This window comes from Adiantum capillus-veneris, chromosome 25, assembly GCF_014529385.1.
Source record: "Adiantum capillus-veneris isolate H3 chromosome 25, ASM1452938v2, whole genome shotgun sequence".
NCBI classification, from domain to species: Eukaryota; Viridiplantae; Streptophyta; class Polypodiopsida; order Polypodiales; family Pteridaceae; genus Adiantum; species Adiantum capillus-veneris.
This window is the reverse complement of record NC_140955.1, coordinates 35,975,055-36,119,233: the sequence shown is the minus strand read 5'-3', so window position 1 is coordinate 36,119,233 and position 144,179 is coordinate 35,975,055. Positions and strand designations below refer to the sequence as shown.

The 144,179-nt window shown below is 43.0% G+C and overlaps 2 protein-coding genes across 10 annotated transcripts; one reads left to right on the top strand and one right to left on the bottom strand.

Moving 5' to 3' along the window:
* Nucleotides 1-23,351: 23,351 nt before the first annotated feature.
* Nucleotides 23,352-95,682, top strand: LOC147424712 (SWI/SNF complex subunit SWI3A-like). Of its 3 annotated transcripts, XM_086499743.1 has the most exons (7): nt 23,352-23,666; nt 56,464-57,437; nt 57,532-57,713; nt 57,791-57,840; nt 93,096-93,253; nt 93,346-93,525; nt 94,736-95,682. In XM_086499743.1, the coding sequence occupies exons 1-6, from the start codon at nt 23,459-23,461 to the stop codon at nt 93,493-93,495; spliced, it is 1,722 nt and encodes a 573-aa protein (XP_086355869.1). In that variant the 5' UTR covers nt 23,352-23,458; the 3' UTR covers nt 93,496-93,525; nt 94,736-95,682. The 3 variants fall into 3 exon arrangements, with proteins under 3 accessions (XP_086355869.1, XP_086355870.1, XP_086355868.1); XM_086499744.1 differs by lacking the exon at nt 94,736-95,682 and having other exon boundaries at nt 56,722-57,437; nt 93,346-93,958; XM_086499742.1 differs by lacking the exon at nt 94,736-95,682 and having other exon boundaries at nt 93,346-93,958.
* Nucleotides 95,683-103,068: 7,386 nt separating this feature from the next.
* On the bottom strand, nt 103,069-127,085 carry GCT (RNA polymerase II transcription mediator). 7 transcript variants are annotated; one of them, XM_086500871.1, is made up of 22 exons: nt 126,813-127,085; nt 113,026-113,156; nt 112,490-112,557; nt 112,220-112,326; nt 112,040-112,126; nt 111,514-111,601; nt 111,345-111,428; nt 111,187-111,264; nt 111,014-111,102; nt 110,706-110,784; nt 109,797-110,099; nt 109,644-109,712; nt 109,287-109,563; nt 109,072-109,144; nt 108,794-108,960; nt 107,295-108,683; nt 106,749-107,206; nt 106,588-106,675; nt 106,435-106,513; nt 105,960-106,261; nt 104,714-105,776; nt 103,069-104,629 (listed from the first exon to the last, which is right to left on the bottom strand). In XM_086500871.1, the coding sequence occupies exons 2-22, from the start codon at nt 113,047-113,049 to the stop codon at nt 103,557-103,559; spliced, it is 6,045 nt and encodes a 2,014-aa protein (XP_086356997.1). In that variant the 5' UTR covers nt 113,050-113,156; nt 126,813-127,085; the 3' UTR covers nt 103,069-103,556. The 7 variants fall into 7 exon arrangements, with proteins under 7 accessions (XP_086356997.1, XP_086356998.1, XP_086356993.1 ...); XM_086500872.1 differs by having other exon boundaries at nt 109,072-109,141; nt 126,813-127,084; XM_086500867.1 differs by having other exon boundaries at nt 108,794-109,144.
* Between the last annotated feature and the right edge of the window lie 17,094 nt (nt 127,086-144,179).

The window sequence follows — 144,179 nt, the reverse complement described above, 5'->3', positions numbered from 1 at the left end:
TGTAATCTGCCTATCCCCTTGGAGAACTGACAGAACTGACAACATTGAGATGTTTTTCCCCATGGTTTACAGACAGTCTTCCCCGATGATGACTGGTAAACAGGGATCACAATATTGTACGACATTAGTGAGGAATCAACAATGTCCTAAATAACCATCTCGGTTAACTGGAAAGATCCACAAGCACCCAAACTGAGCCATGACCTCTATTGGTGATTGGTAGATCCAAACATAATCTTGGAGAGAAACTGCACATAGAGTGCAAAATGATTCATAGCACTAATGTGATGAATATGCATGCCACTCCAAATCAGCCGTTGCTAAACACTAGGGCCCATAACACCTAGTGTGCATGCATTTAGCAAAATAAGATTCGAGCATGTATATCCATGATCATACTTGCCAATATTGATGGCGAATGGGATTCTCCTAGGACACATTAAAGAGGAATGTAAATAGTTATAAAAGGAAACTAAATAATTTCTACTGCAATCATTTGCAAACGTTGCCGAAACGTTTGAACCATAATAGAAGGTGAAACATTAATCACTTCTAAGTACAAACAATGAAACTTTTTTATGAACAACTCATAGCCTTGCTATATGTATAAACAACCATTTGTTAATGTTGTTTAACAACATTTGTACGTTTAGGGTTCATAAATTGTCGGATACTCAGAATGACTTGTTAAACGTACAACTCAGTAATGGCAAGGTGCTTGCTTGTCCATTAAAATTGATGGGTCCTCAATAGGATAGAATTGTTCGATCTTGTAAGCAATCACTTATGGATTACAAAAAGATGGCTCTTAGCCTTTCCAAAATAGGTAGATGTTACCATATACATGTGGTAGTGATGTGTGTGAACACACTAGGACCGCAGGGGCATTTTTTCCCTCTTTAGGAGGTTTCTTCCCCCATGCATTGTATATACACCCATCATTCTAGGGCTATCTATCTTTCTATTGCACACTAAGTAAGACACTCTCTATTGTGTGCCTTGAGCTTCCTTCGTCTTCTCCAAGCTGTGTGCATTTCTCTGCAACCCTAATTCCAACAATTGGTATCAGAGCGGGTTGCATCCTCCCGGGCTTAGTCGCCAGCTGCTCCAGCACACGCCTGCTCACTTTCTCCGATTACAATGAGGTTTGGCGAGCGTTTGCAGATCGACAAATATTTCGGGCTCATTTTGGCCTCCGTTTCCACTACAAGCAGTGCTGCACAGGCTATTTCGTCATTTTGTGCAAAATTTCTGTCAGTGTCGTTTTCTGCATAATAGGTGCCTTACAGTCTTCTACGATTTGTGCTATATAGCACATGTTGTTTCTCCTCCATTTCTCCTATTTTTGGGCAGTTTTCACATCAGGTGCAACATTTACCATGGCTGACAACAACGACACACATGTGTTCAAGATGTTTGCTGTTGAGGACAGGTTGGATGGGGACAATTACCCTATGTGGGCTTATATGATGCAACATGTTCTTGTGTCAAAGGGGGTCTCGAACATTGTGCAGGGCATTGATGTACATCCCAGTTTTGAGGATGTAGGCGATGTTGAGGATGTTGCAGGTCTTGCTGCAAGGATTTCTGCTATTAGAGTTGTTTTGCCCACGGTAGAACAAGCTCGTTGGGATGTAAAGGATGCGCAGGCTCATGCATTGATTGCATTATCTGTGAAGCGCACCATTGTTCCTCACATTCGTTCAGCAAAATCTGCAAAACAGGCTTGGAATATATTGGCTGGTCTTTATGCAAGTCGCAATGAGGCTAAAATTGCTTTGCTGCGTAAAGAGCTGGAGTCGAAGATTATGCATGAGGAAGATGATATGGACACTTTCCTTGCTAGTGTTAAGGATATCAATGAGCAACTTATTTCTGCAGGTGAATTCATTTCAGACAGTTCCCTTGTGCAGACTGTTCTTGATGCCTTACCCGATTCTTACCAGACTTTTGCTAGTACTTGGAGACTTATGACCCAAGGAAATCCAAAAGTTGTCAAGTTTGATGCATTATGCACATTGCTATTGCAAGAGCCACTTTCCAGAAAAAACAGAACTAGACATCGTGCAATTGAACAGGTTTTTATTGCTTCTCAAAGAAAGGGTGGTAACAGCAATGCAACCACTTCTTATGGTTCTCCTCCGCGTAGCAAAACTTCTGTTCTCAATGTTTCTCGTGGCAGCACTTCGTCTGGCAATTCTGGTGATAAGGGAAAAAAGAAGATGCGTTGCCATTATTGTAAAGCTAATGATCACTTGATCAAGCAGTGTCCTAAGTTGAAGGCAAAAGAGGCTAAGAAGAAAGAGGGTGGTTCCACTGCAAATGCTGGTTCCACTACAAATGCAGCCATTGTTAAGTCTTCTATAAAGGAGACTGTAATGCTGATGTTGATGCAGAATGGGCTTTTAGTGCAGAGTGCACTTACAATCCTATTGTCCATGATGCATGCTTGTCAGTTTGCTGCAGATTTACATGTGTGGTATTTTGATAGTGGTGCTGCAAAGCACATTACCTCACATCGTGAATTGTTCACCTCTCTTGAGTTTGTCCCTCATGGGAATTTAGTCACTTGTGCCAATGATGCCTCTTATCCTGTTGAGGGAGTTGAAAAGATTGTGCTTACTGCTACTAATGGCAGTTCTTTCACACTTGTTGATGCACTTTACGTAGCTGGGATCAAGGAGAATCTCTTGTCTGTATCCGCACTTGCTAGACTTGGACTTGTAGTCAAGTTTGTGGATGACAGATGTATAGTTCATGATCTCAATTTTGGTGATGAAATTGTTGCATCTGGTCTTTTGTGCCGTGGGCTGTATAAGCTCACTTTGTATAACAAATGTGGACAAAATGTTGCAAATGCTGTTGCAAATTCAAGGGCTATTTCAAATGCAAAACTTTGGCATGCACGTTTTGGTCATCTGGATTTTGCCAGTTTGCTGTGTTTGCAGAAATCTGATATGGTTGATTCTTTGCCGCCTCTTGAAGCACCTGTCAAATATGTTTGTGAAGGCTCTATTTTGGGTAAGATGCAACGTTCTAGATTTCCGAAGGATGGTTCAGTTCGGGCCACATGCAAGTTGCAGCTTGTGCATAGTGATGTTTGTGGGCCCATGCAAACTCCGTCCTTGGGAAATTACCTTTACTTCGTGACTTTCAATGATGATTACTCCAGGCATGCATGGGTATTTCCGCTTAAAGCGAAGTTCAAAGTTTTTATGTGCTTCAAACAATTTCTGGCTATGGCTGAAAATGTCTCGAAATGTACTATGGGCACCCTCCGTTCCGATCGAGGGGGGGAGTATATGTCTCATGAATTTAATGCATTTCTGGCTAGTTGTGGGATAAAACACCAATGTACAGTGCCTTATACACCTCAGCAAAATGGTGTTGCTGAGAGGAAAAACAAGTCACTTACGGAAATGGCACGATGTATGGTCAAAAGTCAAGCTTTGCCGCATTCTTTTTGGCTTGAGGCCATCATGTGTGCCACTTATGTACTAAACAGGTGTCCTAAGAAAGCTTTACAGTCTATTACTCCATAGGAAGCATGGTATGATAGAAAGCCTTCTATCATGCATGTTTTTGGCTGTTTGGCATATGCTTTGGTGCCACAAACACAACGGAGAAAATGCAGAAAATGGGATGATAAGGCTGTCAAATGTATTTTTGTTGGTTAGAGTGCTGAAATCAAAGGTTACAGGTTGTATCATCCGCAAACAAAACGTATTCTTGTTTCACGGGATGTAGTGTTTGTGGAAGATTCTGTTCAGCCCTTGCTGTCATGTACTAGAGACAGTAATGTAAGCTCACATGACATTTATGACACTTTGTTGCCTCTTTTCAGTGGTGGAAATACAAATGTAAGTTCTAATGAGGCAAATGTACAACCTATGGGGGTTTCTGAAAAATGTTATAGATCAGCCTATTACTGATGCAGATGTACATGATGTACTTGATGAGGACAGGGCTGAAAATGAGCAGGCTAGAGGTATGCCAAAATGGCTGGTGCACACTTTGTGTGACAGTAAATTGGATGCACCTTTGTCTAGTCGTACTCGTTCAAGCTCTCACATGTATCTTATGCATCAGATTGTTATGCTTTGGCTGTGTCTAGCTTACGTGATGTTAAGGAGCCTCTATCTTTTGATGAAGCACAGAATTCAAAAAATTGGATGGCTGCCATGCAATCAGAATATGATGCACTTATAGAAAATGACACATGGACTTTATGTGATTTGCATCCTGGCAAAAAGGCCATTGGTACGAAGTGGGTTTACAAGTTGAAACGCAAGCCAGATGGTGAGATCGATTGCCATAAGGCTCAACTTGTTGCAAAGGGTTATGCACAGCAAAAAGACATAGATTATGAAGAGACCTTTTCTCCCACTTGTCGTATGACTACTGTGCATTTTCTATGTGCATTGGCACCTCATTTTGGTTGGGATGTACATCAATCAGACATTGTTACTGCTTTCTTGAATGGTGACATATTTGAGGAAGTTTATGTAACGCAGCCTCGCAGTTTTGTCATAAAAGGACAAGAGGACAAAGTGTGCAAATGTCAGAAGGCTTTGTATGGGTTGAAGCAATCTCCTCGTGCTTGGTATGAGAAAGCTGACACTCATTTGGTCAAACGAGGCTTTCGCAACAGTCCAACAGAAAGCACATTGTATGTAAAGCGTGAGGGTGATGTACTTCTCATTGTGGTTCTTTATGTCAATGATTTGCTAATCACTGGACCAAATGAGAGACATATTTCTGAATTTAAGGCTGATTTGAATGCTACTTTCAAGATGAAAGATTTGGGGCTGTTGCATCATTACTTGGGTATACAGTTTAAGCAGTGTGATGGTGGTATTTCCTTGTGTCAGAAAAGTTACATAGAGACATTGCTATGTAAGTTTGGACTTGAGGATTGCAAACCTATTGCCACTCCCATGGAAACATGTTTGAAGTTGAGTCTACATGATGATGGCGATCCTACTGATGTCACTCTTTACCAAACTGTTGTTGGCTGCCTCATTTATGTATGCAACACGAGGCAGATATTCAGTTTGCAGTCTCACAAGTCAGGAGATTTATGCATAGCCCAGGGTCTAAGCATTGGCAGGCTGTCAAGAGGATTTTTCGCTACCTTAGTGGCACTTTACATCTTGGCTTGTTCTATCCCAAGGGGGGATCATTGCCGCCAGACTTACATGCTTTTTCGGACTCAGATTGGGCTGGTTGTTTTGACACGCGGGTGTCCACAAGTGGTTTTTGTTTCATGCTTGGCAGTTCATGTATATCATGGTTGAGCAAGAAGCAACCTACTATGGCCACTTCGAGTTGTGAGGCTGAGTACAGGGTAGTCTTCACAGCTACGGTTGAGTGTGTATGGCTCAGACGTCTTATGACTGATTTGGGTGTTGGACAGGCCACTGCCAACACTATCCACACTGACAGTCAAAGCGCATTGGCAGTTGCGACGAACCCAGTTTTTCATGCTCGTACAAAGCACATTGAGGTGCATTACCACTATGTCAGGGAGAGGCTCTTAGCAAGAGAGACCAGCTTGGCTTATGTGCCAACACAGGACAAACTTGCAGATCTTTTCACAAAGGCATTGTCTCATGAGAAGCTTCAAGCTTTCCACAAAGCTTTGGGCTTACTCCCCTTTGTGGATTGAGCATGTCCTCAGGGCATGGCACTTCCCTTTACTCATGTTCCAACTCTCGTTCACCGCATCACTCCAAGGCGGATTTGTTACCATATACATGTGTTAGTGATGTGTGTGAACACACTAGGACTGCCGAGGCATTTTTTCCCTCTTTGGGAGGTTTTTCCCCCCGTGCATTGTATATATGCCCATCATTCTAGGGCTATCTCTCTTTCCATTGCACACTAAGTAAGACACTCTCTATTGTGTGCCTTGAGCATCCTTCGTTCTCTCCAAGCTCTATGCCTTTCTCTGCAACCCTAATTCCAACAATAGATGGCTCTTAGCCGTTCTTGTTTTACCGTCTTGACGTAGAAAGATTTCAAGAAAAGCATGCCTAGTTTCACGTTTCCCACATAGGAGCTGGAAAGAGAGAGAGATGGATAGGGAGAATGCTGGGCTGAGGAAAACCCCTTATTCGAATGTGTGGTAGGCCCCTTGCATATATTCCAATGCAGGCCATGTTGATGTCATAGCTTATTGTATAAGCGTACAAGAATGTACGTCTACCACATCCTCGTAGAGAGAGGTACCATAAGTCACACATTTCCCCCCAGACCTTGTATGTGATCAAGACTGTACCATGGTGACTTTAAATACGACATCAGTCACTTACCTTGTCCTTAATATAGTAGTTAGTGTTATAGCGTATGCAATGATGGCTGTTGTACGGCCATCGTACTAGTATGCCATGCATACAAAGCAAAAAACAGAATAATAAGCCCATGGATTCAATGATAGCCTCAACCATGTGAGCCGTTGGTATACGTGCCGTGCACCATTACATTGGAATGGATACATCACAGTGTAGCATTGCCTGTGAGCTTATATCCACGGAGTGCTATAGATGTGTGCCATTATTGTTGATCTAAAGTCAATCGCTAATACCCGGGCACATAAGAGAAGCCTTGCTTCACATGAAATTTGGCAAAACACTTTGCTTTATGCAGCACTTTTGTATAAAGTTTACCCAAGCACTTTGCTTTGTAGAGCAGAGAGATCTTATGTAATGTAAATGAGATTGTTGGAAATTTGCTCAAATCTGGCTCATAGCCATATGTACTGCTCGAGTGAGTTTGCGTATGTAGCATATACACCCTCGTGGGATGTAAAAACATGCAAACATCTTGGCAAGTCTTCCCAAGTTCGTATGCTATGAGCATATTCCAAACTTTGGAAAACGCTATGCCAAGTGCTGAAAGGGAAGCCTTGCTTCACATAAGTATTCATGGAGTTCTATTGATAGCTAACAGATACGCTTGCCAATGAACAATGGCAAAGCAAAAGAAAGTCGATTGTATCGAACATTCACAGATAATTGACCTTGTTGAATTGAACAAAAAAAATACTTGCAAGTGATGTACCTCGTACCTGCTTGGCTTGCTTATTGTATTCCCAAAGATTTTGTACATGGAGCCGTGCTCCCGTGATATCTTAGAAAACTCTTTGGATCATGCATGCCGACAATGAATGGATCATATTCGCGTCTGAGTGCATCATGGACAGACAACTCGCCTAGAAGTCAAGCTCTAGCAACTTGTTGAACAACTTCTTGGAATTGTATTAATGGTCGGCCTTGCCAAGTACTTGTGCCTCCTTCAACAAGGCAAGCAACAGACCGTGCCGATCGCCATGCGATTCTCAAGCACTACCATGCTTTGACCTTTGCCAGGCATGGGAAAGAGTCGTGTTTTTAAACGAGATCATTTATCACTCAAGCCTTGCTTGACGCTTTACGTGCTCTTGCTGACTAGCCTTGCCGTTGTAATAATACATCTACTGTTTGTGAAGAGATGTCCTACTTCCTGATGTCGAAGGCCCTGTCCGATACAAATCTATAGCAAGATATACTATGTTTGAAACAAAAACGAAGTACCTCATAGAGAGTTCCACTTCCGGAAGCGTAGAAGGTTGCCTCCCTTGTTTTTATCAAAGCTTACAAAATTTCCAACTCTAATTGTGGCTGTACTTCTACCTTGAACACATTGAAGCTTTTACTTTGGCCACGATGAAATCCACCTTGCATGACGTGCATGCATAATGTGATTGTATGCTGAATCTTGGCTTCAACCGATGCATGAAAACTCTGCCGATCATGCTCGTGTGCATGGTTGTGTTCCTTGGTCATCTTGAAGCTTGCAATGAAGGTAGAAAAAGTTGTAGACTCAATTTGTAGTCGCACCTTGCCAAATCTTCCATGCCACCCACCGAGCCGTGTGCGGCCTCTGGAAACCTCCCATGTTAACCAACCAACCTGCAAAGCCTTCCCGTGGATAACGGCCCTTAGTTGGGATTGCCCAAAGTTAGGGTGCCCTCTTGAAAAGTGAAATATAGAACCTGTAACAAAACGACGATGGCAGCCGTATGCAGGATGGTTTCTTGCCCATAGTGCTCTATAGAGAGCTCGGGAGCCGACGATGCAGAAACGAGCCAAGCTTCTACTCTCCGCACTCCCAACAAGCTCATTCTCGCCCAATTCCATGCCGAGCTCGTCTCCTCCTTGTGCATGCAAGGGTAGGTTCCCACTGTCCTCATTGGCCGATTTCGCACTATGTAACGAAGGGGCCATGCCCATAGCGCCCGTGCTTTCATGTCAACCTTGACCTTTGTTTGCAACTGAGCATGCATGGCATGCAAGCACGCTCTTCCTCCTCCTTCTAGGCAAGAGAGAGAGAGAGAGAGAGAGAGAGAGAGAGAGAGAGAGAGAGAGAGATGCACAAAGCCATGCAAGGACATATCTCCCCCCTCCTCCATAGCTTCCTCCCCTGAGCTCTGATACCAGTGAAAGGCCATAGGGAAGATAGACATGCAAATAACCACCCAGCATGCTTATATATAGGCCCCTGGCCCTCTGGCTCTTAGCTACATATAACCCTGTACCGCATGTGTATCCGGAGTTGACTTTTGGCCTTGGCCCATCCTACCTTAGGCGTGACATTACTCCCCCCTTGAAGAAGCGTTTTTGTCCTTGAAAACAAGAGTGGTGATACACTAATGTTTTCCACACTTTCATCCTTCATCGATCCAGCTGGTTGCTTCACTAGAACACGGTTCAATAAAAGGTCCAATGAAACCAAGAGTACCATCTTGATTTTCCACATTGTTGTCCATTTATAACATGCCTATATATAGGCCCCTGGCCCTCTGGCTCCTAGCTACATATAGCCCCTGTACCGCATGTGTATCTGGAGTTGACCCTTGGCCTTGGCCCATCTACCTTAGGCTTGACAGAATGTTCCTCACCTTTCTGCACGAACCCTTTAGGTTGCCGCATATAAATCTCCTCATCGAGAAAATCATGTAAGAAAGTTGTTATTACATCCATTTGAACTAGATCTAGGTCCTCTGTAGCAAGTAATCCAAGCAGCAACCTTAGTGTCACCATTTTGACCACTGGAGAAAAGATTTCATCAAAATCTTTGCCATGCTCTTGCTTGAATCCCTCAGCTACTAATGAGTTTTGTATTTCCCAATATTAGATGCAAATTTTGTTTATAGACTCGTTTGCAAGGCAATGCTTTCTTACCTTTTGGCAATGGAACCAAATATCATGTTTTGTTCTTTTTGATGCTAGACAACTCACTTTTCATTGCAAGTTCCCAGTGAGTCTAATCCTTGGCTAGCATGGCCTCTTTGTAACAGGGAGGCTCAACACTATCTATTGGAAACACAAAATCCTCGCTAGGAATGAACCACTTTGGCGGATTCAAGGCTCTCTGATATCACCTTAACTGACTAGTACTAGCCTACTCAAAAGCTATATCATCTGGAGTGTTCACTTGCATAACAATAGGCTCTTGAGTTGTCTACACAGAAGTTGATACATCAAAGAATGTGAGTTTTCAAAATTCAACCTCTTTTACTTGTTGTCTGTGCATCTTAGTCTCATTGAAGACAACATCACTACTACAAATAATGGATCGGCTCTCTGGATCCCACAAATGATAGCCGAATTGACCGTCCAGTCCATAGCTAATAAAGATGAATTTTTGAGATTTTGGATCTAGCTTAGCATGAAGCTCATAAGTTTCATAGCCAAATATCCTAGGTCTATGATACAACAACTTATCTCTTGATCATAACTCCTTAGGCACACAAATTTGCAATGATGCATGCGATGATCTATTGATCAAATAAACCAATGTGTAAAGTGCTTCTACCCAAAAAGCTTGTTTTAGGCTTTCTTGTGATAGCATAGACACGATTCTCTCTTGAATCATCCTCTTCATTCTCTCATCAACATTGTTTTGAGCTAAGGTATATTTAGCAACAATGAACTCATGCTTATTTTCCCTTCTTGTGCAAAAGTCAAAAAATGCATTGGAGATGTTTTCTCCGCCATTGTCTGAATGTAAGGCCTCTAACTTCTTACTAGATTGTGTTTCAACATTTGAGAAGAATTTTTTAAAGTAAGATAATGTCTCATTCTTTGACTTTAATGCATAAACCAAAACTTTATGTGCTGCATCGTCTAAGAACGTCACAAAATAAGATGCACCACCAAGAGTGTGAGTTGGCATGGGGCCGCATATATCATTATATACAAGCTCTAAGGCCATTTCTCTTTCTCAAATGAAACATAACAAGAAGCACCTGTTTGATTCACATACCGAAAATGCTCACAGAAACAAAATTTAGAAAAAGTAAAGCAGACAAATAACCCAAACAAGAAAGAATTTATATTCCTTTCTTGGACATATGTCCCAATCAGCTATGCCACAACAAAATTTGGCAGCTCGGTTACCAAAAGAATATTGTTTTTGTTAGAGAATACAAAGACCCAACTTTAGAACCCCTAGAAAGAAAAAATTACCTTTGGATACATGTCAAGATTGATGATAGAAAGTGACTTTATAAACCAAGTCATCAAGGATGCCAACTGAAGTCTGATTATGAGTCAAACATGGCACATGACGAACATTGTGAATGAAAAATCTTACGCCATTCAACCAAACTATAGTAATGCCACTAATGCCAACTATGTCATAAGCATAAATGTCATCCAATGTGACAAAACCAATAGTCTGTTCATAACAAATAAACCGCTCCCTATGTGGTGGTTCACATGAAGAGATGCATCTAACTTCTAGAACCACATATGTGAAACTTTACCACCACTGACTAAAAAATTGGATGACAACAAACTTTGTAAACATAGAGTCTCTTGTGCATCGTAGAACACAACCATAAACTTTGTCCAGCAAATTAACGTCCTATGCATCGTCATAATCAATGACCAAATTGATCTTTTAGATCTTTAATAAAATTTTACTATTTTCCTCTTTTGCATCATTGTCGCTGCTTTTGCTTTTTCCTTTTTCACGTTTCCATTCATGATCGCCTTTCTTCATATGACCATAATTCTCACAGAAATACCACTAAATTCCCTTTCTACTGTGAGACTTTGATCTATCACAAGATGTATCTCTATTGCCATCTTTTCCATATTCATGTTGCCAAGAACAATCTTTCCTTTGTTTGCTTTCTTTCTACACATAGTGGGGTTTGCCATGAAGCGAGCTACCCATAGTCTTATGACACACTTCTTCTAAAACAAGAGAACTAGTGATATCATTGTACACTACCATTTGGTGGAGAATTACTAAGAACAATACAAATTGTATCCCAGGATGGTAGCAATGAGTAAAGCAAGTGAATAGCTTTCATGTCATCATCTATCTTCATCTACGGGGCACAAATCTAGGCAAACAAAGAGACAAACTCATTGATATGGCTAGCAACACTAACCAAATATTTCACATAGCTTTCACATCAAGAACACCTTGTTACTATAGCAGTTTTTTTTCATATGTGCTGCATAACTTCAACCATACTTGATGCATCATAGGACACTTCAAAATAGCGAAATAAATTGACTCAGCAAGATGCAATCTAATCATAGATCTACAAAGTGCATCTAACTCTTCCCATTGAAACCGATTCATGTTATCTCATCAGTCCTTGTAGCATATGAAATGGGAAGTTTATCCTTCTTTTGTGCACTTTCCAAGGTGCAAAGTTTGCCCCATTAAACTTCTTGATGTCATAAACATACCTTTTCTTGTAGGAGCAATGTTAAAAAATAATTTATAAATGAATGTGCAAGAATATTTTTTGAAGGATAAAGCTAGTAGATATGTCCGCAAGCCCAAGTCTCACTAGCATGGAACCCTCTTTTATCCCATCAAGCACCAAAACCACATCATGGATGTACCTATTAAGAGCTTCCTTAGTATAATTTGTTTTGGCTTTCGGATGCACACTTCCCCCTCTTAGGTCTAAGTGCCTATATAGTTGGAGATTTCATTTGCCATTGAAATTGACTTTATGAAGTGCAAAGGCTACCTTTATTTCATTAGCCAATAGTACATGCACTTGTAGTATTATGTCCTAAGATTTTAATGTAGACCACAAACATGTGCTCTCTTTTGACCTTGATGTGTTTAATAATGTTGTTGTCTAGACAACCCTTGAAAAATGTATCAATCACATCACCCTCTACCTTTTTCTGTACACAGTGCCATTGTAGAACTGTCATTTGGTACAAGTATTACTATCTGATAAAATTATATCGTTGCAAAAAAAAGTGCCTCTAGACACTACCATGCATGATTTCTTTCAATATTGCACTCTAAATATACCCAAAAAGAAACACGTAAATGTTGTAGCACAACTTGAAAGCAACTTTCAAGCCATAAAGGGCATGTACTATATCTCTAATGTTGACAAAGCAGCCAATTACCCTATCTTCATTTGTAGGGCCTTAGTTCTACAAGAGGCAACTAGAAGGATTGACAAAAATTACTTTCAAGTCACTCTCAACCCCCACATCAACGATACTCTAGACATAGCTCTAGCAGAGTTTTTAATTAAAAACATGGTTGAATCTAGTTTAAGGCCATGGCTAATGAATTCTAAGCATGTTTACAAGTATTTTGATGACATCCTATGGTTTGATATACCTAGCCCTAGACATGTCATTGAGTACACTCTTATCTACCCCCCAAGCCTCACGATCAATGATATTGGTACAAGCCCACAACATGACTCTGTTCTTCACACCAAGTTTTTTAATATGGATCTACTTATTACTCAAGGCACCTTGAGAGGAGGCTTCATTAAAAGCAAAATCTTCTTCCCACCAATGTGCTAGAATACATCCATAGAAGCAGTAACAAGCCAATGTCAATAAAAACCATACTCTTTTATAACTCTAACCCCCTCCTAGTAGGAAAGGATATAAGACTCCTAGTAGATTTTGTTTTTCAAAATGGTGTTGTGAGACTTAGACTCTAGAGGATCACTATAAAAGGCAGAGATCTTGCCACTTCTCCATAATCTCGCATGCACTGCATACACTTTGTGGTGGGCCACCATGAAACCATACACAGTCTACTATATAAAAGTGGTTACCCTACAAGAGGACCTGCGGGTAGGAGAGGATTTGCTTGGACCTTTCATCTTCATCAATCAAGATCAAGGGCAAAGCATGAACAATGAGGTGGTAGGTTTTGGATTTTTGTTGATGCCAATAACAAGTGTTGTGCTCTTTTGACACTTGCAATCCACAATTGTGCTAATCTTGATAATTTTTTTTTGCTTTGTGATGGTTGTAGGTAACATGAGCAAGCTTGCAAAAGCACTCTCTCCATATCTCCTATGGTATTTTGCTTTTGGGTGGTGTAATAGTACAGGTTATCCAACTTTCAAATACATGGTCTTGATGTTGTCTTGCTTGAGTAGCATATTGTTTTTCCTTATTATGAAACATGTCTTAACTTACACACATGTTAACATATATGGGCATAGAAATCAAGCAGATACTTGAACATATAATCATATCAATGCATGTGCACGCATATAAAGATAAAGACATATGCATATAAACCATCAATCCAACTTTAAACATAATATGTGTCCATAAGGTATGCTTAAGATAGACTAATGAATAAGTACTATAAGGCAATCAAAACATAGAGATGACAATTCCCAATTATATGATTGAAAAATTCAAACAAATCAACAATCTGCATATAAATGGAGTAGCGATCATATAGATGCATGTGCATGCATCACCTAGATCCACACTCAATTACATATGTATTGATAAAATAATAAGAGAGACAATTGACAATAATTGAGGGCTGAATTTTCAGGGGTGACCCCCCTCCAAAAGGATTTATTGCCTCTCTCTAAAGAGGGCCATTTGATCTATATAACTTTGTCATACACGCCCTTTTGGGGGGTCATTTAATAATTATGTGATAGTGGTTATTAAGTTTCTTTTTTAATTACATTTTCATATGCAAAAGTGTGCCATATAATGGAATTGGGAAAAGAAATTACAAATTGAATATGAAAAAGGTGTTATATAGTCGGTCAAAAATTTACAAATAAAGAGTTTTAAGAATAGTCCTTGAACGCATACGATATACACAATTTATACATAGTGACCACACACCATAAACTTTTGGAATTGAAAAGAGTGTAAGTTATGATCCTTCAACATAGCATGTGTTCCATATCACATTAAAACACATTAGGGGCCTCAATCTCAAGCCCTTAAAACACTCAGTGAGCCAAGAGATTTGTGGGGCGAGAGATAGAGATCAAGAGGAAGAAGAAGTATGTATCAATATAAGACAAAGTACTTGTCTTGATGATGTATATTAGTATAGTGTGATGAAGCATAAAAGCTCTAGAGATTTTAGAGAGAGAGAGAGAGAGAGAGAGAGTAAATTGTTTGAGAGCAAGTAGCTTTGCTTTGCAGCTTGCACATTGACCCTTTCTGTAGCAAAAATCTACGTTTTTGGGTTCGTTCCACTCCTTCAATAGGAAAACATTGAAAAAAAAATTCAACGCAAAACTTGTAGATCCTGTCATTTGCAATAAGTTTTGCAATCCAATTCTAGAGATCGCATCATTTTTTTGAGTTATTAAAAAAATGGTCTCACTAGGTTTAAGTAGTTCAACCCATTTTAAACCTTTATGTTAACTCTCTACTCCTTCTTCTCCCATGCTGAAGCTCCATCTCTCCTTTCTAAGAGTGGTGTGTGTGTGTGTGTGTGTGTGTGGATAAGCAAGGGTTCTCAAGCCACATTGAATATAGTCCTAATCCCATTTTGTATGCATTATTGCATGTTTGCATATGCATTTGGGACATGTTTCTAACCCCTTTATATCTCACAAAAACACATTTGATTCCCATGGGAATTCCCTTCACACTTCTAACGGTTGCATCTCCTTTTAACACTCTTACCTCCTTAGACACACCTTATATCCATCTTGTAACATTGGCCCTTCCACTCTTCTTTTTTTCTCTAGTTAGAATGACCAATTCTAAAGAGTAAAATTCATTTTTATGACACTACCTTGCCCTTGAAATCATAGTCTTCCTCGACTATGCTTATTACAAGGAGGGATTACCTAGGTCCACTATCATTTACCTGTTCATTGTAATTATTGTACCTATTACCATATATGTGGTAGTGATGTGTGTGTACACACTTAGGACCATCGGGCCACTTTTTTCGTCACTAGGAGGTTTCCCCCCCGTACATTGTAGGTATGCCCATCACTCTAGGGCTCACTTATCTTTCTTTTTCTTTCAATGAGAAATACACTCTCTCTTGTGTGCCTTGAGCTTCTTCATCTTCTCCATGTTGGGTGTGCATCCTTGCAACCCTAATTTCAACAATTGGTATCAGAGCAAGTTGTGTCTTCTTGAGCATAGTCCCCAGTGTCGCTAGTAGCCCCCGCTCACTTTGTTTGATTTGGATGAGCTTTGGTGAGCATTAGTAGGTCAAGTAATACTTCAACATAGCTCGTAGATCTAGATGTGCTCAAAATTTTGTTTTGGGCTCATTTCAGTCTCCGTTTTCACTACAGGCAATATTGCATAGACAATTATCTCTTTTTGTGCAAATTTTCTATGAATACAATTTTTTGCAAACCAAGTCTTTTGAGTCCTCTTTGGGTTGTGCAACATAGTACATGCTAGTCCTACTTTTATGTAATTTTCACATTAGATGCAGTCACTCACCATGGTCGACAACAACATAGATGTTTTGAAGATGTTTACTGCTGCTGAGGACAAATTGAATGGGGATAACTATGCAATGTGCGCTTACATGATGATGCATGTTCTTATGTCAAAGGACTTTTGGAATGCTATGCAGGGCACTGATATACGTTTGTCTTCTGAGGATACAAGCTCTATTGAGGATGTTGTAGGCTCTAACATGTCTATTGCTGCTAGAGTCGTTTTGCCTACAACTGAGCAGTCTTGTTGGGATGTTAGAGATGTGCAAGCTCATACATTGATCGCATTATTTATGAAGCACAATATTACTCCTCATATTTGCTTAGCAAAATAGGCTTGGGATACTCTGGCTGGTCTTTATGCCAATCGCAATGAGGCTAAAATTGCATTGCTGCATAAAGAGCCTGAGTTAAAGATTATGCAAGAGAAAGATGACACCCCAAGACCTACAAGAATCTTTTCAAAAGATTAAGGATGCTATCTCTATCTCATAGCAAAGGCAAAAGGCTGCTGCTGACAAGCACAGAAGAGCCCAAGCCTTTAAAGAAAATGATTGGGTCTTGTTAAAGTTTCCCAAGGCTCGATTAAGGCACACGACGGGCAAGAATCCTACGGGCCACCAAAAGTACTATGCTAAACTAGCAAAAAGGTACTATGGTCCCTTCCAGATTCTTAGGCCAATCAATGAGATGGCCTATCAACTCAAGTTGCCCAATCATTGGCTCATACACAATGCTTTCCACGTGAGCCTATTAAAGCCTTACAAAGGAGAGCCACCTCAAGAACCAACTATTGAAGACCCACCGGAGATCGAGGACCAAGAGGAGGTGCTGCAGCCCGAGTCCATTCTCCGACATGAAGACAAGGTATTAAGAGGTGGTAAGACTATCTGACGATATCTTATTAAGTTTAAGAATTATTCTTTTGAAGATGCTAGATGGATGCAAGGCATACAATTAAAGGATAACCTAAACCTTGTCAATGCTTACAATGCTTCCCAAGAGTAAGCAAATGTACAAAATGTTAAAAATGAACAAAGTTTTTTTGTCTTATAAGACTCTCTTTTTCTTTATTGTGCACAAAAATGAAGTAGTATGCATGCTTAGATCAAGTTTGCGGAGACGACGTCTCCTAAACACCAAGTAGAGCTTGTCACTCTACTATGGAAGACTGATAGGACTAATGTGCAGACATGCTTGCGGCAGCCTCAGGCTCTCAAGCGCCAAATGGACTAGTCATCCATTGTGGAATGATGTCGTAGGGTAACATAGGGATCCTCTACCCGCTAAGAAAAGGACTCATGAATATGCTTTATCTTCTCTACACCATAGTCGAGGACGACTATGATTTCAAGAGAGAGGTAATGTCATAATAATCAATATCTAATTCTCCTAAATGATTTTATCATATTAAACTGATCATTTAATGTGGGGAAGTGCCAGGGGAGAAAAAGCTAGAATATTGGTTAAGCTAGCAGACCGGCCACAGTAGGGATCCAAAGGAGGGAAAATAGGGATCCAAAGGGGGGGCCATATGCAAAAGAGCCATGTGCAACAATGGGCTAAAAAGACCCTAAGGTTCAGCCCATTAAGACTTCCAAAATGCTAAGGTTCCAAAATTCAAAGGTTGTGTCCTAAGGTCAACCCTAGGGGAAATTGGATGCTTTGTGTGTAACTAAAAAGTCTTTGCATATCCCTACATGGGAGGGGGCGAGCCCTTCTTCTAGGGGATGAGAGAGAAAGTCACACACACACACAGGCTCCCTTTACACAAAGGGAATTAGGGACACATGTCAGCTCCCTAGCCCAGATGCCCACAAGGTGTGCCCAATTCCTATTGGATGGCCTTGGAGGTGGACCAATGAGAATTAGGCTAGAGTAAATCTAGTTTAATTAATTTAAAAACACTTAATAAAAGAACCAATGAGAATTAAGTCTCCTAGAAGACTATTGGACAGTCTCCCAAGGGGTCCAATGAGCATTCAAGAACCCATTGGCTTGCCTGATTCCTATTGGCCAGGAGGCAAAGGGGTCCAATGAGAGTTTAGTTTAATTATTAAATTACCTAAAGCTCTCACAAAAGGGGAAAGGGGGACACATGTCAGAAGGCTATCACTTATGCTGCTTAACAGCCATTGGCTTGACTTGGGGAGGTCCAATGGGGAGCCTGCAAGAGCAAATAGCAAGAGGGCTCGCCCAAGAGAGAGAGGGGGGCTGATTTTTGCAAGGCATTATCACACACACACTCACACAATCTCATGTGTGAAGAAAGAGAAGACTATCTCTTTCCAAGCTTTAATGGAGAGCTCATCACCTACTCCAAGCTTGTGAGATAGAAGCCTACATCGACACACTCTTGGCTTGTGGATGCAAATCCAACCAAGATCCAAGCTTCAATGCATGCTCATCTCCTCTACCAAGCTAATTACTAAGCTAAAGCTATGCTAATATGAGTGATTATGTGAGGAGATGTACATCTTTCTCGTAAGATACTCCTTCTTCCTCTCAATCTACTCTCATACCCTGCTAGCTCTCACCATCTTCGAAGGTGTGTGAGGTCTTGGGTCTGAGAACGGGGATAATTAAAGTTGTGTTCACTAAGTGTTTTGCTTAGTGCATGAACTTTCATCTTCATTGCACTAGCTAGTCTTGAAGGAACACAAAGAATTGTATTGTACAATGTCTCTCTTGATGGGAGAAACCATAATACAAAGCCTTTTGGAGGGGGGACCGGCTCCATGCAAATCCGGTCCTCAACTGTTGTCAATAGCTTAATTTCTCTCTCTTTTGAAAGTATTGTTGATGCTATCTAACTGGGTGTTGTGCTTTTTCTTGCTCTCTCCACCCAAGCACTCTTGTAATTCTCATTAGGAATCTATTCTAATGAAATTCCCACTATGTTCATGCTAATTTCCGCTACACATAAGTTTTTAGACCATTAAATGTTACAGTTGAGCACCCCTGATTCGTCACATCCATTTTCTCTAGTCCTGATGGTGTAGGAATTGCACATAGTGCAGAGGCGGTTGACAGGGATAAGTTAACCGAGGTTGCATGGATTTTGTCAGCATTCAGGGACACTCATGTGTGACCTTTTGAGGTTGAGACCTAAGATAGCATCTACAGTGGGAGAATTTGCAGTTGGTCTCCTAGTGACTGACACTAGCATGATGCATCGTGGAGCTTTGCATAACATACAAAGTTGTCTACGTGATTTACATGCAGGCTCTAGCGTGTATACGCATACTCGCCTATCACTAGAGCCGATAGAACTGCATGCAGATCGACTGAGGGAGCCAGTGGGCATAGGTTGAGAGAGACTCTCAACTATTTTTCTTGTACATACTAGTAGTTTAGCTAGTAGCACCCTTGGCACATTCGCCTTTAAGTGGGAGATTGTTGGGGTAAAGGTGCTATGTGCCTTGCCGTCCGCCCAGGCTATGGGTGACCGCCCACTTTTGTACATTCATATACTTAGAGTGCATAGGGGGTTGTTCACTCTTGGAGTCTCCCCACCCCATATCTCTGTGTTCTTGTGTGTCTTCTTCCTCACCGCAACGCACATACGCACTCACATGCTCCGTACTGTGGACTCACAATAACAAAAATGATAAAAGATGGGGTATGTCATTTATCCACAAATGCATTTTCATAAAGAACACAACTAGGCTTAATTCAAAAGAGCCTCATCCCTTAATAATGTTTACCTACGACTCAAAAAGGCTGACTAGCACACAATCTCTCTACCTCTCTTTCTAGTTTTGTTTGGAAATTACTCAAAACATGAGAAGCAAACTATCAATACAAAGAAACCTTCAGAATCCTTCACAAGATTCAATAACCATTTAAACCAACAAAAAGGGATGGCACTCTTTAGTTTCGATAAAATAAGTCAAAACTTTTTCATTTTCAATGCACCTACAACCTTGGTATAGGATGGCACCTTTGAAGCGATGGAGAGGTGAGAGACATGCTTCTCTTCTTCTATGGGGTGATATTTTGGAAGTCTTTGAATTTTGGTAGCCCCTTACTTTGCTTCTTGCATGGAGCCAGGCATACATGTTTGAAGGTATAAACACCAATCCTAGGCAGCAAATACACAATGATGAGTCACTAGACTAGCCCTCTTTGGACTCCTCCTCCCTCAGACTTCTTAGTGTGAGTAAGAGCGGCAAATGTTGCTCCCCTTCTTTCGTCACCACAAAGGTTTAGTACAAATCACTTTCAAGATTGTGCCATGACTGCGAGTCAAGTGCTTTTCCACCTTGCACCTAACTTCAAGATTGCAAGACTATAAAGTTGTCGTCAGCTTTGAAAGATGTACCTGCAAGCTAGCTCCCATCTCTGTCACAGTCACCGCAACCATTTTCATATGAGCATACTGTGCCTACGAAGAATGTTGATAAAATTTTGCATACTGTGAAGTCGACTTTTCACTGCTGCCATGCTACAAGCCTCTTGGACTACACTTGGCTATGCAATGCATGTAGCCTTACATGGTGTGGTGTAGGAGCTTTCTAAATTATCTTTGTGTGTAGGCTCGAAAGGGCTTGATAAAGCAAACAAAAGCTGGCCAACATTTATGTTTGCTTTCTTCAACTAGAAGCAGGCTTAAAGGCTAGAAACAAACCTTTCTTCTTCCACACCCATGAAGACAGGAAGCACTTGGCGCACAAAGCCATGGAATTAGGAAGCACCATGGCATAAAATGGTAGGCATATTGTTCACATGCCCCCTTCTCTTGCAGGCAAAAATCCTCTCTCTCTCTCTCTCTCTCTCTCTCTCTCTCTCTCTCTCTCTCTCTCTCTCTCTCTCTCTCTCTCTCTCTCAAAACACGAGTATTAGACCCCTCTAGCCTCCAAAACCACATGGAGCCATTCGTTTGCCTATGGTGAACCGCGCAAACGAGCACCTTCTTGTGCACACATAAGTTGATCGCTCTCCTCAACAACCGATGACAAGCGACAACTTTTCATAGTGGGCTACGATGAGGTTACAGAAGAGGGCCGACCATTGCTCTTCTCTCCTGCCACATAAAATTTTTAAGTTTGGAATGACAAGTGGGGCATGAACCCGTTCTTAAGCAGGTGAAAGCCTCTTTGTCTTTTGAGAAAACATAGACAAAAGCCTCTCTCTCTCTCTCTCAAAACTCATCCAAAGGTACTCAAGTTGTTGAGGAGAAAATGGGATGACCTAACAAACCCTAGAAAGCAATTTTCAATAGATTGAATGAAAGACCTCTCTCTCTCTCTCTCTCTCTCTCTCTCCCCCCTAAACAGATTTCTAAGATCTCATTCAAAAAGATTTGCATTCTTGATGGATGCTCTTACAAATCATAGAAGACATGAGCAAGTGCGACCAATGGGAGCTGAGATATCGTGTTACTAGGAGTTTCCCTCTCTCTCTCGGCTAGATCTGTAAGGTCTCTTGGGATAGTTTCCTATGATGTTAAAACTCTCTCTCTCTCTCTCTCTCTCTCTCTCATAAAATCTAATATCTAACCAACCCAATTGATTTTCTCATATTAAATTGATCATTTAATGTGGGAGAATAAATGAGAACAAGGGTTAGAATATAGACATGTGCTTACAGATCTATCTCAACACGGGGCCAATGATAAAGGGGTCCAAATGACAGATGGTCTGTCAAAGAGCAAGGCTAACCAATGGAGCTTAAAAGACCTTAGGGTTAGCTTCTGAAGACCTCCAAAGGTTAGTGTTAAAAGTCCTTTGACCTTAGGTAAGCTAGGGTTGTTCTTGAGGTGGGAACCCGGCCCAAGCTTGAGATGCTTATCGTGCCTGATGACTGAGATGCTTGAAGTGCTTGATGATTGAGATGCTTGTCGTGCTTGAGATGCTAGGGTTGTACTTGATGTGGGGACCCAACCCAAGCTTGAGGGGCTTAAGGGCCAAACTTGCGGTGAGAACTGGGCCCAAGGTTGAGGGGCTTGAGGTGTCACAAAAGTCAATGCAGATCCCTACAAGGAGGGGGCGAGCCATGCAAGTAGGGGGGGTGGTTGCTTGACCACTCTCACTCCAAAAGGGCACCCCTTGCTCAAGAGGCAAGTAGGACACATGTCAAGGCCCTAGCTAGGTTACCCTCAAGGAGTGCCCAAGGCCTATTGGTTGGCCTCTTAAGGCGTCCAATGATAATTAAGTAGATTTAATTTTTTTTTTTTTGCATTTATCAAGTCCTCTCTCTCAAAGGGAAAATGGGGACACTTGTCCCAAGACTTGTAATGCATCATGCATGTGATTGGCCAGAATTGCAGGGGTCTAATGAGCTTCAAGCTTGAGCTACAAGGAGGGGTTGACTAAAGTAAGAAGGGGGCTAGCTTGGGGGTATACTCTCCCCCACACACTCAAACACACTCTCATTGTGTGAAGTGAAAAGTGCAAGAGCTCCATCTCCTTCTCCAAGCTAGTAGAGAAGTTGAGAGCCTACACTAACACTCTTGGCTATGGAATGCAAATCCAACCAAGAGCCATGCTTCAATGCTTAAGCTTGCCATCTTCTCCATCTTCATTACTATGCTATTATGTATGCTAGCAAGAAGAGTGATGATAAGTGAGGAACTAATTCTTTCTCCTATGAAATGTTTCTTCTTCCTCTTCCCTACCCTCATTCCCCGCTAGCTTGGGATAGTTAATGCTTTCCACAAAGTTTATGTTATGCTCGTGATGCATGAAGCTTCCATCTTCATTGCATCACCTAGATCACAAGGAACACAAAGATTGTATTAAACCCAGTCTCTCTTGATGGGAGAAACTATAATACAAATGCCTATTGGAGGGGGGACTTGCTCCACATAAATCCGTTCCTCAACTGTTGTCATGTTCTCTAAACTCTCTCTCTTGCAAAAGTATTGTTCATACCAAGTTAACTAAATGCTGTGTTTAAGTTGCTACCATCAATTAAGTTCACCCTCTATGCTCACAAAGTAATTCTACAAAAGTACTTTCTCTAATTTCCGCTACTCTCAAAGTTAATAGGCCATTTCCATTACACACACTCTCTCTCTCAGGCGTGCCATTTCCGTGCCTAGCCTCACAAGACATACCATATGTGTTGGGAGATGGCACAACCTCTAATAAAGGTCCCTTGGCGAGATGATATGCTAGTTTCTTGAGGACCACCTTAATATCAAGAACTTTGGATTCCCCATTCATAATTATCTACCTACCTCACCATCCCATCTTCCCTTATCATGCACGAGTTCGTACCACCTACCCTCATGTCGTGTGATGGCAAAGTGTCCTCTCCAAGAAAATTAGATGGAAAATGACCCTCCAATCCCCCCTTATACCTGTACTAGTTGTCACCACCTACCATCCATGTGGTGGCAAAATTTCTGCTCCGAGAAAACGATATGAAAAACAATGCTTGAATTTTAGCCATGCCAAAAAGAACTCTACAAGATTAAGGCCTTGCCCATTAGGAAGGCCAAAAAATTGGACAGCAATTGACCAATATCATTTTACGATATGTTGAGAAGATAAATAGGCCAACATTGATCTCAAAATTTAGTCAAGAACACTTAACACCATTGGCCAGAGTAAGGCCTGCCAAGCAATTTATCTTGAGAATATATATACGAGGGATCTCAAAATTCAACATTGGGAATGCAATCAAAGGAAAAAAAAAAAACACAGTCGTGCCGCCTTTGCAAACTTTCAAGTTGCCTAGGCCGAATTGTCTGGTGTTGCTCAGGGTCGAAGTATGGCGTCTGAAGAGGGAGGTGGCACCAGCCTGCCGGCGGAGGTAAAATCTGAGCCAGTTGATGGTCCCCTTGAACAAGCTCCGGATGCCCCGCCATCGGTTCCTTCAGAGATCCCATCTTTGGCAGGCCTCTCTGTCAAGATTTCCGAATCGTTAAAGCCCCGTGAAGCTTTTAACAGAGAGATGTACCGCATTCCCAGCTATGCAGGTACCCATTTCTTCATTTTTCTTTCTGTTTTAGGGAGGCGGAGCATGTACTCGGCCTTCCTGTTAGCGTACGTGATTTGCTCTTTTGGTCTTCTTGGAAACAACCATGGGGCCTTTTTGGTTTGCCCTAGTCTGCAATGATATGTTCTTTAACTCCATTTATGCACATAGTTTCCATTTCATAGCTGTCGACTCTCTCTTCCGATTGCATTTCAAACATGGCTTCAGATACCTATAAACTCAAAGCGTTTGACTGAAAACTGCTTACTAGGAGAATGTTAGACTTATAGCAGCTTACAGGTTTTAAAACTGGAGGAACGAGAGAAAAATGCTACCCAAGTGCATTTGCAAGAAGGTGAAATATCCCTCACCTCTACAATATTCTACAGTGCCAAATAATGTACAAGCGGAGATTAATGCTGAAATTGGATTATATATACGTGATACAACATGCGAGGACCCCTCTATGTGGTCTTGGTTAAAACATGGAGTGAAGTAATCTCTATTATGGAAGTCCATAAAAAGAAGCTGATACGGTGATCCTCAATACAGCCCCAAACAAAGTGGTATTCAATCTCGAAATGTAGTGGAAGGGATGGAGGCATGAGAGACTACTTGCTGCGTGCTCCCTGTCAGCCCTCTAATCAGCAGCCACTCTTTCAATGAGTGCTCTCTACCCCATTGCTGCCTACCTGACACCTGTGCCTCATCAGCCCGTTGCTCACCCGACAACCCACTGCTTGTCGCCCTTATCCATTCACGTTGTCTGCAATTGCACAACCGCTGGTTGCAGCATACCATTCTCCACATTTACCTTAGTCTTATCGGCTACCCTTTAGCCTTATTCTCCTTTTTTCATCACTCAGTGCCACCTACTGTGGCCCGTGGGGCCAAGTGCATTCGGCCGCTGCACTCTAGGTGTTGGGGTTGCAGGCCATGTGGTTGACCCAATAATCCTAACCCATCCGCTACCCCTAATCTTATTGTTTACCCTAATAGAATAAGGGGGTCTCTCGGTGAGATTCACTCACCCACTATTGACTCCACCAAGAGAGCTCATGTCACGATTGTGACTATGTTACAGTATTCCATCTACTCCTAGTTGCAGATACGCAAAGTGCCATCCCAAGGAGGACCCCTACGCTTGGATGGTCACGACCCTTCGGTCAAGAGACATGCCTCTTTGCCAAAAGCCACACTCCTTCGACGATTGGTCACACCCCTTCGCTTTACGGTTGCGACTCTTCCTCCAATGGTTGCAGCTCTTCACCGAAAGGATTTGTCTTTACGTCTAAAGTCATGTGTCTTCACCATGAGATGTGTCTTTTCATTGTGCCTCTTCGTCTCTTTAAGGAGCCTATTGTACTCAGTTTTCAGGCATTCATTCAATCAATCAAACACACATTCAGTCTCTTAACTTTTAAGTCTCAGTTCGATCTTAAGTATGAAGTTTTAAGTCTTAATTATAGGATTATCACCACTAATCCTCACAGTGATATCAAAGCAAAATTTTTTCTGGGACCCGAAGATTGTGAGCCTCTACCCTCGCCGCTACACACTATCCCCTCTCCCGGTATGGAAGCAGCAGAATGCTGGTATACATGCAAACGAGCATGAGGTAACTTATATTTATTCTGCTCCAATTATATAAATAAAAGATAGCAATATGGCTGTGTGTGTGGCGTAATCGATGAGAGAAAGCTATAGCCGAAGTCAGCAGCATCAATCTCAGATTAGACAGCAAGCAATGGAGCCTTATTCAACTTCAAGGTTCTATTCTCAAGATCGACAATTTCAAAGCAGATCTTCTTCAAATACTCCACTTGATCGTGGTAAAGGACGTGATTTTTCTCAAGATCGGCATTCCAATAGTCAGCAAGGCTCTTCGTCAAATGCTTCTTTGACTTCAAAGAAGGATGGTTTATGTACAATTTGCGGAGGTGACCAGAGATGGTATCAATGTCCAAAGAGACCAAATCAGTCTAATTCGAAAAGAAATTCTAACGCAAAAACATTATCGAATTCTGAACAACCAGCTTCTGCTAAAGATAAAGGAAAATTTGTGGTCAATACAATTCATGTCTCGGCGGAGACGACTATTCTTATGAAGCATGCTCAATGTGGCTCTTCACTTTTGGAGCCTCTCTCAAAGCAAGTTTTGAGCCTTCTTGGAACTCTCAATGGTTGATCCATCAATATTTTAGTGGACAGATGCTCTAATAATTTCGTTAGCACTCAAATAGTTCGACAACTTGGCTTACCAACTCAGAAGCCATCTCACTTATATGATGTGGAATTAGCGGATGGATCAATATTAACTTGTGATGAGACAGTTCGACAGTTGCAATTCGATATTTAAAATTATGCAGATTAACCGGATTTCGAAGTCATGCCTTTATTTTACTACGACATGATTCTTGGTCAGCATTGGTTATTTCAGTATGATCTAGCTATTAGCTTTCGAGGACACACTATCAATTTGTTCAAAGATGGACATGAAATGGTTTTACGCGGACTTTATCATGCGGAACGAGTGATTCAAGCCTCACGTGTACAAGTCAAACAACATGATACAATGGAGTATGAAGCGAATATGATTTTCGATGCGGATACAGAAATATTTATTGATGAATTTTTGAGTTCATTAACTTCTCCTGAACCAATTGATGATAGCGAGCAAGAAGTTTTGCCAAGTGATACTTCATTTGCCAAACAAAGATAAGGACATAGTTGCAGATTCAGACTCAGAAGACGATTATGATTTCTTTGATTCTTTGTTGGATGATGATATGCCAATTGTAAATCATGAAGTGACATTATCTGATGATGATTCTTAAGAATTTTGGGATTCATTATTAGAAGATGAATACAATCTTAAGCCAAAATACTCTCTAGTGATTATTAAAGTTGAAGTTACTCCATCCGAAGAATGCCTTGAGAAGATTTCCTCTCCACCAAATATTTCACAATTATTAGAAGATTTTGAACGAGAAGTCTTATATCACACGAAGGATTTTGAAGATCAATCTCTTGTTTGTTACCATATACATGTGGTAGTGATGTGTGTGAACACACTTAGGACCGCTGGCCCTCGGGGCATTTTTTCCTCTTTAGGAGGTTTTTTCCCCGGTGCATTGTATATACGCCCATCACTCTACGGCTATCTATCTTTCCATTGCACATTAAGTTATACACTCTGTTGTGTGCCTTGAGCTTCCTTCGTCTTCTCCAAGTTGTGTGTGTTTTCCTGCAACCCTAATTGCAACAATTGGTATCAAAGTAGGTTACGTCCTTTCGGGCTTAAGTCGCCAGCTGCTCCAACACATGTCTGCTCACTTTCTCCGATTTCAGTGAGCTTTGGCGAGCGTTTTCAGGTCGACAAAAATTTCGGGTGAGCTAGCACGTGTTGGTCTCACTCAGTTTCTCCTCATTTCGAGTAGTTTTCACATTAGGTGCAGGCATTTTCCATGGCTGACAACAACACAGATATGTTCAAGATGTTTGCTGCTAAGGACAGATTGGATGGGGACAATTACCCTATGTGGGCTTACATGATGCAACATGTTCTTGTGTCAAAGGGCGTCTGGAATATTGTGAAGGGCATTGATGTACGTCTTGGTCCTAAGGATGTAGGCGATGTTGAGGATGTGGTAGGTCTTGCTGCAAGGATTACTGCTGTTAGAGTTGTTTTGCCTACGACAGAACAAGCTCGTTGGGATGTAAAGGATGCGCAGGCTCATGCGTAGATTGCATTGTTTCTAAGGCGCACCATTACTCCTCATTCGTTCCAAGGTTGTAAGCAAGGTTGTCCACGTTCGACGTACGGGACGTTCCGTACTGTACCGTACGACTCGTACGTTCCGTACATGAGTCGTCCATTTTTATTTATTTATTAATTAATTATTATTATTATTATTATTTTTTTTGCGGGGGCGATTTTTGGTGTGGGAATGTTTTGCATCTCGACTGCATTTGAACAAGAGCCCAATGGCTTTGGCTCAAACAACCATAACCTATGTGCGACGAGGCTCGGGTAGCGGATCTACTATGGCCGCCACCACTTTGGAGATCATGATTCTTCTTTCTTCGGACATTGCCGTTTCCAATGTCCATGGACAGATCTTTCATGTTCCAACTTGTAAGACTTAAGTTACAAGTATTTAGTACTAACTTCTAAGTACTAAGGTCAATGTCATGACTCATATGATCTATCATGTGTAAGATGCATGATTTTTTTTTGCATCGTACGTTAGGTCACCGTACATCTAATTTTTTTAGTTCGATTAGTACCGCACGTCTTCGTACGTGTACCCGTCGTACGTGACCGTACGTGTCAACTATGGTTGTAAGGTACGTAGTATTCGGTATGTATTGTACGTTGTACCGTATGGATTGGGCCATAAGGTACGTAAAATTCGTAGTATATTTTTTAAAAGCTAAAAATACAAAGAATTTCAAATTTATATACACCTATCTAGTTTAAAAACACTTCACAATACTTAAACATAGCCACAACTTTCAAAAAACACTTAAAATCACACCACAAGTTAAGTAACCGCTAGAATCGAGTCCAGACCACATGGCATAGTGTAAGTCAAAAGTACATAACTGAATGTTGAATCCTGATACAAAAATAACATAGTCACTCAATAAAAAGCCTTGGTGGCTCAAGCAACAAAATAAAAAGCATAAATGAGTCATGACAAATGTCCAAGTCCCAAGACCCAAAGCATTGGGCAATCACTACTACTCAAAATCATCATCAGTCTCCATCTGTCAAGACATTGCCCTCATCATCATAATCGGGCTCTCTCTCCTTTGGCACAGATGCTAGGGGTGCATCACCCTCATCTGGATCATCAGCCTCTGAACTCTTGGTGTGGATGAGTCGAATAGCCTCATTGGCTCGTCTACGAGCAGGCCGAACGGGTAACTTTCCTCTGCGAATGCTCTCTCTATGTGCAACCTCTGGATCTGCAGCAGCAATGCGAAGAGGAATACTGTAAGCTCGAGAGCGAGATCTAGTGACCCGGCGATCCACGCTCTCTAGCTCCCTATGCAACTCTCGAAGGATCTCCTCCTGCTCATCTCTAATCCGTGCATCGACCTCCTCCGCAGTAGGATCTGCCACCATCTTCAACTCTGTGGGATCCACCTACAATGACAAGACAAAACATAGTCCATGATTCAACACTGTCTTTTGATCATTGACTTGTTTTTATAAATGTGCATGTAAATCTCACCTGCTTGGGTGTCTCCAAGGCATGAAAGCTGTCACCAGCGTGTGACTACTATCTATCCTTTTTGTTGATTTCTTTCTTATTATCTATTTACTTTCACTTTTTGGAAACACCCCTCGGGAAATCTAACTGCCCTGTATTGCATAGCTAGTGTGGAACTGTCCAGAGGGAGTCCAGGCCTGAGGGCAAGAGAGCACTAAGGTTGGACAAGGACTATGGTTAGCCAAGTGGGGTCATTGACTAGCCAAAGTGGAATCCTTTGCTACAGAGGCTACATTTCAGTTTTGGATGTGGCCGCAGTGTACAAAGAGGGTCGGATGACCTAGAAAGATACAATGGCAGCATCTCCTAAAATTTAGGGAACTGCTATTTTGGGACCTGAAAATGTCTTCGCGTCATTACGTGCAGTTTGACATGGGGATCATTTTGTTACTCTGTGGCCAAGTCAACAGAGGCTGCAGGTGAGATATTTTTAGACCCGAGGGTCTAAAGCGGGAAAATGCACAAATGAGTGACACTTGGCACTCTGAGGCCAGTTTACTACTTATAGAGAAGGCAAAAACGTGATTTATAGCTGGGAGGCTCATTTTGCAAGTCTCTGTCACAGGTTAAGAGCTATGGAGTGCTTGCTTTCCCTCTTATGCACAGTGCGGTGCCAGGAGTGATGCCCTGCACGCTACGCACTGCCCTCTCTCTCCCCTTTGGCAGTATGTTATGCCCCTCTAGTGGGCTCTTCATTTGACCAATGTACAGTTGTGTGGGTTCATGCGCGATTGCCGAGGCAAGAGCCTCTTGCACAGGTACTGGATTAGCTAGCGGCTAATCCCCCCGCAGGTACAGGTGAATTCGGAGAGGTTTCACGCCAGAAATCTCGTCCAATTCAAAGGGCAAGTAGCCCTACAGGTGCGGGAGCTCGAGGACTTGCTAGGGATGCGACCGGCACGCGAAACGGAGCCCGAAACAGTGAATTACAGCCTGCTGTGTATTTTTGCAGGTTTAGGGTTTTGGCCCTAAACGGACCCTAATACCCCCAGGAGGTTCGGGGACGCAAGGGGACCGCTGTACAGGTGATCTGGCGCATTTTCAGGGCTGAAAACAGAGAATTCAGCGTGCTGCAGATTCTCGCCAGGTTTTGCAAAGTGCCCGTAGGCGTCGGGAAAGTCAGTCAATGCGTGGGAATACTGACCGTGAAGGGTTCTAGTACAGTTATGCTGCCGAAATCGGGCTGGAACAGTGGAAATTCAGCCGAGTTTGTGCGGGGCAGCTTGTAAGAACCACAGCGTTTATTCCCTCTTTTGAACAATAAAGAAATACCGAAAGGGGCGCCTAAGTTAGGGGCCAATCTGGTGTCCGTCTACTCATACAGGTGCAATCTAGCAGCCTGTATCCCTCTCCCCTTTGTTGTGTCTTGAAAGTACAGGTAAAATAGACGACTAATAATGGGTGAAAGCTAAATCAAGGTTTAAAGTAAAGTCTACCGCCCTTTTTGGATTGAACAGGCCGGTTTCATGGTTCCATCGACGGGATTAAATCACTTTTTCCCATAGAAGTGAGCCTTGGGCAGTTTTCGGCTTGAAGACACAGGGGATCATAGACTAGACACAGGGAATTGCAATTATGGCTGACAGACCAGATGATGTGACTGAAGAGGTTTCCTCTTCACAGGGTCAACAGACACATGAAGTGGGTGAGTCCTCAAGACCACCACAGACTGATGATGATATATTCAGGACCCAGTTGGTTACTGCTGTGGCTATGTTCACACAAGTAATGCAGAATCCGAGGTTTTTAGCCTTTCTGCAACCTCCTGTTCCGTCTCAGCAAGTTGGGTCACTGGATCATATTCAAAAGCCTGTTAAGGCTCGAGCACAGGTGATTCATACCGCACAGTCAATGGAAACACCTGTACACTTGACGGAGAACATGCAGTCTCCACAACGTATGCCTAAGGTGCAAGAACAGGTGGCTGAGATGCCAGTTTTTCAAGCTGTACCAATTCAGCCCGCCACCTTTCAACAGCCTATAGCTGGTTCTAATGGGCAGGGAAGCAACTTACAGGCTATGCAACAGGTCTTCCCACCACCTTCAGTACACCCTGGCTATTTTGGAGGTGGATCCGTATTCCAAAGCATGGCTGGTCATGCACCTGGAAATCAGTTTTATACGCCAGGAACAGTGTTTGCGGGTGCTCAAACGATGATGCCTAACCCCATGTACAGTGTCATGGGTATGCAACCAGGGTTTCAAAGCACTCAGGGACAATTTGGGATGCCACAAGCAAATTTTGGTATGGCTGGAATTACAAATCAGCAGCCAAATATGGCATTTCCAGGTCAAGTTAATAGCGGCCAAGGAACACAGATGAACCCTAATAGTGTTCCCATGTTTCAGTCACTTCCATATGACAATTTAACGCCGCTGGAGAGGCCAACTCCGTACAAAGAAGGTGGCAAAGGAGTGTCATTCACGACCTTTACAGGGTTTGATGACAGGAAGAAGGCTCTTTCATTCCTCCAGCAGTTTGATAAGGCCTATGCAGGGGGAAACTTTACAGAGGCTTCAAAGGTCCGCAAGGCAGCCACTTTCTTGACAGGGAATGCGGGACAATGGTGGACAACTTTATTGCTTCAAGGGCAAGCTCCGTCCACATGGATTTACTTCAAGCAGATTTTTGCAGCAGCTTGGTTATCTGATGATTTCGAAGCAGATGTCATGACAGAATGGCACCAGCTTAATGCTGCCACTTGCAGAAATCTGGATGATTACAATCGGAAGTTTTGGAAAGCTCTACTTCCAGTAACTTCCTATAGGTTTGTGCCATTGACAGAACAGATTGAAAAATACTGTTGTGGCCTACCTAAAGGATTGAGAAAGTACTGTACGAAGACAAAAGTCACTACTTTGACGCAGCTCATCGAGGTAGCAAACACTGGCAATGGTTTGCTCAAGGGAGAAGATTGTGAATTTAACACTGGCGTCAAGGCAGGATCAGGCAAGAAAAATTCAGCCAAGAAGCACGTTCCCAATGAGGCTCCTAAAGGGACTCAGGAGTCAGCCAACGCAGGGAAAGACAAAGCTACGGCTGAATCAGAAAAAGGACCAGCAAAGAAATGGAAAAGACGTTTTCCTCGCAAGTCAGAAGACCAAAAGAAGGTCCTGAGGACAGAGAACAAATGCTTTATATGTGAGCAGCCTGGCCACATTGCTTACAATTGTCCTACAAAGAAAAGGCCAGCTGATTCTGATGACAAGGAAGACAGGAAAGGAAAGAAGCCCATGGCTGGTCTAGTGCCAGATATGGTGGGCGACAAGCCAAATTCAGATGCAACTGAGCTTTGCAGAGCATGGGGAAAGGTTAGGGATCAAACAGTGCTTATCTTCTTTGATCCAGGTGCCAAAGCCAACTTCATTTCCCCAGAATTGGCTTCAAAGTTGGGAATCAGACCTGAAGAGATGGGGTATACAGCAGAGGCAGGTTTGGCATGTCCTGGCCATACAGAGGCTGTGACACCCATCATTGGAAAGTTGCGTCTACATATCCAGTCCTATGTAGATGCTGAAGAATTTTACATCATGCCACTGGACGGATGTGATGTGTTGTTAGGTATTCCTTGGTTGTTTCGTGTACAGGGAATCATGGATGCCTACAACAAAAAGATCACTGTACAGAGCAGGGGAAAGACTCACATTCTGGATGTAAAGCTTAAAGGGGAGTCTATTCCTACTGTATCAGCTTCTGCTATTACTTCTGTAATGAAAAAGCATCTTTCTGCGTACTTGGTTTTTGCACGTGAAGTGTCAGATTGTGATGAATCAAATTTATCTGTGCTAGATAAAGAAAGGTCAATGTTTTTACAACAGTATAGTGACTGTTTTTCCGATTCATTACCGTCTCAATTACCGCCAGAGAGACCCGAGGACCATGCGATAGATTTGGTGCCAGGCAGTAGTCCACCAAATAAGCCTCCGTACAGGGTTAGTGCGGCTCAGCAGAAAGAGATAATGGGCCAAGTACAGGAGCTGTTAGAAAAAGGGCTGATTCAGCCCAGTTCATCTCCATTTTGTTCTCCAGTGTCGTTGGTGCAGAAAAAGGATGGCTCATGGCGTATGTGCATCGACTACCGTGCACTGAACAAGAATACCATCAAGAATAGGTTCCCTATACCTAGAATTGATGATATTATGGACAAATTAGAAGGAGCAGCTATGTTTAGCAGGATAGATCTAAAGAGTGGGTATCATCAGATCCGCATTAGATCAGAGGATGTGCACAAGACTGCTTTTAGAACAACGTTTGGCCTTTACGAATTTTTAGTGATGCCCTTTGGTCTCACAAATGCTCCTGCTACGTTCAATAGGATGATGGACAGAATTTTCCGTCCACACCAGCAGTTTGTTGGTACATTCTTTGATGACATGATAGTCTACTCAAAGAATGAAGAGGAGCATAGGCATCACTTGGCCATTGTGTTCAAAGAGCTACGCAGTCATAGGTTGCTCATCAATGCAAAGAAAAGTGAGTTTTTTCTGGAAGAGATTCACTTTCTGGGACACATTGTCTCAAAGGACGGTGTCAGAATGGATCCTGCAAAAGTTGAAGCGATCAAGTCATGGCCAAATTTGAAGACGGTGCATGATGTCCGAAGCTTTTTGGGACTATGCTCCTATTACAGAAGGTTTATCCGAAATTTCGCTGAGATTGCTTCACCTTTACATGCTCTTCAAAAGAAGGCAGTCACCTTTAGATGGACACAGAAAGAGATTTCAGCTTTTAATCTCTTAAAGGAAAAGATGACTTCAGATCCAGTCATTGTGTTGCCAGATCTTAGGAAGTCATTTGTAGTCCAGTGTGACGCCTGCGGTAGTAGCATTGGTGCTGTGCTAATGCAAGATGGCAGGGTAGTAGCCTATGAGAGCAGAATTTTGCAAGGGCCAGAGATGACCATGCAGGTCTATGAGAAAGAGTTACTGGCTGTGATTCATGCGCTCTTAAGTTGGAAACACTACCTGCTAGGTGTAGACTTTGTTGTCCAAACGGACCATCAGACCTTGCGATACTTCTTGACACAGACAAAGTTATCTGAGAAGCATATGCGATGGGCAAATATCTTGTCCATGTTCCATTTTCAGATTGTGCATGTGGAAGGCAAGAAGAACGTTGTGGCTGATGCCTTGTCAAGGAAGCCACAAATTTCAGCTGTGTCGATTCCTTATCATCATGAACTTGATGATATGAGAGAACAGTATGCAAATGATGAAGATTTTGCAAGGGTCTTCGAGCAACTAATGGATGGACAACGTCATGAACACTATCTTCTTAAAGATGGGTTCATGATGATGCATGGCAGATTGTGTGTCACAAAGCCATTGCGACGCAAAGTTATGGAAGAGAGTCATGTCCCACCGTATGCAGGGCATCGTGGTATCGATGCTACAGTTAAAGCGGTTGAGACATTCTTCTATTGGCCTACATTGAGAAGGGATGTGGATGCCTTTGTGCGAGAATGCCTAATATGCCAAAAGGTCAAGTTTGACAGGCAAAAGGCACCAGGGTTATTGCAACCACTACCTATTCCAGATAAACCATGGGAAAGTATTGCTATGGATTTTATCTTTGATCTTCCAAGAACGCAGACAGGAAATGATGGTATTTGGACCATTATTTGCAGATTCAGCAAACAGGCTCATTTTATTCCTGTCAGGAAGAAGATAAAGCCAGATCAGATGGCACGCTTGTTTATGAGCAATATTTTCAAGTATCATGGCATGCCACAGTCGATTATTAGCGACCGTGATCCACGCATGACTAGTTTGTTCTGGAGAGGCTTGTTTGAGAATATGGGCACCACGCTCAAATTCTCTTCGTCATTTCATCCTCAAACAGATGGGCAGTCAGAAGAGGCAAATTCTACTGTCCTAGATCTGCTGAAGTGCTATGTGTCAGAGCATAAAGGAAAGTGGGAGCAGTATTTGCCATTGGTGGAGTATGCATACAATAATACAGTGCATTCATCAACTGGCAAGGCACCTTTTGAGATAGTTGAAGGTGGCAAGAAAGTTCCTCCCATACTGCATACAAAGGACAAGATATTTGAAGCAGATAAGTATGTTCAAGACATGGATGAAATGTACAAGAAGGTCAAAGTGGCCTTAGAAAGGACTCAGGCAAAGCAAAAGAAAGCAGCTGATCGTCACCGTCGTGAAGTGGTATATTCACTTGGTGATTGGGTGCTTTTACGCTTTGAAAAGGCAAGGTTAAAGAAGATGAAGGGCAAGGAAAGAGTGTTTCCAAAGCTCAGCATGCGTTACTATGGGCCTTTTCAAGTATGCGACATAATCAGTGATGTTGCATATAGGCTGAAATTGCCTGACAGTTGGAAGATTCACAATGCGTTTCATGTGAGTCTTCTCAGACCCTATGTGGGTGATGTGCCAGAAGCTATTCCAGCTGAAGATCAGCCGGAAGTCGAGGAACTTGACGAGATCTTGGTCCCTGAACAGATTTTGGCACACAAAGAAAGGAAAGTGAAAGGCAAGGTTGCTAGGCGTTACTTGGTAAAGTTCAGAAACTATCCACCAATGGATGCTAAGTGGATGGAAGAAGGTGAACTTGCAGAGTCACCAACTGTGTTATCACTTTACCTGGAAGCCTTCGATTTGCAACCTACCTTGACCCCTTGAGTTTCAAAGCTAAATGGATTGTCAGTGTGACAATGGCTTTTGAAACAAATGATGTACATGGTATTTAAAGTGAGCTCAAATCAAATACCTGTTACATGAATGTTAGAGCTGTACAGATTGTCAGTTTGGCAATTGCTCTTATGGAATGTCCAAAATTTTGGTTAGTGCTATAGAAGTGAGTATTTCTTGTCAGTTTGTCAAGGATACAGTGATTGCTTCTATTGAAGAGTACATGTGTAACTGCATTCTTAAACTGTCGGTTTGGGTATGCTCGAAAGTGTTACGGGATCCAACGTGTACTATAAGACAGTGGCAAAATGTGCAGCTACCATTTTGTCATTGGAAAGTTAGTGACTCAAAGCAATGGCAGAGTGCGAAGCTACCACTATGTCATTGGGACAGGGTTCACACGCAGGCAATACATGAGTCGACGAGGTGTTGAATACACCAGGGTTGACAATGAGCATGTATGTGTCGTATATGTGTCGACAGGTGTTGAATACATCAGTGTTGACAGTAAGCATGGACGACATAGATGCAAACGAGGACGTTTGAGATTTCAGGAGGGGGGTATGTCACCAGCGTGTGACTACTATCTATCCTTTTTGTTGATTTCTTTCTTATTATCTATTTACTTTCACTTTTTGGAAACACCCCTCGGGAAATCTAACTGCCCTGTATTGCATAGCTAGTGTGGAACTGTCCAGAGGGAGTCCAGGCCTGAGGGCAAGAGAGCACTAAGGTTGGACAAGGACTATGGTTAGCCAAGTGGGGTCATTGACTAGCCAAAGTGGAATCCTTTGCTACAGAGGCTACATTTCAGTTTTGGATGTGGCCGCAGTGTACAAAGAGGGTCGGATGACCTAGAAAGATACAATGGCAGCATCTCCTAAAATTTAGGGAACTGCTATTTTGGGACCTGAAAATGTCTTCGCGTCATTACGTGCAGTTTGACATGGGGATCATTTTGTTACTCTGTGGCCAAGTCAACAGAGGCTGCAGGTGAGATATTTTTAGACCCGAGGGTCTAAAGCGGGAAAATGCACAAATGAGTGACACTTGGCACTCTGAGGCCAGTTTACTACTTATAGAGAAGGCAAAAACGTGATTTATAGCTGGGAGGCTCATTTTGCAAGTCTCTGTCACAGGTTAAGAGCTATGGAGTGCTTGCTTTCCCTCTTATGCACAGTGCGGTGCCAGGAGTGATGCCCTGCACGCTACGCACTGCCCTCTCTCTCCCCTTTGGCAGTATGTTATGCCCCTCTAGTGGGCTCTTCATTTGACCAATGTACAGTTGTGTGGGTTCATGCGCGATTGCCGAGGCAAGAGCCTCTTGCACAGGTACTGGATTAGCTAGCGGCTAATCCCCCCGCAGGTACAGGTGAATTCGGAGAGGTTTCACGCCAGAAATCTCGTCCAATTCAAAGGGCAAGTAGCCCTACAGGTGCGGGAGCTCGAGGACTTGCTAGGGATGCGACCGGCACGCGAAACGGAGCCCGAAACAGTGAATTACAGCCTGCTGTGTATTTTTGCAGGTTTAGGGTTTTGGCCCTAAACGGACCCTAATACCCCCAGGAGGTTCGGGGACGCAAGGGGACCGCTGTACAGGTGATCTGGCGCATTTTCAGGGCTGAAAACAGAGAATTCAGCGTGCTGCAGATTCTCGCCAGGTTTTGCAAAGTGCCCGTAGGCGTCGGGAAAGTCAGTCAATGCGTGGGAATACTGACCGTGAAGGGTTCTAGTACAGTTATGCTGCCGAAATCGGGCTGGAACAGTGGAAATTCAGCCGAGTTTGTGCGGGGCAGCTTGTAAGAACCACAGCGTTTATTCCCTCTTTTGAACAATAAAGAAATACCGAAAGGGGCGCCTAAGTTAGGGGCCAATCTGGTGTCCGTCTACTCATACAGGTGCAATCTAGCAGCCTGTATCCCTCTCCCCTTTGTTGTGTCTTGAAAGTACAGGTAAAATAGACGACTAATAATGGGTGAAAGCTAAATCAAGGTTTAAAGTAAAGTCTACCGCCCTTTTTGGATTGAACAGGCCGGTTTCAAAAGCTGCGCACAAGCCGCATGCTAGCACGGCAATAAACCAGTCTCTCTAATTGCTTGGTGCTAAGACGATTGCGGATCTTCGTGTGAATAAGAGAGTATGCACTCCAGTTGCGCTCGCATGCCCCAACTGAGCAATCCTATAGCAATTCAAATAGCGAACACTCATGGGTGACAAGTGTCACGTGTGACAATATAGATTCATCATTCAATAATTATAAATTATAATTCAGACTTCAGTATTCACCTGAGAAAGGATGTGCAATGCAAGGTGGCACAACTTGGGAAGGCCGTGGCGTCCATAGTTCTGCCACCATGTTAAAGGAAGCTTGGTAGCTTCCTTTCTCAATGCTACGGACCGCACAAAGGTGGGTCCTAAACTGTTCATGTAGCTACTCATCTCTGAATCGAGAATCAATTGCTCATCCTCATCATATATAATGTTTAGATATTCAGAGCGTAGTGTGAGCAATGAAGCCTCCTCAAACAATTCTTGGCTCTTGTAGAGAGGATGGAGAATTGCAGCCATCCCATGGATGGGACGACGCATGAACTGCCATCGAGTCTCTACAATAGCCAAAAATATCATCACGACCGCAAACAAAATAGTCACAGTAAGTATGTGTTTTGAAAAATTATAAATAGACATGTCACATGAGGACATTAGAGCACTTTGTAGTTTGTACTTACCGATCCTGTGTCAATGAGGTACATCCAGAAATGTGTGTCTTCATCTGAATAAACAGATGATACACCAACCCAAGTGTAGAGCCCTCCATGTCTGTGACCCGTAGTAGTACATACAATGGCTGTAGAGCCACTGCCAAGGATTGCACCTGTGTCCAGAAGGTCTCATCAAGAACCTTTCTTTGAATGTACTTGGTTGCCTCTGACTGAGCGTGGTGTCACAAAGTGATGACGTGGCTACGGGCAGCTGAATCCTAATTTCAGGCTGAAACCCTGAAATCCTTGCAAACCCTAAAAACTGCAAGAAACCCTAATTTTTGGCTGAAACCCTAATTTCAGCAAACCCTAAAATCTACCGGGATGCTGACGTGGTAGCTGGTATGGAATTCCGGAAATTGTGCCGCAATTTGCGTTGACAGCTTTTGGGCGTTGCTTTTTTGAACTCCATGCCATGAGAAAGAGATAGAACTTGCTTTAAAAAAAAAAAAAAGACTCTCTAAGAGAGAGAGAGAGCTGATGCTTTTGATTTTAAAGCTTTTTGGGGCTCTGCTTTTGGGCATCCCTTGTACTTTTAAATACGTGGAGAGGGCTTCACTTCTCAAAGCATCTGGACGCATAGTCTGAGAGTGAAACCTGACCCACTCTCTTGTACTTTGAACTGATTAATATAAAAAGAAATATCGAAAGGGGCGCCAGTCTTTGGGGCCAATATCTCTAGGCACAGAACTCCGCCGGGCCAGTGCAAATCTATTGTGATTTGTGAATTATTTGAAGTGGTTATTTTGTGTTGTCGCGATTGATTATTGACTTGGAGTGTCCAAGTCTGTTACAGTGGTATCAGAGCACGGCCGATTTCTCTTCTACGGGAAATTCGATCCCCGATTTTTTTTTTCCCGCGGCACCTATGGCTTCAGGCAATGATCAATCGACTCCCTCTGCATCTGGAGATGCGGGCAGGGATCACAACGAAGATTCCGGCACGGAGTATCGCCCGCCTAGGCCTACTCAGGCGGAGCAGCGAGGGATGGAGCGTCGTCAATTGATTGATGATGCAACAAAGATGATGCTCAATTTTGCCAGGGACCCAAAGATGGCAAAATATATGAACCAGACCTCTTTGGAAGAGGTACAGACGGAGTGGCAGAGAACCACAACACCACTCCCGAAACCCGCTCTCAAGAAACCTTCTGCCTCCAAGAAATATACGGAGAAGGAACTGGAGAACGTGGTTGATGCACGGATTGCTCAACTTTTCGACGTGCAAAAGAAAGACAAAAAGCACGGCAAAAAAAGCAGAAGAAAGGCACTGACTTCCCGGGATATTTGGGTCGTCGGTCGACCTTCGATAAGGCAAAGAAACTGAAGAAGCGCGTCAAGTTTGAAGGCTTACCCAGTTCTTCTTCGTCTTCTTATGACAGTTCTTCTAGCTCTTCAGACTCGAGCGAAGAAGACAGAAAAAGCAAAAAGCGAAGCAAGAAACAACGCTTCGGAAAGGGCAAGAAAAAGGCAAAGAAGTCTAAGTCTCGCCCAATGAGTGACACTTCTACAGAGGACTCATCTACGCACAGTTCAGACTCTGACAACGGAAACTTTTATGCGAACAAGAAGAATTTTTACAAAGCCAACCAGTATGACTTTCTCGAAGATGAAAGAAGTCCGAGAGTTTAAGGAAGGTGGCCAAGCACTTAAGTTTGATACTTTTTCGGGATATTCCGATGCTTCGAAAGCTTTGTCTTTTATAGCAGTTTGACATCGCTTTCGCGGGAGGACGCTATTCAGAGCAATCTAAGATTCGGAGAGCTGTCTCTTATTTTAAGGGGAATGCTCGCACTTGGTGGTCCACGCTTCTATTAAGCAAGACTGTGCCAGTTACATGGCTGAAATTCAAGAGGCTTTTTATTTCTTCTTGGTTGACTCAAGAGTTTGAGCGAGATATACGAGCTGCTTGGAACCATCTTCGGATGACCAAGAGCGATACAATGAATTCTTATTGTGAAAGATTGTGGAGCTCTTTTCTACCCGCCTCTTCATTCAAGAAGATCTCGTTCAGAGAACAGATTGAGCGGTTTACCTTGGGTCTACCTACAGAGATCCGAGACCACTGCTTGGAACAGAAGTCAGCTTCTATTCAGGAGTTGATGAGTCATGCAAAGCGCGGCTTTGCAATTCACTCTGGCAGTCTGACCTACCCACAGATGAGGTCACGACACAACGAACCGGACAGACTTCTGGGAATGAAAGTAGAAAAAGAAAGAGCAACCTAGAGAGAAAGGATGCACGACCCAAGCTTACTCCTCAGGAGAGAGCTCGCTTCATCAGGGAGGGGAAGTGCTTTGGATGCGGGAAACTTGGACATATCTCCGCGAAGTGCCCTAAAAAGGCACATAAAGAACAAAATGACAAGGACGACGAAAGGCCTGAGAGTTCGAGAGCAGCTGAGGACCGTGTATGAAAAGGCAAGATGAAAACAGGACTGGTTCCAGATTGTGTGGGTACTGATCCCGACACCATGGATGAGAGTACAGAACTTTGGCCGAGCTTGGGGCAAAGTGAAAGATCAAGAGGCCGTGATTTTCTTTGATGGAGGAGCCAAGGCCAACTTCATTTCACCGGAATTGGCGGCGCGGCTCGAGATTACTCCCGATTGGATGGGACCACTTGCAGAGGCAGTTCTAGCGGCACCCGGCAGGGACGTAGCCATTACACCCTGTCATTGGCAAACTTAGGTTGCATTGTTAGGGGTATTTGGGGCATGAGGACTTCTTCATAATGCCTTTGGAGGGTTGTGACGTTCTCTTAGGGATTCCCTGGTACCACAAGAACAACGTCGTGGTCGATTATCGGGCGAGAAAAGCGACTTTGACTACAGAAAAGGGCAGAACAAATTGTACTTGATATTAAACTGAAGGGCGAGTCTGTCCCTATTGTATCGGCTTCGGCCATTTCAAAATTAATGAAATCCAGTCTGTTTGTTTACTCGATCTCTATGAAAGAGTTGAGTGATGATGATAGGACAAATATGTCTAAACTTGATAAAGAACGCCAAGATTTTCTACACTCACGCTGATTGCTTCTCAGAAGGCCTGCCAGGTGAGTTACCACCTGCTCGTCCTGAAGATCATACCATTGATCTGATACCTAGTAGTACACCACCGAACCGGCCACCCTACCGTGTGAGCCGAGCACAGAATGAAGAGATTATGAACCAAGTGAAAGACCTCTTGGAAAAGGGTCTTGTCCAGCCTAGTACTTCACCGTATTGCTCTCCAGTGTTGTTGGTTTTGAAGAAAGACGGATCTTGGAGAATGTGCATCGATTATAGAGCTCTCAACAAAATCACCATCAAGAACAAATTTCCGATTCCTAGGATCGATGATATACTCGACAGGTTACAGGGATCCTCGTGCTTTCGCAGGATTGACTTGAAGAGTGGATATCATCAAATCAGGATAGTGCCGGGAGACGTCTACAAGACAACTTTTCGGACGACTTTTGGGTTATTTGAGTTTTTGGTGATGCCTTTTAGCTTAACCAATGCTCCTGCGACATTTAACCGGATGATGGATAGGATTTTTCGAGAGTACAGGCTATTTGTTGGCACTTTCTTTGACGACATCATTGTTTTCTTCAAGAATGAGGCAGAACACAAAGATCATCTGCTTCAGGTCTTTCAGGCATTACGAGATCACAAGTTAATGCAAAGAAAAGTGAAATTTTCCTACCAGAGATACACTTTTTGGGACACATTGTGTCAGCAGCAGGAGTGAAAATGGATTATAGAGACTATCCGTGACTGGCCCGACTTGAGGAATGTCCATGAAGTTAGAAGCTTCTTGGGACTGTGTTCGTACTACAGGCGGTTCATACGAAAGTTTGCAGAGGTTGCTTCCCCTTTGCATATCTTGACACAGAAAGGAGTACCTTTCTCGTGGGGACCCACAGAGGTGACTGCCTTTCAGACTTTGAAAGAGAAATTGACTACAGGACCTATTTTGACTTTGCCGGACTTGCAGAAGTCATTTGAAGTATATTGTGATGCTTGTGGTCGTGGTTTGGGTGCGGTCTTGATGCAAGAAGGCCATGTCATAGCTTACGAGAGCCGTTTGTTCTCTAGGCCGGAGAAAACACAGATTTATGAGAACGAGCTTTTGGCGGTTATCCATGCTCTTACTCAGTGGCGGCATTACCTACTCGGAGCGGATTTTACTGTCTTTACAGACGACTTTTGGGTTATTTGAGTTTTTGGTGATGCCTTTTAGCTTAACCAATGCTCCTGCGACATTTAACCGGATGATGGATAGGATTTTTCGAGAGTACAGGCTATTTGTTGGCACTTTCTTTGACGACATCATTGTTTTCTCCAAGAATGAGGCAGAACACAAAGATCATCTGCTTCAGGTCTTTCAGGCATTACGAGATCACAAGTTAATGCAAAGAAAAGTGAAATTTTCCTACCAGAGATACACTTTTTGGGACACATTGTGTCAGCAGCAGGAGTGAAAATGGATTATAGAGACTATCCGTGACTGGCCCGACTTGAGGAATGTCCATGAAGTTAGAAGCTTCTTGGGACTGTGTTCGTACTACAGGCGGTTCATACGAAAGTTTGCAGAGGTTGCTTCCCCTTTGCATATCTTGACACAGAAAGGAGTACCTTTCTCGTGGGGACCCACAGAGGTGACTGCCTTTCAGACTTTGAAAGAGAAATTGACTACAGGACCTATTTTGACTTTGCCGGACTTGCAGAAGTCATTTGAAGTATATTGTGATGCTTGTGGTCGTGGTTTGGGTGCGGTCTTGATGCAAGAAGGCCATGTCATAGCTTACGAGAGCCGTTTGTTCTCTAGGCCGGAGAAAACACAGATTTATGAGAAAGAGCTTTTGGCGGTTATCCATGCTCTTACTCAGTGGCGGCATTACCTACTCGGAGCGGATTTTACTGTCTTTACAGACCATCAGAGTTTGCGCTGCTACTTGTCACAGAAGCAGCTTTCGGAAAAGCAGATGCGGTGGGCGAACATCTTGTCACAGTTCCACTTCCAGATTGTCCATGTGCAGGGACAGAAGAATGTGGTTCTGGCTATTTCCGCGATACATCATAGGAGCTTCGAGGATATGGTCGATTAGTATGTCACAGATACAGATTTTGCAGATATTTTCACACGAATACGGGATGGGGAGACAGTAGCTGGATACTCCCTTCGGGAAGGCTACTTGATGAAAAAAACTATGTTGTGCGTTACACAACCGTTGAGGGAAAAGGTTATGACTGAATGCCAGTGTCCACCTTTTACGGGTCCCCGCGGCATTGCTACCACCATGAAAGGGGTAGAGAGAGATTTCTTTTGGCCGAGACTCAAGAAAGATGTGGAAGAGTTTGTGTGCAGTTGCTTGGTATGCCAGAAGGTCAAGTTTGACAAGCATAAGGCACAGGGATTGTTACAGCCTTTACCCATACCCACCCGCCCCTGGGAAAGTATAGTGATGGATTTCATTTTTGATCTTCCGAGAACACAGAGTGGTCACGATGGTATCTGGACTGTTATTGACAGATTTAGCAAACAGGCTCATTTCATTCCAGTGAAGAAAACAGTCAAGGTGGATCATTTAGCGAGATTGTTTGTGGCCTAGATTTTCAGATTACATGGCATGCCTGAGACGATTGTCTCCGACAGAGACCCCAGATTTACGAGTTTGTTTTGGAAGGCAATTTGGGAGAACATTGGCACGCGGTTGCAGTTCTCATCATCGTTCCACCCGCAGATTAACGGGCAATCCGAGATTGCCAATTCAGTGGTTCTAGATTTATTGAAGTCTTATATCTCAGATCAGAAGACTCAATGGGAAAGATATTTACCTTTGGTGGAATTTGCCTACAATAACACGATACACTCTTCGACGGGGAAGGCGCCATTTGAGATTGTTGAAGGTGTTGCGAAGGTTCCACCCTTCCTGAGCACGAAAGCTAAGATCTTTGAAGCGGATATATACGCGAGATCTGGATATGGCTTTTGCCAAGTTTCGCGAGACCTTGCAGAAGTCTCAAGAACGACAGAAAAAGGCAGCGGATCGTCATCGTCGCGACATGAAATTGAAGGAGGATGATTGGGTGCTCTTATGTTTTGAGAAGGCACGCCTACGAAAGAAAAAGGGAAAGGAGAGGCTTTTTCCAAAGCTTAGTATGCGATACTACGGTCCTTTCCAGATTACTGAAAAGATAAATGATGTCTCATTCCGATTGAAACTGCCAGATACTTGGAGGATTCACAATGCTTTCCATGTGAGTCTCTTGAAACCTTTTAAAGGTGATGTGCCGGATGACGGGGAGCGTGATGAGCTACCCGAAGTAGAAGAAAACGAGGAGATCCGTGTTCCTGAACAGATTTTGGCACATAAGGGTAAAGTCCGAAGGCGGTTCTTGGTTAAGTTCAAGAATTATCCTTCACTTGATGCGAAGTGGATGGAGGAGGAGGACCTAGCAGATACTCCTCAGATTGTGAAACTTTACCTTGATGCTTTTGGTTTAGCATAGTCTACTCCAAATGGAACCCAGAATTCAGCTTGGCCGGAGATCTGGTGTAGTGGGATGCACAAGAGGGGAGTCATTCCACTCCTTTCTCAACAAATGCCTTGATTTAGATACTAGAGTCACTCATGTCTCTTTGAGCTTTAGGGATACTGAGAGCTGACAGTATTGTGCTGTATGACTTTATAAAATGGAATTCCTGATTACGATACTCATTTGTTCTTGACTTCTTTTGAGTGCAGGAACTGATAGACGAAATGACTGTAGCATTTTGGTCTGATTGATCTCGAATAGACATGGTTGCAATAGGGGTTAGTCAATCGGACATCGATGAGGTCCCGATTGGACCTAGATGTGATTGCTAGCTACATTGCCGATAAATCATAGTCTAAGATCCGAATGAATGTTGAATGTCATGTGATGTCCTGTGATGTCTGGTGATGTCCTGTGATGTCGTGTGATGTGATTGTTGATTTGGTACATGTGCTAGATGTGTGTTCCTAGTACGTAGGTACTAACAGTCAGTGTCTGCTAAGACGGTTTATGGCTTTTGTCGGTTTAGCAGGCGAAATCGCGGTCGATTACAATGCTATCAAGAGGGGGGTTATGTCACAAAGTGATGACGTGGCTACGGGCAGCTGAACCCTAATTTCAGGCTGAAACTCCTTGCAAACCCTAAAAACTGCCAAAAACCCTAATTTGCAGGAAACCCTAATTTCTGGCTGAAACCCTAATTTCAGCAAACCCTAAAATCTGCCGGGATGCTGATGTGGCAATTGGTACGGAATTCTGGAAATTGTGCCGCAATTTGCGCTGACAGCTTTTAGGCGTTGCTTTTTGGACTCCACGCCATGAGAAAGAGAGAGAACTGCTTTAAAAAAAAAAAAAAAGACTCTCTAAGAGAGAGAGAGAACTCATGTTTTTGATTTTGAAGCTTTTTGGGGCTCTGCTTTTGGGCATCCCTTGTACTTTTAAATACGTGGAGAGGGCTTCACTTCTCAGAGCATCTGGACGCAGAGTCTGAGAGTGAAACCCAACTCACTCTCTTGTACTTTGAACTGATTAATATAAAAATAAATACCGAAAGGGGCGCCAGTCTTTGGGGCCAATATCTCTAGGCACGGAACTTCGCCGGGCCAGTGCAAATCTATTGTGATCTGTGAATTGCTTGAAGTGGTTATTTGGTGCTGTCACGATTGATTCTTGACTTGGAGTGTCCAAGTCTGTTACACGTGGTACATCAATCTCCACTTTGGATCCACAACTGTCTGCAACAGTGGATCTCTCAATGTGAACAGCCTCTGAAGCACCAGATACATGTATGCAAATCTGGTCTTCGAGGGACGCACCATGTCTAGTGTGTTGTGGCTCTTGAAGATTGCCAAGGCCTGGTGTTTTTTGTGGAAAAAAGTGGTAAGCTTGGACGCATCAGACACTGTAGGCTGCACCCAGGGAAGTTTGCCTATGTCCTCCATGAGAAGGTCTAGGCAATGTGCAGCGCATGGTGTCCACACAATGTGCTTGAACTCAGCCTCCACCATATCCCCCATGGCCTTGCAATTGGAGGCATTATCAGTGACCACCTACAATGACAAGATATTAAATGAAGTGTGGACATTATTACGTTGGACAATGTTGCAAAATTCAAATGTGCATGCCACATGGTAAAGACTCAGTATCTACCTGCACGATGTTCTTCTCCCAAACCTCCTTGATGGCCTGGCGAATATGTTTGAAGATGAACTCCGCAGAAATGCGTTCTCCAGCTTTACCTGCATCCATGGCTCGTAAGAAGTATGTGCCCAAGCAGGAGGAAACAAGGATATTGATAATGTGGCACCTCCGCGTGTCACTCCACCCTTCAGAAAGAATAGTGCATCCAAATTGTTGCCACCCAACCTTCACTAGAGTCAATGCTCGGTCTATGATCTCTTTTTGGTCGTCAAGCATGGTAGTGCGCATCTTTTGGTAGTCAAGACCATTCCAGGAATTTGTAGCACCAACCTGTGAAATAGCTCTCACCATCCTCTTCCATTGATCAGTCTTCAACACATTGAATGCAATGTTGCACTCTATGAGAGTCCGCGCAATCTCCATCTCTGCAACTTTCTGTCGCTCTTTTACCCATGAATCACTGTGTACACGATGGCAATGTGGTTTGCCTTGGGCCACGTACACCCTCAACCCCACCTGCACTTGCTGCTGAAGCACTAGCATCCTTATCCTCAGCCTGTGAAACACGAGCTCTCTTTCCACTAGTGCCTGCAAATGATGGCGCTGCAGACGCAGAGCCGCCAATATCTCCAAGTAATGCATCCTGCAAGGCATCCTCTGCTGCTGCTGCACGTGCTCCCCCTGACTGTGACGATGTAGTAGATCCTGGAGGAAAATGCTCCAAAATCAAAGCATCCCTCAATGCTGGCGGGACAGCCTGGCAACCCCCACAATGTCTAGTGGTGCCAATACCAGTGAGGTGCTTCAAAACCCTGGTAATTGTACTCGTTATCTGCTCTCCGCAGTACTTGCACACCCAAGTGCGAGTCCCTGAACTTGCTTGACCTCTTGTGTTGACAACTCTCAGGACATTGGTGTGCTCGGCCCAAAGAGGATTAGGTCGACGAGGCATGATAACTCTGCAACACAATTAACGCACACTTCAAAGTTGAATACAAAACTTACAATCTTTCGCGAGGTCAGGACTCTAGAGTGCCTCCTTGCAGACTCAAAACACAAAGGGAGGGAGGGAGGGAGGGAGGGAGAAAGAACCTTATCGGTGGCGGCAAATCCTTCCTTGGTCTCTGTGTAGACACTGTGTAGAGACTGTTCTACTCTCTGGTACTTTGTTGTGATAATAACCAGTATAGGATAGGTGGACTTATTAAAGGCCTCGCCCAACCACCGTCGGCGATTTTTTTTTTTTAACTGGGCACGTACAGAATCGTACGATATGTACGGATACCGTACGGACGTACCGTACCGTACGGAATGAGTTCGTACGTACGTACGCAAACAACCTTGATTTGTTCAACGAAATTTGCAAAACAGGTCTGGGATATTCTGGCTGGCCTTTATGCAAGCTGCAATGAGGCAAAAATTGCTTTGCTGCCTAAAGAGCTGGAGTCGAAGATTATGCACGAGGAAGATGATATGGACACTTTCCTTGCTAGTATCAAGGATATCAATGAGCAACTTATTTTTGTAGATGAAGTCATTTCAGACAGTTTCCTTGTGCAGACTATTCTCGATGCCTTACCAGATTCTTACCAGACTTTTGCTAGTACTTGGAGACTTATGACCCAAGGAAATCCTGAAGTTGTCAAGTTTGATGCATTGTGCACATTGCTGTTGCAAGAGTCGCTTTCCAGAAAAAACAGGACTAGACAACGTGTAGTTGAACAGGCTTTTATTGCTTCTCAAAGAAAGGGTGGTAACAGCAATGCAACCACTTTTTATGGTTCTTCTGCGAGTGGAAGTTGTCAAGTTTGATGCATACTGCACATTGCTGTTGCAAGAGTCGCTTCCCAGAAAAAACAGGACTAGATAGCGTGCAGTTGAACATGCTTTTATTGCTTCTCAAAGAAAGGGTAGTAATAATGCAGCCACTTCTTATGGTTCTTCTACGAGTGGAAAATCACCTGTTCCTAATGCTTCTGCTGGCAGCAATTCGTCTGGAAATTCTAATGATAAGGGCAAAAAGAAGATGCCTTGCCATTATTGTAAAGCTAATGATCACTTGATCAAGCAGTGTCCTAAGTTGAAGGCCAAAGAGACTAAGAAGAAAGAGGGTGGTTCCACTGCAAATGCTGGTTCCACTACAAATGCAGCCATTGTTGAGTCTTCTGTGAAAGGGGATTGTGATGTTGATGTTGATGCAGAATGGGCTTTTAGTGCAGAGTGCATTTACAATCCTGCTGTCCATGATGCATGCATGTCAGTTGCTGCAGATTCACATGTGTGGTATTTCGACAGTGGTGCTACAAAGCACATTACCTCACATCGTGAATTGTTCACCTCTCTCGAGTCTATCCCTCATAGGAATTCAATCACTTGTGCCAACAATGCCTCTTATCCTGTTCAGGGAGTTGAAAAGATTGTGCTTACTGCTGCAAATGGCTGTTCTTTCATACTTGTTGATGCACTTTATGTACCTGGGATCAAGAAGAATCTTTTGCCTGTATATGCACTTGCTAGACTTGGACTTGTAGTCAAATTTGCGGATGACAGACGTACAGTTAATGATCTCAGTTTTGGTGATCAAATTGTTGCATCTGGCCTTTTGTGCCGTGGGCTGTATAAGCTCACTTTGTATGACAAGTGTGAACAAATTTTTCTGCAAATGCAGTTGTAGATTCAAGGACTGTTTCAGATGCAAAACTGTGGCATGCATGTTTTGGGCATTTGAATTTTGCCAGTTTACTGCATTTGTAGAAATCTGATATGGTTGCTTCTTTGCCGCCTCTTGGAGCACCTGTCAAACATGTTTGTGAAGGTTGTATTTTGGGTAAAATGGAGCGTGCGAAGTTTTCAAAGGATGGGTCAGTTCGTGCCACATGCAGATTGCAACTTGTGCATAGTGATGTTTATGGGCCTATACAAACTCCGTTCTTGGGATATTACTTGTGCTTCGTGACTTTCATTGATGACTACTCAAGGCATGCATGGGTATATCCGTTGAAAGCTAAGTCCGAAGTGTTCATGTGCTTCAAGCAATTTCTTGCTACGGCTGAAAATGTCTCAAAATGTACTATGGGCACCCTCCGTTCCGATCGAGGGGGGATAAAATTCAATGTACAGTGCCGTATACGCCTCAACAAAATGGTGTTGTTGAGAGAAAAACAAGTTTCTTACGAAAATGGCAAGATGTATGTCACGTGACACATCTAACCCTATGTGTACGTGGACAAGCTACTTCATGACATGGGTTCAATTCAGTTAACTTAGGAAGTGTTCTGGCACTTTTGTGAGTCTGTTCGCAAACCGAGCATGTCCAAACACTTAGAGTAGATGCATATCCTCTGGTTGCACACAACATGACCATCAGATTTCAGTCAGAACCCATCAAGAGCATTTTAACAGTACATAGACCTATTTTCCCTATTTTTGACATTTTTCACTTATTATTTTTAAGTGACTTTTGTTGGGAACTGGGTAGGGCAAATTAGCAGAGCAAGTATATAAAAAAACCTAGCGCTAGCACTTTTGGACAGAAGAGGCAACAGGAACTCAGATCAACAGGCACCTTCTCAGCAGGACCCCCAGCAGGCCTAGCGTTTTCTGCATCAGCAAGAGACCCTAGCGTTTTTGCGTCCACAGACCAGCCTTGGCGTTTTTGCACTTGCAGATTCTCGGTGACAGTAGAACAACCGATCAGCCTAGCGTTTTGCATTGCAAGACAACTGGTAGCAACAGAAGACAGAATTCAGCCTAGCGTTTTTGGATCAGCAAGACCAACCAGCGTTTTGTAGATTATTCGCGACAAGGCATCCAGAAGCATCAGCGTTTTCAGTTTTCATTAGTAAGACATTGCAGTAGAAGTCCCAAACCTCGCAGATCTCACCTTCCTGTAGCAGATCCTCGCCGCATAGTCAGATACAGCGCAGTTTGCAGATTCAGCCCGGAAAACGCAGATTTCAGCATCTACGTTTTCAGCGCGTCGTCATTGCATTGTCGCCATCGCTGTCATCATGGACATAAAGTCAGAATTCAGCAAATAAAGATTTGCAGATTTCAGCCCTTAGCATTCTCAGATTTCAGCCCGTCTCGTTGTCGTCCTCATCTTCGTCGACATCATCGGCAAGTCCAAGCATTGTAGAGATTTGTGCAATCATAAGTAGACTGCTCTCGCCATAGAGAGACGGGCCTTCGGAGGAGGGTTTGACAACATTCTGGTGTTGTATTCTTCTCTCTCTATCTCTCAGTCTCAGTACCTTCATTCACAGTGTTTATCCACTTTGTTTGTGACCACTTGCACTCTCTCATTAAAGGAACGGAAGGCTCTCCCTTCCGTAAGTAAAAGGAACCCTTGAGCACAGTTCGGAGCACTCATCTTGAGCAAAGTTCAACATTCACTTCCGTTGCACCTTACAATGTATAGTCAAGAGTCAAGCTTTACCACATTCGTTTTGGCTTGAGGCTGTCATGTGTGCCTCTTATATACTCAACAGGTGTCCTACGAAAGCATTGCAATCTATGACTCCATATGAAGCATGGCATGATAGAAAGCCATCTATTGAGCACATGCGTGTTTTTGGTTGTTTGGCTTATGGTTTAGTGCCACAAGTGTAGCGTAGAAAATTGGATGATAAGGCTGTTAAATGTATTTTTGTTGGTTAAGTGCTGAAAGCAAAGGTTACAGGTTGTACCATCCGCAAACAAAGCGTATTTTGGTCTCACGTAATGTTGTGTTTGTGGAAGATTCTGTTCAGCCTTTGTTGTCATGTACTAGAGACAATAATGTAAGCTCTCAGGTCATTTATGACACTTTGTTGCCTCTTTTCAGTGGTGGAAGTAATTCCAATGAGGCAAATGTACAACCTATGGGGGTTTCTAAAAATGTTACAGATCAGCCTATACTGATGCAGATGTACATGATGTGCTTGATGAGGAAAGGGCTGAAAATAAGCAGGCTAGAGGTATGCCAAAATGGCCGGTGCACACTTTGCGTGACAGTAAATTGGATGCACCTTTGTCTAGTCGTACTCGTTCAGGTTCTCGCTATACCTCTTATGCATCAGATTGTTATGCTTTGGCTGTGTCTAGCTTACATGATGTTGAGAAACCTCTATCTTTCGATGAAGCACAGAATTCATAAAATTGGATGGCTGCCATGCAATTAAAATATGATGCACTTATAGAAAATGACACATGGACTTTATGTGATTTGCATCCTGGCAAAAAGGCCATTGGTACAAAGTGGGTTTACAAGTTGAAACGCAAGCCCGATGGTGAGGCTAATCACCATAAGGCTCGACTTGTTGCAAAAGGCTATGCGCAACAAAAAGGTATAAATTATGAAGAAACTTTTACTCCCACTTGTCGTATGACTACTGTTCGTTTTCTATGTGCATTGGCAGCTCATTTTGGTTGGGATATACATCAATCCGATATTGTCACTGCTTTCTTGAACGGTGACATTTTTGAGGAAGTCTGTAACACAGCCTCGCGGTTTTGTCAAGAAAGGACAAGAGGACAAAGTGTGCAGATATAAGAAGGCTTTGTATGGGTTGAGGCAATCTCCTTGTGCTTGGTATGAGAAAGCTGACACTCATTTGGTCAAACGAGGCTTTCGTAACAGCCCAGCAGAAAGCACATTGTATGTCAAGCGTGAGGGCGATGTACTTCTCATTGTTGTTCTTTATGTGGATGATTTGTTGATCACTGGTCCCAATGAGGCACATATTGTTGATTTTAAGGTTGATTTGAATGCTACTTTCAAGATGAAAGATTTGGGGCTGTTGCATCATTACTTGGGCATACAGTTTAACCAGTGTGATGGTGGTATTGCCTTTTGTTAGAAGAATTACATAGAGACCTTGATTGCTATGTAAGTTTGGACTTGAGGATTGCAAACCTATTGCCACTCCCATGGAAACAGGTTTGAAGTTGAGTCTACATGGTATTAGTTATCCTGTTGATGTCACTCTTTACCAAATTGCTGTTGGCTGCCTCATTTATGTATGCAACACGAGGCGGGATATTCAGTTTGCAGTCTCACAAGTCAACAGATTTATGCATAGCCCAGGGTCTAAGCATTGGCAGGCTGTCAAGAGGATTTTCCGCTACTTGAGTAGCACTTTACATCTTGGCTTGTTTTATCCCAAGGGGGGATCATTGCTGCTAGACTTGCATGCTTTTTTAGACTCAGATTGGGTTGGTTGTTTTGACACGCGAGTGTCCACAAGTGGTTTTTGTTTCATACTTGGCAGTTCATGTATATCATGGTTGAGCAAGAAGCAACCTACTGTGGCCACTTCGAGTTGTGAGGCTAAGTACAGGGCAGGCTTCACAGCTACGGTTGTGTGTGTATGGCTCAGACGTCTTATGGCTGATTTGGGTGTTGGACAGGACACTGCCAACACTATCTACACTGACAATCAGATCGCATTAGCAGTTGCGAGGAACGCAGTTTTTCATGCTCGCACAAAGCACAGAGGTGCATTACCACTATGTCAAGGAGAGGCTCTCAGCAGGAGAGGTCAGCTTGGCTTATGTGCCAACACAGTACAACCTTGAGATCTTTTCACAAAGGCATTGTCTCGTGAGAAGTTCGAAGCTTTCTGCAAAGCTTTGGGCTTACTCCCTTTGTGGACTGATCACGTCCTTAGGGCATGGCACCAGAGTTACCCGAAACGCGGAACGGGAATGGCGATGGGGACCCCCGCAGAATGGCGAAACGGCTAGGGGTCTGAAACGGGAACGGCGCGGAATGGGAGGCATAAAAAATACCCAAATAATGCTTGAGAAGGGAATGGGTGTGAGGGGCTGCATTTTATTTTTTGAGTCCTTGCACACTTTAAAAGACACCTAATGTTCACTACAAATTTGCAAAAAATTGCCTATTTCTCCCCATTTTTGAGAGTTGGCCGTTCCGGTATTAGGTGGTCACCCGGAACGGCAAAACGTTCCGAGACGTTCCGGCTTGGCAGAACGGCGTTCCGACGTTCCAGGGCCTACGGAACGCGTTCCCCGGTAACTATGCATGGCACTTCCCTTTACTCATGTCCAGGGGGGATTTGTTACCATATACATGTGGTAGTGATGTGTGTGAACACACTTAGGACCATCGGGGCATTTTTTCCCTCTTTAGGAGGTTTTTTTCCCATGCATTGTATATAAGCCCATCACTCTAGGGCTATCTATCTTTCCATTGCACACTAAGTTATACACTATGTTGTGTGCCTTGAGCTTCCTTCGTCTTCTCCAAGCTGTGTGTTTTTTTTTGCAACCCTAATTCCAACATTGTTGTAGTCAACCTGAATATACCAAATTCCTCTAAAAAGTCTTTGAACGATGCAATGACATGGGATTTAGTAGTTAAAGCAAAAAGGTTTCGCAAGAAGCAAAGGTTCAAAACCAAGGTTCCAGATAACTCAAAGACTGAAGATTTTCGGAGATTCAATGCTTTTCCAGAGTTCTATCAACATCAGAAGTCATCCTTAAACGAGATTCTCATTTTAGATGGGAGGGAATGTTACGATTGTGACTATGTTATAGTATTACATCTACTCCTAGTTGCAGATATGCAAAGTGCCATGCCAAGGAGGACCCCTATGCTTGGTTTGTCATGACCCTTCGCTCAAGAGACATGCCTATTCGCCAAAAGCCACACTCCTTCGACGACTGGTCACACCCCTTCGCTCTACGGTTGCGGCTTTTTGTCCAATGGTTGCAGCTCTTCGCCGAAAGGATGTGTCTTTACGTCTAAAGTCATGTTTCTTCACCATGAGACATGTCTTTTCATTTGTGCCTCTTCGTCTCCTATATAAGGAGCCTATTTACTCGGTTTTTATGCATTCATCCAATCAATCAAACACACATTCAGTCACTTGAGTCTCAGTTTGATCTTAAGTATGAAGTTTTAAGTTTTAATTATAGGATTAGCACCACTAATCCTCACACTCATCTTCGTCCTCATCGCACAAGCACATACGCATGCATGCATCCGCGCCCACGCACTCTTCAACCGCGGTATCAAAGATCCAGGGGAGCGGTGTCATCGGCTTCGCGTGTGCATGAGCTTCTTTGTAAGGCTTGAAGCTTAGCTCACAAGAGAAAATTACTTTATGCAATTTGGAAGTTTTATGAGCCCTGCACAGTAATCTTTAAAGCTTGGAACTTTGCAGCGCTTGGTGCATCATAGCATTGATGCTTGCAACAAAGCAATGCTTTGCACTTCAAATAGCGTTAAAACACTTTTACGCAAGGCTGCAAGCAAAAGAATTTGCAGTGCTAGAAATGTGCTTCCGAAGAAGCTAAGTCTCGAAGCTTAGCTCACAACAAGAAATTGCTTTGTGCAATTTGAAAGTTCTACGAGCGCTACACAGTAAACTTCAAAGCTTGGAACCTTGCAGAGTTTGGTGCATCATAGCATTGATGCTTGCAATAAAGCTATGCTTTGCACTTTAAATAGCGTTAAAACATTTTAACGCAAGCCTGCAAACAAAAGAATATACAACGCTGGGAAATCTTTAATGCAAGAAGCTTTGACACAGAAAGCATTAGAATTTTAATGCAAGTAGGAGAATCATCTTGTGCAACGACAAAGAGGGCAGCAATGCTGTAGTGCATGGGAAAAAGCAATGCAGAGGAGAATTTGGAAATTTCTCAACGTTAGCAGAGAGCAGTTGCCACGTCCTCGTGACATAGTTAACAGTTGCCATGTCCTCGTGACAAAAAGTATAGCCATGGATTTTATAATGAATTTTCCACGAACTCCAAATGGAAATGATGCAATCTGGACTATCATAGACAGATTATACTTCCTCTTGATGCTCAATGTCACCCATCCGATGTGATGCATCAGAAGTACCGTTCTTGGTGGCCCTACAGATAGTCACGTTTAGAGTGCTCCTATCATTACTCTGAATGATGCACTAGTGCATCATGTGTTTTGGTGATCATTGAGCAAGAACCCATTCAGGAGCCCGTTCCAGAACAAGTTCTCATTGCAGTCCACACGCATCTCTGGCATCACCTCTCTACTCCCTCTGAGTTTCTATCATGCCATCAGGTGAAGTAGCATGGCGATGGAGTGTGTGTAAATGCGGCAATACAAGAGTCATTGTCTCACTGAAATCTTTGTGGGATGCGACTCCAGCCAAAACAGACTTTTTCGGAAAGTTCCTCTGAATGTGACCTGGTTCACTACACTTGTGGCAAATAGCCTGGTTTTTGGAAGCTCTAGACATGTCTTAGTGTCCGGGTATGGCATATGCACAATGTTAATGGTGGCCAGTGAAGCTACTTAATTATAGGAGGGTCTGTCGGCCTCATTGCAAATATATGATATAAATCTCCAGCCAGAGAGGTAGAACAATAGCCCTCAAATTTCTTTTGTGCAATACTGTAAGAAATACTTAAACTATGCATGTGGCAATCTTGAGATAACTTTCTTTTTATAAATTTGTTGGGATCAATGAACGAACAAAATGCTGGAAATTGTTGCTGGAATTCTTGAAGTATGACTTTTAAATCTTAGGATTTTGCAGTTCCCTCATTGCCAGTGGGCCATAGTCATGGGATAAGTTAAGATAGGATCTTCATCAGTATGTTGCAAGTTTGCACAAGGTAGTCTCTCTGAACTGTTATTTCATTAGGTGGAACCATGGCTTGAAGCAATAGATGCCCATGTCTCATTCACTTTATGCAAACTATTGCAAAGCAGAGCCACATTAGTTAGATAGAGTCTACTAGCTGCTTATACAGTATCACTGGTATTGTGAGATTGTATCTTGCGTGTTTACTTTTTGGAAAAGGTCAAATTTGGTTCTCTTTGAATTTCGTTAACTTTGTATAGAAGCTATTCTGCAAAGTTCTGTACTGCGGTATGATCTTAAAACTTTACCAATGTGGAGATAGAGTTCTGCAGTTCGAGTTTTTACTGGGCTGTTATTTCAGGATGGTTCTCTTGGGGCAAGATTCATACAATTGAACGACGTGCTTTACCTGAATTTTTTGATGGTCTCTCTTTATCAAAGACCCCTAAAGTGTATAAGGAGTACCGTGAATTCATTATTAACAAATATAGAGAAAATCCGCGAAGGGTTCTAACTTTTACAGAAGTGAGAAAGATGCTTGTTGGTGATGTAAATCTCTTGAGGAAGGTTTACAATTTCTTGGAGTATTGGGGCTTAATCAACTACCATGTTACTTCAGAAAATAAGCAGCAGCAGTCAATCACTAGTGGAGAACAAATTCCAAGCAATCATTCTGCATCCAACAATAAGCCAAAGGAAATGCTTGCAGAGAGTATTGCTGTAACAAGACCAGAGAGTAACACTGCCACATTGTCAGAGGCCTTGCCACAAGCTGTACCTGGCTCTGCATTGAGTTCCTCTCAAGCTGGGCAGCCAGTTGTAAGAATGCTTGACCAGCCAGTGAGTATGTCGCATGCAACAAGAGTTCCCTTGCACAAGGATACATATTCATCTTCTGTTGTTACTTCATCAATGGAAGGCATTGGTGACTCTCAGAATATGGCTAATGAGTGGCTAGGCAATTGGACCATGGAAGAAGTCCTCCGTCTTCTTGAAGCTGTTGGAAAGTTTGGTGAAGATTGGATCAGAGTAGCAGCTCATGTAGGCACCAAGTCAAGACTTGATTGTGTATTGAGATTTATCAAGCTGCCTTTTGGAGACCAGTTAACTAGCAATATTGGCGTCTCCCCATATCCAATTGACAGTGGTGAGGCAATTCAAAGTGGAAGCCAGGTTGGTGGATATGAGCGCAAGGAAAATGACTTTGCTACCCCGTCCTTGGATAGGGATAATGCTGTTGAGAATTTTGGTTCAGATGAAGTTATTGATGAGCCACCATATAAAAAGAATCGATTATCGCCATTTGCTGATTCCAGCAATCCAATTCTTGCTCAGGTTAGCAGCACCAGCTAGGATCAGCATCTATTAAGAGTCACATTTTTGTAAATTACTAAATTCACCTTTTACTAACTTGCATGCTTGTGGGTAGGTAGCGTTTTTGTGTGCCATGGTTGGGCCACGTGTGGCAGCTGCAGCAGCACAAGCAGCTGTGGCAGCTCTTGCAGAAGAGGACCCTGTAGTTTATCAAGCTCTAAACAGTAGCACAAATGCGCACGCTGTTCAAGGAGGCTACAAAGACATTGGTGCATTGAGTGCTTCCCAGGCTATGAGGTTAAACCTTCCTTCTATCATGAAGTTTGTAACTTGTGTAGCTTATGTGTTTCTGATATTGGTTTTCATGGATACAGTGTCAAAGGAGAGGATGCTGAGGGTGAGGATGTGCTGCCAGAAAAAGGACGTAAGAGCCGATCCTCATCCACTTATCTGAGAGTGCACATTATAAGTTTGCACCAAGTATTTGGCCAAGAGATAGTGTTTTCATGATCTTTGCTTGATGCCTTTGAATGACGCTCTCTCTCAAGTCATTATGCGTTATTACATAAGTGTCCCTGGTTTCTTTGTCTGTTTGTTTTGGCTCCTTGTTCTCAAAATCTGAAGATATGAACTGGTTTTATCCTGTGGCCGATTGATGGTTGCAAGATAAGCTGTTATATCTCTGGCCTTTTGATTTGGGCTGCTCTAATGCGCTTTCTTGTGCTGCCGGCTGGATCTTGATGTGCTAGAGTTGGTAGATTTTTTGCCATTAGAGATGGATTGACTTGTTTATTTTGATAATTTGTATTGATAGGAGCTTGTCACTGTTTTTAGGCGAAGCTTCATTGTCTCTTTTCATCTTTGTTTGTTGTCCTTTCCAAAAAAAATCAAAATGCCCAGGGTCTCCCTTTACTTCGAAAAGTAGCAGCAATTAATTTTATTAGCGGCTGTAACAGAATTTTTGTTTCTAGAAATGGACCATAACTGAGAAACGGCCCCACAATGCAATCAAAAGTCATATTTCTTTTTATACATTGCCACATTGAGTCGAAAATTTAGTGGGTATTTTGCAATGCATGATGCACAACGGATATCACAGGAGATCTATGAAAAACGACCTGATCATTTTCTGTGAGCTAGTTTTTATGGTCTTTGTAACTTCTTGGGCATCGGGTAGGTGTTCTTATCAATGTTGAACCTTGAGTCTCATGACTTGAGGTAGCCTGGATTTTATCCTTGGCACAGTAAGTTTAGCAGTTTTCAAGGTAAGTTGAGTTTTTGGTATGACATTGAAAGGTATGTGACATTTGATTTTGAACAACTTGCTCTTGACCTGACGAGTTCATGATCTCCTTTCTTTGCTTTTTGGTAATAGTGGATGAGCTTTCATAAGAGAAGCGTGGCTAAAAGCAAGTTGGTAATTTTTACAACGATAGCATTATTATTAAAATGCTCTGCGGTGCAAGAAAGCTGGCACATGTCGGTGGCCGAGCTGCTTCCGTGTCATCAAGTCCATATGGCTCGCATGTCAGCATCCATACAGATTGCCACGTCATGGTTTGTACAAATTGCCATGTCATCGTTTGATGACATGCCCCCTCTTTGAGAAAGCCAATCGTCCTTGATGGGCACCTATTGTTATGTCCCCAGACATCAGTCACGCGGTAGAATCCTCACACTCGTACGCTAAGCCTTAAGGCTTTATTTTTTAGCCGTCTTAAGTGTTCAAGTGGTGTCCACTTTTAAAATTGGCCTCCCAAAATCACTTTTTTTTATAAAAAAAAGTGTGAATCCACTTAACCAAAGGGCCAGCCAGGTGTGAAGCTTGTTTTTCTCTTCCTTTGAGTAAAAATTACACACCAAAAAGGCTAGTCTAAGTGTCTTATCTCCAAAGGTAGGTGTCCGAGAAATTTCTTGCGCAGTTGAGAAGGTTACTACCCTCCCCGTTCTTGCCCCGACAAGAAAAGTAGTGGTTTCTCTAGTCACCGCGTATCCCTTCTCGTGCTCATACACCTTCCTCTAGTATGCCGAAATCTCTCTTTTTCTCCCCCGCTCTACTCTTGCTTATTTATTTAAGCTGCTTGGGTGTTTTCCTCTAAGTAACCTACTCTTAAATGCTCTCAGCTACTCCACCTAAACGCCATGGCATCACATGGCGCTTCTCTGCATGAGGGTGGCACTGCTAGCATGCATCAACCCAAGGAGGAGACACCAGTTTCTCCCGCAAGCTCTCCTGCTCAAATGCCAACGAGAGGAGGTGCAGAAGAAACTCTTGGAGATGTGCGCCATGCCGGCCTAGTTTTCGCTCACGGCCATGAGCCCTTTGCCTCTTCAATTTTATCCCAACCCTACAAAGGGGAAAAAGGAAGGAGTGCGAAGAGACTGCCATTGACTCTTGGTTGGCAAAATGGATGGCCTACTTTGATTTATACCATTTCACTAATGCCCAGCGCATCGGACAGATACACATCATATTGCAAGGCAAGGCCTACACATGGTGGGCAGGATTGTAACAAACTGCTGACGTGTCAAAGCCTAAAGAATGGAGCCAACTTACAGATGTGGCCGAGGGGCCTAAACCCTAATTTTTGCTAGAAACCCTAACTGCTCTAATTCTGGAAACCCTAACCCTAAAACCTGCAAACCCTAATTTTGGAAACCCTAACCCTAAAACCTGCAAACCCTAATTCTGGAAACCCCAACCCTAAAACTGCAGAAACCCTAACCCTAACCCTAAGGGCAGCAGGCGGATTTCCGTGATTTACGCTGGCAGCTTTTGGCATTGCTTTTTGGACCATATGCTTTTAAGTTTGAAGGCTTTTCATTGTAATTGCTTTTTAGGCCAAGGGCCTTTAAATATGAGGTTAGGGCTCATTCTCTGGCATTCTTCCTGGCGAAGGTGCAGAGTCTCGAGTACCGACTTGTACTGTGTTGATGCAATATAAAGAAATACGGAAAGGGGCACCAAGCTTTGGGGCCAATACTCTCTGGGGTGGAATTCCGCCACTCCGTGTCGCGTGTCGTCTCTCTCTCTCTCTCTCTCTCTTTCAGTTCAGTTGTTAATGAAGTGCTAAAGGTCTGTTCAGTCTGTTCTTTTCTATTGGCACGTGGTGCCGGTCTTGTGACAGTGGTATTAGAGCATCAGGCGTGTGCTTTTCTGAAAGCATACCGGTCCTACAAAACAACAGACAGAGCTATTGGAATTTTATTGGAGGGATCTTCGCCCTCCAACCCGGACTTATTAGACAGAGCTATTGGAATTTTATTGGAGGGATCTTCGCCCTCCAACCCGGACTTATTAGACAGAGCTATTGGAATTTTATTGGAGGGATCTTCGCCCTCCAACCCGAACTCATTAGCCACTCCCACCCTTACTTCATCGTGCATCGGGCGCGCTCCCGTCTTCATCGCAGTGTCTTACAGGGCATAAGCCAATTAAGATCACTTGCAAGAGAAGGATCCAAAGTTGTTTCAAGTCACTGTTTTTCCTCAGAAGCAATGCCATGCAGATGTTGATGTCTACAGCTACCAAGCAACATACTCCAAAGTGGGGTATCTTGAAATGCTTGCCATGGAAACCCTAGCAGATTATAACTTGAAATTTCTCGACATCTCTCAGTCTAAAAGCTGACGGACCATGCTGTGCTCGGCTACGACCTTATGGAAGGAACCTAACCCTAATTTTTGGTGCAGGTTTCAAGATGGAAAGTCAGTCGACTTTTCGAGCTGGACTGATGTCGAGATTCCTTTTTAAGTTTGAAATCTGTTTGAGAACTTGTTTGGTGATCCTGTTTGGAATTTGTTTGAAATGGATGGTATCTGTTTTGGTGCCGATTTGAATTGTTTGACTCTGGTTTTAATAATGGTTTCAATGATTGGTGATTTTACTCCCGTGTGTAGTAGTGAGAAAAGATGTTTGAGAGTGCTTGTTCGTACTCATGGCCCGGACCCTTGTGGTTATTTGCGGGGGGAGTATTGAATGATTGAAAAGTGTTGTTTTTACTCATGGCCCGGACCCTTGTGGTTATTTACGGGGGGAGTATTGTTGTTGTTACTCATGGCCCGAACCCTTGTGGTTATTTACGGGGGGAGTATTGTTGTTGTTACTCATGGCCCGGACCCTTGTGGTTATTTACGGGGGAAGTATTGTTGTTGTTACTCATGGCCCGGACCCTTGAGGTTATTTACGGGGGGAGTATTGTTGTTGTTACTCATGGCCCGGACCTGCATGGTTATTTACGGGGGGAGTATTGTTGTTGTTACTCATGGCCCGGACCTGCATGGTTATTTACGGGGGGAGTATTAAGAAGTCTGAGCAATGGTTACTCTCAACACCTCCAAACGATGCAGGCTGCGGTCTCGGGGGCGTTTGGTTGTAAAAGGCCTCTATATCTCATGGCCCGGACCTTTTTAGGTTATTTGCGGGAGGAGTGATGAGGGAGTCGTTGAACAGCTCATGGCCCGGACCTGGATTGTTATTTGCGGGGGGAGTGTTTATTGGCGGCTTTATGTTTTTGTCTTGTAACATGCATTTGTGTTGCATTGTGATGTGCCAACTACTAAATATTCCTAATTGGATGAGATTGCCTGGGTATGTAATTTTAGTGCATCAAGACACCCGTGGAAGATCAGTATGGTCTGGGTGTGATGGCTAATTTTACTACGCCGAAATATCAAGAGTTCCGATCTGGACGAAAGGAGAAGGTAACTCCTTGATCAAAAGAGCAGAAAGGAGAAGCTGACTCCTTGATCAAAACAACCAAAAGGAGAAGCTAACTCCTTGATCAAAAGAGGAGAAAGGAGAAGCTAACTCCTTAATAAAAAGAGCGAATTGATTGTCCCTCGGAATGACCCTCGAAAATTTTTGAGCTAACTTGAGTTGTTTTGCAGATATGCTGTAATCGCGGACGATTACCCCCTTTCAAGAAGGGGAGATGTAACAAATTGTTGACGTGTCAAAGCCTAAAGAATGGAGCCAACTTACAGATGTGGCCGAGGGGCCTAAATCCTAATTTTTGCTAGAAACCCTAATTGCTGAAACCCTAATTTTGGAAACCCTAACCCTAAAACCTGCAAACCCTAACCCTAAACCCGCAAACCCTAATTCTGGAAACCCTAACCCTAAAACTGCAGAAACCCTAACCCTAACCCTAAGCCTAAGGGTAGCAGGCGGATTTTCGTGCTTTACGTTGGCTGATGACGTGGCAGGCTGTACGGATTTTCGTGATTTACGTTGGCAGCTTTTGGCATTGCTTTTTGGAGAGATGCTTTTAAGTTTGAAGGCTTTTCACTGTAATTGCTTTTTAGGCCAAGGGCCTTTAAATATGAGGTTAGGGCTCATTCTCTAGCATGCTTCCTAACGAAGGTGTAGAGTCTTGAGTACCGGCTTGTACTATGTTGATGCAATATAAAGAAATACCGAAAGGGGCGCCAAGGTTTGGGGCCAATACTCTCTGGGGTGGAATTCCACCACTCCGTGTCGCGTGTCGTCTCTCTCTCTCTCTCTCTTTCAGTTCAGTTGTTAATGAAGTCCTAAAGGTCTGTTCTTTTCTATTGGCATGTGGTGCCCGTCTTGTGACAAGGATTATGACCTCAGCTGATGGCTTGGGGTAGATTTTCAGTCAGTCTTCCAGGCTCGCTTCGTGCAAGTGGAACAGATTGAATGCTTCAAGAAATTGTTTAAGTTGGAGATAGGAAAGAAGGCTTTGGACACTTACTTACATGAATTCAAGGACCTCATCCACAAAATGAAGGTCTTGGAGGATCCGAAAGTTGTTGTATAGATGCTATATCTTTTCAGATTGCCACCGGCATAACCTGAACGAGATACTACGCAATCCCATCGCATCACTCGAGGACATCTACAAGTTTGCAAAGAATTACGAGAACGCTTTGGCCATTTTCAGAGCCCAATGGTGGGAGATACCTCAAACTGTGGCACCTCTTTGTCAAAGTTTAAACGCTTCGCTACATCTGCAGCTTCAAATCAACACTCAGAACCTATGCGGAAGAAATTCAAGGAATTTGGTTCTCTAACCAAGGACCATAAGCAGAAACAATGCTATGATTGCCATCAAACCGGCCACTTCTGTGGCGGCGAGGATTTCTGAAAACAAATGAAGAATCCAAGCACCTTTGCAGCAGCAAAGACTTTGATAAATACCATTGACGAACGAGTTAGTTTGCCTTTTCCTAATTTAAAGAATTTCCATGTTGATGTAGGTAGATGCCAATTGTGCTTGATCGACACGACCTTCTCCGTGTGAAGGGATAGATAATGGCCAAACCGTAGTGGTTTTATTTGACAATGGCTCTATTCATAATTTATTTCCTTTCGTGTGGTACAGGATCTTAAGCTCAAGACTGTTTCCGCAAACCGTCCCCACTCAGTCCGATATGTGGAAAGTGGAGTTTTAGATCATTGGACTAAGGTTGTGCCACAAGTCAACCTCTACATTCAACACTACCATGAAGTCTTGGACTTCGGTAGATACCAAAAAGAGAGGCCAATATGAACCCTTACTAAAAGTGGAGGGCAACCAAAGTTGACTGTGCAAAAAGCACCTGTTTTGTTAAGGAGTTTGCTGTTGATTTTCCTTTCCATTATCATTCACTAATTTCAAATTTGATATGTGAGACTTCAACATTTGGATCATGACACCACATATCAAACGCTTTTGCTGAAATAAGGTTTACATCGGAATTGGTGATTCCAAAAGATGGAGAACCCTCAATGACATGATATTCACCATCAAGCTCAAAAATATAGTATGAGATGCATAATCTACTGATAGAGAAGCTGTATTGCTATAGAACCACGGCATGCCGAGAATGGCGTCCACATGCTGTAAACTCATTTTTATCTCTTGTGAGAGGAGAGGTTGAGTAGTGATTCTAGCAAGGGATCACGGGCACTCGATTGCACGCTATTGTCGATGATCTTTTGAGTGTAACAAGCAACCTTATTTAAGGACCTCACTGCTTGGCAGCAGCCCTGCTATACAAATGAGGGGTGTGGCTAGCACCAATCTAGCCTTAGGATCTTTAGCCTTGAGGCGGGCGTTGATCTGAAACACCGACCTTACTACAAAAATGAAAAACACTTTTACTTCTTCTTCAGCTTCAACCAGCAATGTTGATGACTCTCAGGTACGTCTTTTCGACCCTTCTTTCTTTTCATGTCACGTGACACATCCCAACCCTATGTGTCTGTGGACAAGCTACACCACAGTAGGGTTCAGTCAGTCCAGTCAAGTCTAGATTAGCAATGATCTGGCACTTTTGTGAGTCTATTCGTAGACCGTGCATGCCTAGTCACTTAGCATAGATGCATATCGTCCGGTTGCACACAGCATGATCATCAGAATTCCCTTCAGAATCCAACAGATTCAGTCAGGGGAATTTTCCAGTGCATTTAGCCTATTTTCCTATTTTTGGTTATTTTCACTTATTATTTTTAAGTGACTATCCAACAAAAGTAGGTTGGGCAATTTTGCTAAGTTTATATATAAGCAAACCCAAGTTAGCACTTTCTGGCAGAAGAGGCAGCAGGAGCTTCCCGCTCAACAGGCAACTTCTCAGCAGTACCCCCCCCCCCCCCCCCCCCCCCCCCCCCCCCTTTCAGCATTAGACCAACCTCCACTTCCCTTGGCGTTTTCTTCACAGAAGCCTCGCCTACAAGATCCACCCTATGGCGTTTTTACCCATCTGCAGCCCAAGCCATCAGCGTTTTTGGTCGCTAGCAGAGTAGTAGACCCAGCGTTTTTGGACTCAAACACTTCAACCCATTCAGCGTTTTTTCAGCAAACTGCTCACGCTAGTACTGCTGCCCATTCCAACGTTTTTTCAGCATTGATAGACCTGCAATATCAGCGTTTTTAGCAGTGCAACAGTTCAACGTTTTTGTCTTCAGCATGACCCCCGACACACCCATCATATTCAGCCATAAGGACAGCAGTGAAACAGTCAATTTCAGCCCCGAAACAGCCATGAAATTCAGCAAATAGAAGATCCCAGATTTCAGCCCTAAATCGTCGTCATCATCACCGTCGTCGTCATCGGCATAGTCCAAGTTGCATCAGTCCATTGCATACGCATCGTACACCTTTGTGCAATAAAAGTAGACCACTCTCGCCGACGAGAGTGGGGCCTTCGGAGGAGGGTTTTACAACCTCTAGGTGTCGTATCTCTTCTCTCTCCTTCTCTCAGTCTCATTCACTTGCACGCACAATATCCACTCACTTTGTTCGTGATCATAGCACTCTCCATAAAGACGGAAGGCTCTCTCCTTCCCTAAGAACTAAAAGGAACCTTGAGCAATAAAGATCACTAATCTTGAGAAAATACAACATTCATTCCGCTGCACCTAACATTTTAGTAGCTAGAAGTAGTCATAATCTGTATCAAGAAAGATTTAAGTTTTTAGCTAAGTCTAATTTGAAGAATTTGCATGTTTTTGGTGATGGTCCTATTCGTTGGGCTTTTTTAAGAATGTCTTAGTTAGTACTCATTACACAAGTTCTTCCATAAAAGCCCTCAATCGTTTGAGGCGTTTAAGGAAAAAACATCTTGCGGTAGATCGTCCTGTAAGTTCGGTTCATACCTCTCAAGTTATTTATGTTATTTATAATATTCACGATAGTTCTATGATGTATGTTGGCCAAACCTTTCGAACAGCTTTTGTTTGTTTTCAGGAACATGTAAGAGAAGCGAGAAAACTTCAAAGTAAGAGCACCGTACGTGAAAGTGTGAAACCCTTGAATGCGGCAATAGCAAAACATGGGTTTGAGTCTTTCCGTTGTTTTCCTATTGAGCACATAGAAGGTAATTTTAGAAACTCTAAAGAGTTCTATAAATCAGCGTAGCCTCGAGAGTTATTTTGGATGAGATCTTTGCATACTTTTTTACCTAAAGGTTTCAACTTGGAAGGAAAGTCTTCTTTACGTAAAAATAAGACAATTTACCATAAGAAACCTATGCTTTGGCAAAGGCATCCCAAACCCAAGTTAGTTCTCCCTTCAAGTCAGTTTAAAAGAACTTGGATTCCTAAAGGTTCTCGTTCAGATCCGCCTTCTATCCTTGAAATCAATCCAGTTGTTTTGCACAATACTATTTCTAGTAGAGTACAAGGTCTCCCTAGGGCTTCAATATCAGAATTGAGAGTGATGACCCTTCTAACCATAGAATCTTTGCTTGTAGAGATTTCAAACGGAGATTGATTCACCTATCTAGAGCCATGGAATTGGGTTCTTTTTCTTATAAAATATTTGAAAGGTATAATATAAGGATCCTATTTAAGCTCTTGTATACCCTTGAGAACTACTCTTATGAAGATTTGGAGCTAAGAGAGTCTCATAGTATTCAACTTCGAGTACTGTTAGGCAAATTTCTGAAGTCCAAATGTCCTAATCTGAAAAATCCCTTGGTTGGAAAGAAAGATTTGTTGATAACTATCTTTACCTCCCCTGACTTAGACAAGATTGGATTAAGCTCTATTTTGAGATCTCAAGAAGCTTTGGATGCTCTCCCTCCTTGTGTGAGAAAGGTATGGAACCATCCTGTCGTAGCTTTCAAATATGTGAAAACTTTAGGACAAAAAGCTTTCAACTATAGTGACATAGGATTTAAAATATAGGCTCCCTTCCTCAAACGACTCTTGCCTTCTCAAAGCCATAGAAAAAGGAATTTCTAGTTTCGTAGTAAAGTTTGAGGAGTCTTTAGGAGTTCAAGGTATTTTTACCCATTGGAAGTCTGTAATCCTCAAGAAAGCTTCTTTGAAATTAGCATCTTGCTCTCGGAACCTTTCTTCAGGAAGGAATAGCTTATCTTCTTCTGATCGTGATGCTCTTAGGAAATTTCATTGTAATCTCTTATGTAGATAAGTGCTCTAATAACTTTGTTGTTACGTGCAAAAAGTTCTATTTAGAATGCTTGTTAGGTGAAGTAAACTCTCAGACTTACAGTGATTGTGATCTTTCAATGCAAGAGGTTATCTTGAAAAATCAAGACTTTTGTAAGTCTTTTGGTTTCAAGTGTCAGCCTAAATTACCTTTTTTATATACCGTTTGGAAGTTCCACAAGAACCCTATAAAGCCTAGATTTAGCTGCTTCTTGTAACACCTCTTTGACCGAGGTTTCCAAATGGCTTAGTTATTGTTTCAAAGCCATTTTACCTAGCGTAAATGAATTGTGGAATAATATGCTAAAGGAAGCAGACGCACCTACCGATTCAAGTTGGATTTTAAATGATTCAGTAGGTGTGATTCCTGTTTTAAAGTTTTTGAACTCTTCAAGAAGCCTTAGGAGAAATCTTCTCTTTTGTCTCCAAACTTTTGACTTTACAACGCTATACACGAAGCTAAATTTGGAGGACCTTAAATTTAGAGTCAAGTCTCTTATTTCAAAAGTTTTTGTGTACAAGCTTGAGAAGGATAGGTACAAGGCATTGCTAGTAGAAAAGTCAACCTTAAACTTTGACTTCTTATGGCTGAAAAATAAGAATGTATATGTAGACAAAGGAAGAAAGAGATCCACCAGGATTGTAGATGACATTGACATCATATCTTGGTTAGATTTTCTTTTGGACAATTTATATATAACCATCGGCGACTCTCTTTTCAAGTAAACAATTGGTATCCCTATGGGCACCAATTGTGCTGTTTTTCTTGCTAATTTCTATCTTTTTACTTATGAGTTTGATTTTATGGAGCGTCTTGTCCTTGCTAACACTTGCCCAATATTTTTGCACAAGTTATGCAATGTAAGACGCTTTGTAGATGATCTTTTTGTCCTTGACTTTCCTTCTTTTCAAGATTTTATGTACTTGAATTCGAGTTCTGTAGGCGGAGGAATTTATCTCAAGGAGTTTTGTGAAGTTAACTGTACCACAAATAGTGATTGTTGTGCCTTTTTAAACCTTAAGATTTTTCAGACTCCCCTTGGGATTAGAAGTAGATATCTATGATAAGCGTCTTGAACCAGAATATGCCAATCTAAAAATCATCCGTATGCCTCACATTTCTTCGAACATTTCTCTTTTAGCTAAGTACGGTGTCATTTGCTCTCAACTATTTAGATTTTCTCGTCTTTGTTCTAGTAAATCTACTTTTGTTGTTGTTTAATCTTGCCATCTTATTTCTTTACTAGTTGAAAAAGGATACTCATTCAAAAGAATCATGAAAAAAGTTCGTTCATTTTTGCATCGTAGTAAGTTTATTTTTAGTGTTTCTTCCTTTGGAATGTTCAAGATAGTCAGTAGTAAATTCAATAGAAGTGGGGAGCTAAAAAGCCCACTTATTGTTTGACCTAATAACACCTTATGTTGTTGTTTTGATCTTTAGCGCTCATAGTTTTTTCACTATAGCTTGACAATTGCTAGCCTTTATCATGGCTAAGTATGCCCATCACCTCCGGAGGGTGATAGAAACTCAGCTCGTTGGTTTTGTAGAGTACGTTCAAAGCATGAATGACCTCTATATAAACCTGCACCTACTCTTGGGCACTGACGACGTGAGTGAGGATGTCATCGCTGTTGTCCAAGCTATGCATGATAAAGGTGATAATCTTATTCTTCTTGTTTGGACAAGCAGTGAAGTTGAGATCACATATTGTCAAGTTTGGTTCTTTGCTCTTCGTAGGTTTGTAGTAGTATTCATTTTTCGATTTCGTATTTAGCTTACCTGAGGACTTAAGAATGTGTTCCGTTAGAAGTTGTTGTGTGAAGTTTGATTTCTAGGATTAAGTTTTTAAGATGTCTTATCCTTTTTTTTGCTTAAAGTTGAGTACTTGTTTTAAGCCAAGTAAGTTGCGTCAACTTATTTTACACATGCCTTTTCTAAAAACATTTTTAAGTTAATAATGTTTTGTTTTATCTAGTTTTGTTTCGTAGCAAACAAAGTGATTTAGTTTGTTTGTTTGTTTGTTTTTGTCTTTCTTTTCTTTTCTTGTGTCCCTTGCTTTTATAGTTTTGTGAGTGCTTTATTCCCTCTTATAATTCGTGAGTTCAGACTATTCTGAACTTATGAAGGTATATCATTTTTTATTTATTTTTGGCAAGAAAAAAGATCCTTCCATTATTTGATAATAATTGCTCAAAGGCGACTCTCCGAGTGAGAAAAAGATATATACAATGGGGGCTAATCCACGAGATGGGAGGAGGGAAAAGCCACACGGGTGGCCGGTAGTGCCATCTGGGTGCACCCTAAACCATGGTGAAGAAAGGCCCTGGGCGCCATAGTTGCAAGAAAGCCTCTTGGTGCTCCCGCGTGTGGTTGGGACTACCTTGAAGTCTCTCAAACTGATCCCTAAATGTGTGTATCTGAAACCGGCCCGTGGGGCGGTAGGCTTTGGCTTTCACCCAAAATTCTTTACTTTAGACACACACACATAGCACTTTAGAAAGGTAACTTGCGATGGGAATTAACACTTAAACACACACGGCTCGGAAGCTAGAATGCTCCGAGTGTAAGTCGACAACCTGTAGGCCCCAAAATTTGCTCCCCTTTTGGTATTTCTTTATACTTTAACAGAGGGAATAAAACCTGTGATTTCCTACGAGCTGTCCCACATAATCTGGGCTGAAATCCACGTGTTCTGGTCCGATTTTGACGGCATAATTGTACTAGGACGCTTCACAGACAGTATCCCCACACAATAGATGACTTTCCCGACGCATACAGACACTTTGCAAAACCTGGCAAGAATCTGCAGCACGCTGAATTCTCTGTTTTTCTGCCCCGAAAATGCGCCAGATCACCTCTACAGCGGTCCCCTCGCGTCCCCGGACCTCCTGGGGGTATTAGGGACTGTTTAGGGCCAAAACTCTAAACCTGCAAAAATACACAACAGGCTGTAATTCCCTGTTTTGTGCTCCGTTTCGCAAGCCGGCCGCATTTGTAGCAAGTCCTTGAGCTCCTGCACCTATAGGGCTACTTGCCCTTTGAATCGGACGAGATTTCTCACGTGAAACCTCTCCGAATTCACTTGTACCTATGGGGGATTAGCAACTAGCTAATCCAGTACCTGTGCAAGAGGCTCTTGCCTCGGCAATCGCGCATGAACCCACACAATTGTACATTAGTCAAATGAAGAGCCCTCTTGTGGGGCATCACATAACTACATGTAGGGGGGAGAGAGAGCAGTGTGTAGTATGCAGGGCATCACTCCTAGCAGCACATTGTACATAGAGTGGAAAGAAAGCACTCCATAGCTCTTAACCTGTGACAGTTCTTGCAAAATGAGCCTCCCAACTTAAAAATCAGCGCTAGCTCTTCATGCATGAGGAAAGTGCATTAAAATGCACCACTTGGCACAATTACACGCATTTTCCGGTTTCGGGTTTGGCGCCTAAAAATCTCCCGACCGGTTGCGCAGTTGACTTCGCGGCAGAGTTGTAAAACGTTCCCCTTGTCATTCCGAAGGTAATGACGTGAACACATTTCACGGCCCAAAATAGCAGTTTCCTAATTTTTAGGAGATGCTTCCGTTGGGCTCCCACTGGTCTTCTGACCATCTATTCTCATTGGGACCACATCCAAAAGTGCAATGTGGCCCAACTGTCGGATTCTTTCTGTTGGTGATCCCACCTTGACTATCCACCAACTTGCTAAGTGCGACAAGGGAACCTACATGACCTTGACTGAGCCTAGACACCCTCTTACTATACGAATTCCAATGTCGACCAACTTCCCGTCTGCGGGTGAAACTACCGTTCACATTGGCCATACAATGTCCGACCAGTTGTAACTTCAAAGAGAGGGTCTCAAAAATAAAACAAAAATCATTGGAAAGAAACCAACAACTAAGGCTAGCAGTTGCCATGTCCTGGTGACATACCCACCTCTTGAAATCGTAAACGTCCTCGATTGCATACCATAAATACACGCCATTGATGATCTTGTGTTGTTAGCACTCTTTTATCATCGCATGTATCCGCAAGAAAGGTCGTAACACATAGATACAAATGACTTAATGAGACCTTCGTACTTTTGTCATTTTCATCTATTACACTGAATTCATATGTACATTTGATGTGCTAGCTCTATCATTACCCCTCCTTTACACACGTTGGGTTGGGGCATAGGTAGGTTGTAACCCAAAGGCTTCAAGGTAAAGCTGCAATACATTTGGTGACTCTGACAGTTCATGCTCTTCCATCCACTTTGCATCCATAGGCCGATAGTTCTTGAACTTCACCAAATAGCGTCTTGCAACCTGTCCTTTAACTTTTCTATCCTTATGTGCCCAAACTTGCTCAGGTACCAGGATCTCATCAAGTTCCTCAACTTCTGGCTGATCCTCATCTGGCATATCTTTTGGCACATCACCCACGAAGGGTCTTAGGAGACTCACATGGAACGCATTATGAATCTTCCGCGCATCAGGCAATTTCAGCCTGTAAGCCACATCGCTGATCTTGTCAAGCACTTGAAAAGGCCCATAGTAACGCATGCTGAGCTTAGGAAACAACCGTTCCTTGCCCTTGCCATTTCGAACCTTAACAGAACCCAATCACCAGGTGATAACAACAATTCACGAATGTAGCTATTATTGTACGCATACTCAGGCATAGGCAAATACTATTCCCATTTGCCCTTATTATTTGAGACATAGCATTTCAGCAGATCTATGTAAGGTGCAGCGGAATGAATGTTTGAACTTTGCTCAAGATGAGTGCTCCGAACTGTGCTCAAGGTTCCTTTTGTTCTTATGGAAGGGAGAGCCTTCCGTTCTTAATCAAAGAGTGCAATGGACACAAACAAAGTGAATGGACACTGTGCGTGAAAGTGTATGACACTGAGAGATAGAGAGAGAAGAGAATACGGCACCAGAGACGTTGTAAAACCCTCCACCGAAGGTCCCACTTTCATCGGCAAGAGTGGTCTACTATTGATTGCAGAAACTGGTACAAAGTGGATGCATGTGACTGATGCAAGTCTAGGCTAGATCGACTGCTGCTGTCCCAAAAACACTAATGGCTGATTTTCTCTGGAACCAAAAACGCTGATATGGGCTGCTCCTTGCGGCTGAAATCTGCTGGTCTTTCGGTGTTCAAGGGCTGAAACTGTTGGTGCTGTATCTGCTGAAAACGCCATGCAAATGGAGGGCGATTTGGACTTCTGGAAAAACTCTAGGCCATGAGGTTGTCTTGTGATGCAACTGGATCAAAAACGCTAGGGCTGAGGTCTTCTAGAGATGTCAACTTGCTGATGAAAACGCTAGGGGAAGGTCTTCTTGCTTAGAGGAGAAAACGCCACCAAGGGGGTTCTTGTTGAGAAGCTGCCTGTCGAGCTTGTACTCCTGCTGGCCTCTTCTGTCAATTAGTGCTAGCCTAGGTTTGCTTATATACAAACTTACTCAATTTGCCCTACCTACTTCCAACAAAAGTCACTTAAATTAATAAGTGAAAAATGTCAAAAATAGGTTAAATGCATTGGAAAATTTCCTTGAAGGATTTTGATGGATTCTGATGGGAATGCTTATGATCAAGCTATGTGCAACCAGAGGATATGCATCTACACTAAGTGCCTGGGCATGCACGGTCTGTGAACAGACTCACAAAAGTGCCAGAACACTTCTAAATCTAAATTGACTGGATTGATTGAACCCTTGTCGAGAACACTTCTAAATCTAAATTGACTGGACTGATTGAACCCTTGTCGTGCTGTAGCTTGTCCACGGACACATAGGGTTGGATGTGTCACGTGACATCCCCTCCTTTTCAAAGTGAGGTACTGGTACTGAACTGTATGGCGTCGAGGGAGATCGCCAATAGCATCCGGAATTCTGGAAGAGACTCTTCGCCGGGCCACTCTGATGTGTGGGTCGTGCGGTACTTGAACTTCATAAAGGTTTGCAACGCTTGCTTCTTGGGGCCACACCGAAAGCGACACAAAGTCTTTTGAGGCTCCTTCAATGCTTCGACTTCGTCGAGAGTCATGCTTCTTTCTTCTTCAAGAATCTCCATGGCTGAAAATTCCTGAAACCGTTTCCAATATTAAAACCATGAACATACCTATTCCATGTAAAGTGACTGGAAAAAATCTTGTCTTCCTAAAAGACTGTGCATGCAATGTAGATGAACAAAGAGACGGAGTGCTAAACCGTTCACCACACACACGCAAACAATGAGATCGAATCTTTTTCTTCTGATCTAAAGCAATCAATTGTGGCAATTTACAATGGAAATGCCCATGCTTGGTGCTCATACTTTCATGTGCTCTTTCTACAAATGTGTCATGCCAAGGAAGAGACATGGAATGTGCTCAATGTACAATATGTCATGCCTAGTAAAAGGGATCACATAAAGACACTGACGAAAATACAGGAAACGATCACGAATGAAACACTCGTACAATGCGTGCTGACAAATCATTCAAACACACAGTACTTCCTGTGAGGGCTCGAGAGCCAAGATCGGTTCTTCGTGTTTGATCGAATCTGCAATGAGGTTAGCTTCACTAGAAAAAGTATCCACTAACACATCATCCTTGTGAACAATCACATCATCTTCATGCAAATCATCACGCTTGTGGGAAATCACATCTTGATCATGCAAATCATCATGCTTGTTAGTGTCATCCAAATCATCATGCTCATCATTATCATTCAAATCATCATGCGTATCATCAGGCAAATCCTGTGTGTCATGCTTTGGAGAAGAAGAGACTGAGAGAGTCTCCTTTTTCCCGAATCTTTTGCATCTGTTCCTGCACTTGAGAAAAGAGTCGCAACATCTCCTCCATGTGTCGGTCGTTCATTGTTTTTCTTGCTTTGTTCTCGCGATCCATTTCTGCTTTTCTTTCTTCGTGCTCACGCGCTATGGCTGCCATCTTTCTTCGTATTCACGGTCTATGGTTGCTCTTCTTTCTGCTGTTCTTGCTTTGCGCTCGCGCTCCAAAGGCGATGCGTTGCGCTTCTCGTTCTATCCTCCTGTCCATAATCATCTTGTCGAAAAGCTCCAAAGGAGTTAGTGCAATCCTTGGCGTAGATGGGGAAGGAGAAGGGTCAGAAAAACCTCCTGGTGGGGAAAATTCTTCTTCGCCTCTCTCATGCTCATCACCTCCAAGCGAAGTATCCATTCTGCTTCGAGTGATGACCATCCACTGAAGTCATGACTTGTGGGTTCTTGTGGTCTTGGGTTCTTAAGTTCATGAGGAACTTGGGTTCTTGGGGGTCTTGGTTCTTGAGGGTCTTGAGGTTCTTGGGGATCTTGAGGTTCTCGAGGTTCTTCTTTAGCTTGCAATTTGTGTTAGAGAAGGATCTTCTCTTCACCCGAGTTCTGTTCTTTTCCGTGGGCTTGGCGGCCTTGCGCTCACACCAAGGTTGCTTTTTCCCACCTCAAGTTGATTGGCCGGCCGCTAAGTGCACGGTCCGCTCTCAATGAGTGAAAAGAGGCACAAGGGGAGGTTGGACAAGCCCTTCTTTCATGGGATTCCTGTCACTCTCCAAAAATACGATTAGGAATCGACACGCCCAAGCGAACTTGGGTTCATGCGACCTCAACAAGCAAAAAAATTTATGTGGTTCTTTCCTTGAGTGATACAAAACACTGCCAAAGCTCTGATACCAATGTAAGGTGCAGTGGAATGAATGTTTGACTTTGCTCAAGATGAGTGCTCCGAACTGTGCTCAAGGTTCCTTTTGTTCTTATGGAAGGGAGAGCCTTCCGTTCTTAATGAGAGAGTGCAATGGACACAAACAAAGTGAATGGACACTGTGCGTGAAAGTGTATGAGACTGAGAGATAGAGAGAGAAGAGAATACGACACCAAACACGTTGTAAAACCCTCCACCAAAGGCCCCACTTTCGTCGGCGAGAGTGGTCTACTATTGATTGCAGAAACTGGTACAAAGTGGATGCATGTGACTGATGCAAGTCTAGGCTAGATCGATGACGACAACGGGGATGGCGAGACCGACCTAAGGGCTGAAACTTGATGCTTTTGTACTGCTGTCCAAAAACGCTACTGGCTGAAATCTGAGGCTGATCTGCTGCTGTCCCAAAAACGCTAATGGCTGAAATTCTTTGGAACCAAAAACGCTGATATGGGCTGCTCCTTGCGGCTGAAATCTGCTGGTCTTTCGGTGTTCAAGGGCTGAAACTGTTGGTGCTGTATCTGCTGAAAACGCCATGCAGGGCGATTTGGACTTCTGGAAAAACGCTAGGCCATGAGGTTGTCTTGTGATGCAACTGGATCAAAAACGCTAGGGCTGAGGTCTTCTGGCGATGCTAACTTGCTGATGAAAACGCTAGGGAAGGTCTTCTTGCTTAGAGGAGAAAACGCCACGAAGGGGGTTCTTGTTGAGAAGTTGCCTATTGAGCTTGTGCTCCTGCTGCCTGTTCTGCCAATTAGTGCTAGCCTATGTTTGCTTATATACAGACTTACTCAATTTGCCCTACCTACTTTCCAACAAAAGTCACTTAAATTAATAAGTGAAAAATGTCAAAAATAGGGAAAATAGGTTAAATGCACTGGAAAATTCCCTGAAGGATTTTGATGGATTCTGATGGGAATGCTTATGATCATGCTGTGTGCAACCAGAGGATATGCATCTACACTAAGTGCCTGGGCATGCACGGTCTGCGAACAGACTCACAAAAGTGCCAGAACACTTCTAAATCTAGACTGACTGGACTGACTGAACCCTTGTTGTGCTGTAGCTTGTCCACGGACACATAGGGTTGGATGTGTCACGTGACAATCTAAGACAATTGAGTTAGTCTCTTCTGACTGTCCATCAGTTTGTGGATGAAACGAAGACGAGAACTTGAGCGTAGTGCCCATGTTCTCAAACAATCCTCTTCATAACAAATTGGTCATGCGAGGATCACGATCACTGACAATCGATTTTGGCATACCATGGTACTTAAATACATTGTACATAAACAAGCGTGCCATTTGGTCAGATTTTATCTTCTTCCTAACAGGGATAAAATGGGCCTGCTTGTTGAACTTGCAGATAATGGTCCATATACCATCATTCCCTGTTGGCGTTCTTGGAAGATCAAAGATAAAGTCCATAGCAATGCTTTCCCATGGCTTATCCGGAATCGGCAGTGGTTGTAACAACCCTGGTGCCTTTTGCCTGTCAAGCTTGACCTTTTGGCAAATCAAGCATGCTCGCACAAAGGCATCCACATCTCTCCTCAAGGGAGGCCAAAAGAAGAATGTATCTATCGCTTTAACTGTCGCATCAATACCACGATGCCTTGCATACTATGGGACATGAGTCTCTTCCATGATCTTATGTCGCAATGGCCTAGTGACACAAAGTCTACCATGCATCATTATAAAACCATCTCTGAGGAGGTAGTGCTCATGATGTTGCCCCTCTTGCAATTGTTCAAAGATCCTTGCAAAATTTTCATCAGTAGCATATTGTTTCTTCATGTCATCTAACTCATGATGATAAGGAATTGACACAACTGAAAGTGTGGCTTCCTTGATAACGCATCAGCCACAACATTCTTCTTGCCTTCCACATGCATAATCTGGAAGTGGAACATAGAAAGAATGTTTGCCCATCGCATATGCTTTTCGGATAGCTTTGACTGTGTCAAGAAGTATCGCAAGGTCTGATGGTCTGTCTGGACAACAAAATCAGCACCTCTGAGGTAGTGCTTCCAGCTAGAAATCACATGTATCACGGCCAAGAGCTCTTTCTCATAAACTTGCATAGTCTTCTCTGGCCGTTGCAAAATTCGGCTTTCATAAGCTACTACCTGTCCATCTTGCATTAGCACTGCTCCGATGCTACTGCCACACGCGTCACATTGGACCACAAATGACTTCCTGAGATCTGGCAAAACAATTATGGTATCTGAAGTCAACTTTTCCTTTAAGAGACTAAAAGCTGGAATCTCTTTTTGGGTCCATTTGAAAGTGACCTCTTTCTTTTGCAAAGCATGAAGAGGTGATGCTATCTTTGCAAAATTCCTGATAAACCTTGTATAGTAGGAACACAATCCCAAGAAGCTTCTGACATCGTGCATAGTCTTCAAGTCTGGCCATGTCTTAATAGCTTCGACCTTTGCGGGATCCATTCTGACACCATCCTTTGAGACTATGTGGCCAAGAAAGTGGATCTCTTCCAAGAAGAATTCACTTTTCTTAGGATTGACAAGTAACCTGTGACTGGCAGCTCTTCGAACACAATGGTCAAGTGACGCCTATGCTCCTCTTCATTCTTCGAATAGACTATCATGTCATCGAAGAACGTCCCAACAAACTGTTGGTGCGCGCGGAAAATCTGGTCCATGATTCTGTTGAACGTGGCGGGAGCATTTGTTAGCCCAAATGGCATCACTAGAAACTCATAAAGACCAAATGTCGTTCTAAACGCAGTCTTGTGCACATCCTCTGGCCTTATACGAATCTAATGGTACCCTGTCACAAGACGGGCACCACGTGCCAATAGAAAAGAACAGACTGAACAAACTTTAACACTTCAATAACAACCGAACTGAGAGAGAGAGACGACACGCGACACGGAGTGGTGGAATTACACCCAAAAAGTATTGGCCCCAAACCTTGGCGCCCCTTTCGGTATTTCTTTATATTGCATCAACACAGTACAAGTCGGTACTCCAGACTTTGCACCTTCTCCAGAAGCATGCCAGAGAATGAGCCCTAACCTCATATTTAAAGGCCCTTGGCCTAAAAAGCAATTACAGTGAACAGCCTTCAAACTTAAAAAGCATCTAGTCCAAAAGCAAAGCCAAAAAGCTGTCAGCTTAAATCACGGAAATCCGTATAGCCTGCCACGTCATCAGCCATCGCAATTTTCGAAAATCTCCCTGTTGCCCTTAGGGTTAGGGTTAGGGTTTCCAAAATTAGGGTTTCCGAAATTAGGGTTTTTGCAGTTCTAGGGTCAGGGTTTCGAGAATTAGGGTTTGCAGGTTTTAGGGTTAGGGTTTCAACAGTTAGGGCTTTTGGCAGAAATTAGGGTTAGGGTTTTTGCTCTCGGGCAACCACGTCATCACTTTGTGACACTTCTTCTGTTACTTGTTCTTCTTAGGGTTTAGGCCCCTCGGCCGGTAGCTTCGTTCTTCAGTAGGTCGACACGTCAGCAGTTTGTTACATACCCACTCTTAAGGTCTATCCTGCTGAAAATTGCAGGACTCTCTAAACGATCGAGAATATCGTCAATCCTAGGAATAGGAAACCTATTCTTGATGGTATTCTTATCCGACGCACGGTAATCACTACACATGCGCCATGAGCCATCCTTTTTTTGCACTAGGAGCACTGGGGAGCAAAAAGGTGAAGAACTAGGTTGAATCAGCCCCTTCTCCAATAACTCCTCAACTTGGCCCATAATCTCTTTCTGCTGTGCCACACTAACCCTGTAGGGAGGTCTTTTTGGTGGGCTACACCCTGGCACCAAATCTTGGTCCTGAGGTCTCTCTGACGGTAATGAATCAGAAAAACAGTCACTAAACTTTTGCAAAAAGGCTGACCTTTCTTTATCTAATGCAGATAAATTTGACTGAGCATTATCTGAGACATCACGTGCAAAAAATCAAGTACACAGAAAAATGATTCTTTATTACAGAAATGATAGCAGAAGCAGATACAATAGGGACAGACTCCCTTTTGAGCTTTACATCCAAAACATGAGTTTTGCCCCTATGCTGAAGGATGATCGTCTTGCCGAAGGTATCCAGCACGCCATGCACTCTGAACATCCATGAAATTCCAAGTAGCCCATCACACCCTTCCAATGGCATGATATAGAACACTTCTGTGTCCACATACGACTGAATATGCAGACGCAACTTTCCAATAATGGGAGTAACACACTCTGAGTGGCCAGGACATGCCAACCCTGCCTGTGCTGTGTACCCCATCTCTTCAGCTCTGATGCCCAGCTTCATAGCTAACTCAGGTGAGATAAAGTTTGCTTTGGCACTTGGATCAAAGAAGATGAGTGTCGTCTGATCTCTAACTTTACCTCATGCCCTACATAAGTCACTGGCATTTGTACTGGGCCTATCACCCACCATATTTGGCACCAAACCTGCCGTGGGTTTAGGGTTCTTGCCTTTTTGGTCCTCTTTATCATCCGAGTCAGCTGGTCTTTTCCTTTGTGGACAATTGGTAGCAAATTGACCAGGCTGCTTGCATATAAAGCATTTATTTTCAGCCATTAGGACCTTCTTTTCCTCGAGCGACTTGCACACAAAAGGCTTCCTTTTCTGTTTCTTTGCCTGCGCTCCAGAAGTCCCGGCTGAGTCCTTATCTTTGGTGGCCTTTTCTGACCCCTGTGACGCTTAGGAGCTGTTTTCACAAAGGGCTTCTTCGCTAAATTTTTCTTTTGTTGCCCTCCTTTCTCGTTGCTCGGAAATCCACTGTCCTCTCAACAAGGCAAGACCAGTGTTAGCAACTTCCATGAGCTGGGTGAGGGTAGCCACTCTGTTCTTGGTACAGTAGTCCCGAAGCCCTTTAGGCAGCTCACAACAATACTTCTCTATCTGCTCTGTCAATGGCACAAATCTGTAGGAGGTCAACCTCGAACTCAAGAACCTTAAGACCCCCAAGAACCCAAGAACCCAAGAACCCACAAGAACCCAAGTTCCTCGTGAACTTAAGAACCCAAGACTTCAGTGGATGGTCATCACCTGAAGCGGAATGGATACTTCGCATGGAGTTGGTGAGCATGAGGGTGGCGAAGAAGAATTTTTCCCAGCAGGAGGTTTTTCCGACCCTCCCTCTTCCCCATCTACGCCAAGGATTGCACTAACTTCTATGGAGGCTTTCGACAAGATGATGATGGACAAGAAGTTAGAAAGCGAAGAAAGAATAGTAGCCATAGAGCGTAAATACCAAGAAAGAATGGTAGCTATAGTACGTGAACGCGAAGAAAGAATGGCAGCCATAGATCGTGAGCATGAAGAAAGAAATGCAGAAAGACAAGCAGACTTTGATTGCGAGAACAAAGCAAGAATAGCGATGAGCGACTAACAAATGAAAGAGTCGTTGCGACTTTTTTCTAATGTGTAGGCACAAATTGAACAGAATCAGGAGAAGGAGACTCTCTTATTCTTTTCTTCTCCAAAGCATGACACACATGATTTGCATGACGATGATAAGCATGATGATTTGCAGGATAATGATGTGATTGTTCACAAGGATGATGGTTTAGTTGCTACTTTGTCTAGTGAAGCTAACCTCATTGCAGATTCGATAGATCACGAAGAAACGATCTTGGCTCTCGAATCGAGGTCCAAAGAACCCCCACAGGAAGTATTATGTGTTCAAGTGATTAGTCAGCACACATTGTTCGAGTGTTACATTCGTGATGCTTTCCTGTATTTTGGTCACCGTCATTATGTGATCCCTTTTCACAGGCATGCCATATTGCACGTTGAACACGATTTACTCATGAATGAGCACGGATGTATGCGGAACTCTCATGAAAAGATGGAATGTTTGCACCCAAGGAATTCACATTCCATGTCTCTTCCTTGGCATGACATAGTTTCCGAAAGAGAACAAGAAGGATTGAGCATCAAGCATCGGCATTTCCATTGTGATTTGTAACAGTTGATTGATTTAGATAAGAAAGACAAGTTTTGATTTCATTGTTTGCGTGTGTTTGATGAACGGTTTGGCACTCCGTCACTTTGTTCATCTGTATTGTATGCACAATTTTTTTGAAATACTGGTATTTTTCCAGTCACTTTACATGGACTGGGTATGTTTATGTTTTTGTGTTGGAAGTGGTTTCAGGAATTTTCATCCTCGGAGATTCTTGAAGAAGGAAGACGCATGACTCTAGACGAAGTTGAAGCATCGAAGTAGCCTCAGAAGACTTCGTGTCGCTTTCGGCACGGCCCAAAGAAGCAAGCGTTGCAAACCTTTATGAAGTTCAAGTATCGTACGACCTACACATCAGAGTGGGCCGGCGGAGAGTCCTTCCCAGGATTCATCCAGACGCTGATGGCGATCTCCCTCGACGCCATACAGTTCGGTACCGGTACCTCACTTTAAAAAGGAGGGTATGTCACGTGACACATTTAACCCTATGTGTACGTGGACAAGCTACTTCATGACATGGGTTCAATTCAGCTAGATTAGGAAGTGATTTGGCACTTTTGTGAGTCTGTTCACAGACCGTGCATGTCCAGACACTTAGATTAGATGCATATCCTCTGGTTGCACACAACATGATCATCAGAACCCATCAGGAGCACTTTTACAGTGCATAGACCTGTTTTCCCTATTTTGACATTTTTCACTTATTATTTTAAGTGACTTTTGTTGGGAACTAGGTAGGGCAAATTTGATAAGCTTGTATATATAGAAACCTAGCGCTAGCACTTTCTGGCAGAAGAGGCAGCATGAACACAACTTTCAATAGGCACCTTCTTAGCAGGACACCCATCAGCAGGCCTAGCGTTTTTGCACCAAGATCAGCCAGTGTTTTTGCACTTGTAGATTCCCGGTGACAGTAGAACGGCAAATCAGCCTAGCGTTTTGCATTGCAAGACAACCGGCGACAGCAGGACCCAGACCCACTAGCGTTTTGTAGAAGACTCCAAATCAGCCAGCGTGTTGAATTGCAGATCAGCCCCTAGCGTTTTGCAATTTCATCGCGACAAGATCAACAGTAGCACCAGCGTTTCAGTTTTCAGCAGTCAGACATAGTAGTAGGACCCCCCGAACGTCACAGATCTCACCTTCCCGTAGCAGATCCTCGCCGCACGGTTAGATCCAGCGTAGTTTGCAGATTCAGTGCGGAAAATGCAGATTTCAGCATCTGCGTTTTCAGCGCATCGTCGTCATCACCGTCGTCACTGACATAAAGTCAGAATTCTGCAGATAGATTTCAGTCCTTAGCGATTTCAGATTTCAGCCCGTCTTGTCGTCATCCTCATCGTCGTCAACATCGTCGGCAAGTCCACAGCATTGTAGAGATTTGTGCAATCAATAGTAGACCGCTCTCGCCATAGAGAGTGGGGCCTTCGGAGGAGGGTTTGACAACATTCTGGTGTCGTATTCTTCTCTCTTTATCTCTCAGTCTCAGCACCTTCATTCACAGTGTTCATCCACTTTGTTTGTGTCCATTGCACTCTCTCACTAAAGGAACGGAAGGCTCTTCCTTCCGTAAGTAAAAGGAACCCTTGAGCACAGTTCGACATTCACTTCCGCTACACCTTACACTGAAAACGTTGCTGCATGCCGATGCTACCATACATGGGGTTTGGCATCATGCCTTGGCATGTACGGTTGACTTCCAGGCATAACCAGCCATAGTTTGGAACACAGATCCACCCTCGAAATACCCAGGATGTACCGTGGGTGGTGGAAAAACCGGGTGCATTGCCTAGTATCCAGTTCCCTGTCCATTCAAGACAGCATGCGGGCTCTGAAAGGTGGTGGGCTGAACTGGCATAACCTGTGGAATAGGCGTCCTAACCACCTGTTCAAGGACGGGAGGAACCTGTTTTGGAGCCCCTGACTCCGCAACATGCAAGTGTTCCCTATCCTGCTGAGTCGCATGAAGTACTTGGGCTTAAGCCTCAACAAGCTCCGTACGTGGTGTAGGTTGCCGATTTTGCTGTAGCACTGGTGGCGCTTGCAAGAACTCCATAAACCTTGGGTTCTGCACCAGCTGCGAAAACACATTCACCGCAGCAACTAACTAACTCCTGAACGCATCATCCTCGAGTTGCCCAGTCATAAAGCCTTGCACTACTGGAGGGACATTCGCATCAACAAGTGATACAGACTGACGTGGCCGTGAGCTTTGGCCAATCTCGAACACCATAGGGGTTTCCTGTCTGTCCTTCCAAGAGGACCCTCTTCCATAATGCCCTTCCCTTTGTCGGCCATAGTGTAATCCCGCATTCCTGTACTTTGTGTCTTTACCCAAAACAACCGAGGCTCACTTCTTGAGGAAAAATTGATTGATGTCCCGGCAACAGAACCTTGAAACCGGCCCGAGGGGCGGTAGGCTTTGGCTTTCACCCGAAATTCTTTACTTTAGACACACACACAGAGCACTTTAGAAAGGTAACCTGCGACGGGAATTAACACTTAAACACACACACACGGCTCGGAAGCTAGAATGCTCCGATTGTATGCCGACAACCTGTAGGCCCCAAAATTGGTGCCCCTTTCGGTATTTCTTTATACTTTAATAGAGGGAATAAAACCTGTGATTTCCTATGAGCTGTCCCGCATAATCCGGGCTGAAATCCACCTGTTCTGGCCCCATTTCGGTAGCATAACTGTACTAGGATGCTTCACAGACAGTATCCCCACGCAATAGATGACTTTCCTGACGCATATGGACACTTTGCAAAACCTGGCAAGAATCTGCAGCACGCTGAATTCTCTGTTTTCTGCCCCGAAAATGCGCCAAATCACCTCTACAGCGGTCCCCTCACGTCCCCGGACCTCCTGGGGGTATTAGGGACCGTTTAGGGCGAAGCTTAAACCTGCAAAAATACACAGTAGGCTGTAATTCCCTGTTTTGGGCTCCGTTTCGCGAGCCGGTCGCATCTGTAGCAAGTTTTCGAGCTCCCGCACCTGTAGAAAAGCAGAAGAAAGGAACTGAATTCCTGGGTTATTTGGGTCGTTAGTCTACTTTTGCCTCGGCCAAAAAGCAAAAGAAGCGTGTGTGATTTGAAGGATTACCTAGTTCCTCTTCTTCTTCTTCTTCTTCTTCTTCGAGTTCTTCTAGCTCTTCCGACTCGAGCGAAGAAGACAGAAAAGGCAAAAAGCAAAAGGGCAAGAAAAAGACAAAGAAGTCTAAATCTCCCCTAGTTTTGGATAGTTCGGACTCCGATGACCGCATATTCTATGCGAAGAAGAAGAATTTTTACAAAGCCAACCAATATGACTTTCTGGAAGATAAAAGCAAGAAAGTCAGAGAGTTCAAAGAAGGTGGACAGTCAGTTAAATTTAACACGTTTTTTGGTTTTCGAGATGCTTCGAAGGCTTTGGCCTTCATACAACAGTTTGACATAGCTTTCTCTGGAGGGCGTTACTCAGAGCACTCCAAGATTCGGAGGGCTACTTCCTACTTCAGGGGAAATGCTCAAACTTGGTGGTCCATGCTTCTATTGAACAGGAAAGCGCCAGTTAAATGGCTGAAATTTAAAAGGCTTTTTATTTCTTCTTGGCTGACTCGAGAGTACGAACGCGACATACGACCTGCTTGGAACCATCTTCGGATGACCAAGAAGGATACTTTGGACGCATATTGCGAGAGATTCTGGAGTTCTTTTCTGCCAGCCTCTTCATTTAAGAAGATCTTGTTCAAAGAACAGATTGAGCGGTTTACCTTGGGTCTTCCTACAGAGATCCGAGATCAGTGCTTAGAGCAAAAGTCAGATTCCATTCAGGAATTTATGAGTCATGCGAAATGGGGTTTTGCCATTCACTCTGGCAGTTTGACCTACCCCATAGATGAAATCATGACACAAAGGAATGAACAGACTTCGAACAATGAAAGTAGAAAGAAGAAGAGTTACCCAGAAAAGAAAGAAAAGGATGTACGACCCAATCTTACTCTTTCACAGAGAGCTCTTTACATCAAAGAGGGGAAGTGCTTCGGATGCGGGGAAACCGGGCATATCTCCGCGAAGTGCCCTAAAAAAGCATCGAAAGAATATAACAACAAGGATGAAGACAGGCCAGAGGGTTCGAAAGCAGCTGAGGAACGTGGAGGAAAAGGCAAGATGAAAGCAGGACTGGTTCCAAATTGCATGGGTATTGACCCAAAGCACGATTGATGAGAGTACAGAACTTTGCCGAGCTTGGGGCAAAGTGAGAGACCAAGAAGCCTTGATTTTCTTTGATGGAAGAGCCAAGGCCAACTTCATTTCACCTGAATTGGCGGCGCCACTCGAGATCACACCCGATCGGATGGGACCACTGGCAGAGGTAGTTCTAGCGGCACCCAGCAGGGACGTAGCCATTACACTTGTCATTGGCAAACTTCGGTTGCATTGTCAGGGGTATTTGGGCATGAGGACTTCTACATAATGCCTTTGGAAGGTTGTGATGTCCTCTTAGGAATTCCGTGTACCACAAGAACAATGCCGTGGTCGACTATCGGGCGAGAAAAGCGACTTTGACCATAGAGAAGGACATAACCATTGTACTTGATGTAAAACTTAAGGGCGAGTCCGTCCCTATTGTATTGGCTTCGGTCATTTCAAAATTAAATCCAATTTGTTTGTTTACTCGATCTTCTTGAGAGAGATGAATGATGAGAATAGGACAAATATGTTTGAACTCGATAAAGAACGCCAAGATTTTCTCCACACTCATGCCGATTGCTTTTCAGAGGGCCTGCCAGGCGAGTTACCACCCGCTCGTCCTGAGGATCATACCATTGATTTGATACATGGAAGCACACCACCGAACCGGCCACCTTACCGTGTGAGCCCAGCCCAGAACGAAGAAATTATGAACCAAGTGAAAGACCTCTTGGAAAAGGGTCTTGTCCAGCCTAGTACTTCACCGTACTGCTCTCCAGTGTTGTTGGTTTTGAAGAAAGACGGATCTTGGAGAATGTGCATTGATTATAGAGCTTTCAACAAAATCTCCATTAAGAACAAATTTCTGATTCCTAGGATCGATGATATATTGGACCGACTACAGGGATCCTCGTGCTTCAGCAGGATCGACTTGAAAAGTGGATATCATCAGATCAGAATTGCGCTGGGAGATGTCTACAAGACAGCTTTTCGGATGACTTTTGGTTTACTTGAGTTTTTAGTGATGCCTTTTGGCTTAACCAATGCTCCTGCGACATTTAACCGGATGATGGACAAGATTTTTTGAGAGTACAGACTATTTGTAGGCGCTTTCTTTGACGACATCATTGTTTTCTTCAAGGGTGAGGTAGAACATAGAGAACATCTGCTTCAGGTCTTTCAGGCATTACGAGAACACAAGTTTGTGAAGAAAAGTAAAATTTTCCTACCAGAGATACACTTTTTGCGACACATTGTGTGACGTGTCAGTAAGCAGGAGTGCAGATGGACCCGGCCAAGATAGAGACTATCCGTGATTGGCCCGATTTGAAGAATGTCCATGAAGTTAGAAGCTTCTTGGGATTGTGTGCACTTAGACATGTTGCCATTACAAATCCGTTTGCATTGTCAGTGTCAGGTATTTAGGACACGAGGACTTCTACATCATGCCTTTGGAAGGGTATGACGTTCTCCTAGGAATCCCTTGTTCGACAAGAACAGTGTAGTGGTCGATTATAGGGCCAAGAAAGCGACTTGAAGAGTACAAAGGTGGAGAAATTGTACTTGATGTAAAATTGAAGGTCCCGGTTGTATCGCTTTGGCCATTTCCAAATCAATGAAATCTAGTCTTTTTGTTTACTCGATCTTCTTGAAAGAACTGAATGATGAACAACGACCAAACATGTCTGAATTGGAAAGGAACGACAAGCACACATAGGTTGATTGTTTCTCTGAAGGCCTACCAAATGACTACCTCCACCTCGTCCGGAGGACCATACGATTGATTTGATTCTTGGAATACAACACCGAGCCGGCCACCTTATCGAGATAGCCGACCCAAAATGAAGAAATAATGAACCAAGAAAAAGACTTCTAGAAAAGAGCTCATCCAACCTAGCACTTCACCTTTCTGTTCTCTAGTATTGCTAGTATTAAAGAAAGACGGATCTTGGAGGATGTGCATTGACTATAGAGCTCTCAATAATATCACCATCAAGAACAGATTCCCTATTTCAAGGGTCGATGATATACTCGACAGACTACAAAGATCTTCTTGTTTTAGTAGAATTGATCTGAAAAGTGGATATCATTAGATCCGAATTGCTCCAAGGGATGTCTATAAGACAGCTTTCCGGACAACCTTTGGTTTGTACGAATATTTGGTTATGCCTTTTGGACTTACGAATGCTTCAACAACTTTCAACCGAATGATGGATAGGATTTTCAAGAGTATCGATCTTTTTGTGGGCACTTTCTTTGACGACATTATAGTTTTCCTCCAAGTATGAAGCAGAGCACAAACATCATTGCTACAGGTCTTTCAAGCATTGCGGAAGCATAGATTGGTTTATGAACGCAAAAAAGAGTGAATTTTTTCTTGCCCGAGATACATTTCTTGGGCACATCGTCTCAACAGAAGGAGTACAGATGGACCCGGCAAAATTGAGACTATTCGCAATTGGCCCGACCTAGAAATGTTTATGAAGCTCGAAGCTTTTTGGCTTGTGCTCTTATTATCGATGGTTCATTCCAAAATTTGCAGAGATAGCTTCTCCTTTGCATTTTATGACTCAGAAAGGAGTCCCTTTCACGTGGGGCTTGATAGAAATACTGCTTTTCAGACTCTCAAAGAGAGATTGACTATCGGACCAGTGTTGGCGTTGCCAGACTTGCAAAAGCCATTCGAAGTTTATTGTGATGCTTGTTATTGTAGTCTTGGAGTAGTTTGATGCAAGAAGGCCATGTCTTGCTTACGAGAGCAGATGTTTTCACGTCCAGAGATGGTAGCACAGATTATAAAAAGAGCTATTGGTAGTTATCCATGCTCTTACATAGTGTGTATTTACTACTCGGAGCTGATTCACAGTCTTTACATCATCAGAGTTTACGTTACTTCTTGTCGCAGAAGCAGATATCGGAAAAGCAGATGAGGTGGGTTAACATCTTGTCACAGTTTCATTTCTAGATAGTCTATGTACAAGGACAAAAGAACTTAGTGGCAGATGCGTTGTCTTGGAAGCCCTTGGTTCTGGCTATTTCCGCGATCCATCATTGGATTTTTGAGGACATGGTAGATCAATATGCAATAAATCTTGACTTTGCAAACATCTCAGAGTTTACGCTACTTCTTGTCGCAGAAGCAGCTCTCGGAAAAGCATATGAGGTGGGCTAACATCTTGTCACAGTTTCATTTCCAGATAGTCTATGTACAAGGACAAAAGAACTTGGTGGCAAATGCGTTGTCTTGGAAGCCCTTGGTTCTGGCTATTTCCGCGATCCATCATTGAATTTTTGAGGACATGGTAGATCAATATGCAATAAATCTTGACTTTGCAAACATCTCTAGCCGGATATAGAGTGGAGAGACCATTACTGGCTATTCTATACGGGACGACTACTTGATGCGGAAAACAATGTGTGCTACATGGCCGCTGATGGAAAAGGTTTGACAGAGTGCCACTGTCTACCCTTTTCACTGTTTTAGGCCACCGTGGCATAGATACCATCTTGAAGGGTGTTGAGCGTTACTTCTATTGACTGAGGCTCAAAAGGATGTGGACGACTTTGTTCGCAGCTGCTTAGTATGCCAAAAGGTCAAGTTTGACAGGCATAAGGCACCAGGACTACTAGAGCCTTTACCTATTCCCTCCCGCTCCTGGGAGAGCATTGCTATGGATTTCATTTTGGCCTTCCAAGACTCAAAGTGGGCATGATGGCATTTGGAAAGTCATTGACAGATTTAGCAAGCAAGCTCACTTTATTCCGTAAAGAAGACGGTCAAGCCTAATCATTTGGCGAGACTGTTCATTTCACAAATTTTTCGATTACATGGCATGCTTGAGTCGTAGTCTCTCACATAGATTTTTCGATTCACGAGTTTGTTTTGAGGGCAATTTGGAGAACATTGGCACGCGGTTGCAGTTCTCATCCTCATTCCACCCACAGATAGATGGACAATGTGAGATAGCCAATTGGGATTCATTGAAGTCTTACATTTCGTATCAATAGAATCAACCTCGACTTGGAGTGTCCAAGTCTGTTACAACAACCATGAACCTGCATAGTAATCCACTGGGCCCTACCTAGCACAATAATACCTCTGCCCACAATGGCCTGCTGCCATGAATCCGCAATAGTCATACATACCCCTCCCTAAATGCCTCAAAACCCAAAAGCAGCTGACCAAAAAGTCTCATAACGGCCACGTAGAATCTGACCACATCGCCGAATGCGGCTCTCACAAAGATGATGCTCCTAGAGCATAAGAATCTACTAACATGATATGGCGGAAGGGGGAGCCCTTTACACGTGTCGCAATCTGCGACCTGAAGGCTAAAGTCCAAAACAAAAATAAGCCCCTTTGCACGCGATAAAGAGGGAGAGAGGGGGAGAGAGAGAGGCTGCCGTATCAATTATACCACCCACAAGGCATCTCTGAAGCTCGGCCCTCTGACGTTGAAACTAGGGCCCACCTATTCCTGTACATTCCATGAGACAATGCTCATGGGATCAGTGAGAGAAGACTGATGCTACAACAACAGCCAATGTCGCTATCTTCGAGGCCGGTTTGGATAGGAAGTAATGCGCATCTGAAGTGACTGTCCCACCCAAGCCCAAGCAGAGCATGCAGTCTGTAGGGCTACATCCTTTGTCCAAGAATCCTCATGTACAAATACATAGCAAGGAGGGATTTGAGTGTCAGCAAACAAGTGCACCATAAGGTGTCTACATCCTGCTGCATCCAGTGGCGTCACGCTGAACTCGGCTAGAGGCCAAAGTGTCTGTACTAAATCTGTCACCCCCAGGTCCCCGTTGTGGTGAGAGAACTCAACAGCTTGGACTTGGAGCCAGTCAAGAATTGTGTGCAAGGTCCACTCTATGTGATTCCTGCCGTGCAACCGAAACGAGAAACCTACCACTGTATCCAGAGGCTCGATGTCTTGGCTGCTAGAAAGAGGACGTGAACTCGAAAGCAAGCAGCGTCAAGGTCGGGAGAAAGGTCACTAAGGAAGCAGGTGAAGTTGTAGTCGAAGAAATCCCATCGTCTTCCAATATCAAAACTGGTGAGCCCACGGGGGACTGCTGCAAAAGGAGAGGTCTGGACCCTAAGTGATGTCCTCAAGTAGGGTTGTCCCTCTCAAGCCATTCGGCTTGAAGTGAAAGCACCAACAAGAGAGCGTCTAGCTGCGGATGTGTGTCCAGTCCCCTGTGGTGGAGGAGTGTGGAATGGGTCGGGTGATGAGGCTGAGGGGTTGGAGGAGAGGGAGGGGGAGGAGGCGGTGGCGGTGGCGGGACAAAGAAGTCTGAAGGCGGTGGAGAGGCTGAGGTGGAAGGGAGCTCCTAAGAAGACTCTTATTGTAGGGGGTCAAAACGGTTCCCTGTCGGAACACAATGCTGCTGAGCTGCAAGAGGTCGGCCCCACCAAAGGGGAGAATGTGTCGAGCCCATCCCTTTCGATGGCAGCCAGGCACCTGCTGCCAGCCATCAGCTGGCTGATCTCTGCCCTTTTGTCGATGTGTCGTGTCCTGTGTGTCCTGGGTACCTGTCTGCTAGGCATGTTCAGCCTTGGGGGGACTGAGCATGCCTGTGGGTCAAGATATCCTGCGAGGACAGGCCTTCGCTAAGTGGCCCCCATCTGCCTGCAAATGAAGCACTGGTTCGGGAGTCCCGAATACTCCACCCTATGGCGTAACCACTCCCCACTCACCCTAGGTAGAAGAACCACCTTTGGGAGAGTACGAGTGTCACGAACCAGAACGCGTACGGAAGGCACACCAGCAGCCTTGGCTGCAACTGAAGCTGCCGTGCACAGGGTCTCTAAGACTGTCCCGATCTCGGAACCAATCCTGGCTAGAAGCGTAAGTACTCCCTCCTCAGGCCGGGGAAGCAGATCGAAATGGGCAGATCTGACCTCGACAAGAACATCCGAAGATGGATCCAAATCATGGTGCCACTGTCAAAAATGAGCTTTGACTGCCACCGGGCTCATAAAAATGACCTGGGCTGCCATCTTGGGATCTCAAGCTCGATCTAGTAGTATCCTCGCCCGAGAAGCTGGATGTCAATGATCTTTCCCACCTCTGCTAGGAAGCGGGCCTGGAGGAGGTCACGTACCTCACCTTGACTGGGACAATTGCCAATGATCGTGCAGATGACAGAGGTGGCCTGAAGGCGCTCTACCTCTGCTGCAAAGCTCGCTTGCTCTGCCGGCGACAGAGCAAGTCGGATGGTGGGCTAGGCGAAGGTGGGCGAGGGGGCTTCATGTGAGTCCCTCTGTGGCAGAGCACGAGCTTCCATTTGTGTCTGCTACTACTAGCAGACGAAGTGCCGACACACCCTTTACTGCTACCAGAAACCTTTCTCAGAAGGAGGGGCCGAAGCAGGATAAGGGAGGACGACACGGCGAGAAACAAGGGGAAAGGGGGGGGGGGGGGGTGTGGCGCTGCAGCGGATAGGCAGCCCTGGGTGGGGGGGAAGGTGTGCAGGGAGAGAGCAGAGCAGCCGAGCGCTGTAAAAAACCTTGTAAACTCATATTTTACATTAGGGTTTAAGAATTTGTTCTTGTAGAAGTTGTGTGGATTGTCTTTGTGATGTTTTATCTTTGTTTGTTTAAAGTTGAGTATTTGTTTCAAAGTTTCATTCAAGTAAGCTTCTGTAACTTATTTTGCCTATGCCATTTTTAAAAGCATTTTCTCTTGATTGTTTGTTTTCATATACTTTTCTTTAGTAACAATTAAAATGATTTAGTTTTTGCTTTATCTGGTTTCTTGTGTTCCTTGCTTTGGCATTTTTGTAAGTGTTTTAGCCTCTCTTATAATTTGTAAGTTCAGACTTTTCTGACCTTATGGTATACTATTTGTGCTGCACGTCTGCACTGCTGCCACATCAGCAAGGTCCGTATGCTGTCACATCAGCATGTCCATACGCTGCCACATCCACGTCTGTATAGGTTGCCACTGTCCACCTCATCATTCCTACAGATTGCCATGTCATTAATTGCGACTTGACCTTTAACTTTTAAATTCAGCAACATCCATCGGTTCTTGCTTTGGAAGAACACAATATAGAGCACCGGCACCTGTGTCTCATGGGAATAGATATACTGATGGTTTTCGTGAATAATGGGTGGAAACAAACTAGTGAGCAGTGAGTCCCATTTGTTTAGCACTCATTGAACACCTAGCTTCTATCCTTTGGAAGGTAGATATGTAGTGTCGATTTCCATAGGAGCCCATGGAAATCCATACACCATGTCCATTTGACAAAGCAACTGATTGCACAATGAAAGTTCAAGGGGTTTGGGCAAGCATGTCACTGACTTAATCAGATTCCTTGAATCAAATGCTTTCTGATGAGGCAGCATTCACAGTATTGAATGTAAGCATTCTGCATGAATGCTCTCTAACAGCATCTTCTACACATACCAAGAAATAAGAGTAACGAGATTTTTTGAGTGTGTGTGAAGTGTTTGATGAAAGCCTATGGGTATGGTGGTGCAATGTCCAGGCAAAGTTTCCACATGCAGATTGTGATTTTTTCAAGGTTGAACTAGCTATTTTTTATTTTGGTAGTCTGATGTGTCTTCAAGGTAAAAAAAAAAAGGTTATTGAAACAGTTAAACTTGAGCTCTCTCTTCTTACCAGGATAAATGTCATTGATGTGAAAAGGTTCCCCAAGCATCTCCATGACCTTGGAGTTAATCCTAAGCCTTGCTGGTTGAACAAGAGATAGCTTTGGCGAGGAGCCGTTCACTCTTGAGTGCTTCAAGTTTGTCTTCAAGACCTTGAAGAGCTCTCTGCAACCTGCTCTACTGGTTACAACTTTGTTAATTGGCCTCTAGAAGACGTTAATAAAGCTATCTTTCTTTGTTTCTTTTCTTCTTGGACATTTTGAAAAGCTAACAGTGTCTATGTTTTCAGAGTGATTTCTTTATTATCTGACTTTTGTATAATTGCTTGCTTTCAGATCAAACTCAGGCTTCGAAGGACGCTGAGACTTCAGGAATGCAGGCCCGAGCTGGCTCTAACACAGCTGTTGGTTCTGTAGCTGCAAATTCCAAGCTTGTAGCAGACCAAGAAGAACGTGAAATTGAACACCTTGTAGCTAGCATACTTGAGGACCAGGTATATGAGACGTATTTGAGAATCTATCGCAACCTCCCAAGTTTTTGCCCAAACTGCTTTTACAATCTTTGCAATTGGTCTTGCACTTACAGTTGAGAAAGCTTCAGTCAAAAGTGGAACATTATGAAGAGCTGGAGTCCATACTTGAAAAGGAGCACTCACAGCTAGAGAAGGCACGCCTGCAAGTGCTCGGAGACTGGATTCGCTACTCTCAATACCATTACAATGCTGGACCCAGCTGAAAAAGATCGTCCGTGTTGTCTTCAACATATGTAAGGATGAGTTGTGCAGGCTGTCTGTATTGTATCGTCTTGTGGAAGCTTTTGTCCGCGTGATTACAGCTTGTGAACTGTAAGTCCAATGGTCTGGACAAAAGTAGTTTCGATGCAAGCTTTACATTTCTAAGCAGTCCCTTGTTTCAGTGGAAGCTTTTGTATCGTCTTGTGGAAGCTTTTGTCCGCGTGCTTACAGCTTGTGAACTGTAGTCCAATGGTCTGGACAAAAGTAGTTTCGATGCAAGCTTTACATTTCTAAGCAGTCCCTTGCTTCAGTGGGGAGGTCTCTTTGGCCAGAGGCCTTCCCTTGGTTTGTGGCCTACATAAAGCTGTAAAAAGCATCAACTCTTGGACGAAATTGTGGACTGTTAGATAAAGCTTGTTGATTAGCACCACATGGCTTGTTAATGATGGCAACCTTTCCTCTTTCCTGTTCTTGTAAGAGAGGCATTACCTAAGCATTGACTTTTGTATATATAGGCCACTGTGAGAGATTTGTTTTCATGAAGAGGGCATTGAGTAGTGGCTCACACGCTCTCTTTTTCATCCTCTTTTGTGTGTGATTTTTTACCTTGCTGTGATGGAGGATGAGTGGTAGCTACATTTACACTCTCAGTAAGGATCACTGTGAGGACTATGTCTTTGATGCAAAATATGGGCCACTGGCTGGAGGCTCTTTTCCCCTTGGTGGCTTGCCGGCCCGAAAAAGTAGAAGTAAAACGAGAACGGTGCTACTAAATTGTTTATGGTTCAAGTGGTTGATTTCATTCACTGAAAGCTGACTAATGAGTTCTCTGCATCACTTGGCACCAAAAAGTGTGCATGGCAGATTTGTAGGTGTCTTATGGCTGGTACTTTCCCAGCTCTTTAGTTACTGTTGTTTGCGTTTGAAAGCAAGCAACTACATTCCTGTGCCATGGATGACGTTTACGGTCGCTTGTTGAACAACAAAGTTTCATTTGAGGAAGCTTCAATTATCTTGCCTGTTTCTTTTGCCTGAGTATTTCAAAGAAGTTTTTGTTTTTGGCCTGCAAGTGCAAAGGCCTTACTACTTAGTGTATAGTTTTGTTTTTTTAAGCTTTGAGATAAGGTAATTATGACTCTTAACAAAGTGAGTGGTTCTTCCAAAAAATAACGTATGGTTAGATTTTCTCAAGGACTTTTTGATTATTTTCTCAACCCAAGAGAGTGATTACTTTTTGGTCAGGTACATAGGGACCATCTTGGAATGCTTACAAGGCCCTTTCCCTCTGCAAGTGGCATCGACGTGAACATTTGCACTCACCCTGTTCTCTTGTTTCGTCCTAGCTTGCATACACTTGTGCCCATAGCCTTGTAGATGGAAAGCTCTCTCTCACTTGTCTCATGGGGTACGATGTGCTATTGGCCAGATACGCACATCTTCACACCAGCTGCGGATCGAGACTGGGAGATACAACGGAGTACCAGCAGAGGCCAGGACATGCCCCTTGTGTGACATCGAGCCTGAGACAGAGTTGCACTACACATGCCACTGCCCCGTGTACTACGAGATACGAGGCCGCTTCCATTGCTTGTTCAGAGAGGGCTTTGGACCATTCTCCAGAGTCATGCAATACGAGGATCAGAGATGCTTGGGTTTGTTTTTGCTCGAGCTACGTAGACACAGAGAGAGCCTGATGAGAGGAGAGGCTAGCAAGTCTCAGAGACAGATCACAGATTTCTTTAGAGCTGCCACTCGACACCCGGAGGAGTTACTACCACAGCAGAGCTCGTCGTCTCACACTAGAGGCACACTGATCGACCGAGCGACTGAGCTGGGGAGATCCAGATGCCCACGACTGCGGAGGACTACACAGCATCGGCGGAGGCTGCATCAGAGGATTCGGATCACTTTGGCTCGACATGCACGACGCCCGGTCAGACTACTGACCATGGAGGAGATTGATGAGATTCGCCAGCAACCGATGTTGGATCTCTTGTGATCTAGCTATCCCAGCTAGCTGCTTGTTCACACCTAGTAGTTTAGGATTCCATAGTATTTTATTGTGACATTTGTCATTTCCTTTTTGTCATCTTGTTACTCTGACTTTGTATCAGATCCACCACATTGTAACTTTCTTGTCTCATAGGTCACTTTGGCTTTTTGAAGACGTTAATATAACATTTCATTTCTCTCTCTCTCTCTCTCTCTCTCTCTCTCTCTCTCTCTCTCTCTCTCTCTCTCTCTCTCTCTCTCTCTCTCACACACACACACACACACACACACACACACGACCGAGATGCAGAAGCACACTTCACCGGAGGAGACTACAACAAAGGATTAGAAGCATTCTAGCCAGACACCCAAAATGCTCCTAAGAAGTTTATCTAATACTTTGTATTTAGTTTTTCGCATTTATTTTCACATTTTCACACTTTTCAGACATTGTAACAGACTCACCACTTTTGTATCAGTTTGGTCTCACAGGTCACTCTGGCCTTTTGAAGACGTTAATATAACATTTCATTTCGTTTCTCTCTCTCTCTCTCTCTCTCTCTCTCTCTCTCTCTCTCTCTCACACACACACACACACACACACACACACACACAGAGGGATAGCACTTGGATTAGCCATCCTAAATGGCTTGGAGAGAGATTCGACATCCAGCAGTTTACTTGCAGATACATGCAGATGGCTCGGACAGATAGGACATATCAGCTATGCCACCAAGAGGTGGAATCTGAGGAGCATTACATTTGCCGATGCACAGTCTATTACGAGATCAGGGGAAGATACCACTGCCTTTTCAGAGAGGGCTTTGGACCATTACGTCGGGTGATGGATTATGAGGACCAGAGATGCCTCGGACTCTTTTTAGAAGAGCTAAGGAGGCACAGGGACAGACTATTACAAGACAGTTCTCCACCAGCAAATCGACAGCGCACTATGCGTGACTTCTTCAGTAGAGAGGGAGAGGACCTTGGGACACAAACTCCGTCTATGGATACAGCCACACCCCCATGACCACGTCCATCGAGGCCTAGAGGAGTCCGTCTTGATCAGACCATTGCACAGGGTTGTACTCGCCGTCCTCGACCACCCGGTCCTCGACCCAGACCTCGCCATTTGCACCAAATCAGAGCCATCATCGCTAGACATCGGAGACGAGTGCCACCTTTCAGCGGCCTCTCTATACTGGATCTACCCATTTGGGATATCTTGGGATAGAGGACAGGGAGATAGAGAGTTGATGGTCAGACTTGGATGGGATCAGTCATGTATTTGTACATATTCTCAGTTTTAGCTTTGTAGACTCAAACATCACTATGATGTTGAGTAGATCTTTTTTTCTGTTTTAGTAGACGAGAGATGTATTACTAGATGTATAGTTTCTTGTCTCATGGGCCATTTTGGCTCTTTCGAGACGTTAATATATCTTTCTTTCTTTCTTTCTTTCTCCAGAGGGATAGCACTTGGACTAGCCATCCTAAATGGCTTGGAGAGTATTTGACATGCAGCACTTAACTTGCTTTCCTCGCAAACATGGAGCCACCACGGTAGATTATGTGCTAGCCCAAATAGGCTCCATCCCACATATCTAGGATCTCACAGTGGGGGCTCATCCTATTGGGGTAGCAGCAGATCATGTAGTTGTATTATCTTCGATGGAGTTCCACTACAACAGCAGCCATACTGAGGGGTCATTAGGCTTGTTCTCGAGATACACTTTTTGTAGAGAGACTAACTGAGTCTACACATCAGAGACATATAGTACGGAGGCTCCATGGAGGCCTTTGGGAGAGCTTACTCAGATCATCATTGAGACTACACACAGCTGCGGTGACATCTTCCCCCCATAGCCATCGCACATTGCAAAAACTTTTTGAGAGCATGCCCGAGAACAGTTGGTATGATGAGGAATGCAAAGAGACGAGAGCTCAAATTACAGAGAGGTTTCTATTGGGGTAACTACTCACAGATAGTCACGTATCCTCTTGCGACGTCTTGTGTGAAGGAAGAAGGGAGGATTCTTGGCCCAGCTTGAGAGCGACATGTATCAGTTGTTCTTGAGTCAGGATTTGGGGGAGGCTTGGAGGATGCTTCGAGAGTGTTGAGGAATTTTTTGACACTTGGTATGTTCACGATCGTCCCGATATTGATCCCAATTTACCGAATAACTATCGCACTAGTATGGCTGCCCCGACACCAAAAAAAAGGCAAAATATGGTGGAATCTTTGTGGATGCTCATCTTGTGCGCCACTTGTCCCAGGTTTTCTAGATGCAAGTATTTGAATAGTATTATGGTTGGTCACTCACTGGCCAAAGTCTATGTATCTATCTTGGAACATGAGCTGATCAAATGAGGGGGGAGAAGGGATATGTGCCTCAGGACAGGCAAGGTTTCAGAGGAGATTTTCCACTTTGGATCATATATTCACTCTCAGAGCAATTATTGAGGGCACAGTGCATGGTAGAAGCATATATTGCAGCTTTGTGGATTTCTACAAAGCCTTTGATATGATACAGAGAACTAGACTTGTGCAGGCTTAGGAGTATCCCGTGAGTTGATACGGGGTATTATGGCACTCTATGAGACTGTGGTTGGACGAGTACCGACCTCAAAAGGTTATTACAGCCAGTTAATTTCAATATAAGGGTGAAACAGGGATGCCCACTCTAACCGACCCTCTTTGCATTATATATTGATGAGATCTCGGACTTGATTGGGAGTTCAAGAAGCAAAGGAGCCCAATTGGCTGGCTCTTGGTTATTACTTTTGTTGTTTGTTGTTGATATTGTGCTATCCAAGGTAAGCCCAATCTTCCAAAAGCTTGTGGTTTTCAGCTCATCATTTGGAGAGTCCCTTGAGGTAGAGCACGGGTTTCAAAGAGTGAGTAATTGGAAATACCAAATGGGCACTCAATTATCTTTGCAGGATGCATTTCTAACGAGACTACCAGGCAAGCATCTCGGTGCAAGAGAGGACCTCTACAATTCTCTGCTAAAGAAGCATTCCTTTATCCAGCTCTGATGCAGCTTCAGCTTCAGCAATCCAGCCTTTCTTTGCTCGTAGTTTCTGCTCTCGTGGATATTTGCATTGCTAGCTCCACTGTTGCAGCAGTCTTGCATACAAGGGTCCTCTCTGCGGTCTCATGCATTCCTTCCGTTATTGAGGGTTCAGCTGAATGTTGCCTCTATCAATGCTTTTTTTTTTCTCTGTGGGTGCTTTTAAGTAATTAGAGAGATACCGAATAATACATCAGCTGAGTCTGGGTTAATTTTTTATTCCATCTGCCTTTGTTGCTCACTGAGCATCTCATGGTCACATCATAAATGTTGCCAACCAAGGTTTGAATGGTAATTTGCACTTGGTGTCAAAAGATCTGCACCTGTCATCAACATGGATTAAATGCAGCTATGCATGTTTGCTTTTGGTCTGTGTCTCAATTTTGGAGAACCAGTGTTACTTATAATGCCCATTACTAACCACCCTTTGATGTTTTTCTTGGGTTTTTTCAACTTAGCTACCTTGCACCCATATTCATGACTTTATTTGTTAATAAAAATTGGGATTGGCAAGATTATGCAGTGAATTTGTCTCTTTAAGGCAGTTTATCTAATTAAGGGCAAGCCATCTTAAATGTTTTTAACACTTCTTAAGCTTTCACTGTTGCATATAACACAATTATTGCACATGTGACCATCCAAGATATACAGTTATTTCAAAAGTAATTAATAACTATGCATCGGATGACCATGGCCTAAGCATGTTCATCCACTTCCGTTGGAAGGTGGGATATTTTGTCATGTCCTTTTGTTTCTCTTTTCATTGTTGTCCACGTGCTTCTTTTCATTTCATTTTACTTAATTTGCATTACTGCATTTCTGTTTCTCTTTTTCCCACGAAGACATCGTGCTTGCTTCTTTGTTTTCCATAAGAATGATTTTGTTATAGTCACCAAAATAGAAGATGCAACGAATAACCGGATTGTGAATATTGGCAAATTATTAAGTGGAGAGGAGATTTAGATTTTGTGCCAAGCCTCTTTGAAGCTCTCGGATCCTTTCTCCCCCTACTATAAGATGTATTTGCCAGCATTAGTAGTGTAGCACGTGTATGGGTTTGAAAGAATGCCTAATGCAAACCCTAAACAAAACCATCTATGGTCATTGTCCAAGAAATATTTTGTAGTATTGAGACTACATTGTGGGCATCAACAATGTAAAGTTTCTATGCTTAGAGGGCTTCCCCATAGACCCTCTAAATTGGAGGGGCACTCTTATGATGGTAAAACAGCCCCATACACAACTGATAGCATTTTAGATTGTAGCCAAAAGCAAGATTGTTTTGCATGCTGAGTTGTCAACTCCAAGGGATTTTATAGCCTTGTGGATTTTGAGTTGGGAGAATAAAAGAGTGTATAAAGGAGTACCACCATTCCACACATTTGAGTCTTTGTTGAATATGTGTATAGCCTCTTTGTGCTATTCATAGCCTCTTCCTACTAAGTGACATAGTCAGATACCATGAGTATGTAGCGACATCTAGTCCAATTTATAGGCGACATATGTCCCCAACGACATCAAGTTGTGCTTTTGCAAATGCTAACATCCTTTAGAGCTAATCAATCAGGATGAATGTATCATTGGCATATCATTCTTTGAAAGGAAGCTCAATCTCAACTTCTCAATGTTGCATTTATAGCCTAAATCCGTGGTAAGACATTTGAACTGTCTCAAGTGCTTTTCTAAGGATCTACAAGGTGCCTTTCAAGAATAGTAAGGAGCCATGAACAAAAAATTTGGCCATGAGTTGTTTGTCACAAGGGAGAGAGAGGCCTTGAATGTCCCCTCTCGTCACTTTTCTTGAGCATGGTAGCTAGGGGATGTGAGCCAATAGCAAATAAAAGAGGAGCCAAAGGGTAGCCTTGTCTGACTAACCTTTTGGTTTCACTGGTTGTCAAAGAGAAGTTTCGAAGAGATGCCTATTCCTAGGGTCTGACCCACTACTAATGTGACGTTACAAATGGTGTCCTAGCAATGACCTTGCATTTAACTGGTTTTAGAGAGTAAAGGGGAACTAAATCCCTTCTTTGAACTCATGCATCCAAAGATTTTTATTGTTCTAGGCCTTATGCTAACATTTATATAGTCCTGCTACTTGTAAAGTTGGTACTACAAACTTGATGGGAAGAATCCCCAAAGACTCCAGACTTGCACCCAGCTGCATCTACTTTCTTTACAACCAGATTGTTGTGAGGGCTATTTGCCACATGTAGCATGGTCATTCCTCATATCACCCAAGCATGCAAAGTGAGCACCTCAATGTTGCATGCACCCTCGCTCCATTTGTTTCCTTGCTCTTCAAAAGAGCACTAGTAGTGAGATAACCATCAAAGTGGACTCATCACACAATTGTGCCTACCCAAAAATCCAAGGATGCTATTGACTCGAGCAACTATCAAACCATCATGATTGATTGCACATTGGCCAAACTCCAAGGAGCAGTGTCAAGAGGCAAAGTTGAGCTTATATAACTCAAAGAGCGAGGGCCTACAAGCCACTAGACATGCCTATTTCACACGAGCCTTCTCTACCATCAACCAAATCTTCACCCGGTGCTAATTAATTGATCGGGTGAAGGCATGGAAGAGGCAACAACCTTGTTGCTGTGGAATTTGAAGAGTGTTCGACACAGTCCCATGCAACGACTTCCAATACCTATTGAAAAATTGTTGTGCCATCAAAGATTGTTTGGGGGATTTACTCTTATAAGTGAGAGATTGAGTACATTGCCCAAGAGGCACCTCAAAGCCCATTGCTAGCACTGTTGTGTGAAGCAAGGGTGCCCACTCTCACCAACTTTGTTTGGCATCTACATTGACTAGAAAAAGTACATTCTTCGAGCAAGAGGCATGGGGGGGGGGGGGGGGGGGGGGGGGGGGGGTTGATAGAGAGAGAGAGAGAGAGAGAGAGAGAGAGAGAGAGAGAGAGAGAGAGAAGATTTTACATCTATTAGAAGCCGATATTGGCCTATGAGACAAATCAAATACATGTATGTTTCCATCTATTGAGAAAGGGAACAAAAAGTAGAGTAACCAAAAGTAGCCGTGTGTGTGTGTGGGGGGGGGGGGGGGGGGGGGGGGGGGGGGGTGATTCACAAGAGGCTAGGATACAAGATGCATGGGATGTGTGTGTGTGGCAAGAGGGAGGCGAGGGTAAGATTTGTTTGAGCTCTTATCTCTAGAGGTAGGGATCACAATCATGAATTGCATCAAAGTGACTAGCTCCATCCTTTGTCAAACTAGAGGTAAGATTTGGTACATGGGTGGGTGTGGTGTAAGGATTGTGCATATGATCACAGTTGGCCTTCCCAATATTTGAGCAACTCTCTCGGATGCATGGCAGTGGCGAGTTTGGATCTCTTGGATTTGAATGCAATGCATCTGTGTCAATGTGGCAAGTGGTAGTAGGATTGAGGTCCTCTCAAGGAAGTATGTAAGATGTGATCGACTACCACCCTCTCGTGCCACTACAAGTGCCATTACCATCTCTCTCTGTCTGTATCTCCACTTGAAAATGGCCAAACTGAATAATCTCTAGACTCCATGATCTGTTGTAGAGTGGGCTATCCTGTGAAAAGACCTCCATATCTATTTCTAATACTTTCATATGCTCTATATCTACAGACAACGTGCTCCTTGTCCCCAATCACCCTCCTCTCAACTCAGGGATGTAAGCAGCTGTGAGAGAGAGAGAGAGAGAGAGAGCACACACAAGAGAGCAGAACGAGTACAATGTACAAGAAAGATTTCCCAACACATAATCCAGGATAGGAGAACTCACAATGAACACAGACCCCTAGATACAAGTGAAAGGCAAACTACAAAATGGCCTTTTTCACAGAGAGTACAGATAAGTATCACAGACAAAATAAGGCAAGGCACTATTCTCACAGACGTATACTCCGAGCACCCAGAAATGTAAGCATATGTTAAGGTATCCGTGCATGCGCATGTGTGAAGGAAATACAAATCCATACAATCGAATAAGTAAGGTGGATGGCGGTCTCTATGCTATTTTATATTATTGAATAATCAAGTTGTGGGCTTGCAAAACATGATAAGTGACTGTAGTTCATAAGCGTTCTTGCACCCCTTGCTACTGTTTGCTAATACTCTCAAAAGGTCCTCTTTTGGTGGGACTTGCTCCTCTTCTAAGGTGTCTGTCATGGTATTGGCTTCCTGAACAGAAGGGTCTGCATTTATGCAGTAGAAAAGCAGTAAGGCAGCCAGCTTGACAGGTCCACACACACGGAGTTGAAGAAACCATCCTTTTGGCAACAAACTAATTAGTGATAATGGAAAAAACTTTTCAAACAATCACCCCAGAAGCACTGACACCAAGTAACTTGAAAAAGGGGTCAATGCTCCTTCAAACTTCAAACAGGTTTGAATTTTGACAGGCACCATTGCCTTACAAATTTAAAAGATATGGCTCACATTTTTACCCGTACAAAACACACAAAATAACCTAGTGCAGAAAATATCGACGAAGCCCTCAAAAACAGCCAGCTTACAAGATACAATGGCACCAAATGCCCCTTTCAATATTCTGTTCAAAAATATAATTTCCAGAAGACTACCCAATGATCCAATGGCACAAGGAATGAGACAGAAAAACGCAAAAAAAAAAAAAAAACCATACATTTCTTTTACAGGTGTATCCAATTCATTGGATAACACTTCTGATGTACACCATGTGACTTCCACATCATAAGAGCCACGATAGGGTAAAATTTATACAACATGCTGGCCTAGGTGTTTGGAATCTGTCATCACCAATCTCCGTAAAACCCTTACCTTGCAAACGCAACTAAAAGGGAGTGCAAGCCCATGGCTCCTTGCTTGCTATTCAGGAACCTGTAACTCTCTGTAAATAGCCAGTTGGTTTGGTACAAATGTATGGTTAATGTGATACTAAGGTACAAATATAAGCCCAGCTTCCACAAAAAACTAGGTGGTGCCACCCATCCTTCTGGTGTTCTTCTTCACTTGTGAGAGTCACAGGTCATGTAATCCACTAGATTCATTCACAGCATATTGCAACAATCTTCGCAATCTCTGCACAATGTCGCAGTGAAAAGGTAATGCAGACCGCCTGAAGGGAAGTGTTGGGCTCACTGATAGCCATGACAATGCTTGAAGCTCTGCTGCTACTGCTTCAACCACTATATGAGCTGCTTCTACACTATAATCACTGCCGCCATCACTAGACATTGGCTTTGGAAGTTTTGCCTTCAGCAGTGCATCATTTCCCAACGAAGCACTCTGCCCCACAGCTTGTGGATTGGGACCCACAAAACTGCTCATATGTCCCACTAACCCTATGTACAAATTCGAGGGCCATTCTTCCGCTGACTTTTTTAGTTCATTTCTCATAGATGGAACTGCCCTCGAGACAACAAATGCCGATGCAATGGTCGCAGCATATCCGCTTTTACGCACTACTTGTTCTGCAACAGAGAACTCAGAGCCCTTGCACACAGGTAATTGCAATGGCACGCTGGGCAAGAACCGTAGCCCATGCGCTGGCACAAACATATAAGAAGCTGTAGCTGTTCCAAGCGTCTTTACCAATCCAACTCCAGTTCCAAGAGCCGTAAGAACGCTTGTACTACTGGAGTTCAACCAGTTCGAAGAAACAGAATTTGGAGGACCTATGCCAGCAGGAGATTGTGATCCAACATCATGCAGCCCCACAATTTGCAAAGTGTGATCAAGCATGCAATTGACAAAGCTTATACTATGAATGAGATGAAAGGCTCCCCTGCATGCATCAACTTGTCCATGACCGATTCCACTTCCAGCTTGTTTCCTCATAGAACTTCCGCCCATCTCAGTCTTGACAAAATTTGCCGGTTTGCTCCGAGACAGGAAAAGCGAAGATGGTCCTGGAGATGAAGGCATTCCACCTCCCAGAGCCATGGCTCTCTCTGCCAAAGTACTTACATCTTGGGCATGAAGAGAGCTACTGTTTCCCGTGACAGTATTGTTGTCAGATTGCTGCTGCCAGATTTGAACAGGCCACTTTCTGACTTCAGCTCCTCCAACTGTGAATACAGCCTTTTGCCATTCTGGAAACACTCACCATATCATCTTCTTCATTTAATTCAAAAGTGTTAAATAAGCAGCTAACAAATAGACTTAAAAATGAATACCTTGGCACTCCAGCTCAAAAAAAGCACCAATACGAGTGATAACTAGGGCACGTGGCTTTGAACCTGTTCCATTAGCCATCCAGAGCAACTGGCAACCATGCGTGAGAACTTGAACAAAAAGGTTGTGCAATGTCTTCGAATCCCAGCGTCCGCTAGCTCCAGCGGGAAAAAGATGCACATCCAAGAGCTCCCCCCTAGCATCTGTCCATATGGAAACTAACCACTGCCAGTCCTCTGTCCAACCATAAGAGCAGTGAAAATTTGCTGGCTTTTGGTCTCCCCCACTCGTAACATCATAATCCGCACTACTGTCAGCAATTGTACCATGCATGGCCTCCGCTGCACCCACAAGCACATTTCCTGAAGCATCATCCAATCCAGAAGAGCGGGATGCAGAAACTCCCACACCATGATCTAATGTGCCAGCCTCTGCTAAGATAAACAGAGGCTCAAAAAGATACTTGAAACTGTCATGAAGCTGATGCCCATGATTAACCATACTATTCTCATTCGAGACTCCTTGCTGTTGCCATGAGTTTTCCCAGTTATTGGAACGAAAGGAACTAGAATCAAGAAGTGACTCGTGTCCCGTTAAGGCTGCACCAGCTACAGTACTTCTAACCATGCCACAATCCTTCCACATGCCCGAAATTGCAGAACTACTTTGCAAAGCTAAGGGGCGACCTCTACTTGGTTGAGCCCCATGTACAATAAAATCATTACTACTATATGAGCGAGGTATGCGTCGTATCTTATTATAAACGCCAAAAGCAACTTCTTTTAGAGAATCTGTATTGACTGAAACTGGACTACTTGGCTTTAAAATACTTTCAGCCGTTAACACTTGCAAAACAAGTTTTGAAGTTGAAAAGCCGACTATCCCTTGTCTGGTGACACCTGCAGAATCATCCATATAAGATGATCCTAGAGAAGTGCGGTTCGATGTATTTGCCTTCCGCTGTTTGTCATACATTACAGCATTATGGCCAATACTTTGGCAAGCCACAAGCATAGTTTGCAGTACTGTGTTTGGATCAGACGATGGACAGATAACATAATATGCCTGGTTACGCAATACAGCAGTTAGTGCCAGAATATTCGACGCTTACAGACAGGCACGTGAATGCATCAGAAGCATTTAAGGTCCATGCCATGCACATGCGTCGACACACTTGCAGAAAATAAGCATCGTATGTGCCAGTTCAACAGAAGCATATTACAACTAGTACAAGAACTGCTGACTTACGAGGCAAGGACCATTCTCGTGTTCTCGTTGAGCAGTATTACTGGCTGACACTGGAAGTGTTTTACAGGCTTTAGAAAGTGCTTTTAGGAATTCGTGTGGATTCCAAACTTTATCAAAACTTGTTACATAATTATTCAAAGCACACGCAGATTCCAAGGGTCCCTGCTGCTGTGATGCTTGTAGAGGATAGTCCATGGCCAAAAAACCAGAAAAGGTATTTTTTCCAATTGTTGGAAGGAGGTGGTTTTGTCCAAACATCATGTTACCTGCCACATGACTGCCTAGCATGCACGCTTCATATACTGCCAACAAGAAAATGTCACACAACAAAACCACAATTACCGGCTGGCTTCGCTCATAAAACAAACTGAAAATCTTCTTTTAGAACCCAGGTGCTTCCACAAATCAGCATAAAAAGTGTTCTTTCAATGTTGTCAATGGCACAGCTTAAGACAGAATAACCAAAAAATCTTACCGCAGCTTAATTGCCGAATGTATTCCGCAGTAGCTGAAAGTAGTGAGTCTATTTTAGGACATACCACATAGTAGATAACCTACAGGGCAACACACAGTTAAGCCTTCCTACCATAAAGAAGCTCAAGAAGACTCATTTGAGACCAATCCTTACTGGCTTGGCTGTTGCATAAGGCTCAAGTGGGGCCTTTTCCCAAAGATGGAGTGTGCTAGATGATATTTTTAACCAGTCATCCTGATATCTGTGACAATATGACACAGTAAGCCAAATTATACATTTCCAAACACAATTCAAAAGGGTGGAATCTGGCATACCCAACTAGCAGAGACGGCATGGGAAGTGCCATGACTGTTAGTCCACCTCGGCCATTGCTCAGTTGCGCATCAGTTTCTATTGAACCAGTTTCCTGACCACATCGCCTGGTGCAACCGTCATCAGACAGAGATGAGCCTTCCATCGCCCAGCTACTATTACTACGATGTGTATCACAGGGCTGATTCTCAATATCATGTGAAGATGCTTTTAAACCTGCAGGCCCCGTGGTGCACTGCGGAGGAGTAATAGGCTCACCAATACCAGCTAAGACAGTGCTCGCAATTTCCTTTGAATCACTTAGAGCGCTATCTGTACCATACGTGTCACTTACAAAGGCCCGCCCCTTCAACCATTCACCCAAACTTAGTGGTCCATCCAAAAGGGAATCCCCAAAGGCAGTGGCCATTGCAATTCGCATGTCAGACTGTAAAATTGTGGCCACTGATCTTGCTGAAATCTGCAACTCATTCAGAGAGAACTCTTATCGTGCAAATAAAACTAAGAATCCTCATCTACTAGAGAGCAAGAAAGCAACATGGTCCTACCTCACTCGTCAATGGGTCCAAAAGTTCAACACCAGCATTGTCAAGAAAATGGGAAGCACAGAGTGTGCCCCCACATCCTGCATGAATTCCACAAGGTCCACACACAGACTTGAGCCTTTCCTGTTCCTGGGATGACAACCATGCAAACGGACCCTCCCCGCAGTCACCATCAAGAGAAACATCAAATAATACTGAGCCCTGTTGAATCAATAGTGGAAGAGTATCAAGAAGCTCTTGCCAATGGTTTGTCTTTGTAATTGATGACGAGGTTTCAAAACTTACTCCAGCTCCAGAATCTAGTGATGTTACTACGGAGCTGGTCTGAGTATTTTCATTCCACGATGAGGAGTTGGCTGCCCTTTGCGGTTTAGGTGTGCCTACTGGACGCCATACACCAACTTGAGACACACGTGGCCCATCATGAACCTCTTCGTCCATATCGCCGGCAATACGTGAGGGAATGCGGTCCTTTTTCTTCTTTTCTTGTTGGATTCCCACACCCACTTTCACAGCAAAAGGACTTGAATCCATAGTAGTGAGTGAATCCAAAGGCAGCTCGTTTGAATTTCCAAAAGAAATCTGTGTCGACCGAATGTTCTTAACAAGGTGTGCATCCCTCACTTGTAGAGCAGTTAACTGCAGGAGTATGCAATTTATCTCTGTTGCAAGCAACGTAGTTGAGAACCGCCTTGATACAACTTGATTAGCACCTAACTCCATCCAGGCAGATTCTTTCATAGGACCCTTTTTCCCCAATAGAGACAATTTCTCAGTGGGAACTTTTTCCATCATATCAGGTAAGTTGGGGTAAGACTTTTCCTTCAACAGCTTAGACTGCGTGCCAGCATTCTTCAACCTTTTTCCATTAAACACAGCTCTATCAGAAACCATCTCATAATGCTCCCTTTTTCGCTCCTGAACTTGCAATGTTGGAGAAGGAGGTGGAGTAGCACCATAAACATAGCACTCAGAACCCCTTGCAACATCCAATTGAGCTTTTCTCGCTCCAGGAATATATGGAGACTTGAATGCAGTTTGGTGAGAGAAATCCCTTCCACCTGGCAAAGACACAGGCTCATATCCTGGTGCAAGAAGTAGTACCGCCTCCTCCTTCGGTAAAGTATTCAGCATTAAAATCTGATTGTTTGGTGCCACATCAGGACTTTTCAAACTTTCGGGCAACTCCTGAGAGCCGGAAATGCATCCTGCTGCCTTCACCTCCTTTACTAGAGCTGGCTCAGGGTCAAGTCCCTCCAAGACAGGTATGTCTAAGATGGGTAACAGCATAGGATCTGTGTAGTCAAGACAACCATTTCCAGGAGAACCCATACCATCCAAGCAATCGGTCAAAGGGAACATCATAGCCTGAGACTCTGCTGTACCTGGAGGCTGTCACAAAACAAAAGAAGACAAGTATAGACAAAAATGTCATACAAAAACTATCAAACAAGTTAACAAAACAAGATGAAAGTGAAATGAGGCTCAAGTAAGGTTGGTACCTCTCCAAAGCCTAGTCCATCGTCTTCAAAAAAGTCACCAAAATCTCCAAATTCTGCAAGAATATCAGCATCATTCTCAATCCCTACATTGAGACCTCTATCGTCTTCTGGCCAGCAATTCCATGGGGTTCCTACCTGGCTACTTGCAGCTTTTGGGGTACCCAAACCTACATTTGGAGATAAAACCATCCCTTGAACACCCACATCAGACCTATTTTGAAGAGACCTGTAGCCCTCATTGGAAATTTCTCCACCTGAGCTGGAGGATCTCTTCATACCTTTCAATGCAGATGCCTCACCCTGGGCTGTTCCTCCAGACTGCCCCCACTTGACTAGAGCAGCAACATCCTGCTTTTAAGAACAACATTGAACAAGCTAAACACCCTCATCACCAACTCTAGCGTAAACCCTCAGCTTTTCTAAGTTCTTATGAAAAGTTACTCTTAACATTTGAGGTAACTTTAACAAAAATTACTTTTGAATGTGTTAATACCTCAAACCCCTTCATTTCCATGTCTAGATGTGATCTAGAAGATCCATGCATCTGTTTTCCTTTTACCACTAGAGACTCTGCATCAGCTTCCAATTCTCCAGGAGGTGCTCCAGCTTCACCATCAGAGTCACTTGTGCTGCTACTGTGGCTGCTACTGTCCTCTACACTACTTGCTCCGCTGCTACTAGAAGTGCTGCTACTGCTCTTGCTGCTGGGGCTCCTTACCCCATGTAGTGTCTTCACGTTTGCAAGTAGGCTCTTTTCATTCAGTCTACACCTCAAGACAGAAAGAGAAAAACTTTCAAATATGTGACCATTAAGTGGATAAAGAAGACAGCACAAAAATCAGAAAATTACTGTGATTTGGGTCCTGCATGAAGCTCGTCTTCTAGCCATGAGATGCCTACATACTTCTGTAGCCAGCACCTGCATGTGATTGCGAGTTGTAACAGATGAGGTGCGAGTTCTAATTCACTCAAGCATGTTCTCGAGAATTGGGCAATAGAGTACCTTTTTAAGAAAACCTTCGCCGGGACAGCTGGTACAAGTGGAACAATTACAGCTTCAGGAGGGTAAAGCAATATTCTTTGAACTTCATGGCTAGATTTTGCAGCAGTTTTATTCTCTTTTTCTTGAAAAGATTTTCCCATATCCTGTGCTCCATGAAGACTGTTGCCCTTTGGCAGTCTTGACAAAGTTTCAAACGTAAAACTAACCTCAGCATGAAACCCAGACGCTGAGCTTAAACTATGATCATTGGATGAGGCACCTTGAGAAGATTGTTCCAGGTGATCAGTTTCCCCTTTGACTTTACTGCAAGCAACCCAACGTAAAAAAAGATTTCAAGTTAAAACTCTTTTCAAGCAATCTTGCCATTCCTCTAAAGCCACATGAAAATCCTGAATGGGAAAAGGACCACTTCACAACTAAAGGCTGCTTCCTCAGAGACAGAAATACCTCAACACACACATCTTACATGCCCCAATTTCGTTCATTGTGAGATTCAGATAGTGATATGTCTTAACCAGCCAAAGAAGCTTATACCCATGTGAATATAGTCATCATTGTATGTGAGAAAGGATAGGAGCATTGCACTTTCAGGCTTAAATATGCACTAGCATCCCCATCAAATGTCTCTTGGCTACAGATGTGGATATTATAGAAAGCTCTACCTACCAGTAGAATTTGCAGGAATTAAAGCAGGACACGTTAAAGAGGGGAGGGGCAAGTAGACCCTATCTATCAGATAGGGTTGGCAGAAGCTAGAGGAAGACAACACATACACAAAAGACTGGCATAAGGTTTAAGCGGCTATTTCTGGAAAACTTCCCCCAGATGACCAAGAGTTCATGTATTTCAATTCTACGTCCACAACAGTTACAGACTACACTATAACCATCAAAATATTGCAACAATTACCTCTCATGAAGCATCTGAATCACATCACTTGAATAGCAACCAACAAGTTTCCCACTCGACCCATGAGGCGCAACAATCACTATAGCACACGAGAGGAAAAGAGGATAAAAAACGAAGAAATGTAGCATACTGAAAGGACTTGCGATGTAATATTGAATTATGGTAAAGTCTGCAGAGACAATGCTCTCTATATAATGGCCCTTGTGGCACCATCATAGGAAAGCCACTCCAAAGCAATGAACAGAATTGCATTGATCAAGTACAGATGCCATTCCTTTACACTGAGCTAGCTAAGTGCTGACCCTTACCTGACTGCGAGTTCTTCAGTTCTCCATTGCTGTCATGATGCAACCTCAATGCTGCTTGAATATCATCTGCAGAAAATGAACGAACCCTCCTGTCAAGCCCAGCAAATCCTTGTCAAAACATGATGAACACGATGAGCCTACTCAATTGAGAACTCTGTAGCAGGAACACCCACTTGCGTTGAAGCACAAAATGCACAAAGATAGCCTCCTCACTGGCAGTGAATGCCACTTCACATGCTGGCAATGGTCTCCTGTAAGATGGACAAATACCAATCAGGAAATGTCAGGCCATGGATTAAGTCAGACTGCCAATAACTCGCTGATAGCATACCTAAGTTGTGGCTCAGAGGAACCAAAAGCTTTGCACTTCACAAAGACATCCCCAAAACGGATGTAACCTACAGTCCTCAGGCCTCTTTAACCACAAATACAAAGTTATATAAGCGAAAATAGACAATAATGAGCATGACTACTGTTCCGTTAAAAAAAATAGAAGCTACCTTTCCATTCTGTTCAGTAATGCTTGGCATAAAGCATTTGAAACTTCATTGCAGTCTTTTGAGATTATCCAAAGCCCTGAAGCAAGGACTGCAAAATCGAACAAAATAACCATTACTGAACAAGAATAAAAAGACATTACCTATCAAGTAAAGAATAAGCAGACGGCAGCTATTATGGGAGGAGTTATAAGTCATACTGCCACAATTTCAAAGGAAGTTCTTTTTTAATCCATCACTGATATCCTTTCTTTGTAGGGACCCCTCACTGTATGGCACACTCTATCCATCACAGATCAGAGATTAACCTAACTTGTAGATTTAGGACACTTTTATCTCACTTAATTTGTAGTTCACACCTGAAGGTTTTGTCGTAACACTTGATCTTTATGCCTTTTCTGCCTTCTAAGACAGAAACCATAATTTTCTTCTGCCCTACTAGGCAGAATACCCTAGTACTCTGGCTATGCCTAAATCCTCTCTGCTAATTCTTAAGTCTAAATTCCTAAGGAGTAAATTTTTGGGTTACCTTTAAGTCCTACAAGCAAAGATTGTGATGCCGGATTGATAGTTTCAACACGCCCAGGAAGGAAGAGCCACAGTTTGATAAGAGATCCTGAAAGCCAAATCAATGCAGCTTCTCATGAAAATGCTGACAGTATGTAATGTCTAGAATCTACTCTAAAGAGAGCTTGCTAAAACACCTTACCTTCATTTGTCCCTGAAAAGTCACTACATGTCCAAGCACTAAAATAGCCTTCATTCTGAAGCAATGTGTGTGCAACCAGCACTCTATTGGTGACGTGGCCCTCAGACCTGGAAAAGTACTCAAAGCATTCGTAAACACGAGTGTCAAGAGAAACTTCAAATCAGGCATTGAAAACTATTTCATGATTTTAATCATGTTGGTTAAAAAGCCTTCATCTTTGAGCACGGGCACCAAGCTTAAAAGACGACTCCTTAATACTGTTCAACATACCACTTCTCAGGTGGTGTATTATCGCCATCTGCAGATATTAATTGGAACCACGAGATCTGCCTGAATCCCTGCATAATCATGAAGTTTTCTTAGAGTGGTGAAACCCCAAAAAAGAAAGCAAAAAGAATCCAACCCAGTACAGCTAAGGAAAACAGAAACAAAACCTGAGGCATGGGCATTTTCATACTTTCATTTCATTACATTAGAGATACAAACAGATTGAGATAAACTTCTTCATTATATTATGGTTGAGAGCAACCACAGTGTGTACCCATATCTACGTGCACTAGTGCAAACAAATTGGGATAAACTTCTTCATTAAAATATGGCTGAGAGCAACCCCAGTGTGTACTTGGACCAAGTGCACTAGTGTGTGAGTATCAGTGCAGCAATCTTGAAAAAAGCATTTTATTTGAAATTTCAGAAAAATACACTACTCAACAGAGCCTAAATAAAGAGATATGCTTGGGAGTTTAAGGGAAAAAAGAAAGTGAAATTCTCATAAACATCAATGAGCACACTATGTTGCATCATACCAGTCTATAGACGTTGGTCAGCATATCAATCTACAACCACTGGATCAGGTGTTTCAGCATCACGCCAGCGAAGCTCGAGGCAATCTTGAAGTTGATTATTACCAAATACACTCTTTCCATTAGTGTAAGAACTGCAAAAACAGATATACCGAGTCAAAGTTGTACCTTGAAGTTTTCCAGTCTATATGAAACACCTGTTTTTATGCAGTGCAACCTTCTGATCCACAATACAGTACGATGTAATGATGATGTGTGAAAATCACAAATTTAGAGCTTTATAGATGAAAGCATCAAGAAGGGTGAAATTATCAAACCTGTTCCACTAAATCTGATATTTTATATCTTGCAGTCCCTGTGTAATTGAATATAATGAAAAGCAGGCAATCTCACGCAGCACCTCGTGCACAAACTATGTTTCACTAAAAGGACTGGTTGTGAGTTTTTGTCGATTTCCCAACAAGTTAAACGCACAAACAGAGAACCCTCAATGAGAATTTTTTGAGCACTTAACAGATATTGTCACAATAAAATGTCCTTTTATTTGTTAGTTTGTCATGTATATGCATAACCTTCCCCACAAGGTTCATTATAGAGGAGGAGATTGAGGCCATGATGCAGAGGCCCATGTGATGGTGCCCATAGTGGATCAGGCTTTGGGCATTTTTCTACCCATAGGCTCTTTCTTCTTACTTGGTTGATCACTTTTCAGTACTTGTTACATTATCTTTTGTACTAGACACTTTGCCACGAGACGGGCACCACGTGCCAATAGAAAAGAACAGACTGAACAGACTTTTGGCACTTCAATCACAACTAAACTGAAAAGGGGAGAGAGTGTTGCCAAATTGGCTTTATCTGACAGAAAAATAATTCTAAATGAATTATTGGATTTATAAGTGAGAGGGTTTTCTCGCTTGGAACACCAAGGAAAAATAATTCTAAATGAATTATTGGAATTTTAAGTGAGAGGGTTTTTCTCACTGGAGACATCCGAGTACAAAATATTCCTAGTGCGTCATTCAGAGTAATGACGGGAGCACTATGAAAGGGAATATCTGTAAGGCCACCAGGAACGGGTACTTCTGATGCGTCACATCGGATGGGTGACAGGGAGCATCGGAAAGAAGTATCCGACCATCCGGGAACGGACATCTCTGATGTGTCATAGCATGGGTGACATAGAGCATCGTGAAGGAGATTGTACCGTAAGTTCGGTAGGAAAGGACTAGGTGATGGGTATTCCTGATGCGTCACAAGGTGGGTGACGGGTGCATCGGAAAGGAAATATCCATAGTCGGGAGGAAATTCCGAACTGTGTTAGAATTGTGCACAAGGAAAAGCAAGCACTTGAATGAAGATGGGTTCAAAGGAAAATTTGAGAAAAAACAGATGCTTTCTAAGAAAGCGGGATTGCTTTTCGGGAAAGCAGATGCTTTCCCGCGAGGAAGTCTATGTCTGCATTGCAACTGTGCATGTGATTGCATCCGGGGACGCCTGGGAAGTGCTGTGAAAGCATTGTTTTTAACTTATAAGGTTTTATTGAGTTTTTGGGCAGGTTCAGACTATTTTTAAAATATAACGGCCGCCCACTTAATAAGTAGGCAGCCATCTGATAAATAAGGCAACAGATCAGCCAACGTTTTCTCTCTTTTTCTGGCAGAACGGGGAAAAAAAAAATGAAAAAAAAAAAAAAAAAAAACCCGGCCGCGATCTCTACGCGAGCAGCTATTCGTGCCCGTGGCTAGGAGCTATAAAAGCATCACATGCCCTTACTCAGAGGGAGGACCAATCTTTGCAAGGAGGAGATGCTACTGCAGATTTCAGCCATAAAGAAGACGTTGCCAGTGATGCCCATGGCTGCCCCAAGTGTACCAGATGTCGCCAAGACCCAGTGCGCGAGTTCCCTCGCGAAGAAGTGCCTACGAAGCATGTTTCCATCGCGACAAGTTGCTGTTTTTCTCTGTTTTCAGCCCATAAACGTCGTAGACGGGGCTGATTGACGAGAAGGAACCCGAGAACACACCTCTTTTGTGTGTAGGATTGGAAGAGAGGATTTTTCTATGTAAAGATCTCTTCCGGGGAATTGCTTTTCGAGAACGGAGTTACGTTTCGAGCGTCGAGACTTTGAAGGTAACGTTTTTCATGTTATGATCTTTGAGTATTTGATTGCAGGTGTACTTCCTCTTCGTGAGGGAGTAGGAGCAGAGGAAGGCATGAGCCTCTGCAGGAGAAAAGCGCTCTGAGGAACTAGAGCCAGATCAGCCCAAGGGTTTTGTACCCGAGTTTGGGAAGAAGATCCACGGATCGGAGAGAGGTAGTCTCTCAAGTTGCGATCCGGAAGTTGGGATTCCCAAGTAAGGACTTCGTGTCCGGGAAAGCAGAGTTGTTCTGCGGGAAGAGGACTCTGGAAAGAGAGTTAGAAAGAGTTGCAGGGATGTCATGCCCTGAGTCTGGAAGGTGAGATCCAGAGGCGAGAACCTTGGTTCTCAAGGATTTGGAATAAGGAACGGAAGTTCCTTGGAATAGGGTTTTGCTCTAGGAATCGGAAGCTGAGGCTTCCGAGAACCATCAAGTCTTATTCTAGAACGAACGTGGTAATACGTTCGGTTCAAGTGCTTGTATAGACTTCTCCTCAGTAATAAAGATACTATTACGGGGGGGGACCAGCCCATCTTCTGGTCCCCAGTACTGTGTCGATCTTCTCACTCTCTATCTCTCTCTCTATTTATTTCTCTCTATATCCTCTGGCTTCAATAATAAGTGATAAATCCTATTTATCCGGCGTACTTGTGGGGGATTAGCAATTAGCTTATCCGGTTCCTATTTAGAAGGCTCTTGCCTTGGCAAACGCGCATAAAACCCACAAAGCTGTACATGATTATCTGAGAAGCCCAACTAGTGGGACATTACCATATGTGCAAAGGAGAGAGAGAGAGATGCACGAGAGCAAATCATCGCGCTACATGAGACAAAGGAGAAGGCAAGCTTTTAATTAAAGCTGTGAACCTGCACCCACTACTCACACACACACTATAGATGCACATCAACTCAAAAATCAGCCTCCACTCTCATTTGAGCGCCCCCTCTTACTAAGGTGTCCTTCTGGAGCTGTGTGTTGACCTGCGTTGCTCTCCTACTACCATGTGTCCAATTTGCTCCTTTTGGTTTAATTCCTAGTATCCACCAACTTATAAAGTTCTAAGTGACTTGCCGAGTGGCCCAAACTCCATTTTGGCGCAAACAGGCTTCCATACTCCTCAGAATTCAGTGCTAACTGGCCCGACTAGTTCCTGATTGGCCAACCTAGATTCCCAATGTGAGAAATCAGTTGGGTCGCAACTGTTTAACACTGGCCATGCAATGCCCACTTGCACCTTTTGAAGGGTTTCAAGGAAAACAAGTAAAAAAATAAATAAATAAAAAATGTAGTACATATTTAAAGAAGGTAACAGGAAAAATACACCTCCTGGTGACAAAACCTGTCCCACAACTAGTATTAACAAGCTCACAAAACAGCAAAGGAATGACCAAATTTGTATGGCCACACTACCACCAAGGAAAAAGAGAACATAGAGATAGGAGAAGTCCACACTCCAGCAAAACCTCCTTTATCTCATGTTATTGTCGGCTAAGCATCTGGCACCACATGCTCCTCCTCTAAACCTCATCCAAGAAAGTCGGATTGTAACAGACTTGGGCACTCCAAGTCGAGAATTTGTCACGACACGAGCGAATCACTTAAAAATACTTCACACTTAAATCACAGTTCAATTGAGTCGACACGGCCCGGCGTAGTTCTGTGCCCACAGAAATTGGCCCCAAAGACTGGCATCCCTTTCGGTATTTATTTGTATATTAATGCTTGAGCAAAGTTACAATGCCCGCGGGTCCCCTCTTTGCTCGTAAGCTCGTCAGCACAACTGAGCCAGAGAGTGCCTTTGGGTCTTATTTAAAGGCCCTTGGCCATGGAAAAGAAGTTACATAAAAAGCTTCAACTCAAAAGCTTCAAGCCCCAAAAGCTAGCAACGTAAAACGCGGAACTCGGTATGTTGTGCCACGTCAGCAAGGTCAGCGCAATTCGCGGAAGTCTATACACTGTGCCACATCAACATGCCAACACAAATTGCGGCGTTCGTACAACTGTCCGCCAGCCTTCTTTTTATTTGCCTAATGTCCCTAGCGCCCCATCGGACGGGACCCTATAAGTTGAAACAACTTATAACTCTTGGTTGGGCGTGCCACGTCACAATTTTGTGACATAACCCCCCTCTTGAAAGAATTGCAATCGCCCTCGATTATGCCTACAAAAACAGATATAAGCCATAAACCAATTCAGTAGACACTGACTCTAAGTACCAACGCACTAGACGACGCAAATCTAGCACTTGCACAAAGACGACTTAGTCAATGCACATTCATATCATATCCAAATCAAATCACATAAAAATTCCATCCAGATCTAAGACCGTGATTCCAGGCAACGTATTCAGCAATCGCATCTAGATCCACACCGGACCTCACTAATGTCAGATTAACTGATTCTTATTGCGATCATGTCTACAGAATCTCAAGATCGGATTGCTGCAATCATTTCGCCTTTCAATCTTGCACTCAAACAAAATCACATGAGAGAGTACACGTCAATCAGATTCAAGTTCGACAATTCCATCGCCAATTTCCTTATCCATAAAGTCATACAACAGAATACTGTCTAGACATCAGTATCCCTGAAATCCAAAGGAAAATCAGTGACTTTATTCCATTTAGGTAATCTGTGACAAAGGAGCAGAGTGACTCGCCTCTCTTGTAGTCCCGTCTGCACAAAATTCAACCTTGCTGATCTGCGGGATCTCTCGGAATAGATGCATCTAAACCAAAGGCTTCAAGGTAAAGTTCCAATATCTAAGGAGTATCAACTAGGTCCTCCTCCTCCATCTACTTCGCATCCAATGCCGGATAGTTCTTGAATTTCACTAAGAACTGCCGAATCACTTTACCTTTCACTTTCCTTTCCTTATGAGCCAGTATCTGTTCTGGAACAAGTATCTCCTCGCTCTTCCACTTCAGGTTGCTCATCAGGCTCCCTGTCACCTGGCACCTCACCCTTTAAAGGTTTCAAGAGACTCGCATAAAAAGCATTGTGAATCTTCCCAGTGTTTGGCAACTTGAGTATGAAATATACATCATTTATCCTTTCTTGGATCTGGAAAGGGCCATAATACCTCATGTTGAGCTTTGGAAAAAGCGGCTCCTTTCCCTTTCGTTTCCTTAGGCGTGCCTTCTCAAAGCGTAAGAGCACCCGGTCATCTTCCTTCAACTTTGAGTCGCGTCTATGCTTATCTGTTGCCTTCTTATGTCGTGCTTGAGACTTCTCTAGAGACTCGCGAACCTTGGCAAAAGCAGTGTCCAAATCCCACGTGTATTGATCCGCTTCAAAAATCTTGTCTTTGATGCTTAGAAAGGGAGGAACCTTCTTAGCACCTTCCATTACCTCAAATGGCGCCTTCCCTGTCGAAGAGTGAAAACTGTTGTTGTAGGCAAATTCCACCAAAGGCAAGTACTTTTCCCATTGATTCTATTGATACGAAATGTAAGACTTCAATGAATCCAAAACCACTAAATTGGCTATCTCACATTGTCCATCTATCTGTGGGTGGAATGAGGATGAGAACTGCAACCGCGTGCCAATGTTCTCCCAAATTGCCCTCCAAAACAAACTCGTGAATCGAAAAATCTATGTGAGAGACTACCGACTCAAGCATGCCATGTAATCGAAAAATTTGTGAAATGAACAGTCTCGCCAAATGATTAGGCTTGACCGTCTTCTTTACCGGAATAAAGTGAGCTTGCTTGCTAAATCTGTCAATGACTTTCCAAATGCCATCATGCCCACTTTGAGTCTTGGGAAGGCCAAAAATGAAATCCATAGCAATGCTCTCCCAGGAGCGGGAGGGAATAGGTAAAGGCTCTAGTAGTCCTGGTGCCTTATGCCTGTCAAACTTGACCTTTTGGCATACTAAGCAGCTGCGAACAAAGTCGTCCACATCCTTTTTGAGCCTCAGTCAATAGAAGTAACGCTCAACACCCTTCAAGATGGTATCTATGCCACGGTGGCCTAAAACAGTGAAAAGGGTAGACAGTGGCACTCTGTCAAAACCTTTTCCCTCAGCGGCCATGTAGCACACATTGTTTTCCGCATCAAGTAGTCGTCCCGTATAGAATAGCCAGTAATGGTCTCTCCACTCTATATCCGGCTAGAGATGTTTGCAAAGTCAAGATTTATTGCATATTGATCTACCATGTCCTCAAAAATTCAATGATGGATCGCGGAAATAGCCAGAACCAAGGGCTTCCAAGACAACGCATTTGCCACCAAGTTTTTGTCCTTGTACATAGACTATCTGGAAATGAAACTGTGACAAGATGTTAGCCCACCTCATATGCTTTTCCGAGAGCTGCTTCTGCGACAAGAAGTAGCGTAAACTCTGAGATGTTTGCAAAGTCAAGATTTATTGCATATTGATCTACCATGTCCTCAAAAATCCAATGATGGATCGCGGAAATAGCCAGAACCAAGGGCTTCCAAGACAACGCATCTGCCACTAAGTTCTTTTGTCCTTGTACATAGACTATCTAGAAATGAAACTGTGACAAGATGTTAACCCACCTCATCTGCTTTTCCGATATCTGCTTCTGCGACAAGAAGTAACGTAAACTCTGATGATGTAAAGACTGTGAAATCAGCTCCGAGTAAATAGTGTCACCACTATGTAAGAGCATGGATAACTACCAATAGCTCTTTTTATAAATCTGTGCTACCATCTCTGGACGTGAAAACATCTGCTCTCGTAAGCAATGACATGGCCTTCTTGCATCAAAACTACTCCAAGACTACAATAACAAGCATCACAATAAACTTCGAATGGCTTTTGCAAGTCTGGCAACGCCAACACTGGTCCGATAGTCAATCTCTCTTTGAGAGTCTGAAAAGCAGTAATCTCTATCAAGCCCCACGTGAAAGGGACTCCTTTCTGAGTCAATAAATGCAAAGGAGAAGCTATCTCTGCAAATTTTTGAATGAACCATCGATAATAAGAGCACAAGCCCAAAAAGCTTCGAGCTTCATAAACATTCTCTAGGTCGGGCCAATTGCGAATAGTCTCAATTTTGGCCGGGTCCATCTGTACTCCTTCTGTTGAGACGATGTGCCCCAAGAAATGTATCTCGGGCAAGAAAAATTCACTCTTTTTTGCGTTCATAACCAATCTATGCTTCCGCAATGCTTGAAAGACCTGTAGCAAATGATGTTTGTGCTCTGCTTCATACTTGGAGAAAACTATAATGTCGTCAAAGAAAGTGCCCACAAAAGATCGATACTCTTTGAAAATCCTATCCATCATTCGGTTGAAAGTTGTTGAAGCATTCGTAAGTCCAAAAGGCATAACCAAATATTCGTACAAACCAAAGGTTGTCCGGAAAGCTGTCTTATAGACATCCCTTGGAGCAATTCGGATCTAATGATATCCACTTTTCAGATCAATTCTACTAAAACAAGAAGATCTTTGTAGTCTGTCGAGTATATCATCGACCCTTGAAATAGGGAATCTGTTCTTGATGGTGATATTATTGAGAGCTCTATAGTCAATGCACATCCTCCAAGATCCGTCTTTCTTTAATACTAGCAATACTAGAGAACAGAAAGGTGAAGTGCTAGGTTGGATGAGACTCTTTTCTAGAAGTTCTTTTTCTTGGTTCATTATTTCTTCATTTTGGGCTCGGCTATCTCGATAAGGTGGCCGGCTCGGTGGTGTACTTCCAAGAATCAAATCAATCGTATGGTCCTCCGGACGAGGTGGAGGTAGCTCATTTGGTAGGCCTTCAGAGAAACAATCAACCTATGTGTGCTTGTCGTTCCTTTCCAATTCAGACATGTTTGGTCGTTGTTCATCATTCAGTTCTTTCAAGAAGATCGAGTAAACAAAAAGACTAGATTTCATTGATTTGGAAATGGCCAAAGCCGATACAACCGGGACCTTCAATTTTACATCAAGTACAATTTCTCCACCCTTTGTACTCTTCAAAGTCGCTTTCTTGGCCCTATAATCGACCACTACACTGTTCTTGTCGAACCAAGGGATTCCTAGGAGAACGTCATACCCTTCCAAAGGCATGATGTAGAAGTCCTCGTGTCCTAAATACCCCTGACAATGCAAACGGGTGTAATGGCAACATCCCGTCTAAGTGCCGCTAGAACAGCTTTTGCCTGTGGTCCCATTCTGTCGCGGAAGATGAGGGCTTCTTGATCTCGTGCTTTTCCCCATGCGCGACAAAGTTCTGTGCTTTCATCCATCTAATCTGGGTCAGTCCCCACACAATCTGGTACCAGTCCTGCTTTCATCTTTCCTTTTCTGCCACGTTCTTCGATTACTCTAAAACTCTCTGGCCTATCTTCTGAGAATGCTACTATGATGCCTATCTTCTGATGGTGCTATGTGCACGATATGCCCTTGTTCGCCACAGTCGAAACACTTTCCTTCTTGAGATATCGGATTTATAATCTTCTGATAAACGACGACTGTATCTTTCATCTCTTGAAACTTCTTTTTCCATCTGTTGTCATTGTTCAAATTTTGTTCGGTCCTTGGCGTCAACTGTTGATCTGTGAGGTAAGTCACGTTACCCGAATGCATAGCAAACCCTTGCTTAGCATGTCCCATCAGTTGTTGGATGGACTCGGATTTCTGTAGTAAATAGTAATCTCGAATCTCCTTAGGGAGTCCACAGCAAAACCGCTCAATTTGCTGCTTAAAACTGATCTTTTTGAAGAAAGAGGTAGGTAGAAAAGCATCCCAAAACCTTTCGCAGAATGAATCTAAAGTGTCTCCCTTAGTCATCCGAAGATGATTCCAAGTTGTAATCACATCGTTCTCGTAGTCTTGAGTGACCCAAGAGGAAATAAAAAGTCGCTTGGATTTAAGCCACTTGGTCGGCGCTTCTTTCATAAGAGAAGAGTGGACCACCATGTCCGAGCATTTCCTTTTATTAGGTAAGATGGCGCCCTTCTAACCTTTGAGTGCTCTGAGTAGCGCCCTCCAGAAAAGGCTATGTCAAACTGTTGAATGAAGGCAAGGGCTTTGTGGGCATCTCGAAACCTTGAAAAGGTATCAAATTTGCCTGCTTGTCCACCTTCCTTGAATTCTTTGGTCTTCTTATTCTTGTCTTCGAGAAAGTCATATGGATTTGCTCTGTAAAAATGCTCTCTCTTCGAATAAAACATCTGGCCCTCGGGGTCTGAACTCTGAGAAGAGGATGAGTTCTCGTCAAAACTATTAGGTTCTTTCCCAATCTCTGGTTCTTTCGTTGTTTCTTGCCCTTTTTGTCCTCATTACTCGAATCAGAAGAGAGTTATCCGACTGTCAGAAGAAGATGAGGACGAGCTGGACAATCCCTCGAAGCGTACATGCTTCTTCTGTTTTCATGCATTCGCAAAAGAAGATTGACGGGCCCAAATAACCAAGGTAGTCAGTTCCCTTGTTGCGCTTCTTCGATTGCTTCTTCGCCCCCAAAAGTTGGTTGACTCGTCTTTCAACAACATCATAAAGTTCATCTTCAGTAAACATCCGTGGAACAGGAGGTTTCTTGAGGGCTTACTTTAGCAGGGAATCGATGGCTTTCTACCATCGGGTATGCACTTCATCGATCAAGTGCCGGGTCAAAAATTTGGCATACTGAGGATTCTTTGAAAATTGGAGCATCTGCTTTGCGCAATCATCAACCTGCTATTGACGCTGCATCTCATTAATACCATTTGAATTTTACGTGCTACCTCCCATTCTAGAATTGTCGAGAGGATTGGTTTGATTCTTGCGAGACTTGAATCCATGTGTGTCGCAAGAAAAGGGATCCAATTTCTCGGTAGTAGAGAAAACAGTTGAGCTCTGATACCACTGTAACAGACTTGGGCACCCAATTTGAGAATCTTTCACGATAGACAAGCGAATCACTTAAAATTACTTCACACTTAAATCACAGTTCAATTGAGTCGAGACGGTTTGGCGTAGTTACGTGCCCAGATAGATTGGCCCCAAAGACTAGCGCCCCTTTCAGTATTATTTTATATTATTGCTTGAGCAAACTTACAATGCCTAAGGGTCCTCTCTGCTCGTAAGCTCGTCAGCACAACTAAGCCAAAGAGTGGGCCTTGGGTCTTATTTAAAAGCCCTTGGCCATGGAAAAACAATTTCATGAAAAGCTTCGACTCAAAAGCTTCAAGCCCCAAAAGCTGGTAGCGTGAAACTCGAAATTCCGTACGTTGTGTCAGCCAATGCAATTCACTGAAGTCTGTACGTTGTGCCACGTCAGCATGCCAACGCAAATTGCAACGTCCGTACAGTTGCCCGCCAGCCTTGTTTTTATTTGCTTAACGTCCCTAGGGCCCCATCAGACGAGACCCTATAAGTTGGAACAACTTATAACTCCTGGTTCGGCATGCCACGTCATAATTTTGTGACAGAGCCTCTTTGGATAGCATCTTGGATGTCACGTGCGCACTACAGTTGCACCACATGGACAAGCTTTTGCTACAGCATAGCGTCAATCCTAGTTAGCATGGGACCTAGCCTAGCACTTTGTGAGCCTCTAGCAGGACGTGCATGCCCAAGCAGGTCATAGTTGCATAACCCTCTCTTGTAGAGTACAATCAGTTCAGCATCTAGGCATGGGAATAGTCACGTAAGTCACTTCATCATTATAGGCATTATTTTATCAGGCTTGTGGGGTAAAAGAAGACACTGCTCGAACCAGCATGAATCTACTATATAAATGACCCTGGGGTCACCTCCCATGGCAAGAAAAAGTACCCTCAGTACCTGCAGTACAAAAGGACCCGTAGCATCGTCAACGTTTTCAACCTCAAGCACCAAGCCTCTAAATGCGCTTTTCCATCAAAAACTCATCCCCAGCACTTCCAGATCCATAACGATTTCAACACCAGTAGATCACCGTTTTCAGCCAGTACCATTAGCGTTTCTAGCATCAGCATCAACATCAACAGATTTCAGCATCCTTCATCAGAGTTTTTCAGAGATAGCAGATTTCAGCCCTTATCGCCAACCAGTTGCAAATTCTAGTCAGAGTTCCCTAGCGTTTTTAGCATCCAGTCCTTAGCCTCGCAATACCAAGTATCTACAGCAAAACCCCTCAGCATCTCAGCAGTACCAAGCACCTCTAGCAAGAGCCCATCAGCATTTCATCATCTTGAACCATTGTATGTGCATTGTTATCTGCGCGGAAGCGCATTCCTCCGTCCTTTTTGGCGAGAAGAACCGGAGCACCCCACGGAGACTTACTAGGTTCAATAAAACCCTTCACAAAATAGGCTTGAAGCTACCTAGCTATCTCGTCCTCCTCTTTCAGGCTAAACCTATACGGTTGCCGAAAGACGGGATGGCTACCGAGCAAAAGCTCTATCTTGTGATCAAGATCAAGTCCACTAGATGGTGGAAGCCCATCTAGTAAATCTGGTGAAAACATATCCGTAAATTCAGCCAAAACGGAATCCAGATAACGCTTAACGGTCCATGATCAGACGGAGACTCACAAGCTTCTGATGCAGTAACATCACTTTTTGAAAGAAGAGAAAGACAATGAGATGGAAAATGAACAACATAATTTTTAATCCAACAAACTATAAGTTGTATCATGAGACAACACATTGAATTCATAGCTAAAGCAGATTTACATCATGGTCGGCAGTCAAGCATCCCTTGACCACATGGTACACAACATCAAGCTCAAAGAAAACTATATGCGACGCATAATCGATAGACAGAGAAGTTGTCTTATCAAAAAACCATGGCATGCCTAAAATAGCATTTACAAGCTAAAGGCCCATTATACAGAAGTCCAAAACTTTGGTAACACTAGATTCAAAGGTCAAGTCATGGCACAACCTCAATCCATTGATCGCTCCTACGTTTTGCATAACGAACCACATACGAATGGTCTACCGATGACGTGTGAAGCTTAAATGCCTGTACCACACGAGAAGAAATGAAATTATGGGTAGAGCCGTTCTCTAATAAGACCGTCACAGTGTGGCCATTGATCTCTCTTTTAACGTGGAGAAGATCATGTAGACCAAACACAGCCTTATTAACGTGACAACCCAGACAGCTACGTGCATTAACATGAAAGATCTCCGAATCAAAACAAGACAAAGTACCTGCAGTGTCGATAACGTTTACAGAAGTACTCCCCGGCGCGGAGGTAGACGACTTCCTCTTTTGCTTAGGACACACCTTGGCCGATCTAATGACAGTCGAAACAACGATTCTTCTTTTGATCCTCCATACGAGATGCCTTTGATTTGCCGTCATTCTTTGATTTGACGACTGACTTGTGGCTGCTTAAGCGTTCAAGCGCTTGAATTTAGACGTGGAGGGACCACGACGAGGAGTCTCCCCATCCGTCGGGCCACCTCCAAAAGCGGCCAAGGTATTATCATAATTCTTGGCCAACTTAAAGATGTCCTCAATAGATGTGATCGGATTGCGTAAGACCTCATTTTAATATGCTGACGGCAACGCCCTATGGGCTTGCATTATTGCTGACCTATGCAATCTGCATGCAATTGCCCTTGGGGCCCCCTGCTTGTGTGGCTATACAACCGGCCCGCATGCAAGCACCCTTGCGCCGTCCGGTACAGACGACCTAAACCGCCCCTCTGCACCTTGACAGCTACAAAGGCCTCTCAAATGTGCATGAGTTGGAGTGATGCTACTATTCTCGGCATCATGTGTCAAGTACACATAAACGACGGTACCAAATGAGACCATCACTAGAACTAAATGGAAGAATCTTGAAATATTAAAGAAGTAGCATTCAATGTGCTAGGGCCTTACCTGGACTTGTTCATTCCACTAGGGAAATCTACTCATTTGGGGTGATCTTGCTACAGCTCCTCACTCGGAAACGACCTACAGACAAGGAAATTTTTGAAGAAACAAATCTAGTAGGCTGGGGTAAGGCAGATTGTCATGAATGAGAGGTGTACCTCTAAGACACTAGATCCATGACTTCTTTAAGCAGATCATGGGGACAATCAATGTGAAATCTTGCAATACTTGCAGATCTCATGTGATCGTCTTTCCAACCGACCGACAAAGCGCCTGGTAGTCTCTATGCTCAAGGGAGTTACTACTACGATGTGATGATCATGGAGGAGGCAACCATGACATCCAGCTTGTCGGTGCTTAAGTGCCAAAAATAAAGGGAGTTACTCAAATAGACATCCAGCTTGTTGGTGCTTAATTGTCAAAAATAAGTGATGCTACTAAAATTGCGGTGGTTGTAAAAACTTAAGCATCAATATTTGGTTCGACAAGCTGTCAGATACGTTTATATGATGCATAATTTGTTATTTCATTTTCAAGCTGATGAGATACATTTATAGGATGCATAATTTGTTATTTGATTTTCAAGCCATCAGCTGGTTAACAAGGTCTACCCATGCAGGCACTTGTAAAATAGAGATCAAAACTCATCACCATTCTTTTGCCAAAGACTTGGCTTTTTAATGAACCCTGGCAGCATAATAAATTATACATGCTTGCAACATGATACCTGATCTAGAACTCCATGAACTCCAATCAAGAACATTAAACAGAGATGAGCCTTTATGATGGTGCGGGCATGTGTGTGTGTGTGTGTGTGTGTGTGTGTGTGTGTGTGTGCGCGCGCATGTGTTAACTAAAGCACCACACACAGCAAAGAGCAGTGCGGCTTACCAACTTGGTGATGATGGAGGTTTTTCACAGGCTGCGCACTTCGCCTCTCTCTCTGTCTGTCTCTCTCTCTCTCTCTCTCTCTGATCCTCACGAGCCCTCGACGCCTACCTACAGCCTGGGTGCCCTCCTCAGATCGAACTCCACCTTTGCATTGCTAGCCCGTAATTTTTCCCTCTTGTTCGTACTCAGCAGCGCGCAGCCGTCGAGTATAATAGCGGGTAGACCGCAAAATGGAGGAAAATTTAACTTTTAGGCAATGAGGGCAGCACGTGGTGCAGAGACCATCCCTAGAAGAAAAATTCGTGTATTTCATTGCAGGCGGTCATACTTCCAGAAAATTCTAACAAAGTACCTGGTTCCTGATGATGGTAGACGTGATAGCAAAAGTGAGTGACGTCAACATGAGGGTAGAAGCTAGGCAAAGTTGCATAAGAGATCGCAATAGGCATGATCGACACGATTATGGAGATCGGGGTAGACAAAATTAGCATGAGAGAAGCTAAGAAAGACCAAGAGGTCATGAGACAAAAAGGATGAATATACAAGGCCACACGGATGCAGTGAATGAAGGACTCACAGAGAGCATGATGATCGTAGGGATAGATACAATGGATATGGTGGTAGTGACGACGATGATGGACACAAACACCTGAGTAAGGAGGGACTGAGAAAATAGAAGCCCTAGCTCTTCAAAAGGGCATCAAAACAAGAAGTTGCGTTGTCTAATGTTTACTGACATAGGGTTTCATGTGACATAGATCATGGCTGTTTTGTGCAGCTTGCGGGCGTTTGTGATCGAAAGGAACGGATTGTGTATGTATTGCAATTAGCATACATATGATTGCTAATACATGAGTAATAGACATGATTGAGGTATGAAAGACAAAGAGACCATCACAAAGAGGATAAAAAACAAGGGATTATAGCCATAGACTCAATTGGTTGAAAGACTCGTAGAGAGCATCATGATCACAGGGATAGATAGAATGGATATGCTGGCATGACGACGATGATAAACGGAGACCAAAGGTGGAGGGATTGGGGTGATAAAGACCCTAGCTCTTTAAAAGGGCATCAATTGTAAGAACTCGAGCTATGTTTATTGTGGTAGGGTTTCACGTGTCATGGATTATGGTTGCTTTGTGTAACTTGTGGGCTTTCAAAGTGATGCAATGACACAATCTGCTTTAGCCAAATAGAGGAGAGAGTTGAGAGAGCAGCAACAAAGGACCATCATGATTACATCCCAAAGGATTTGAATCGTCCTTGGGAAGATCCATGTCATAAACATGAGAGACTTGCTTAGGAACTTTAGGTGCAGAAGTCTACGTATGACATGCCAAGTTTTGGATAAGGGATTAGACAAAGGTACGGTCTTTGGGTTTGTACTTTTAAAGAGTGGAGGTACTTACAAATACTTGAGACATGAGATCATTTGTGACAAGCTTATCACATGCGACTTAAGTTTGTATTTTTGGGAGGATAAAAGGTGCTTCTGATAGGGCCCTCACAAGAGGAAAGGTGGGAAGTCCAAGTGGAGGATGCGACACTCCAAACAAAGCTAGAAATTAGTTCACCATCCAAGCGTCCAAGAGTGGATTGTATGAGCTCATGCAATGATCCATCTCAAGTGTGTAGCTCTAGCATGTGATCCATATCCGCATCATCAAATGCCTAATGTTGGTGGTGATCACATTGCAATGTGTGAAAGTATCGTTGTTAGCTCAAATAAGATGCTCAAGATCATGTTGACTATGTCAACCGAGGTGAAAAAGTGGGAAAGGTATATCCTTATCGCTAAAGAAAAGCTCAAAGCCATGGATCGCCATGATAGGTTTGAATTGATGTCTAAAGACAAGATGAAAAAACTATGTTCCAAATTTGATGCATTGAATGTGAAAGCTCGTATGGGCAAGGAAAACATGATACAGTTTCCAACTTCATACACTCACACACGAACTCAATGGTTCCCAAAAGGGGACATTATGGCTACAAACAAAAGAAAGTTGATGAAGCTTTAATGAAAGCTGCTAGCTTCGAAAAAGATAAAAACGTGCTCTCTGGTGTAATTTTTAAGACTCTTGGAGATCACAATTTTTTTGTCAAAGGTGTTCATAGAGTGTAGTTTGGATAAAAGGTGGTTACCTTTGTTTCCAAAGATAGGGTCCTTCCATTGATGCATGATTGAGCATTTAAAATATGAGCTTCATATCAAGGCGGCAAATGGAGGCTCAATTGAGAAGATATCAAAGGTTGGTCGTCCAAGCAAAGCATCGATCAAGGACAAGAGGCAAAGAAGTTTACATGGATTCTTGAAACCAAATGTTATTCTTGGTGAGAAATTTCTTCTTTCTTTTTTGAAAAATGATTAGTGTATCATTAACTAGCGCATATCTTCTCAGCTTTGTGTAGAATCTTGTGATGAGGCTAATGCAAACGCTTCACAAAATTCATCAAGTATTATCAAGCATATTTTCTATGTGCTCTTTATTATCTACTCGCTTCCTTGTGTACGCCAAAGCTTAGAAAGATTGACTTTAAACTTAATGCTTATATGTACACATGCATAAAATAATTTGCTTGTCACTCTTTGATGGGGATTTTGGCAAGACACGTATAAGATTGAGGAGAAAATGTTTGACTTGAAACTTTTCTTAGATGACTCTAGGGGAGGTACAAGTTGGGATTGTGAGCCAACTATAATGGCCACATTCTTGTTCAAAGGAGGTTATTTTCATTCGGGGTACGTTTTGCCATAAGGAGTGCAAAAGGGTGAATCCTCAAAGTGTACTACCATCCCTAAAGAGCAAGAATTTTGAATGTGTTTATATTGAGAGGACAAAGCATTATAGAGTAGAGGCTCTCGTGGGTCTAGCGGTGGAAGGAGATTGGATTTTCTAACCCACTCATAGATTTTAGATATTGCAAGATCCAAAGGCGGGTTTGGTTTACAGACGAACGTTGTAGCCTTATGTGTCAAGGTGCAAATTCTTCAAGAAAGTACATTTGAAGCAATGGAAAGAGGTGATGTGGAGAAATTTTTCCATGACATAGTGAACGCCCACAAGTATGGCCTATTTGATGGAAAGAAGGCATTGTAGAACTTTCTTATTGACATTTCTCAACACATCACAAGAGTAGTTGTAGGTAAAAGGTACTCAAAGTCAACAAAGAATCTTTACAAAGTCATAAAGATATGGGGAAGTAGGAGGTTGCACAACATTATTTCCGTGAACCTTGAAGGTCCACATATGTCAAATACAATGAGAGCGGTCCACATATCTCAACTACAATGAGAGCTACTCGAAAAGCTCTTTACTATCAAACATGTATAAGAGAATATATTTTCAAGCATGTGGCTGAAATTTACTCTTGTCATATGGCCAAGAATGGGCTTTGCATAGGAAGTGTGTCGGTCATTATTGTTGAAGATGAAACTGTTGTCAAAAGGACAGTTCAATGGGTACCAAGAAATGATCAATTGGTGGGGTTTTGTGGTTTTAAAAAAAACCACTTTTGCAATCCCAAATTTTTTATAGTTGTTGGAAATGGGGAGGAGGGTTAAAGTGTGATTTTAGACTCCTTTCAAAGTAAGGTGATTGCACATTATACAAGTGTCTTGATAGCAAACCCTTTGATTGATTGCTTGCCAAAGTTAGAGGTTGTAGTTCAATTGACATGCAACATGTTTGATTCTTCTTTTGTTAGAGAGCAATGGATTGGAATCTCTTTGTTTTGGAATAAATTTGTGAGAAAAATTGTGGTTCCCTTACTTGGTCATGCCTCTGATGGAGATGCAAGATAACGAAATCATATGTTAAATGTCAGGCCTAAGGTAGGACTGGGCAAGCCAAGGGCCAGGACACTCATGCGGTAAAAGGGGTCCATATATAGCACTGGCAAAAAGTCCAAAAACTGTCATTCGTTTAGTCACCTCATAATTGTGGCAACTCATCTTAAATACTCAAGTAAGTTATAAATAGAGCCTACAGACTATTTTGGATATAATTTGATTATACAAACGATTGCAACGGGACAACAATGTGGAAAATCAAGATGTTTTTATTTGTTCATTGAACCTCCTACTAAACCACGTATCGGGCAAATGGAAAATTGGACCTGTGAGGGGTGCCACTGTGGAAACCATTAGTGTTCTTACAAAGATATCACCACTTTTGTTTTTGAGGATGAAAAAGGTTCTCCAAGGGGGAAGTAACGTTAGCCCTAAGGTAGGACAAGGTAGGCCAAGGGCCAAGACATTCATGCGATAAAGGGGGTCCATATGTATCACGGGCCAAGGGCCTATTTATGGGACGATTGGGTGGTTATGAGCAGGGAGTTGTCCCCAGTCTCTTATACTAGAGCATTATACATCATCCATAGGTGATAGGTTCTCAATTCCATGGAAGGGTTGGACTTTCACAACTTCTTTAGAGGATGATGGATAGATTTTTGGTTTAGATGATTCGGAACTTATTCTTGTTTTCCAACTAATTCTCAGCCAATGCAAGGAGCTTCTAGAACGTAGAGAAAACCTCATACTTATGTTTCAAAGGGTAAACCCGCACCTTTCCAATAGAGTCATCAATGAAAGTCACAAAGTAACTAGGCCCCCTAGAGACTTGGTCAACATAGGACCACAAACATCACTATGAACAAGCAGAGTGGCTCAAAACGCTTTCTTTTCATGGGTAAATAAACTCTCATAGTTTGCTTGTCATAAATGAAATGTACACATACAAAAAAGTCACTAAAATTCAAGATGGGTAAATAACCAAAAGGTAACAAGATTCCATTTCTTTATAGCTCATATGGCCTAACCAACAACCATAACTAGCTAGATGGTAGCATTTCTATTGTGATATATCATCTTTTACACATGATACATGCGTGGAATATAAGGAACCATGATTTTGACCTTTGAGAACAACCAAGCCTCCCTTCTTGATGACCCAAGACTGGTTCCCAAATGTGGTCCTATAACCCAATCATCCAAATATCTTGTAGAGATTAAGCTCTTTGCTAAATCAAAAACATGTTTGAAATTCTTAAGCATAAAAATCTATGCCATTAGAGAGTATCAACTTTACATCTCCAATCCCAACAAATTCAAGTGTATAAGAGTCACCCAACATGACTATACCGTGATAGCCTTTCACATAACAAGTAAACCACTCTCTATCTGGTGTAACATGGAAGATAAAATCATAATCAATCATTAAATTATGTGCATAGCTAGCCAAGAGAATCTATGCTAAGGTATGAAACAAATACCAAGAGATTCAAAGCATAAGTCATATCAGAAGCATGTGTCTTAGGAGACTTCACAACGTTGATTTCTTCCACCTTAGCTTTGTCCTTAGAATCCAAACTATCACTAGACTTCTTACCATCACGAGACTTCTTGTCTCATTGTGTAGCATGACAACATTTCTTCATGTGTTCCTTATTATGTCAATGTTAGCTCTCAACATCATGCATACAACTGTGAGGTTTGCTGCAAAAGTTCTTGTGTTCTTTAGAATTGGTACGATCATCAGTGTGACCTCTTTCTTCATGAGAACGAGCAACATAAGAATCACCAGACTTGGCAGGTCAATATATTTCCTACAAATCTCTTTAGTGAGAAAACTACCAATAACATCATGGTAAACAAGCTTTCCATTAGGTGCCAAATTGCTTATAACTATACAAAACGTATCCTAGACTGGAATTCATTGTTTAAATTAAGTCCCTACAAAGTCAATCGACTAGAAAAGCTGTTAAACTCGTTCAAGTGTCTTGACACACTACCACCTTCCTTCATACAAAGTTCATAAACAATTTTCATCAAGTAGACTTTGTTACCAGTAGTCTTGTTGTCATAAGTGTCGCATAACTTCTGCCATAGATCATGAGTGGTGTTTTCACCCACGATAGTAAAGAGCATTAACTATGCAAGTTGTAAATGAATGGTAGACCTTGATTTTTCATCAAGTGATTTCCACTGAGCATCTGTGTAACCATCACCCTCTTGGCATTCAAACATTGTCTCTAATTGGTTCTTGTGAATCAACATATCCTGGATCTATTTTTTCCAAATGGAGAAGTTTGTACCATCAAATACCCAGATATTGTAGATATCCTTTTTAGAAGATGGGGTCAAAACTACCAAGAGTCAATTTTATGGCAAGGATCTAGGAAAATTTTAGCAAAATGTTCTTAGTAAATGCAACAGAATCTCAAGCTATTAAAGTAGTTGCATTGTGCAAAGAGAGTGTCTCACTAATCAAATGCACTAAATTTGACCCAAACTAATCAAATTTGAATCACCAACATGGCATACAAACAACCTTGTCCTCTATATAAATAGCCTATGATGAGGTTTCGTAAAGGGGTAACTCCAGCTACTTGAATCACCAAAATGATCTCAACATGCGAGAATCTCACAACTCAAAGAAAACCTCACGCACGACCCTCTAAAAGGTTTAGCAGATTCAATGACTCTGATCAAGGCTCAACAATGATCACATTGCCAATATGGCTCCACAAGAGCATACAAGGCATCCAAAATAGCATACGAGAGATCTCAACATTTGAGAATCTCATACAACTAAAACCTCATGCACGACCCTCTAAAAGGTTTAGCATATTCAATGGCTATGATCAAGGCTCAACAATTATTAGATTGCCATAAATGCCAATAGGGCTCCACAACAGTGTATAAGGCAGTATCCACAACTCAACATACATATAATGTGAGAAATCACAAATACATGTACCAGGATATCTGCATAAACTAGTGTCAATAGTATGCAAGGATCAACAATATCTATGGATTGAAGTGAACCCCCTACGGGGATAACTAGCTCACAAAAGAGCACAAGTAGTCAATACTATAAAAAGTGATTTACTCAAATGCGTCTACAGAGATCCAAAACACTTGCAAATTTGAAAACTCTAACAAAGGAATCTGTAACCTATATCTCTTCACAAAAGCATATAAACGTGCAATCCAAACACCTATATGAATCAAGCCTATAATTGTTTGTACATGTATCAAATTCACCAGTTTGTAATAGATTGGTCTCATAGGTATTTGGCCCTTTTGAAGATGTTAATATATCATTTCATTTGTGTGTGTGTGTGTGTGTGGTGCTTAAACACGTGAGCTATGAGCTATGTCATTAGAGGAGCAAATCAACAAGATCTCTCTCTCTCTCTCTCTCTCTCTCTCTCTCTCTCTCTCTCTCTCTCTGTGCCAAGTCATGAGAGGACCAAATGGCTCCCCGCAGCTTCTTGCAAAAAAAGATCAAACTTGCGGGCATCGCTTAAGTAATGAAAGACATTTTGCAGATGTGGCTAAAAGCGTCGCAAAATTTCCATTGCTTAAGCGATGTAGTTTGTGATGCTATTAGTGATTCGATTAAAATTGGGGTTTAGTGTAGTAATTACAAAATCCTCGCTAGATTCCAAGTTTTCCTTGAAATAAACCGACAAAATTTGGCTAATGTACATACAAATTTTTTTCTTAAATTCCAAACTTTTCTGGCCATTGGCTTTCCAAAGCAAAGTCGAGCCACCATTCAATTGGATTTAAAAAGGCAAAGCAAAGTTTGGAAAAGTAGAGTCAAGCCTTTTTTTTTAAAAAACTTGAAAGGTTAAAAGTTGAAAGTTGAAAAGGTTCACAAATTCCAAGCTTCAAAGGAATGAGACATTTTGTAAGGTTTTCTTCGAAGTGAAGCAGTAAGTGAGTAAGTGACACGTGGATGCCCTCTCCTTTCTTAGAAATTTTAAGTTGCATTGTATATAGTACTAGCTCGTGCGACCCGCCTATGGCGAGGTCTCACTCGCTCTTACCAACGGTACAACGATAAGGCCTCCAAAAATGCTTAGACATGACAACACTATCTACATAAGCCCTATATTGAGAGAGAGAGAGAGAGAGAGAGAGAGAGAGAGAGAGAGAGAGAGATGTGCTTGATGTCTTTCTCTCTTGCCTGTAGACGATGGCGTCCTTCTCCCTATCTATCTATTTAATATGTAGCCCATTTCAATACACAAACTTCTATTCTGCTCTAATTTCCTCTCTTTCAAGAAGAAAATCTCTCTCTCTCTCTCTCCATATTTATCCCATTCCGCAGCACAACTTTCCTCTCCCTGCCTCTCTATTCTATTTGTAGCCCAATTCAGTGCATTCCAAGAGACAGTCTCCCAAATAGGAAGCTTCTCAAGCACTTTTTGTGCTTTATGAAGTCCACCATATCTGGCATACATGTCGACCTAGGCAGTGCGGAGCACGATGTTTTCTTTCAACAACCCCTGAATAACAATATCATCAAAAATTAGTTTGCCCATATCAGCATTTTGTGCAATGCAACACGCCTTCAAGGTCCAAGTGTATGTGATTGCATTTGGAGAGATGTCCTCTCTGCATTTATTGAAAATAGCCTAGAGCTTCTTGTCCATGACCCTTGTTTTCAAGATGTAAGCGTATGTGATTGCATCTTGAAATACACCCTCACTTTGCATCCATAAAAAAAAACCCTAAGATTCTTGGCCAAGTTGGGCATATCCCATAACTAGTACATTCTAGGTGCAAGTGTACGTGATTGCATTTGGAGTAGGCCAGAGCTTCCTGACCCTGACCCTATTTGACATATCGTGCAATCAATGCACTCCATGAGACAATAGTATGGACAAGAATCTTATCGAGTACCCGTTGCACTCTTACCCTCCTTGTTTGCTTGTGTAACGGCAGATATGGCTGCTTTCTTGGCACTACTCTATTGATTGCATCTAGACAGACGCCCTCGCTTAGCATCTGCCAAAAATAGCCCAAAGCTTCTTAGCTAATTTGGTCATATCCCACAACCATTGCATTCCAAGAGATAACATTGCGGACATGAAGCTCCTTGAGCAGATTTTGTGCTTTATGAATTGCACCACATTTGGTATACATGTCGACCAAGGCAATTGCGTAATGCCACGTGCCTTCAAGGTGCAGCTGTACATGATAGCATTTGGAGAGATTCTCTCTCTCTCTACATCTACTAAAAACAGCCCAGAGCTTCCAGCCCCTCACCTTGTTGGACATATCGTGCAATCAATGCACTCCATGAGACAACATTGCAAATAGGAAGCTCATTGAAGACCTATTGGGATCTTCCCCTCCTTGTTTGCTTGTGTAGCGGATATTGAAGCTTTCTTGGCATTGCTCTGCTGATTGGATCTAGATAGAAACCCTCACTTGGCATCCACCAAAAACAACCCACATCTTCTTGGCCAAGCTAGGAATATCCCACAATCAATGCATTCCCAAAGACGACAAGAAGCTCCTGTAGCACTTTTTGTGCTTTATGAAGTGCATCACATTTGGCATACATGTCGACCAAGGAAGTTGTGTAATGCCCCCACATGCCTTCGAGGTGCAAGTGTACGTGATTGCATTTGGAGAGATGCCCTCTCTGTATGTGCTAAAAATAGGCAAGAGGTTTTCTGACCCTCACCCTATTGGACATATTGTGCAATCAATGCAATCCATGAGACAACATTGCGGCCAGGAAGCTCGTCAAGGACATGTTGCACTCTTTCCCTCTATGTCTTCTTGTGTAGTAGATATTGATGCTACTCTGCTGATTGCTTCTAGAGAGACACCCTCACTTGGCATCTGCCAAAAACAACCCAAAGCTTCTTGGCCAAGCTGAGCATATCCCACAATCAGTGCATTCCAAGAGACAAATCCCTGATAGGAAGCTCCTCAAGCACTTTTTGTGCTTTATGAAGTGCACCACGTTCATCATACATGTCTTCCAAGGTAGTGTCAAGCATGACGTTTCCTTTAAACAACCCCCAACAAACAATATCATCGTGAATTCTTTTTCCCATTTAACCCTCTCTCTGCATCTACTAAAAACAACCCAAAGCTTACTAACCCTCACCCTATTATGGACATAATCAATACACGCTATGAGACATTGCAGACAAGAAGTAGAATACATAGTGTTCAACCCCTCTAGGGTCACCTTGTGACTAAGACATAGCCCACATTGGGCATTGCTGGAAAACAACCCTCAAAAGGGGCGATATGCTCACCGTAGGGGCGTGTTGGAATTAGGGTTGCAGGAAAACACACAGCTCGGAGAAGACGAAGGAAGCTCAAGGCACACAACAGAGAGTGTATTACTTAGAGTGCAATGGAAAGATAGATAGCCCTATAATGATGGACGTATATACAGCGCACGAGGAAAAAACCTCCTAGTGAGGAAAAAAATGCCCCAACGGTCCTAAGTGTTTCAACACATCACTACCACATGTATATGGTAACAAATCCCCCCTGGAGTGATGCGGTGAACAAGAGCTGGCACATAGAGTAAAGGGAAGTGCCATGCCCTAAGGACATGATCAGTCCACAAAGGGGAGTAAGCCCAAAGCTTTGTGGAAAGATTCTCACTTCTCACGAGACAATGCCTTTGTGAAAAGATCTGCAAGGTTGTCTTGTGTTGGCACATAAGCCAAGTTGATCTCTCCTTCTGAGAGCCTCTCCTTGAAATAGTCGTAATGCACCTCAATGTGCTTTGTGCGAGCATGGAAAATTGGGTTCCTTGCAACTGCCAATACGCTCTGACTGTTAGTGTAGATAGTGTTGGCATTGTCCTGTCCAACACCCAAATCAGCCATAAGGCATCTGAGCCATACACACTCAACCGTAGTTGTGAAGACTACCCTGTACTTAGCCTCATAACTAGAAGTTGCCACAGTAGGTTGCTTCTTGCTCACCCATGATATACATGAACTACCAAGCACGAAACATAAACCACTTGTGGACACTCGTGTGTCAAAACAACTAGTCTAATATGAGTCCAAAAAAGCATGTAAGTCTGGCGGCAATGATCCCCCCTTGGGATAAAACAAGCCAAGATGTAAAGTGTCACTCAAGTAGTGGAAAATCCTCTTGACAGACTGCCAATGCTTAGACCCTCGGCTATGCATAAATCTACTAGCCTGGGAGACTGCAAACTGAATATCCGGCCTCGTGTTGCATACATAAATGAGGCATCCAACAACAATTTGGTAAAGAGTGACATATGTAGGATCACCAACATCATGAAGACTCAATTTCAAACATGTTTTCATGGGAGCGGCAATAGGTTTGCAATCCTCAAGTCCAAACTTACATATCAATGTCTCTATGTAACTTTTGTGACACAAGGCAATATCACCATCACACTACTTAAATTGTATACACAAGTAATGATGCAACAACCCCAAATCTTTCATCTTGAAAGTAGCATTCAACAATATGTATCTCATTTGGTCCAATAACTAGCAAATCATCCACGTAGAGAACCACATGAGAAGTACATGACCCTCACGCTTTACATACAATGTGCTTTCTATTGAACTGTTACAAAAGCCTCGTTTGACCAAATGAGTGTCAGCTTTCTCATACCAAGCACGAGGAGATTGCTTCAACCCATACAAAGCTTTGTCAAATTTGCACACCTTATCCTCCATTCCTTTCTTGACAAAACTATGAGGCTGCGTTACATAAACTTCCTAAAATATGTCACCATTCAAGAAAGCAGTAACAATATCTGATTGATGTACATCCCAACCAAAATGAGATGCCAATGCACATAGAAAATATATAGTAGTCATACGACAAGTGGGAGCAAAAGTCTCTTCACCCTTTGCAACAAGTCGAGCCTTATAGCGATCAATCTCACCCTCCGGCTTGCGTTTCAACTTGTAAACCCACTTCGTACCAATGGCTTTTTTGCGAGGAGGCAAATCACATAAATTCCATGTGTCATTTTCTATAAGTGCATCATATTCTGATTGCATAACAACCATCCAATTTTTTAAATTCTGTGCTTCATCAAAAGATAGAGGTTCGTCAACATCATGTAAGCTAGACCCAGCCAAAGCATAACAATCTGATGCATAAGATGCATGGTGCGAGCCTGAACGAGTGCAACTAGACAAAGGTGCATCCAATTTATTGTCACGCAATGTATGCACCAACCTTTTTTGGCATACCTCTAGCCTACTCATTTTTAGCCCTTTCCTCATCAAGTACATCATGTACATTTGCATTAGTAATAGGCTGATCTGTAACATTTTCAAAAAACCCCATAGGCTGTACATTTGCCTCATTGGAATTTACATTCAAACTTTCACCATTGAAAAGATGCAACAAAGTGTCATAAATGTCTTGTGAGCTTATAATATTGTCTCTAGTACATGACAGCAAGGGCTAGGAAAAATCTTCCACAAACACAACATCTTGTGAAACTAGAATACGCTTTGTTTGTGGATGATACAACCTATAACCTTTTCTTTCAGCAGTGTAACCTACAAAAATACATTTGACAGCCTTATCATCCAATTTTTTGCGCTGTGTTTATGGCACCAAAGCATATGCCAAATAGCCAAAAACATGCATGTGCTCAATAGAAGGCTTTCTATCATGCTAGGCTTCATATGGAGTAATAGACTGCAAAGCTTTCATAGGACAAATGTTAAGTATATAAGTGGCACACATGATGGCCTCAAGCCAAGGAATGCGGCAAAGCTTGACTTTTGACCATACATCGTGCCATTTTCGAAAGTGACCCGTATTTCCTCTCACCAACACCATTTTGCTGAGGCGTATAAGGCACTGTACATTGGTGTTTTATCCCATGGCTAGCCAAAAATGCATTAAATTCATGAGACATATACTCCTCCTCTCGATCGGAACAGAGGGTGCCCATAGTACATTTTGTGACATTTTCAGCCATAGCAAGAAATTCTCGAAGCACATAAATACTTCGAACTTCGCTTTAAGCGGATATACCCATGCATGCCTGGAGTAATCATCAATAAAAGTCACAAAGTAAAGGTAATTTCCCAAGGACAGGGTTTGCATGGGCCCACAAACATCACTATGCACAAGATGCAACCTGCATGTGGCCCTAACTGAACCATCCTTTGGAAACTTAGAACGCTGCATCTTACCCAAAATATAGCCTTCATAGACATGTTTAACAAGTACTTCAAGAGGCGGCAAAGAAGCAACCATGTCAAATTTCTTCAAACGTAGCAAACTGGCAAAATTTAGATGATCAAAACGTGCATGCCAAAGTTTTGCTTCTGAAATAGCCTTTGAATCCACAAATGCATTTGGAAAATTGTGCGCACACTTGTCATACAAAGTGAGCTTATATAGCCCACGACATAAAATGCTAGATACAATAATTTTATCACCAAAACTCAGATCATATATTATACATCTGTCATCCATAAATTTAACTACAAGACCACGTCTAGCAAGTGCAAATACAGACAAAAGATTCTTCTTAATCCCAGGTACATAAAGTGCATCAACAAGTGTGAAAGAACTACCATTTGCAGCAGTAAGCACAAAATTTCCAACTCCCTGAACCAGATAAGAGGCATTGTTGGCACAAGTAACTGAATTTCCACACATACACACACACACATGGGCGCTGGGCTTGGGATATTGTGCATGACCTCCTTTGCTCTAAGAACTGTGACCCACTTGGTTTAGGAGCCCCCTGGCCCCAAGCGACAAAGCCCACCCTGGGCGTTGCTAGAAAATAATCCTCAGAAGAGGATATGCACTAGCCCATGGGCGTTGGGCTTCAAGCTCCTGCGCATGACCTTTTTTGCATTGAAAATTGTGACTTTCTTGGTCCAAGAGCCTCGCATGCCTCAAACGTTATTGTTTTCCTCCGGATCTCTAACTTGTTGTTCCTGCTTTCTTCTTGGTCGCTGTAGGGCACATCTGCTGGATGAAGCAAAGGAAAAACACGTGTTCGGAATGGGGCGTGGTATCCCTCCCCCTATTACATAGAATATTGATAGATAGATAGATACCGTGCAAACATGCACTCCAAGAGGCAACATTGCAATTATGATGCTCCTCAAAAATACGTGTTTTCAAATGTAATCACACTTGATATGCATGTTCACCAAAGAATTCTAGGCAAGACATTTTATCCACACTAAGCATACATGCTCACCAAAACATTGCTAAGCAATATGCGATCACATGGTGATTACGCTTAGTGGAAAGCAACCACTCCATATTCACAAAAACAGCCTCTGCATGCTGGGCTTATTGTAAAAGCAGACACTCCAGTAAACAACATTCTTGATGGTAGGCAAAGCAGTACCAAGCACAATTCCACTTTCCAAGTTCTTGCATAATGCCGCATGTCTTTGAGACGCATCGTCTACCATTGTTGGACATAACCTGCAATTTGTGCATTCCAAGAGACGACATCCTCAAAGATTCACTGGTCTCAAAACTTAAAAGTGCATCATTGTGGGGTTTTAGAGAGGTCACAAAAGAAAGCATCATGTACATGCCAAGAAGCAACATCTCAGATTGAAAGTAGCCCAAGATACTCTACATTTGGTACACATAGTGAACAATATGATCCCTTATTATGAGTCCTTTTAAACAACCCACTTCAAAAATATTAGCATGCAAAGACAAATCAATCCCAGGCATGGCACTCTTTTCAAGTGTCCCTAATTAACAACCTCATCATTAATTTGTTAATCCATGTCAACTCCTTCATAATTCCACATGCCTTTGAGCAAGCATATGTTACTACATCCCAAGAAAACACCTCACTTCATATTTTCTAGAAAGAGTTGAGTGTGCTCCTTGGTGCATATTCGACTTCGAGCAAGCATAGGTTACTGCATCCCAAGAAAACAGCTCACTTCATATTTGCCAGAAAGAGTCGAGTGTGCTCCTTGATGCACTCCTAGCCCTACGCTGTTGGTCATACCCTACAATAGTGTACTCCCCCGTGTACTCCATCCAAGGAAAATCCGGACATCATACATGTCGATTGAAGTAATGCCAAGCACATTGTCACCATTTTTTCCAAAATCCACAGGTCTTCAAGATGCAAGCATAGCCTAAGGTAATGGAATTTGTAGAGAGGCCCACACTTTGCAAAGTTCCACAAAAACAACTCAGCAAAGCTTCTTAAGCCCATGTTGGAAATAATCTCCAAAAAAGTCCCACGTATGACATCCTGGTTGCATTTTCTGAGAGGCCCTTACTTTTGCATTCTAAAAATGTAACTCACAACTTCTTTACCCTGCCAGTGGGAGATAATATAACCTTCAATAAGTGAAAACTAGGAGATGGTTGCATATTTGTACAAAGGCCCTCACTTTGCATTCCACATTAACAGCTCAGAGATTCTTTTCTCTGCCCAAGGTCCAGAAGGCACTGCCTTGACCGTGTCCTTGAGCCACTGGTTTGCCATTCTTCTGCTGATTTGATGCGTGATGCGTGTAAGGGATTGGAGAGCTGGACAATGGAGCGATCCTTGTCAGAAGACCTGCATACAGTGACGAAGAGCACCTGCAAGAGCACTCCTAAAGGAAAATGTTGCTTTTGGTTGGTGTTCAACTCTTCCGACTTCATGTAGACTTTCAGAATGGGGGCAAGAGAAGTGGTTGACAGGGCGACTAGAATAGTGTAGAGAACAATACCTGAAGCCAACCAAGCATAGGAAATGATGACGTGTGGATAGGAGAGTGGCCAAAATCTCTTCCCACATTATATATAGTATAGATAGATAGATAAATCTTTCTTTTTTTAGATTCTCAAATCACTCAAAAGAAATTTAAGTCAACACAATCAAGGCATTAGGGCCCCAATCTCATAGAAATAGAAATCCTTTCAAAACATCTTAAATGCATAAGTGAAGGGTGAGTTTAGAAAATGAAAAGACACATGAAGGTGGAAAGTCAAAAGACTTTTTGAGTCCATATAAAGAGGTGGTCGAGTGCACATTAGTACATTTGTGTTTCTCTTTTGGCTTTATTTTCTCTTGAGTGTTTTCTTCTCTTTCTCTTTAGAGTGTCCTTGCACTATGTAGGTAGTGAATATCTTATTTTTGAAGCCATTGGGAATACCTTATATAAATTAGGAATACTTATATAAAATCAAGGCATATGTTACTTGCTCTATTTTTGTTTTATCAAGGGAATCTCTTTCGATTCCTTTCGCTCCTCCTCCTCGTTGTTGCCTGCAACATTTGCCCTTGTTCTTGCGGAGATTGCACACCTACGGCATGGTCTGTAGCTTCTAGCGCACGTGTCCTCTTTCATCCGAGCTCTGCAGCCCTGCTGCGTGCCTCTTCTAGCCCCTTTTCCCTACGCACATACACCTTCAGATTTCGTCCAAATGTTGCGCTCTGCTACAATGCTCTAGCATGCCAATCCCCCGCCTACTACCAAGGGGTAGTGGATAAGTTCAAATCACCAAGTTTTTGGACATGGTAGACTATGTTGATCAAATTAACTGCTAGTTTAAGAAGTTTCTATGCAGAATCTCACAAAGAGGTTTGAATTTGTAGAATCTAACCAAGAGGTTTAGATTGTCAAGGCAACACCAAGGATTACAATTTGAATATTGGTTTGTTTTCACTAATCCCTCATTTAGTGTTTAGCACGTCAAAGAAATAATGGACCTTTTAAGGTTGGACTTTTGGTAATGTACCTTTGAGGTTTGGAAACTGTAGTTGACTCCATGTAAGTGTAAGCTATTTTCCACTTCTTAATAAGCATATGATTTGGTTTAGTTTAGTTTATAAATATTATTTGATTTAGTTTTTTAAGTGGGTTACATGTGCTATAATACTTTCATCCATTTTGCTCTTCAGACACATAACAATGTCATGTAGGAGCAAAGGATTTTGGGACAATAGTGTACTCATTGATACATTTTTTCACCCTATGGTTATAGACCTATATGGTAAGGTTTTTTTTGGCACATGTTGATAGTCAGAAGGTATGAAACATGGTCTAGGAACTCATGGAGTTCGGTTTATTAACCAATGTAGAGCAAGGTTTACGAGGGTCCCTCTCAGTTCCGGCTTCTTGATGCGCAAAGCACAATACATCCTCAAGCAACAGACTTTGAACTCCTTGCCACCTCCTTCGTGAATATCTCCATGCGTCGACCAAAACCAAGCACAAATATAATCCATGCATAAAATTTTCCCTCTAGTAGTTCTAGTTGCTTTTGAATGTTGTTTTCTTTCCCGTTAGTTTTCCAAATAGCATCTAGCTATGATTCCCTTAAAACTAATGAATCCAAAATCGTTAGCACATACCATGTATAAGTATTCTTAATGTATATAAGGTATTCCTAATGGCTTAAAAAAACAAGTGAAAGGGTCTTGATGGCTTTCAAAACAAATAAGAAAGTGATAAAGTCATTAGGTTGTGTTTAACTAAAAATTACAGTGTTCAAAAAAGGATTGCCTCAGCTTAACCTTAAGCCGATTGAAAATCGAGACTAGCCAGTTGCAAACCATGGTAAAGGGAAGAAAAACAATGAAATAT

Coding starts and splice junctions, on each gene's coding strand:
- LOC147424712 (XM_086499743.1), top strand. CDS start 23,459: ATGGCGTCTGAAGAGGGAGGTGGCACCAGCCTGCCGGCGGAGGTAAAA. Junction 57,714..57,790: donor AGTGCTTCCCAGGCTATGAG/GTTAAACCTTCC, acceptor TCATGGATACAG/TGTCAAAGGAGAGGATGCTG. Junction 93,254..93,345: donor CTAGCATACTTGAGGACCAG/GTATATGAGACG, acceptor TTGCACTTACAG/TTGAGAAAGCTTCAGTCAAA.
- GCT (XM_086500867.1), bottom strand. CDS start 113,049: ATGCTGACCAACGTCTATAGACTG. Junction 112,558..113,025: donor TGACCAACGTCTATAGACTG/GTATGATGCAAC, acceptor ATGATTATGCAG/GGATTCAGGCAGATCTCGTG. Junction 106,514..106,587: donor CTTATGCAACAGCCAAGCCA/GTAAGGATTGGT, acceptor GTTGCCCTGTAG/GTTATCTACTATGTGGTATG.